The sequence below is a fragment of the Populus nigra genome, chromosome 10 (assembly GCF_951802175.1).
Source record: "Populus nigra chromosome 10, ddPopNigr1.1, whole genome shotgun sequence".
In the NCBI taxonomy this organism is placed as follows: Eukaryota; Viridiplantae; Streptophyta; class Magnoliopsida; order Malpighiales; family Salicaceae; genus Populus; species Populus nigra.
In genome coordinates, this window is record NC_084861.1 from 3,270,531 (window position 1) to 3,392,627 (window position 122,097).

General features: G+C 31.9%; 12 protein-coding genes and 2 long non-coding RNA genes across 23 annotated transcripts in view; 8 read left to right on the top strand and 6 right to left on the bottom strand.

Annotated features, from left to right (window-relative positions):
* The window catches only part of LOC133705019 (proline-rich receptor-like protein kinase PERK13), a 3,639-nt gene extending 2,846 nt beyond the window's left edge, over positions 1 to 793 (top strand). Inside the window, exons 7-8 of the mRNA XM_062130115.1 lie at positions 5 to 166; positions 301 to 793. Coding sequence (XP_061986099.1) covers positions 5 to 166; positions 301 to 588 — 450 coding nt within the window. The 3' untranslated portion in view covers positions 589 to 793. The remainder of the gene's footprint in view (positions 1 to 4; positions 167 to 300) is intronic.
* A 416-nt stretch (positions 794 to 1,209) lies between these two features.
* Positions 1,210 to 4,033, bottom strand: LOC133705020 (transcription factor bHLH90). 2 transcript variants are annotated; one of them, XM_062130117.1, is made up of 8 exons: positions 3,793 to 4,033; positions 3,529 to 3,714; positions 3,360 to 3,444; positions 3,034 to 3,102; positions 2,426 to 2,947; positions 2,081 to 2,305; positions 1,758 to 1,934; positions 1,210 to 1,496 (listed from the first exon to the last, which is right to left on the bottom strand). In XM_062130117.1, the coding sequence occupies exons 1-8, from the start codon at positions 3,891 to 3,893 to the stop codon at positions 1,407 to 1,409; spliced, it is 1,455 nt and encodes a 484-aa protein (XP_061986101.1). In that variant the 5' UTR covers positions 3,894 to 4,033; the 3' UTR covers positions 1,210 to 1,406. The 2 variants fall into 2 exon arrangements, with proteins under 2 accessions (XP_061986101.1, XP_061986100.1); XM_062130116.1 differs by having other exon boundaries at positions 3,360 to 3,450.
* A 2,314-nt stretch (positions 4,034 to 6,347) lies between these two features.
* On the bottom strand, positions 6,348 to 11,642 carry LOC133704427 (pantothenate kinase 1-like). Of its 2 annotated transcripts, XM_062129243.1 has the most exons (10): positions 11,307 to 11,641; positions 11,037 to 11,216; positions 10,354 to 10,400; positions 9,862 to 9,978; positions 8,868 to 8,987; positions 8,678 to 8,772; positions 8,491 to 8,584; positions 8,195 to 8,326; positions 7,311 to 7,423; positions 6,348 to 6,896 (listed from the first exon to the last, which is right to left on the bottom strand). In XM_062129243.1, the coding sequence occupies exons 1-10, from the start codon at positions 11,383 to 11,385 to the stop codon at positions 6,674 to 6,676; spliced, it is 1,200 nt and encodes a 399-aa protein (XP_061985227.1). In that variant the 5' UTR covers positions 11,386 to 11,641; the 3' UTR covers positions 6,348 to 6,673. The 2 variants fall into 2 exon arrangements, with proteins under 2 accessions (XP_061985227.1, XP_061985228.1); XM_062129244.1 differs by lacking the exon at positions 9,862 to 9,978 and having other exon boundaries at positions 11,307 to 11,642.
* A 3,934-nt stretch (positions 11,643 to 15,576) lies between these two features.
* LOC133705505 (galactinol synthase 1-like) lies at positions 15,577 to 18,065 on the bottom strand. The gene is made up of 4 exons (XM_062130757.1): positions 17,555 to 18,065; positions 16,333 to 16,653; positions 16,062 to 16,196; positions 15,577 to 15,942 (listed from the first exon to the last, which is right to left on the bottom strand). The coding sequence occupies exons 1-4, from the start codon at positions 17,891 to 17,893 to the stop codon at positions 15,724 to 15,726; spliced, it is 1,014 nt and encodes a 337-aa protein (XP_061986741.1). The 5' UTR covers positions 17,894 to 18,065; the 3' UTR covers positions 15,577 to 15,723.
* Positions 18,066 to 23,353: 5,288 nt separating this feature from the next.
* Positions 23,354 to 28,787, top strand: LOC133705348 (uncharacterized). Its single transcript, XR_009844250.1, has 2 exons — positions 23,354 to 23,877; positions 27,567 to 28,787. It is a non-coding gene; the product is annotated as an uncharacterized LOC133705348 (long non-coding RNA).
* LOC133705347 (polygalacturonase At1g48100-like) lies at positions 25,450 to 29,907 on the bottom strand. Of its 2 annotated transcripts, XM_062130489.1 has the most exons (8): positions 29,301 to 29,905; positions 29,168 to 29,237; positions 28,255 to 28,386; positions 27,940 to 28,167; positions 27,805 to 27,849; positions 27,518 to 27,725; positions 26,634 to 26,824; positions 25,450 to 26,133 (listed from the first exon to the last, which is right to left on the bottom strand). In XM_062130489.1, the coding sequence occupies exons 1-8, from the start codon at positions 29,588 to 29,590 to the stop codon at positions 25,741 to 25,743; spliced, it is 1,557 nt and encodes a 518-aa protein (XP_061986473.1). In that variant the 5' UTR covers positions 29,591 to 29,905; the 3' UTR covers positions 25,450 to 25,740. The 2 variants fall into 2 exon arrangements, with proteins under 2 accessions (XP_061986473.1, XP_061986472.1); XM_062130488.1 differs by having other exon boundaries at positions 29,168 to 29,907.
* A 21,326-nt stretch (positions 29,908 to 51,233) lies between these two features.
* LOC133704820 (uncharacterized) lies at positions 51,234 to 52,488 on the top strand. The gene is made up of 4 exons (XM_062129831.1): positions 51,234 to 51,425; positions 51,664 to 51,769; positions 51,856 to 51,933; positions 52,207 to 52,488. The coding sequence occupies exons 1-4, from the start codon at positions 51,357 to 51,359 to the stop codon at positions 52,218 to 52,220; spliced, it is 267 nt and encodes an 88-aa protein (XP_061985815.1). The 5' UTR covers positions 51,234 to 51,356; the 3' UTR covers positions 52,221 to 52,488.
* A 2,092-nt stretch (positions 52,489 to 54,580) lies between these two features.
* On the bottom strand, positions 54,581 to 56,019 carry LOC133705198 (axial regulator YABBY 4-like). Its single transcript, XM_062130331.1, has 7 exons — positions 55,828 to 56,019; positions 55,597 to 55,734; positions 55,300 to 55,417; positions 55,128 to 55,176; positions 54,959 to 55,034; positions 54,717 to 54,818; positions 54,581 to 54,610 (listed from the first exon to the last, which is right to left on the bottom strand). The coding sequence occupies exons 1-7, from the start codon at positions 55,906 to 55,908 to the stop codon at positions 54,581 to 54,583; spliced, it is 594 nt and encodes a 197-aa protein (XP_061986315.1). The 5' UTR covers positions 55,909 to 56,019.
* Positions 56,020 to 59,649: 3,630 nt separating this feature from the next.
* LOC133705954 (ATP-citrate synthase alpha chain protein 2) lies at positions 59,650 to 63,631 on the top strand. The gene is made up of 12 exons (XM_062131413.1): positions 59,650 to 59,847; positions 59,967 to 60,090; positions 60,316 to 60,654; positions 60,753 to 60,833; positions 61,025 to 61,076; positions 61,179 to 61,293; positions 61,572 to 61,653; positions 62,145 to 62,240; positions 62,345 to 62,446; positions 62,621 to 62,737; positions 63,106 to 63,222; positions 63,341 to 63,631. Exons 2-12 carry the CDS (start codon positions 59,992 to 59,994, stop codon positions 63,410 to 63,412), a joined length of 1,272 nt encoding a protein of 423 aa, XP_061987397.1. The 5' UTR covers positions 59,650 to 59,847; positions 59,967 to 59,991; the 3' UTR covers positions 63,413 to 63,631.
* Positions 63,632 to 73,170: 9,539 nt separating this feature from the next.
* On the top strand, positions 73,171 to 79,273 carry LOC133705375 (protein NSP-INTERACTING KINASE 3-like). 7 transcript variants are annotated; one of them, XM_062130523.1, is made up of 12 exons: positions 73,175 to 73,640; positions 73,832 to 74,047; positions 74,403 to 74,535; positions 74,663 to 74,734; positions 74,828 to 74,971; positions 75,093 to 75,164; positions 75,271 to 75,330; positions 75,431 to 75,528; positions 75,627 to 75,773; positions 76,583 to 76,924; positions 77,845 to 78,236; positions 78,667 to 79,273. In XM_062130523.1, the coding sequence occupies exons 2-12, from the start codon at positions 73,942 to 73,944 to the stop codon at positions 78,982 to 78,984; spliced, it is 1,884 nt and encodes a 627-aa protein (XP_061986507.1). In that variant the 5' UTR covers positions 73,175 to 73,640; positions 73,832 to 73,941; the 3' UTR covers positions 78,985 to 79,273. The 7 variants fall into 7 exon arrangements, with proteins under 7 accessions (XP_061986512.1, XP_061986511.1, XP_061986510.1 ...); XM_062130524.1 differs by having other exon boundaries at positions 73,175 to 73,590; XM_062130525.1 differs by having other exon boundaries at positions 73,175 to 73,494.
* A 12,810-nt stretch (positions 79,274 to 92,083) lies between these two features.
* On the top strand, positions 92,084 to 100,698 carry LOC133704078 (homeobox protein knotted-1-like 6). The gene is made up of 5 exons (XM_062128819.1): positions 92,084 to 92,544; positions 92,775 to 92,894; positions 93,002 to 93,137; positions 99,654 to 99,892; positions 100,379 to 100,698. Exons 1-5 carry the CDS (start codon positions 92,260 to 92,262, stop codon positions 100,535 to 100,537), a joined length of 939 nt encoding a protein of 312 aa, XP_061984803.1. The 5' UTR covers positions 92,084 to 92,259; the 3' UTR covers positions 100,538 to 100,698.
* Positions 100,699 to 108,597: 7,899 nt separating this feature from the next.
* Positions 108,598 to 110,849, top strand: LOC133704592 (2-phytyl-1,4-beta-naphthoquinone methyltransferase, chloroplastic-like). The gene is made up of 8 exons (XM_062129468.1): positions 108,598 to 108,852; positions 108,934 to 108,998; positions 109,085 to 109,175; positions 109,288 to 109,376; positions 109,479 to 109,612; positions 109,684 to 109,745; positions 110,050 to 110,149; positions 110,563 to 110,849. Exons 1-8 carry the CDS (start codon positions 108,706 to 108,708, stop codon positions 110,661 to 110,663), a joined length of 789 nt encoding a protein of 262 aa, XP_061985452.1. The 5' UTR covers positions 108,598 to 108,705; the 3' UTR covers positions 110,664 to 110,849.
* Positions 110,850 to 110,921: 72 nt separating this feature from the next.
* Positions 110,922 to 113,536, bottom strand: LOC133704594 (uncharacterized). The gene is made up of 2 exons (XR_009844091.1): positions 111,777 to 113,536; positions 110,922 to 111,652 (listed from the first exon to the last, which is right to left on the bottom strand). It is a non-coding gene; the product is annotated as an uncharacterized LOC133704594 (long non-coding RNA).
* A 2,769-nt stretch (positions 113,537 to 116,305) lies between these two features.
* Positions 116,306 to 119,988, top strand: LOC133705047 (polygalacturonase At1g48100-like). Its single transcript, XM_062130139.1, has 8 exons — positions 116,306 to 117,025; positions 117,192 to 117,320; positions 117,530 to 117,697; positions 117,810 to 117,848; positions 117,953 to 118,160; positions 118,922 to 119,003; positions 119,223 to 119,331; positions 119,471 to 119,988. The coding sequence occupies exons 1-8, from the start codon at positions 116,732 to 116,734 to the stop codon at positions 119,882 to 119,884; spliced, it is 1,443 nt and encodes a 480-aa protein (XP_061986123.1). The 5' UTR covers positions 116,306 to 116,731; the 3' UTR covers positions 119,885 to 119,988.
* Positions 119,989 to 122,097: the final 2,109 nt, after the last annotated feature.

Sequence of the window (122,097 nt, forward strand, 5' to 3'; positions counted from 1 at the left end):
GCAGGCTCGTCCACTCCTAATTCATGCCCTTGAAACCGGTGAACTTGGTGAGCTGGTTGATACACGACTTGAAAAGCATTACGTGGAGAGTGAATTGTTCAGAATGGTTGAGACAGCCGCTGCTTGCGTTCGCCATTTGGCTCCAAAGCGACCGCGCATGATGCAGGTGATGATGAATATGCCTCTTGTCAAATTGTTTTTTCTTATATCTAATCTTGTCAGGAATATTCTTTTTAGATGGAGAACAAAAATGAGCACAATTCCTGTTTGATTGTTAAATTTCCTGGAACACTCTTTTAGGTGGTGAGAGCATTAGATAGTGGAGGTGAATTGTCGGATCTCAGTAATGGTGTGAAATTTGGTCAGAGCACTGCATATGATTCAGGCCAGTACAATCAAGAGATTAGTAATTTCCGGAGGATGGCTCTTGTCAGTAATGGAAGCTCAGAATTTGACACTTTCAGTGGAGATTACTCTGCTAGAGACACATCCCGGGAACAACCAACTTCAGGTGATTACACAAGTAGCGAGTCAGAGACTCAAGCCATGAACCGAACTGGCAGTTATGCTGGCCGCCGGTTTAGATAAAGGTGACATGGCCAAACAGTAGATCTTCTTAAGATAATCTTTGTTTAGCACCACAGAAGGTTATATCTCAAAGAACTTGCAGTTCATTTCGACAGACCTAATTAGCGTTGAGTTTTTTTTCCTTCTCCTGTGAAATTTGACTGCAATGTTTAGCTACCTCAGAGGTGCAGTGAACTTTCAAGGAAAGGTTGTAAAGCTCATCTTACTCGAAGCTTATGTATTCACTAATGGGGTGTTACTCAAATTAGCACCCCTGTCTGACTGATACTAGAACAAGATGGAAAAAAGTTTTGTTGCATTGCATATATATTTGCAAGAAACTTTTGCTTATGATGTAAATTTGAACATATTTTAACCTAAGCTACCCTTCTCTCTTGTACACTTTTTGTTTGTCTGGTATTTCTTTTTATTGTGGGCTGGTGTTTAGATTTAGTCACACATAGTTTCACAACATAATGTGGGAATCATGCAGGGCATGGTTACAATTACATGAAAAAGCTGAAATTGAGGATATAAAAGGATCGATTTCTTGGTTTTAGGGGGTGAAAATCTGTAAAAAGTATTTCCAGAATGGCTTCCCTAATCTCGCTTCTGTACAAGGTCCTGGTTGATGAAAATATATGTACAAAAGAAGTTCCAATGAAGGTAAAGATAATAATGTGTCCGACAGATAGCTAATATTGATGTTAAACAAACATTTAAACCTCATTGTTTTTTTTAGTATATCAATATAACAGCCCTGGCTGAATGGAGAAGCCGCCAACTTTCCCACTTAAAACTCTTCAAAATCTGAAAGAAAAAGGAACTCCCTGATTCTCCTAAATTTGACTACCAAATGTCTGAATTAGGTTCCCTGTTAGCTCGATCAATGACTTCTTCAATGTCTTTGGATGAATGTCCTTATCCGCCTTGCAGGAGTAGATGCAAGTTAGTATAATTATTTACAATTATGCAAGTAAATAAAGCAGAGAAAGAGAAATGGTGCTTCTAGCAGAGAACAGCTGAAATTCATCTTGTCATAGAAGTTTTTGCACTTGAAAATATTTTTGCAAGTTCTTGTATTTTTGGTGAATTTATGTGGAAAACAAGCTTGTGTAGCTGAATTTATGTGGAACCAGGTCTGAATTTTGATTCCAGCTGAATATCAGGATTCAGTGTTGATATCTTACCTCGACCTTGAGAATGTTCAGAACATTGCCATTAAATGTTGTAATATTGGCATCAAGGATTTGAAGCCCCAAAGAATGGATAGTTTCCATCGACCTCCCGAAACCTCCTTGCCTCTGTTCACAAAGGAACTTTAGCAGGAACTGTCTTTTGCTAATCTGGTCCACTTCTAATTGCACCTGGGAAAAGGTCATTTAAGAAATTGATTGTCTCATGAAGCCTGTTAAACTTAAATGGCTCAGCTTGTTTTGTCCAAAAATCTCAGTAAATAATGATCTTAGGATTTGCAATAAAAACCGAACGAGGTTCAGAAAGCTCTGTATACCTCTGCCCCTTTCTTTTCTACAAAACCAGAAGAATCCTGGTTGATCTTAGAAGAAGACACGTGGTCTTCCTGAAAGATCTCCAGTTTTGAAGTCTTTAGCTCAATGTTGCTCGCTCTGCGTTCCTCTTCTTCAGCATTCTTGATCTCATCCTGGAGGTTTTTCACCTCCTTCAGCAACTCGCCGACATAATCAATTGCATCTCCAAGAATTGCAGCTTTATCCATCTGTAACATTTATAAAATGCAGAATTACTCGAAGAAAGCATACAGCAACAACAACAACAGCAACAAAAACAACAGAGAATAGCTCTCTTCAGTAGCAGAAATATATCCAACTATGTTAACCTTGGAAATCTTGGGGACCAAGGCACGCAGAGCAAATAAGCCAGTTTTAATCCTTGTCCTCCTGTTCCTTTCTGTGACAAGATTCTTAGATTTGTAGTCATCTCTTTCCGACCTCCTCATAACTTTTGGAACTTTCTTGTTGCAATCTGCAGAACCTGCTCGTTGCTTCAGAATATTCTCGTCGTGATTGGATTTTCCAACTGATAATTCCAAATGTCCATGTTGCGGCAGTTGACTCGCATTTGAAACAAATGATGGAGCTTCGTTTGAAGGATTGGAACCGCTAGATGATCCTTCAAAGCTAATGCTGTTACGGGGCTGCGTTAATGGGAGAAGAAACTGTGTCTGTGGAATCAAACTTAACAAGTGGCAGGAATGCGGCAAATTCTCTTCAAGCAATGAATCAAGACGGTGCTCGTTGAAGCTCGAATTGGAATACCCATGTTCAGTCACGGCTTCTTGTTTGACAGGGACATGGCAATGAGCTCTAATAGATTCTATCATCTTCTCATCTTTTTTCATCTGAAAATATTGAATGGCATTTTCACACATAAATCACATTAGCAGAATTTAATTATTTATAGCAAAAAACCAAGTAAAAGACTTACATGCTTTGCTGCAAAAAGCTCAACAAGTCCACCAATTACTGGGATCAAGACTTGAGTTCCAGCTACTTCCTGAAGCAATGTTTTTCAAGTTACTATACAAAATGCTGTTACTAAATAACAAAACTATCACCCTAGTCATTGTCAATTCCTTTCAGCTATGGGTTTAAAGCAATAAATGTATGGTTAAATTATCAATAAATTGTGGTTTTGCATATGATAGAAAGAAGCTAGTTTCTTACAAATGCCAGGAATTAATACTATATTATTGGAAATCAGAACAATTTTTCAAAAAAACCAGAAATCGAGAGACTGAAGAAAAAACTCACACGTAGGGTATTGGAGTCATGAGTAGTGACTGTGGCATGGCATAACCATCTGGGCTCAGCTGATATCACCACCTCTCCATGAATCCTGTTTCTAGCAATCAGATAGTATTATGTTTGGCTAAAGTAACATAAATAAAAATAAATGTAGGAGTAGAGAAGAGAAGAGTACCCAGAATACAGAGGCATGGAAGAAGGGAACCGAGAAAGAGCCTCACAAGCCTTTGTTCTGACTGGATGCTTAAAGTAGACATCCTTACAAAGAGGACCCCGCCCAAATTGGCCGTCTTCTCCTCTGTCCCTTTCCACACCGCCGCCGCCACCGCCACCGCAGCAGCAACCCACCCACTCAATAAACCTAAAAAAGGATTACAAAATCATCAATCAAACACTTTAATATATAAACATCAATGTGCTGTTAATTTGTAGTGAGTACCTTGAAGGGTCATCGCCTAACTTCCATACAACACAGTAATCCCAGGCGTTGGAGTCAACAAGGGGTCTAAGCCGTTCCATTGCTCTGTCCAGTCCTCTCATGTCTACCTCTAATTTTAGTATTCTGATCTTTGCCTCAATGTTTATCAACTCTTTTCATGCATTCCTATATAGGAATGGAAAATGCAGGCAGTGGCAATCCCTTTAATGTTTATGCCCAAAAAAAAAAAAGCACATGCTGTCGCTACTAGCAGTCTAGTACACACTGGGTGTAACCGACTGGTATATATATTTCTTTCGAATTTTGATGCATTGCAGTCGTGTACATTTCTTACTGGTTTATTCATGTGACTCAAATAATTTTAAACCAATGCAAAACTGCCACGTCTCTGTTGTTATATAGTACAGGTGTATTTACTTCTTCTGGATTTACATTTTTTTTTTATTATTAGAAGTAGCAAATCTGTGACAGAGGGGGAATCTGATGCCTGCAGAGTGCAGAGAGCAGAGAGTACGGGCGGAGCAGGCAGAGGCGACGGCAAGGACATGTCAGTTTTAACGGCCTAGCAGCAGAATCATCGTCGTCGTCATCATCCTTCATAATCAATTATAATTAAGGGGATTGCTATAGAAAATATTTATGATAAATAGAATGTTTCCTTTTTTTTTAAACAAGAATTATGAAAGTATGCTAGAAAGCAAAACCTTGAACTGATAAAGACGAAAAACATTAGACTTGTTCGGCTTAGATGCTCAATGTTTCAGCCATTTTAATTGTATTTTGAGTTCGGTTTGATATAAACTTGATGTAGTTGGATAAATTTATTTGAAAAATTCAATATAAATATGATTAAAATCAGATTTTTAATTGAATCAGATAATATATTAATTCGGTTAAATTCATTGAACTTGACAAAACTTATCGGATTTAATTAAATTTTTAATAATATAATTATTATATCAAAACTCAATTCAAATTTGATTCAATTAACATTAAGAAAAATAAATGATAACCACCAATTTAAATTATGTTTGTTTAAAATATATACCGCATCTCATAAAAATATATATTATATGCGTGCTTTTCATGAGATACAGTGCACTTCAAAAACAAACACTCTTTTAATTTAATATTCTAAACTTTTTTAATCATTTACTGGATGATTTACGATAATTATGATATATTAACAATGCATTTAAGTTGGTTCAAAATTCAAATAGCTAATTGGACAAGATTTGCTGTATCTTGAAACCAAGATGGAAGAGCATGCGTCTTGTACGTTTCTGCCATTGTTCATCGGTCTGGAGTCCCTGTCTATGTAACTGCGCATGGCTACAATATTGCTACCAGGAGAGAGCCATGTTAATTGTTAACCGTAGTGATATTTTATGTAAAATTTATATTTTGTCCCACAAAGATTCATCAATTTTGCAATTCTATCTCTATAGTTTTCAGTTTAATAATGTTGTCCTTGTGGTTTGTAAAAAAGGTTTTCCAATGTTTTTTTATCACGGTCGCTTTTTTATTCTTTATTTTTTAGCTCATGTGACATTGTAATAACAGTTATTTTTTAAAATATTTTTTACTCGAAAATACATTAAAATAATATTTTTTAAAAAAATATTTTTAATATCAGCATATTAAGGTGATCTAAAAACACCAAAAAAATTAATTTGAAGTAAAAAAATAAAATAAAATAATAAAAAATTTTCAAAAGCATTTTTAAAATGTAAATACAAATATATTATTATACCTTTTTCACACCATTTGTTTTCTTGGGATCCTTATAAATATGATAAAACTTGAAAATTAAATTTAAAACCAGCTATTTAATGCTTAGGGATAACAGAAAATTTTTTTATTAATATAAAGGGATTATTTAGAAATATTAGAAATCTATCTAATTTATATTAAATCCTAATCATTGGTAAACTTTAATGATTTGTCTTTTTTTCAAGAGTTGTGAGAGATTTTCATTTTGCGTGAATTGATAATATCAATGGCGGATCATTTGACTCAATTGGGATTTGAATATATATATATATATATATATATATATATATATATATATATATAAAAGAAAATAAATATGAAGATACTTACACTATTGACTCCATTAAGGTTAATTTATAACTCATGTAATTAGTGGGGTCATTTGATTACTCATTAATTAAAATATTTCATCATATCTCCTTTTCTTTTCTTTTTATATAGAAACCAATATTTTATTGAGTATTTTACTTATCTAAACCCTAATCATGAGGTAACAAAACTATTCGCCAAGTAAGCTATGTACCATCAATAGAATAAAATCTCATATGTCTGCTTCTCGGGGAGAAAATAATCACTTCGCCATTTTTTCTTTAATGATTCTGTAAGGTAGTCCTTTTGATCTTGAAAATTATAAATCAGTCCCTTGACCAAACAGGTGTCTCTGAGGTGGGGGTGATAACGAGCCAAAAATAACATATTTTCAATTTGGCTTCTCGTTTGCCATCAGCAGTGGAGATGCCCTCACAAAATGAAAAAATAGTTAGAGGTAGAAGAAGTTCACATGTTAAATTTGATCCGCGAATTGATTTTATTGAAGGATGAAGTTACAGATTTCAGTTTTGTAAATTACAACAGAGGCTAAAGAGAACATATTACATGAATAATCTGGGAAAGCAACAAGCATTACTTTGACCTGTCACTCTCTTTTAACGTTTCACTGATGCTTTTAGGCTACAGGTGCTAAATTATTTCTATAAAACTTATTGGTCCTAGGATGTTTTCACCATGTTACACTAGTGTCTGTGAACTTCCTCGGCCTGTAGTATTTCCGGTGGTACAAACAAACTTCCGTCACACCAAAGCACATGAAGGGAAGTTACAGCCACATCTAAGCTCGATAGACACTGCATTGTATGCTCTCGGTCCCATTTAAATCCCCCTTCAGTGGATCATAATTTGTATCCGTGCCCAGGGATGCATTCACTGGGAGCGGCATCATTTGATTAACCACCAAATCATCAAGGCTGTGCGTTTCATAGCTCATGAATGCTCCTAGAGCTCCAAGAAATCCTTCGTGCCGCAAAAACATTGCTTTTGCCTCACCTTTAGACCTGCCAAACTCAAAATAAAATAAAATGATTGGTGTATTTTCAATGCAGAGATCTGAAAGGAGAAAACATGAACTGGGAAGAGAAGGATAATATCACCAACAACGATGAACTTGTTTCGGTTTTATCAGAACAAGATGAATTTTGAATTAGTTGAGTGCATGGAATCTTTGGTAAGGTTTCATTGCATTTCACTTGTCATTTACCATGATTGATAATTTCTTTCACTTTCAATTACTAAGAATAGTATTTTTATTTTTTTTTTAATGCTGTAAGCATATTTCGATAACAAGTTTCCTCTCCTTGCTTTCTGCAAATCCCATACCGTACAGGCTGGAAGGTGTTCATTATCATGATATGAAGATCCACCTGAGAACTGCTCTACAGTCACAAAAATCATTCGTCCCAGATGATTACCAGAAGTGAACTGCAACGGCGATGGTGTCCATAGTATAAGAGTGACTCCGGATGAAAAATCCTCCAAAAATTATGCGCTTGAGCCCAAATCGAAGTGCGTTTAAGTAAGAGATCTGGGAGAAGAGGAGTAAAATGAGGCAATGAGATAGCAAGAGTGCAGTAATTGAAAATAACCCAGGATATCTCTGTTAATTTAAGTGATCACTACTCAAGATAGATGACAATAAAATTTAGTGTGGCGTTTTAGTAACACAAACAAATTAAAAAAAATGGCGAGTCTTAGAACAAAAGAGAGGATACAGAAGAAAAAAACACAAAGCAGAAAAATAATCAATTATGCCAAGCAAAGTTTTTGACATGTGCCATGTAAGGTCTTGAAAATTTTAATTTTGGATACAGCTTGCAGCTCTCAAGTATTCTATGCCCTTCTTAACAGCACTGTAAGGGACAGGAACCATCTTCGAGAATTAACTATCAAGGTAAGACAATTCCAGCTACAAAAACCTTGGCCAATGGTTCTTATTTTCTCCAAGCCATCTCAGTAAAAGGATAGAAAAGCTCTAAATCCGTAACAACCAATTGAGGTCTAGGGTTGTCAAAATGATTTTGTTCAAAGAGCAACACAATACAAACAAAAAAGCTAAACAGTAAAATCTTACTAATAGAAATAGCATTTAATGCAAGGATGCCATTCTATGAGATCACGCTTAGATGGCAAGTACTAGCACCATACATCATTTGCCACATTAGTTTGTGATAAAAATTTTGTATGTAAGAACATTTAATTTGTTAAATTTCAAAACCATGCAACTCTTATAGCACACCTCTTGACAACATACTACTCAATTTATAGCATACAACAGATCTGCTCTGCTGAAAGGTACCTGTCCAATATTATTGGAAATCATTCTTAGAAGAGACCGGGAAATATCCTCAGGTTTATAATCTTCGAGTTCTTTATTGTGAGAAGTTGCCTTCCCAAAGCTAGAAGCAATAGTTGTAGATGAGAGACCAATCTGTCATCATACCAAAAAACTGTGCAGTTAAATTGTAAAGATTAAAAATCAATGTGAAAGCATGAAGCTGTTGTGACCCTGAACAGGCACTTCAACATGATGTAAGAAAATAGCTGAACTGGCAAAAAATAAACTTATAAATTAAAGAAAGGACTTGGATATACCTTTAAATAATCCATCCCACCATAGATATCCCCAACAAGTGTGTCTATAGCTCTGTTATCTCCCCGATGACTCAATTCCAGCAACTCATCAAAACTGAGAAAGGAAACGCATCAGTGTCCGCTAAATATGAAACTATGTATAAGGGAATTCATAATTGGCCAAAGATGAGGGAACGAATCAAACTACCTCTGGGATTTTGTTAATAACTTTCCCAAACCCCAAAAAGTGCCACCACCAACACTTGTTCCACTAACTCGCTCAAATTTTCCATCTCCATCCACCTGTATTAGAAGAAAGCTGAATTATTAATTAATCTACGAAAAGGTTTTAGATACACAAAAGAAAACATAAACGAATCTGATGCTGATATGAGTACCTTGATCATGCTAACTCCAGATCCAATATTAACAAGTAGATATGGATACAAATCATTATGGTCAATCTGCACAAATTCCTTCGAGCCATTCAAGTATGTAAAAGCTTCCTGATTGACTGCCTACTCAAAATAACAATCAGCATGAAGCTAGGATATTAGTGAAGTAAACAAGAAAAGGAATTAGAAAAATTGTTATAAAGCATGGAAGGGAAAAAAAAAAAGACGGCATGGTAGGTAAGAAATTCCCTCCCTGAACATACACATGCACAAACAAGGGAAGTTTTCTTTTGGCTCAAGAGGGAAGAGAGGCACGGTTATAGAATGACAATTTCCAACTGCAAATGAACCCAAACAGGAGAGATTTTGAACCTCTTTCTTTTCTAAGATGTAGATGTGCATTTCAACAGTAACATAAGAATACCACCTGCAATACCCTCTTCCAAGAAACAGGACGCGCGAGATCTATTGCAATATTCTCAAACCTCAAACATACATTTTCTTAGGATGGGGTTCATATTATTGCAACTTTCTAATATATGATAGAGTCAGCAAAGGTTCAATGCGGCATGAAATCTATTCTTCTGATAATTCAATACTTTCCAGAACTACCAATATTGGTGACAACCAACACATCATGCAAAAAATCTCAAGTGATTGCATTGTTCAATTTTCTAAGATGTTGAAATCAGGAGCACATCCCAGGGTCTATAGCAACTAATACATAGCACTTACCGTGTTGCATCTATAACTTCTATCAAAAAGAAAAAGATCAACACAAACATTTATCTACAGTGTTTGACCAGTAGAAATGATCTTATGTACAAAACAAATGCTTGAGGGAATTGCAAGCAAGCTATTTGTTTTATGCGTATATACACTCAAGAATAATCAGAAACAGTGACTGTTATGCATAAGAAGCTTTTTTAATGTTTGAATGAAAGACAACAACTTGCTAACATTAAATGTATGCGACTATGTGGTGTTAGAATCCCACCTTAAGCAAAAAATTTGCTCCCTTCACAAGACAATCCATCTCATCTTCCTTCTCAAGACTAATGCCAAGCTTTTCTTTGAAAAGTTCAGAGAACTTGTATGCCCCACCACCTGTGGCCTTTCACATGGATTGTAACTAGTTAAATTTTAGCATATTTAGTCCCTATTCTAAACCCCAAACTACCTTACAACATAACATGAATTGATCCAAAGTACGAAACACTAAACAATTCATTAGATTAAAAAGGTGTTTGATTCTCATGAGGGAATCAAACACTTGAAGCTACCTCTAAAATACAATAGTTTAGCTTAATGTGAAGTTATGTAAGAAAGGCAATTTGTAATTTTTTTAAAATTGCATTTTCTCTCAATAATTTTATGTTTATAACAATTATGAATTTTATTTTAATTTATATAACAGATGACCTCTAGGATTGAGCTTATTTCAAAGTCACAATTTGGCAACAAAACAACAATTACTCTGACATCTCACCTTAATAAAGCTCCTGTCATTGGTACAATTTTCTTGAGGCTGGAAACCTGAGTTCACATTCATTTTGTAAGCAATTGCCGAAACCAGGCAAAAAGATCACATAATTAAGGAAATTACCAACATCAAGCAACTCCAAGAAAGAAGGCCTCTACTATGTAATGATCACAAATGAGTTACAATAGCCTGTTCAGAGCTCCCCTCAAGTTATTGCAAGTGGCGTTTCGATTAAAGACCGATAAAATCAGTCCAATCACAGCAAACAATTCTCAAGATAGCAATGTTACGATATATGTCTGTGTATGCAGAATTTGAGAAAATCCATCTGCATATGATGGCTTCCGCTCTTTATGCATTATCCCAAAAAGGTGTGTCAATGAAGTAATATTACAAAAATGTGGCAACGTTGACAGCCTAGCTTGGCCAAGCTAGCCCAAAAAATGCTGCAGGATATCTAATTACCGCATTAATGTACACGACCACCAAGAGTTTAGAGCATAAAGAAACATATGCAAGCCAGGCCGAGTGTGAAAATAGCAGTTCAGCCTAAATCAAACTCAAAATCAGCCCTAAAATTTGCTAGAAATACGATACCATACCACGCCGTACTATCTAGAGTTTCAAGAAATGAGAAGGACAGAAAGAAAGAAAGAAACCAACGAGGATGGTCAATAGAGTGCACATACCACCACCAAGGAGAAGTTTGTTGGCACTAATAAACTGTAAGCAATCATTGATCTTGGCTGTCTCAAACTTGGCAAAGTGAAGCCTTCCATTAACACCACTGGAAACTCCAACTAAATCCTTTGGTGGGTCCTCATCATCCCCAGAATTTCTCGAGAAAAACACCAACTTGATTAGAGATCCTGCAAAGCAAGATCAACACTTTTTTGCTTTTGATTGATTGCAAAAGAAAGAAAGATAGAACATGATGATGTGTGTGTGTGTAAAAGTACCTCCAATATCGAGGGCCAAGCGAGATATTTGAATTGGATTTGAATTCCCATCAATTTCAACCTCTCTATTATGTTCCATCAAAGCAGTTTGTCTCCTCTCCCTCTCTATATCAGTTATGAAGGAATTATTGAACAGCTCTTTTAACTCTTTTCTTGTTTCTGAGACTGATTCTTCGAAGCTAACGTATCACCAACTAACTTTTCTGGTACTGGTTACTCCTCTCCCTCTCTATATCAGTTATGAAGGAATTATTGAACAGCTCTTTTAACTCTTTTCTTGTTTCTGAGACTGATTCTTCGAAGCTAACGTATTTTCTGGTACTGGTTTGGTTACTGTTGTTTGATTGTGGTTATTTTTTTTAAAACATGATTTATACCGTATTTCCGAATAATTTTGCTAGCAATAAATAGGTAGTTTTCATACTGTGTTACGGTTGCCTTCAAAATAGCATTTCATTATTATTTTTGATATTAATATAAAATTATAAAAAAATTATATTAAAAAAATAAAAAATTTCAAAAGTATTTTATATATAAAAAAACAAGTAGTTAATGTTTTTGGTATTATAGTAGCTTTTGTGGTTATAGTTTTAAAAAAATTGTTTTATAAAAAAGCATTTTTGATTAAGGTTAGTTTGATATTTATATATGTTTGATTAAAACTGTGATTGGAATTGAGGTTGGATAAAAAGTAGTTTAATGTGTTTGGTTAAAAATACTTTTCAAATTGAGGTTATAAAATAACTAAAAATATATATATATTAATATTGATGATTTTTAATTTAAATATTATAGATTTAATTACTGCTATTACATCATGAAATAAATAATACTTTATATAAATTCATCCGACAATAAACTACAGTTTTCATGGTTTTTAGAGCGTGCAACAAAATCATGCAAAATATCATCAAGAACAAAATTAGAATTACGATCAAATTATGTAAATGCTACGTCATCATGCGATCTTCTTTTAATTTATGTAATGGTATTGAATAATGTTAAACACTAGGTTTTTTTAATAAAACATAATTAAAAATTAAAAAAATTATTTTTTTTACTAGATTGAATCTGGTCTAATATATTTAGCTTCGAATGAAACCTGATCTGATGATAAATAATGAATTAGCCGAACTGTGCATAGTAAATTAAATTTACTCATACAACAATGAGGAGTAAGTGGTGTGGAACGGAGACAATGTAAAGCAATAATTTTTCGCTTTAGCAAAACCGGTGGTATGACCTTAATTTTTAGTGAGATCTATCTCTAAATTAAAGTTTAAATTTTTAACCAAATAGTTATAAATTATAGTTGGAATAACAGACAGTTCCAACCACGACACGACATTATAAAAAAAGTAAGCAGCACTTGAGGGTCTAGTTGTTGTGGTCAATCGTGTGACTTGTTCCGTCCCCGTCCTGGGTTCGACCCTCTATGTGCACGCCTGTCATCCCCGCGGTGCCTAACCTGCCCCTGGGCTTGCAGGATGTCCAGTGGACCGTGGGGAATAATCGTGGTGCGCTCAAGCTGACCCGGACACCCCACGTGAATCAAAAAAAAAAAGTAAGCAGTGTAGTTATTGTGAACAGGTAGTGAGCTCGACGCAGAAGATAATATTATTAATAATAATTTTGATTTTTTATTTTGTTTTATTAGGTTGATAGGTTGATGGTTGATTCAACTTCATTCAATTAATTCAAAACTACACAGTTTTAAAATTTTTATTTTAAAAGTTAAAATTAAAAAAATCAATTAATTAGATTATAAGTTGATTTATTAGATCTGATTAAATCATCATACATTAACTCTTATCAAGTTTATAATTATAAATAATTGAAAAAAAAATTTAGAAGTTGGCTAAATTAGTGAATCAATCAGAGTTTTTCACATAATTTATTTTTTGAACTACACTTTATTTTTTGAACTACACCATTTTAGATCTTAGTTCAATCAAACTCCTAATTAACTTGGGGGATCTATATTATAGGGTTGTTCTAAGGTTTTTAATATGATATTTTTTTTGGGTCCATGTTCTAGGTTGTTCTAGGGTTTTTAATATGACATAAATTATATTTTTATAACAAGCATCCAAACAAGTAGAATAACTTTAATTAATTTGTTACGGCGTCCCTCTCCTTTCATAAATTTCTTAGGGGGGGGGGGTGTTCTATGCTCTAGGGTTTTTAATGTGACATAAGTTATAGCTTTATAAGAAGCATCCAAACAAGTATAATAACTTTAATTACTTTCTTAGGACGTACCTCTACTTTCATAAATTTCTTAATAGATTATTCATCAATCTTTTTTTTAATCAAATCCTCATACTTACAGTCAATCAGGTCCCCATTGTTTTGTCCAATTTAAGGTGTTGCTGATCTTGTAAGTAAACGTTTGGAAACGTGGTTGTACCTATATTTAAAAAAAAATATAATTTTTTTTACTAAAAATTAATTTTTTTATGTTTTAGATCTTTTTGATGCGCTAATTTTAAAAATGATTTTTTAAAAATAAAAAATATTATTTTAATATATTTTGATATGAAAAACACTTTGAAAAGCAATTAAGACTACATTTTCAAAATATGCATTGCAAACTAGGTTTGACTGGTGATATTATTCATACGCATACTCAAATGGCATCCTTTTACCAGCAAAGAGGAAATGGTCGGTTCGTGACTTATTTTATTGTATGTATGATCGTACTAGTAAAACATCAAGGTCAAGTGATATATTTTAAAAATAAATATTTAAATTATTCTTGAAAAACTCGGTCTGTTGCAGAATTTGATCCGATTTAAAATGTTAAATCCATGACTTATCTTAAATTTTAAATTGAATAAGAAAATATATTGACTCAATTAAAACCTAGTCCAAATATAACCACTAAACTTCATAAATTTTATTTAAAAAAAATAAAATGACACTAAAAATTAACTAGAATTAATGCAAAATTAATCCATAACTTAGTAATCTAAATTTGGTCTAATGTAACATGTTGATTCAAGAAATCCATGATTATAATTATATTTTAAATTGAATAGGGAAAGATATTAACTCGGTTCAAACCTAATCCAAATACAACTGAATCAATTCTAAATTTCTTTTTAGAAAGATAAAACAATGCTATTTTAATAACAAAAATAAAAATAACCCCATCTAATTTAAAAACTCGCTCGAGAATAATCCAAAACTTAGCGATCCAGACTTTTTTACACATCAATATCCAAACTGAATCCAATAACTATTATAGAAACAACTTTCATTTGAGTATGCACCTTCTTTTTCTTTGATTCTTCTTTACGGGCCAGAAACCCATGTTGCATGGGCTAGTATCCTGTTGGGCCAACCCAATTTTGTGCTATATTCTTATGATATTTTATACAATATGCTCAATTTTCCATAATTAAATCCATATAAAACAATACACAAAATATGTTTTACCATTAGCTTTTTCTCTGTTTAAATTAAACATTGGAGGGCCCAAAGATTAACCCGTGTAAAGCCCAGAATCTCTCAAAGTTTCAGCGACTTCATCACACGGGAATGAGTTGATCTTGGTCTTACTATAATGGATGATGTAGTATGTTTTACCATTAGATAGTGATGAAGGACACAATTTCTGTTTCTGTTTTTTTTTAAGTTGTTTTTTTTTAAAAAAATTATTTTAAAAAATATTAAATTAATATTTTTTAATTATTTTAATGTGTTAATATTAAAAATAAAAAAATATATTTTTTTAAATAAAAAAATATCTTGAAAAGCATCATTTAATTTCAAACACCCCTAAAATATCCACGCTGCTGCACACAGTTTCGGAAAAACATGGTTCGTCCGAGACAGCGCATGAATAAAGGGACAAGATGAATTTACTCGAGAAGGTTTTTCATGCTTTTCCATGAATATTTCTTGTTAGTCAAAGTAAGGTTTACCTCTGATTATTAATCACCGCGTCATGATACATTCACAGCCTTTTTGACCGAAATAGATGCCAAAATGATTATTATGTATGGTTTCTCTCTTCCTCAAATTTTCAGTAGTAATTATTTTTTTAAATAATATATATATATATATATATATATATTTAATATTATTGTGGTAACTGTTATAGCTTTTATATTAATATATATTATCTCGACTATTATTTAAAAAAAAAATGTACTTGAAAGAATGACCCTTAATTAAAGCCGACAACATTTCCTAAACGAAGTTCGTCGACCTTGGAAAATTGAAGAAAAAGAAGAAGAATAAGTACTAAAAGTAGAGTGGTGTATAGTATAAAAGTTCAAATACTGTAATACTTTATATATTACCATGGTATATATCTTGCACAGAACACGAAAATACTCAGGCGAAGTAGCCTGAAAAAGGTATATAATGAAAGACAAGATTGATTTTAAACTCTCTTAACTAAGAAGTTTTAAGCAGCAGTTGGTGCAGGGACGTAGGATATGGCAGGCTCAGGCATGGAAGACAAGATGGATGACCTCGAGAATGTTTCTTCTTCTGGAACTGAGTTTTCACCATTGAAATCGAGGGACTCATCATTAAATATATCCCACCATTTTTCCACTAACATCTTGATGTCCTCTCTATCCATATTAGCTTCCTCGCCGGTATATCTCCAAGGTTTTGAACCCTATTTTTATTTTTTCAAGAATGGAAGAGAAAATTGAACCCAAATTAAGTATATATGTGCATAATACATTAAAAATCTAAGATAGCATTTGATGTTATTCAAAGAAGAAGACTACTTACAGCAGCACAGTAGTGAACCACTTTAACCTTCTCGACCTCCACGTTCTCAGGATGTCGCCATAACATGGCTAAAACCAGGTTGTAAAGCAGAGGGATTGGCTTGTATGTTTTTTGGAAAAACATATTCAAGAAATCCTGCCATATGATCCCCAAGCAAATCGGAAAAACATTAGAAATTAACAATTGTTTCCTGCTTCTCCCGAGTGTCAATCGATTAATCCATTTTTACTTTATTTTCATACGTGTGTGGTTAAATGCAGGTATGACTTACTTGCTCGGCAAAGGGGGTTGGTGGGGTGATCTGCAGCCTCTCAAGAAGGCTCTCATAAGTCAAACGACTAGGCTCAAATACAAACATCCCAGCATTGAAGTACAGGGGAGGAGGAGAGCCCATCTCAGCAGGCCATGTTATCTTTTCCGGGCACTGCTGGCAGTAGCCGACGGAGTATTGAGGGGAGTGGCTCCATGTTTTCTCACAGAAGCAGTCCATCACGGCGTAGAAGTAGCCATCCTGGGTGTCAAATAGATGGTCTATATTCTCGAACACTTGGATATCAGCATCCAAATATACCATCTTGCTGTACTCCTCAAACTGTGCATACAAGAAAATCGAGCGAGCATATAATTTTATACGACGATTGGCTACATAAACAACCATGCATCTTTTGGCAACCGAACTTGTGTCGCAATAAAATAAAATAAAAAATGCATGCTTAGGTGACAAGATATTTGTCGCCTGAAATCATCTTAATGGATACAACCAATCAATATAATGCACTTCCTTAAAACTTTATTAGCAGGTAATTAAGTGACGAATTGGTTTTAAATCTAGCTAGTCCATGTATGATTAAGCATAGATACTTGTGGGGTACGTACGTGCATACAGCCTGTATTGCTTCTTTATATGTAGTCTTAATGAATATATTAATATAATCAACTTTCTTAAAACTTAATTTACTAAATCAAATATTTTAAATTCGGTCCATGTGCTGTCCAATACTTTATTTATACCATCATTTTTTATAAAAGAAGTTTAATTGACTATTAGCAAACCTATCTCTAATTAATTTATGTAGCATATACATGATGAATTTTGTCACTGTAGAAAGAATTTGTTACCAAAAGCTATGGGGACATGGGCGACAAAATTGGTCACTTTATTTTTCGTCACCAAAGCCTTTGGTGATGAAAAACACTGCTCATGATGACAAGAAAAAAAAATCCATTATCATAAACATATCTCATCTATTTATGTCAATTTAATTATATAAATTAGAATTTACCATACAAATAAATGGTGGGTTTTTGGGATTCTAAACATCATTAATTGATTACATATTTAGCTTGTTTTAAATAAAATTATACACAAAAGTCACATCAATTTGAACATATTCCACAATCATACTGTATAAATTCATATATAAATTATACTTATAAGAAGAGACATTGATTATAAAAGCTTATAGAATTATGTTGATGCATGTTTAACTTACATTCCAAATTCGGAGCTTGGAGTAGTTGATCACGTAGTAGGCCATGGCAAACTGAATCTGGTTCTCAGGTGGATAAATAGGCTCGATCTCACGTACAATGCAACCTTGAGACCTCAAAATGTCACGGTGTTCCTCAGGCACATCCGGCAAGATTGCTACGACAAGAGGGTATGCACTCTTCACCTTGCGCAAACCCTTAGCCAACCCAACTACCCCTTTAACATAATCCCCGTTGCCGGCTAAAAATGTCACGTAGGCCCTCTTAGAATAGCCAGTGTTAACTGTGGAAACCTTCCCGGTACCCAAAATATTCCCATCTATTGGCACTCCTGGGGCCATGTTAATGAAGATTTATTCAAGCTTGACGTAGACTATATATCTATACAGTACAAATTAGGTTATTTGGAATGTATAGAGAGTCTAAGAAGAATGGTTTTGAGGATTGTTAGGAAAGTAAACCAGCAACGCTAAGGATGCTACTCCACCATCCTTTTTAGTCCCGAGTTCTTCAAGAGTGCTCGGGCCTCCTTAAATAGATCTAAAATGTGGTCTAAATTCATGCCAAATGAACTCCAAATGCAACTCCATAAGTCATTTTCATGTTTACGAACTAGTATTGTTTTGTGCAATAGTATATGGTGGTATACAATTTTTCATGAATTGAAAAATGAATGAACACCGTTTTTTGTAAATTCCACGTTCATATCCTTATCATCACTAGCCTTATCATCAAAATGAACGGTTGAGTTCACAATATATACTTGGTTGGGGTCGGCATCATGATCAATTGGGTGATCGATGCCATTAAAGTATATCTTCCGATGTTGTAAAGACACCAATTTATACAAGTGGGAGTCATTTTCCACATGAAAAATTAATTCACGGAGATCAATGGAAATGGAGTAGGTTTACGTGGGCCTTTTAGAGGGGAAGTTCAGCATGCAATGCCAAATTTTGGATGGTTCTACCATCTGTCAAATGGCGATCGAATTCCTTTGTTGAGTCCCAGGTAAGATACCTGGAATTAATTGGGTCAAATTGACTCATTTTTTATTTCGATAATAGTTATTAAATTTAACTTGGAATATACTTGGGTTAACTAAAAAAATATAAAAAAAATATTTAAAATTTTAATGTCCTACATGGAAAAGTTAATAAATATTCCATGAGTACGTAGTCTATATATATATATATAGTTATTTTATAAAAAAAATTAATAAATAATTCATGTGAATAAAGGATATATATATATATATATATATTTTTCACATAGAAAAATTAAGAAACTTTTCATATGAATGGAGACTATATATCTAGTTGTTTCACATAAAAAAGTTAAGAAATATTTTATATGAATATAGATTATAAATATAATTATTCCATGTGAAAAAGTTAAGAAACATTTTATAAGGATATAGATTATAAAAAATATATATGAGATTAGATATTCACAAATTAAATTTATATATTTTTAGTTTTTTAAAACATATATATAAAAAAAGTTGAGTCTCACTCAAATATTATTAAGTCACCCAGGTTTTGAGTTGATCTAATAGGTCACTCGGGTTTTAATAATTTAAAATCAACCAGAAACTTTAAATCTCAAGTTAACTGGTTAAACAATGCTGAATTTTATATTTATATTTTCCATAGTTGCATGCAAATGACTTAAATTAATTATAGTAACGGGTAAATAAAAATAAAAATAAAAATAAAAATAGAACTCAACTTTCACCCGAGTCCCAAAGATAGAAAAAGGGATTTCCATTGGACTAATTCACACCTGTTTGCGCTATGCTATTAAGATTTAGGGCTCATGTATACCTTCACAATGAATGTAGTAAATTTTTCAGTAAGATCATGTAATTTTACTAAGGAATTAATTAGTGTGATTGGGCCATATCCTTTTTTTTGGTAGAATAAAAATAATTCCTTTTCCTTTTCTTTTTCTTTGATAAAGAGAAAGAGAAATATATTCCTTTCATCATGCTTATATGTTAGTAAAGAAGAGAAAAGACTAAAGTGATGGAAGTCTTGCTTGAACAAGACAGACCAGAAAAGTTCGAAGAACCGTCGGGAGCAAGTTTGCCGGAGACATTTTTCCGTTGGCTAATTTGGAGCATTAGCGGCGGCGACGACAATGTCGATGAGATTCTGAACATGTCTTTTTATCTCTCTAGAAAGAGATTCCCAACATCTTCGAAAGCTGATCATATGAGCAAAAGTGGTAGTTTTTCTAATATATGTCATTTCTTTTTCATATTTTCATAAAAATGTACTTGTCCGCTGGTATGTGCTTTATAGATATATTATCCAACTATTTTATATTATTTTCCTAATTTTTAACATATTTTATGAAATTGTTTATTAAATAAACAAATTTTAATGTTTATTAATTTAGTTTTTTAAGGGTTTTTGATCTAAATTTAAACTTAAAAAATCTTTTCATATCTAATAATATTTTGAGCTATACACATAAACAATTTAAATTTTAAAATATAAGGGATTGCCGTCTTATTTTTAAGATTTGAATTGTTAAAACATGAAGATTTTTTATGAATATGTAAGTTTAGATGTGAGGGTTGTTTGAGAATATAATAGTGATTACGGTTTAAAGCTTTTTTTGTTTTTACTAAAACAAACTTGATCGGAAATGATTTTTTTTTTTTTTACGAAGAAGAGATTTGAACTTTAGACCTTTTAAAAAGAGGGGTTATTAATGCTTAGATTTCAATGAATGATTATTTCTCTCTAATATCTATAACGCGGTATATTATAGCATAAAAAATTAATTAATTGGACTATTATATAGGCTCGGTCAAGAAGGCATAAGAGGGAAATGGATCTATGTTGAAATTGAACATTGATAACTTGCTCAAGCAAAGTACAGATTTGATTTAAAACGAATCTCTTATATTTTCTAACATGTTTAAGATTTATTTTTTAAAATATTTTTTATTTAAAAATATATTAAAATAATATTTTTATTTTTTAAAATTTATTTTTAATATTAACACATAAAAATAATTTGTAAATTTAAAAAATTAAAAAAACTTTTAAAAATATACTCAGATCACAATGCCAAGGAAGGCGGAAAAGGAAGCATCAATCACGTTGCTGTTCTTCTTTGATTTTCTTTTCTCTTTGTGCTTCTGACAACATTATCTTCCATTGTACTCCTTGGAATGGATTTTAATTGGGGGGCTCCACACTTATGAGTCTGTTTAAAGTGGGGCTGTAATTATTTATTTTTATTTTTTTAAATTAATTTATTTTTATGTTTTCATATTAATGTATTTATATTAAAAAATACATTTTAAAAAATAAAAAAATATTATTTTAATATATTTTTAAATAAAAAATATTTTTAAAAAAACCGTTATCATAATCTCTAAATGCATGAATTAGAATAGGACTATTTAGTGCCTGTTCGTTCTTGGATCAGCGTTTAGAATAATAATACGAAAAATAGTGGCCAAATTAAACGAGTACATATGGTTTGTAAGGAAAAAAAAATGACTAACACTTCCCACGGTCTATGCTGGAAGGAAACTTATTTATCACTTAATTTTTTAATTTTTACTAAATTAACTGGAGTAAAAAAAATTTGATACCACCACGCCAGTATAAAAGATTACCTAAATTTTTTAAACATGTACATACATAATTTATATGTTACAAATCAGTTGATTTTATTCAATTTCTTCTAACAATTTAGCATAATTCAATTGCGCAGAACATTTTTATTTTTTAAGTGATAATATTTTTAATTTTAAATTTTAAATAATTAAAATTAATCCTAAATATTTAATTGAAACTAAACAATAAAATTGAAAAAAAACACACAACCAAAATTATACAAAATAGTGCAAGAATTATTACAATAACAACTAAAATTCAACATAATTATTTCTAAGTGATGATATTTGTAATCCTAAATTTACAAAAAATTATTCTAAATGGAAAAAATACAAAATAATAATTAAAATTAAGCATACACATTTAATTGAAATTCAACAACAGATTTTAAAAAAAATAACTAAAGTTCAACAAAATAATGCAAATATTATTTCAAAAACTAAAATTCAACACAATTATTACTTCCTAAAATTACTAAGATCACAAAAATAAAAAAAATAATGCAGAAAAAAACATGAAAAAAGAAGAAAATAGAATGAAAAATTCTTACCTTAATGATGCACTTACTTTTGGTTCAGAATTTAAAAAGAAAAACAAAAAAAAAAAGAGATTGTTAATAAACCAAAAAATTATATAAGAAAAATAAAAAAAACAACATACCTAAGAATGAGAAGAGAATAAAAAGCTTTTGAAAACTTATTGTAAGTTTTTATTTATTAAAAACAAAAAATAAAAACAAACAAGTTTTCTTATCTTGTCTTATATCTAAAAAACCAAAAAAAAAAAAAAAACGAAACGATATTAAACGGTGCCTAGCATTTTCAGCTTTTCCTCCCAGATGGTCCCAAATCACACGGATTGAAGATTGGAAGGAAATCAAGAGAGTGACTCGCACATAGATGCTTGATGCTGAAGTTGCTGCCCTTCTATTCCAGGTAATTCGAATGCGGTTCCCAGTTGATTGGCTCTGTTCGAAGAAAACAAGAACTCAAGATGATTCCGAAACCAAAAAGAAAAGTCGACCCTCAGCCTCTCATCAAAAGTGGTGAAATATCATCCATGCAGTGCTGTTTAGCCCCTACACCATAAGATATCCGCCACCTTCGTGTTCCAGACATTTTCCAAAATTTATTATACAAATTATTGAAAAGGGCACTTTCCTGGTGTTTTTGAATGCCATTTCCAATTTTTTTTTAATAACATGTGTTTTTGAGTCAGCTTGCACGCACCACAATTAATTCCACATGCCATAAAATTAACGACCATGTAAACCTCCAATGATCTTGAGATTTTTAAGATTCGAACTAGTGATCTCCAGAGAACAAATCTAGAACTTGACGAGTTGAGCTATACCTCTCAGGATTAAATATTAATATAATTTTGATTTTTTTTAAAAATTCCATTCTCTTTTAAAATATAATTCATGAGAGTTTCATTACGGGTCATTTTCAACATCAATATACTTTTGAATCCAAATAATATATTGTAACCATAAATGGAGAAGGGTTTTCGTGAACAACTATACATATAAATAGATCATTTAATCAATAAAAGAGAAGCAGGGAATCTTAAATCAAAATCCTAGAAGTAAAAAAGGATTTTGACAGAGAGTTCAAGTGTTATAATTCATGAGATGAAGGGGGGGAGGAGCAAGAAAGGGAAATTATAATATGTTAGTAACTCATTCCTTCTATCAATTTCATGCTTGTTTTTAATTTATATTGCTTTTTTAAAATAAAAAGAAATAGAGAAGAGAAGTGGGTCATATAGAAAACTTTGGTTAGAAAAAGATGTATTTTGGGAATAAAAACTAATAAAATAAAGATTTTCAACGTTGATCAAGGAGTTTTATTTTTAAGTAAGGATTGTTGATTTTCCTTTTGATACTAGAATAATTATTTAAAATAAAATACAAGGACTAAGTAAATAACTAAGACTTGATTGGCAAATATTTGTTGCGACCGGTCCAATAAAGGGGAAATCGTGGGGGATTTTTTCTCCAAGAAAGAAGAAAACAAAAAGGCCCAACAACCAGAGGCCTGAATCATTGTAGGCCCAAACGCAAATCGCGTGCTTACCCAAAAATCAAGTACCCTAAAAGCCCTAAAACCAAAGGCCTGAATCCCTCCAGGCCCAAACAAATGGCCCGAAGCCCTTCTTCTTTTTCTCTCTTCTTTGTGGCATTCAGTACGCTGTGTCTACTCTCTCTCTTCTGAGTTCTGCCACAAGAAGAAAAGTCTTTTGCAAACCATGCTAGACGAGACCACCCCGGGATCCCGCGCCAAAATTATAACCCACGCCACTCCCTTCCAATCCTGCCTGACACAATAGCGTGTCAGCGTGCCCTCTTTTCTTGATCCAACGGACTGCATTGAGAAGAGAAATGAAGGGCAAGGATGTTGCCAGAAGTGTTGATAGGTAAAGTCTTTAGGGTTTCTGTCCACTGCCCACTTGTTATCAGCGTCGAAAGATAGAGAAGGAAGGGTTTTTGGGTAAAAGAAAATTGGGGGCTTCACGAGAGAGAGAGAGCAAGGATTATTCGCAAGGGTTTAAGAGAAATGGATGCTGGAGTGAGGTTTCAAAGGAGGAAAGCAGAAGTTATGGCAGAACAAAGACAAACCTTGGGTTTAGCAAGCAGATGCTGCCAGTTGCAAAGCAGGAGGATTTTAGCAGATCTTGTTTAGGTATAATTTCTAAAACCATGAGATTGATTCGGGTTCAAAGCTACATTACATTTTAGTTTCTGGCTTTGTTTTGGATTAATGGGAACTGTTAGTACGAATTATTTAAAAGCCGGACTCACTAGCTGCCTGTAGCTAGTTGTGCCTTGATTTCTTGTGCTTTGCATGTAACTTCTGTGTGCTTGTGTAATCATCTAAATTGCTTCATCACTTTGCCCTTATACGTGACTTCACTTGTTAAGTTTTTTACATGTTTCAACTTAAATGCAGAAACCTGTTGACGCCTCCTTTTTGAATTTTGTGACTTGTTCGTAATTTTAGTGTTAAGTTTTGACCGAAGTCAATTTAAATGAATTACAAACACTTTATGATTGATATACAATGGATATTCTGATGACTCTTGAGTGGTATCAGTATGCATCGAATGAATTCGCTTTCCTGTTGTTTTCTGTGTACTGATTTCTCGAGCTGAGCCTGTTAGTAATAAAATGCTTGTGTAGTTAGCCCTGAAGCATAGGAACCAAGAATGACAACCTTTCTTGGAAAGGATGTTTAAGGGTGACATTAGATCTTCTCTTCACATAATCAAAATCCATGGACCATAGAAATTCTTAGTTGACCACTAGATTAGGTTTTACCTACGCTACCTTAAATTAGGGCGACCAACTCTACTTTATTTTGTTGAGTGAGTCCCAGGTTGCCATATTGACATGCATCAACCTTCCCTTTCCTTGTGGATTTAGTTATCATCACAATTGCTACTTGGAAGGATTAAATCCCATCTGTCTTTCCTTCTTCCATGGTTTTTTGAAATTGTTAAGATTTATGTTCCAGGCCAGTAATTATTTACTCTTACAATACTCCATTCAGGCTTTCCATCATCGCACAGAAAGTTGATCTTAGGTGCCCCCACTTTATTATTTTCTTTGGTTAATATTAAGAATAGAAGGAATGCTTTTTATAGCAGCAGCAACCTTCTTATCAGATTGAAGTAAATCTTTTAAGAAATTAATAGTAGGAACTGTGCTGTAGGTGTTTCAAGTTTCTCTGCAAGAAAGAGTTTTTTTTTCCTGGACTGTGCAGAATTAATTTTGGGCTTGTTAAGTGAGGTTTGAGATTGGAATTCCAGAGAAGCTGTAATTCTTTAATAAGGAAATAACAGATTCAGGTTTGCCTGGGGTTTCAAAAATGGACAGGCCTGGACACTGATATTACAGTAAATGAGACTATTTGTACTTTTATTATTTGATGAGGTGTCTGGGAGATGGCTATATTGATTCCTTTATTGAGAGGGATTGTTTTAGTAATTTATATAGCAATTTTAGGACTTTAGTGCAAGCTGAACCCACAAAGTAAAACCTTTAGTTTGTGTTGTGGGGTTTTAACTTTCAAGAGAACTAGTAAGCCTGAAATTGAGTAAGTACTTACTGATTTAGGAAGTTAGGGTTTCTCCAATTGAGAAGGAGAGCGTTTAGGAAGGGAAGAAGAGCTACAAGCTTTGTTTGTGAAAGATCCTTGTCAAGCTATTCCAATGATCGAAGTCCTTTGTATACGGTCACCTTGAGAATTTGAATATCCATTGAATATTTTATTATTAAACATATATTAATCAAGCACTAAATTTTACAGTTTAAAACAATCCATTATATATAGTAGCAAACCAGACATCCTCACACTCTAATATCTTACTATAGTAAATGCTTGTATACACTCTCACATAAAATAATTCTGCTAATTGCTAAAGGAGGATTCCTTAAAAACTCAGTTGCCTAAATATAACTTTACCTGATAAGCTAATGGCGTGAGAGGGGTTGGGAAATCATACCAACCACACAATTCAATACACCAATGCTTGACTGGTTGAGATCAACATGCATCATAATCTCTCTGAGGGCGGTTGCCTGATGGCTTGCCAATCTGTAGGCAGCTAATTGGAGGCATGGTAGGAGTTTTCAACTCTCCAAAAGTCTGCCAGCAGAACGGATCGTAGAGGTGATACTGTTCTTGTAGTGGTTTTAACTCTATGGTAGTTAGACTTACATCCATGCATGGTAGGGCATCACTGCAGGCAAAGTGTACAGGTTTTACTGTGTATGTCCCTCTTATGTTTTCATAGGTGATTCCTGATAGAGCTACTGCTGACGTTTGGTTTTTGCATTTGCTTTTGTCGCAATAGAATTGATCAATCACAATTGGAAGTTGAACCTCAGAGACTTGAATGTTTGAGAACAGTACTCCCTGTACAGAGCCTGATCCACCCTGCAGATGTTATAGTTGAAATTGCATGTGAGTCACACCTTGAGCAACTTGGTTGAATTGGAAATACTGCAATCTAGTTTATGGAAACCTTGTAAGCTAAATACAAAATGGCTCCAGCAGTTGCTTGAACCAATGAACTTGGTAATATCATGTATACGAAAAGACAGAACATTATGTTTAGATGTTGAAGAAACTCTTTCCGAGTTTTAAGTTTCTGTTAGAATGTTCATTCTAGTTTCAAAAGAGAGAAGGTGTCTCAGAATGTTCTCATTCTGAAGCTTTTAATAGACAAGGGTGTGTGCAAGAATATTTAAAATATCGTGGACCTTTCGAAGCTGAAAGCTTCATTTTGATTGAAATCTTTGTTAATTATATAATGTACTATCAGTCTGTGTGGCTTAAAATGTGTTTTGGTTTGTAAAACCCCTACAAATCGAACTAGATTTCTGGTTGCAGGTAGCAAATTTTGAATAATATGGCATTGCAGATATTAAGAATACCTGCCATGTCTTAACTCTGACACCTGTCATTGTGCCATGCATAACAACATCTCGCACAGTGATATTTGAGACACAGGCTTTTGTATTATCTTTTCCCAGACCTCCGATGCTGATTCCATGTCCTGGTCCGCAATTAACATTGTGTATGTATACATTCGTGCATCCAGTTTGTATAGAAACACAGTCATCTCCTGCATGACATTTAAACATTTCATTTTGTAATAATGATGACATAGGGACCTCTTAGGTCGGCTATCTAGTTCAAATTAATTGTCTTTGAGTTCGAAACTCCATTGCCTACTTGGATTCCAAATCGTTTACGTGTTGTGATCTTGTACTAATGCTGTCATTTCTGGTACATTATGCTATATATTGTGAGGCTTTTCTAGAAAGCAGAGTAGTAGAAAAAGGATGGAAGCAGAAGTTCTGATCACTGATAAAGACAAGAAAAATTGGAGGCGTGCAACAAAAGGTGTGTTCTTGTGCCTTTGGGGGCAAACCTAATCCTATATTGGACTGATTATGATTTAGGGTATGATATGTGTCAAATGAATTGCAGCCAAAATACTCAAAAGTGTGGAGGCTGTTGGTTGCCATGTGTCAAATAAACTGTGGCCGTTGAATGTCTGTATGAGAAGTTAACGAAAAGGATAAGGTGGTACCAATTTTTATCCCAGTTATCTAAATTATGTGGCGTTCTTTTGTCTCCGATTTCAACAGTAGCATCAAGTGTTAAAAAATTCCTTTTGTAGTGGCTGAGCCTCTAACCTTCTATTTGACTCTTCAGCTCCTATGTTTGTTTGTCAAGTTCACCCTACAGCCCCACACTGTCTAGTTAAATATATGATATGACAATATTATTTATCTTTAATCAATGTAATTACCGCAAGCAAGATCTGTGCTATGAATTAACACGTCTTTGGAGTTCTGCAGGTGGATTCCATCTGTATTTGGACTGTCACCGGGAGATGAGACTCTCATATCATGCACAGCAACTCCTACGCAGTTGTCAAACTTGAGGTGGCATTGCGGGCTGTTTTGAATTGTTATGCCTGTGACTGTCACATTGAAACTTCCATAAAATCTCAGTGCCTGCAAAAAGAAAGCATGTCAATCATGTTATAAAGTGCGTGCTCATGAATTGCGATAGAAATCTTCATGAAGTCCATACTGTGGGCTTGATGCTTGGCATTTTCCCGTCGAGCTCGTTTCTTATCTGCAACACAATTCAGAAAAGAGGCATGATCAGATTGATAGATACTGCAGATAATAATTGCAGTGGAAGGTACAAATTGAAGCCAATTACCGGCATTGGTGGGTGTTGTTGTACTGTGTTGTTCAGTGGAATAATGAGTTCCGATTCACTGTCTATAGGATCTTCAAATGGGTAGTCTTGCCACCATACTGAGCCACTCCCATCTATGGTGCCTTTTCCCTGAATTGTGATTCCGACAAGCTTGGTGAATTCAAGCCACTGCAAGAGACCTCTACCCCAAGCATTGGCGTTTGATGGGGCAATAATTGTGCCATCCAACTGAGAAAAAAAATTCATCGTATCATCATTCATTAACATGAATTACTGTCGTTTTCTCTGCTAACAAATTCTGTATTTGACACTTACTTGAAATACAATGTTTGCTTGGCAGTACGGACCAGAGAAAGAAATAGGTCCCACGAGGAATGCATATTCTGCTGGAACAATCATCGTTGATGCTGCCACTTTACAAGCTGCTGCCCATGCAGCTTGGAATGCCTGCGTAGCACCGTAACTCTATGTCAACCAACTGTATAGTAACTGTATACAATTATTGTTCATTTTTAAGGAATGGACCCCACCTTGGGGTGGTTCTGCTGTCTTTTCCTTTGTATTATTTGTCGGTGTTTTGGAGCTGTTTCAATGTGTAATTCTGTAATTTTGGTGAAATCAATTTGGTGCACAGCATTGCTGCAAGAACTGTGGAGTGGAGCAAATAACTCACGAGTCATGGCTGGTGGGGACGGATGGGGATTTAAGGTAAGGAGAGAATTAGTCCAGTTATGTAATTTTGAAAATTTAATTGACCTTTGGAATTGTATGAACCAAAGAAAAAAAAATGTATTGAATGCAGCTGTAATGTACTCTTGGAATCATCGAGAATTTTGTTTTTGGTGTTTTTTTATTTATTTATTTTGATATGTATATTTTTGAAAAAAAAAATATTTTGACAATTAATCGTTATTATATTATCAAACACTTTTAAAATATGCTATAAATTATTGTTAATAGTCTCCCTGAAATGCATGAAAATTTTTACAATGCCAAATCATGTTTCGTGGACTATACATGTGGAATATTGTGGGCATATGAAGGTGATATTTCGTGGACTATACATGTGGAATGCGGGCATATGAAGGTGATATTAGAGATTCCATATTGTTGCCCTTAATTTTCTATGACCTTGTTAGCAAACGAAATCTCTTGTTATTATATATATAAGATGAAATTGAAACCTGTTTTGTACCAACTTAATATTATGTAACAAGCAACTCAATACCTTTGTATCGTCGCTCTTGCCATTACCCTTGGCCCCAAAATCAAGCACATTAAAGGTGGTGGAACCTTTCTGTGGTGGACTTGGTTTTGGTGACTTTTCTTTTGGTGCAGGAGGAGGTAATGCTGGAGCTTTATGTGGAGGAGCTTTTGGTTTTGGTGCCTTTTCTTTTGGTGCAGGAGGAGGTAATGCTGGAGCTTTATGTGGAGGAGCTTTTGGTTTTGGTACTCCAGTATGGTGTTGGTGATGGCCGTTGCCATGGCTTTTCCCTTTCTTCTTGGCTAGAGAAGCTGAGTTTGATCTTCTCTGCCTCCAATGCTTGCCTCTCCTGGCAATGCAGGTATCAAAACTTGCAGACCAAACTAGAAAAACAATGAAGAGCATGAACGCGAGGCTTCTAAAGCTAAACCCTCCCATGTTTACCATAGAAGTGGCTCCGTGTAGGAGGGAGAGAGAGAGAGAGAGAGTATTTGAGAACAACAGAGCTCTTGAGAATGCCAAATAATAAATGATGGTAGGGTTTATATAGGGGGAGCAGTCCAAAGCTCATGAAACTGTATGTTGCACTCATAAGCAAAGATTATTCCGAATCTTCTGAAAATTATAGGTTTCAAAATTATTCATCCTTTTTCTCTCCTTTTCCCCTTTAATTAATTATCTTCTTTTCCTCTCTGTGAATTTTGGTTGGGCAACAGAGTTTTCCTCTGCCAAGCGTCAAAGTTTGTTGCATGTGACTCGTCGGCCACTTGTGTTTGTGTGCTACCACATTCTTCATAGATTGTCTTTCCAAGTTATAAGAAAGAAATGACAGCAAATACAAATTAAAGCGAGCTCTTTTAAATCTTCTTGTCCTGATTTGATGATTTTTTTCCCCTCCCGATTTGACTACCACTTGATATTTCCAAGCCTTTATCAAATTATAAGAAAGAAATGACAGCAAAGATAAATTTTATATATATATATATATTTAATTAAACATGCTTTTATCTTTTTTATATCTATCATTTCTATCCTATCTTCAAAAAAATTAATAAGAAAATTAATGTTTTTTTTTTTTAAAATTCAAAAGCACTTCCAACAACACTCACTGATAAGACATTTTTTTTCATGTAAAAGCCAAAAAGAGACATGTCAGTGGGTCTACAAGGGCACTGATTATAACTACTCTTTTATGGCCACATGCACGTTCACGGGCTAGAGTTTTGCTCTGTCCTCAGCATCATCACTCAGCCATGGCTACAATCTTCAAGCTAGCTTCCATTTTATTCTCTTAAAATTCTGTTTCTTTTCCCTTTAAGCAAGGAGAGAGAGGGAGGTAGAAGCATTTTTTTTTTTTAACGTAAGGAAATAAAACTACCCTATGTCTTAAAAGACAACAGATGACCTCACTTGACTTCTGTTTCGGCCACATCTTTTTTTATCTTGAAAAGAAAAGGAAAGCAGGGATTACACAACCCATGTAGCTCCAATGCATCACGTACCTGGCAGGAACTGTAAGAAGGAAACATCCAATACGCCCATGGTTTTGCCGTCTCCCTTGGATGATTAGATAAGTTTGAATTGGGGCTGGGTGCATGGAATGACAGTGTCCACCTACCAATAATGCAGCAACCCAGAAGATGAAAAAAAATGTTTTTCTTGAGGTCATGTTTAATCTCACCTTGGAAAGTAAGCAGGATTTAATGAAATTAATTCAGATTTGTGATCGATATGCCATCCATAATTTTGAGTAAAACTGCAAGGAGAAAAATAACCTAAAGAATTATTAATTATCAATATGCTTTTGTAACATATATATGCTCTCTTAATCACACCATTGTATAAAAAATCCATCAATCACAACCTTAGCTAGGTTTACAATCATGGATTTTGTTGATTTCAGGTAACATATTAGTATTAGTCTAATTATGTATTGGTTAATTAATCCTTTCTGTGTTCGACCATTCCTTGATCGAGTTAGTTTTAAAAGGGGGGGTTAGAATCTTATATATGATCATATGTAGAATTCAACCTTTAATTAGCTGTAAAGAGAAATTAATCTCTTATGTAATTCAACCTATCATGTGTAGATTTCAACCTCTAATTATTTATTAGCATTTGAATATCACAAATAGGACGAAATGTCCCTTTTTTCATATACCTTGTGATCTGGCTTCTCCTATGCCGATGGATACATAAAAGCTACACATTCTAAGAGAGAAAATTACATTACCGAAACTAGAAAAATAGGCCGAAATTAAATTAATATGGGTATGGTAAAGTATAAACACCTGTAAATGGCACCTTTTCGGTCTTAATTATGACTTGGAAACCATTGAATTATTTATGATTTAGACTCGTCGAAAGAAAGGATTGCTGTGGGGGGAGTTATTGGCCGTCTTTTTGTGCATATGTATAGGCTCGTGAACTTTGAGTTATCATCTCGTGAACTTGGAGTTCCTTCACCATCTCCATTATCAATTTGGCCGGGAAATTGCTTCGGCCACTAACCGAGGCATGAAACTTCGTACGTTATTCTTAGCCGACATGCATGCATATGCTTTTATCCATATATTTCAACACTTCACTTTTGGAAGCTTAGCTAATTTGCCCATTCTTGGTCCAATCATTGTTCGTATTCAGATTTTATTCACATGCAATTGGAAGTTTAATTAGCTTTGTTTATAAATATTAATTAATGTGGTTAATTAAATCACGTATACATCTTGAACTATATTCGTACGTACGTGTTATATTACATGATTTTTATAAAATAACATTGATAAGTACTAGCTATGTGTACTATTCTATTTTAAAATTATAATTAATCTCTATAGTTTTTTTTAGATAAACTCAATTATGATGTATAGATAATGATATGTTTTGTATATATAGCAATTATCAATGTGTGTGTGCGTGTATAAACAAGTCCCAGATCCTAATCATGCCCTCCTCCTTGTCTAACTCACCAACTCACCATGATAATACATGAGTACCCTAGGCCTACTATATTAAAAAACTTTAAAAACTAAATAGAGTTTCATTGTTAATATAAAATCGAGGTACATAAGAAATTAGATTTATAGATTTTTTATGTTAATTTTATTATTTTTAAAAAAATTTGCACTCTGAATATGTATTTCTGTAAAAAACTTCATTGGACTTGACTCACGTCCAAGAACCGTAACCTACAAGATAAAAATATTTTCACTTAAATATATTTATAAAAAACAAATAAAAAATTGAATGTAGTTAAAAAAAATTATCATCTGTTTTGCATGTAAAACAAACGAAATAGAGCTATTGATATGTGTGGTAACGGAACCGTGAACACACTGGCTCCGGTTCCTTGCACTAGATTGTAACCGTGGGGTGAAATACTAAATAAGAATGAGAATGAAAAAATTATTTTCACAAGATTGAGTATCTACTTTGTCATATCAAACTATATTTATTTTATCATTAAAATTTAACAATTAGAAAACAATATTTGATTAATGTGTAAGCTTTGAAAAAGTTTAAAAATACTTAGTTTGTTATTGCATTAGTTTTTATTTTTTAAAATGTTTTTTAATTATTTTTTAATTGAAAATTATTGAATTAATATTTTTTAAAAATATTTTTCAATAATTTTTATATATTAAAAAATATATTATTTTAAAAACATTTTAAACTACAATATTAAACATTGAAAAGAAGAATATATAGCTATCGTATTCCACAATGACGCAAGAATGTTCTCACTCTTTCGTGTATAATGGATTTCGTTTGGAAAACAAAATGTTTCGTCCTATTAGAAGGTTCAGATCCGGGTTTCAAAAGTCAAGGCACCATATCTTGAAAATGTGCTCGTGTCTATCAATATTTTATTTTATTTTCTTTATATATATATATATATATATATATATATATATATATATATATATATATATATAAAAGGAATCATTCGTAGTGCTATAATTAAATCCCATTTTTATAAACAAACTTGAGATCTCAAGTACGATTGTTCAAGATTTATCAAGAAACAATGGTTGCATAAACTATGTTTTTTCTTAGTAACTGTTCTACATATAAAGATAGTTTATGATTTATCAGTCAGGATATTAAATATTGAAAAATAACATATTAAATATATTCAAAGGTACTAGAAAAATAGGAATTGCAATAATCCTTCATTTTAAGGAAATGGAAGGAATTACAATTTTCAAGTTGGGACAAAATGCATACTGATTCCAAACTTATTAAGCCCGAATTATCACATTACACAACTGGATTGGCTTAAATCAATAAAATAAAATATTAATTCTTTTAAAATAAAAAATCAAAATTATGTTGTCTTTAAAAAAATAAAATAAAAATCAAATCAAGTTTTAATAGGGCTGACTGGATCATGAGTTGACCCATTAGATCATTCAAATTAATTTGGATTGGACCATTATATTTAGATAATGTTTGGTATTTTGGTAGCAATTGCTTTTTAATTTTTTTTTTCAAGTTTAATAACTTTGTTGGATTCTAGATTGGACCATTATATTTAGATAGTATTTAATATTATGGTAGTGGTTCCTTTTTAAAAAACAAATTTGTTTGGAAACACATCTAAATAAAATTTTAAAATCAGCACATCTTCATCAAAATAAAAACTTTCCGAAAAAAATCTTCATTACTTAATAAATAAAAGAGTTTAGATATCTATCCTCTATTTATCATAATTATTTGGATATCTATTACATGAGTATGTACTATTTATTATTAAACATGAAATAAAAAAAGTATATATATAATTGAGTTATGTATACATATAAGTATTAAATGATAAAATTATAAATATTATGCATATATGCATATCATGTTAATTTTGAAATATATATATGATTCTAATGTGTATATCTTAATCTAGTTTTGAGTCGAGCTTCATAATATTTATATATTTTCTAATTCGAAAAAATAACTATAAAAAAATGCACTCATTTATATTAGTATTAATCGAATTGGAATTAAATTTTAATGCCTTGCTATTTGTTATTTGTTGAAGCAATTGAGTATTTAATTAATCTAACCTATCTAAGTCATATCATGCAAAGCTCCATTAATCTAACCTATCTAAAGGAACAAATCAATAACTTATTAGGATGGCAATTAAGATCCTATTCATGACAAAAAATCAAATTTGCCTGATATTGGAACTCTTTGGCTAGCAATCACCTATTTTTGTTGCGATTTTCCAACTTATCTTCAATAATGAATGCTTGATATTTTGTTTTCTTGTCCTATAGTCATGCTATCTATAAACTATAGAATTTATGAGAATTTTATTTTTAATGGTTTTATATATGTAAAATATTAAAATACTTATATTCCTTATTTTTCAACATTGAAAATCTAGTCTAAAAATCTCCCCAAATGAATCCAATTGAAAAAAACAAAAAACATACACACAATAACAATTAAAGAAACATTTTTTTTTGCCCTCCATTTGTTTTTTTAGCTCATTCTAAATGTTCAAAAATTGTAAAATAACTATTTAAGGCTCAGCAACCATTGGAAATCCATGAGACTCAAACTTGGTTAGTGGGAAAAAAATTTTACATAATTAATGAAGAATTTGAGTTTGTTCCGTGAAAGAAACTCACTCATCAACCACCACCAACATCATATTAATTTGCTTGACACCAAAGACATTATTATTGGGTATTTGTAGTGATGGTGAAGTTTGTATTATATTTATAATTCATCAATTATTTGTCAAGGAAAAAATCTAGATATCTATATTTTAATCATTGAGTTTCAGATATTTATTTAGTGTCTATTATGCAAGTATAATTTATTATTAAACATGAAATAAGAAAATAATATACTTAGTTTATCAATGTATTATATAACAAAATTATAAATGTTATATATGCATGAGCGGATGCCTGTGTGTATTATATTAATATTGAAGTATATATGTTACATTGAAACTCAAGTTTAATAACTTTTCTGGATTCTTGGGCCATTAATTATATATATATATATATATATATAGAGAGAGAGAATGGTGATAGTGGTTGTTTTTGCTTGAAAACATATCAAAATAAAAAATATTTATTTATTAAATTTTATTTTGACATCAACATATTAAAATAATAAAAAACATAAAAATATTTATTTATTAAAAATATATATATATATTTTAAATACAAGCAGAAACAAACATTCTCGTAATAACCTCACTGCGGCAGCTCTACCAGTCCCGGGATCAGCGGACATTATCTGGTGGTCATGAACTTTGGTCTAACAGGCTACCACACTATTAGTCCCTTTTCTAGACAAAATCATTTGATTGCTCCTTCAATTAATATTGAATTAATTAATAAAACATTATGTTAGGTGGGGTCGGGTCCCGGATTGTTATAGAATATGAAGACGACACAATATTTTATTGTTGCGGTTGCTATAGTTGTTTTATAAACATGACATAAAATATGAATAGTAAAGAAGATGGCATTTTTTTTCAAAAAATAATTATTTTTTAATTTTTCCTATATTGATTTGTTAGTTTATTTTTTAATTTTTTTTCATCCTTATATTTTGTTGATTTTGAATTAATTGTTATAACTTGTTTGGTTTGCTTTTTAATAGGTTATTAAAATACCAACTAAACATATTGATATTTAGTTGTTACCTAATTTTACAAACGTTTACTAATGTTATCATATCATTAAATAAAAAAAAAACCTTAAAAAAGAAAGTTTAACTTAGCGGAGTCCATGATCCAGGGTGTGAGTTTGATGAGTTAAGTCACGAAACCAAAATCGATTAAATATGTCTTCGTCTTAATATTAAAAAAATATCATGTTGATTTTTTTAAAGTCAAATCACGCTTCTACCATCTAGATTACCTTTGGACTCACTGTTAGTTTAATATACTCTGTAGTCAATTGATTGGTTACGTGTGGCAATTATTATATTCATGTAAATACATATTTATAATTAATAAAGACTTAATTTATCTTTAATATTCATATAATATTTGATTAATGTATCTATAGTAAAGATAAAGTCCATTGGACAAAAATACTTTTCATAGAAAATTATAAAATTGTTATAATTATGAGATTCATATTGCATCAAAACATCATTTCTAAAATATTCTTGGTCGATGCTCTTTTAAATACTGGACATTCATTAGTGTCATAAAGACTGATACATATTATGTTTTTATTTTATTTTTTATGAAAGGAAACATATGTTCTTATAAGCTGAGGTATAAGGGATATTTAGAACTAATATGTAGGTGTTTGTCATAAGACATGTATATTGAACTAACCCGCATGAGAATTTCATATGAAGAGATCACCTACGTCTATGAAAAGACTCATGTGACAATTGTGTAAATGATCTTTAGACTTGAGATTATTAAGTTATCTTATATAGAGAATGTTATGCTTTGATCATATTACATATTATCTTAATTAATGTAATGAAAGGGTACACATTGAGTATAATATACGAAATAAAATTTGATGTTATCCATATTAGGAATTAATTCTATATGTGAAATAATTTTTTTTCCTAAAAGACAATTTTTGCTCTCATGATTTTTGAAATCAAACAAAAAAAAAATTGTTTCAAGCCTTGATTATTGTTCCGGCCATGACTGGTTGGAGCTTGGAAAATCCAGCCAGAATCTGGAATTCTAGCTGGATTTTGGTCAATGTATATAAAAAAATATGGTTACGCCTCCATCAGAGGTAGCTCTTGCACCTCTAGCTTGTGTTGCTTGTATAAGCCAAATCACTTAAGGTTGGAGAGGCAGTAGCCAAGGGCTGCTTCCCTCTGTAATGCAACATCAATTTGACTAGCGCTACTTGAGATGTAGCATGAGGCAGTAGCCTCACGCTGCTACATGCAACGACAACCTTTGTTGTCGTTGCTCATAGCTGCTGTTGACTTGGGCAGCCCATGCCGGTAGCAACAGCTGTAAGAAGAAGAAGAAGAAGGGGCAAAATTTATGATTCTACCCTTGCAACCTTTTTAGGGTTTTTTTAGGGATAGAATTACAATTCTACCTCTGCAACTTATATCTAATCACTTTTAGTATATTTGGGGCTGAAATTATGGTTTTAGCCCTTCAAATATAAAATAATGATTTTATATTAAAATTAAAATCTTAAATTAAATTAATTATAGAATTAATTATTCTAATTAGATTATGATTGAATTAAAATATTTAATTCAATTTTTTTGACTTTTTTCATATCCTAACATGATTAGGATTTAATTAAAATGTTTAATTAAATATTGCTTAGAAAAATGGTTTTTCTAAAGTAAAGAGAGTTTTTAAATCAAAATTTTATTTAATTAATCCTAAAATAGCTTAGGATATTAATAAGAATTTTAATGTGATCAATTTTCTTATTAAATTTTAAAAAATGTTTTTCATGGAATTTATGTTAAATAAAATTTGTTTTGTTTGGGAAATTATCATGTTAGATTTGATTGAATATTTCTAAGTGTTAGAAATATTATTTTATAGTACCACATAAAGTCAATAATTAGAATTGAAGCATACAATGTAATTTATCATAATATTAAAATGTTTTTATGCATGATGGATGATTATGAACATTAAAGACCAATGTGATTGTGTTTTTATTTTATGGTTGTAATTTTTATAAAATAGGGCCTACGTTTCTTGTCTTATCTCTATTTTTCTTCTAGGTTGTAATTTTTTTCTCATATAATTTTCATCGAATATATAACTCGAGATTTCTTAATTAAGTATGTAAATGTTATGTAATTTAGAAATATAAAAATTTAGATGGGAAATTATTTTGTAATTCAAGACGAAGAAAGAAATGGCGAGGAAGGTTACTACCAAGGTGCTTGCGAAGGACTTATGAAAATTTACAGCAGCTAACTAGGATTTGACCATCTAATTCCCTTTAATGGCTCAAGGAGATTAACTTAGATATATATATCCTAGCATTGTTGATCCAGTTATCCTATACTATGATAACAATGGAGTACTTAAAAAATTCAATTTGACTTGATAAATCAATGAAATAAAGATATAAAGATATAACAAGTACCTACCAAAGAGAATCTAGAAGATCCTCTTCTAAGTCACCATCCATGCAGAAGCATTAATGTTACATGGAGCACTATGGTATTAGATACATAAGCCATTAACTTTAGTGCAAGTAGGAGATTGCTAGTTTAATATGCTCTTTGGCTAATTAGTTGGTTACACATGGTATTATTATATTCATGTAAATATATATTATAATTAATAAAGGTTTAATTTATCTTTAATATTTATATAATATTATATTAATGAATCTAATATTTGATTAATGAATACAGAGTAAAGATAAAGTTCATAGAACAAAAATGTTATGCAAAGGAAATTATAAAGTTATTATAATTATAGAATTTCTATTGCATCAAAGCATTGTTCCTAAAATATTTCTGGTCGAAGTGCTCTTGAATTTTGGATATTCATTAGTGTCATAAAGACTGATAGATATTATGTTCTTTTTTTTATGAAAAGAAGCAGATGTTCTCATAAGCTGCGGTGTAAGGGATAATTATAACTAATACATAGGTGCTTGTCATAAGACATGTACATTGAACTAATCCACATGAGAATTCCATACGGAAAGATTACCTATGTATATGGAAAGGCTATCATGACGGTTGTGTAAGTGATTCTTAGATTTAAAATCACTAAGTTATCTTATACAAAGTTTTATACTTTGATCCTGTTACATTTTATCTTAATCGAGGTAACGGAATTGCAGACATTGGGTATAACATGAACTATACGAAGGTACTCAAATGACCAAGAGATGATTCATTACTCTAGGTGAATCAGGGAAAATGTTACATCGGTTCTCAAATAGTATTGATTGAGAAATTCTTTACCAAGGTGGAATGAGATTTGAAAATTATTTCAAATATTATTCAAATAATCAATGATTATTATGTAGAGAATAAACATAATTTAACATGACAGACATACTTCATGCTTTAATGTTAAATCGGAATATTATTGATGAAAGAATATTAAAAACACCGAGAAACCGGTAACTGAAAAGTTAAGTCAAACCACTAATGATTTTTCTAATATTTTGGGGATCATGACACGTTACTAAACGATGCACCATATCTTCAAATATATATTAATCAATTGTTGAATTGATAACAAATTAAATTATTTAATTTATTTAATTCTACTTAATTAGAATTATAATTTATATTTGGGCCAACATATTAGGAACCTGATGGGTCATACACATTAAGAATCATTAGTCAAAAATTAAACCGGGATGATTTAATTAAGTATGACTTGATTAAAATATATTTTAGAAATTAAGGGCTAGAATATAATTAATATATGAATTATATTTCTAAACCTAAAAAAATCAAGTAAGGACTTGATTGAGTTAATTTCTAAAATTATCTTGAATAAATATATGGATATTATTCATGCAAAAAATTGATATTTTGCTAATTTATAGGGTTTTTTAGATTTCTCTATAAATAATAAGTTACACCTCTTATTTTTAACAAAGAATAATTGTTTGTTAGATAGAAAAACTATGTAAGTTACAAAATAGAGAGCTAACATTTTAGACATAGCAATCACTCTCTCTTAAATAGGAATTTAGGAGATTTCTCACTAGTGGTTTTTATGGATTACCGTTAGAGGCTGAAAAGTTGAACAACTTATGATTTGTGACAACCTAACATTTAAAGAATTATTCAAAGTCGAAGAAGATTAGATCTTCAGGTAATAAATTCTCAAATAACTTTAGATCTGTCTAATAAGATCCTAGGGACTCCCGAATAATTTTGTTTTAATTTATTGTTTCCATTGCGTGTATGATATTTGAGAACCCAACATTCACTAAGTTGACTAGGTCACGTAGGGACAACTTTCATATAAGTTAATTTTAAATCCGGGTTAGGTAAGGAGTCAGGCTAAGAGAAGGTTGACCTACTAGGTTAGACTTAATAACAATGTCAAATAGTTTTTTTAAAAGAAAAATTTCAGCTTTTTATTTTTTTCATTATATTAAATCTTTGTTTTTTCCTGATTCTATTAATCAACATTTGGTTGATTTTGAATTGGTTTTCATAATTTATTTTGGTTTGCTTTCTATAAGGTTATCACAGTCTCAAACAAATGTTTTAATATGTGGTTGGTACTCAATTTTGCGGGAATCTATTTTTTTTATCAAATCATTAAGTAAGATATAGTCTCAATAAAACAAAGTTGTTAAACCATATGTAGCTCATTATTTAGGTTGCAGGTTTGATGAGTTAATCTGTAAAGTCTTGGTTGATCTATAATATGTCTACATTTTAATATTAAAAAAATATGTCATTTTAATTTTTTTTTAAAGTTAAACCACTATTTAAAAATCATTTAGATTATCTTTATACTCACAAAGTTAACTAAGTTATTTTATAACAACTTTCACTCGAGTTAATTTTAAACTCAATATAAACAAAGAATCAAGAAATTTTTTTAATATTAACCTAGGTTTAATAACACTAAATAGTTTCTTGACATTGTTTTACTTTATTTTTTTTATCTGACCCTTGCAACATAGGACAGGTCTGAAAACTAGTGCACATCTAAAAGATTCTCATGGTAAATTAAAGTACTCTTAAAACCAGAACAATAATGATCATCATTAATCATAAATTCACTTATTTATTAATACTTAACCTATTCAAAATTCAAACACCATATATACTTTAACTCTGATAAACAATCAATTATATATTCACTGTCTAGTTAATTGATTACAATTATCTCTAGGAAACTCATAATCATGTTCTATTTGTTGGGTTATAATCTAAACTCAATTACCTTTACATTCACATATATTTTATCGAGTGGATCCCTCTGTAATAATCACAAACAATCTCCTAACTATCTTTGAGTGTTGCTATATATTAGGTAATTTGCAACCCTTTAATCTCTTATTAATCATAACTCCCTTTACAGTAGTAATTAAGGTGCTGCTTATGTTAAAACTAGACAAAATTTGTATAAAAATGATACATAATTAATGTATTATTACGGTCTAACAAAGAACTTCTTTCAAACACCTAAACCCAACAACTTGTTCTTTCATATTTATTTATTAATTCAATTATCTCAGCCCTTAAAACAACCATTAAACACTCTTAATCCGTTTTAATGATCTCTAATCCAATATACCTTTTAGATTTGAGTATCAGATACAATTTTTTTTTGGTTAAAATCCACGAATCTTGCATAACTTTTATGGTTAGAAAATCTTAATCAACGCATCACAGTCTTTGATCAAAAGAGAGACAAGCTACTCACCTAATGATAAAGAAATCAATTGTAAATCTTCTATTGCTTGTGATCGATCTTGTTTTGGATCCTTTTTCTGTCTATACAAATAGTAGAAACCTGTTAGCTAGGGTTTCTTAACCATCATGTATGTGCTTGCGTGCATGCACTTTTGTATAGTTAAAGAAACCCAGCTCATAATTCATGTTTACAGTGAGTTTAATGGATTGAGATATGACATAACCTCTTAATTATGATAAATATTATTTTGAATTGGATGGAAGTAATGTTATGATATTGCACTACTATAAATATAAAAAATTATAATTTCAGTTTTTTTTTATAAAAAAAAATAGTTATAATTTTAATACATAGTGAGAAGATATTTTTATTTTTAACAAATAAATAAATACTTAATCTCAATTGAAAAAGAAAACAAATAGAAATGAAGATTGAAAATGATGTTTCAGTATTTCTCATTTATTTTGTTACTCAAGTAACTTGTGTCTATAATCCTGAGAGGTATAATTTAACTGGTTATATCATGGGTTATTTTTTAAAGATTACCAGTTCAAGTCTTACAAATCTCAGTGTCACTGAAGATTTACATGGTCATTAGTTTCAAGATCCGTGAGACTAGTTGAGGTGCACACAAAATTATCTGGATATCTACATTAATAAAAATTAATTAAATAAATAACTTGTTCCTATATATAGCACAAGCTAGGCACGTATGTCACGGAATAACTGCACTGTTCATGCACATGTAGAAATAACTTTGCTAGTTGGAATGTTGCTGTTGTCAATGTCATATGAGGCCCCAGTCATCATATTTGCATACGCGCGATCCCATATTATTAAAATCAAGCTATATATTATACTTTACAAACTAAAAAACTTGTCGTAATACAAACCTACGGCCAAGTCAGCCGGATAGTTGGCGTAAATCTCGTAAACTTGTACTAGGCTGGGACAAAAATATTCTCTTTAAATTTTGTCTTTAAAGTTTTATTTTATTAATTATTTGAGTTATTTTTATATAAATTAAATCGAGTAGATCATATTAAAAATAAATTTCATATAAGTTATGCAATGAATCGAGTCAAAAGATTGTTTTATTTTTTTATTCAATTTCATTATTAAACTTTTTTTTAAAATCATTTATGTTATTTTTTAATCGACCAAGTTGATCTGGTCATATCGAAACAACTTATCTACAATTTGATTTTAAACTTAAGATAAATATACTAGGTTGGATTAAATAATAATGCTAAATAATTTTTTATGGTCTAAGCATTTTTTTTTTATATGTAAATTTTTTTATCTGATCTGCAGCATAAAATGAGCTTCTAAACTAGTATTTCAACTAAATTGATGATGAAAGTAAATATAAGACAGAATACTTAACTGAAAATTTGAGTGCATATTTCTTTCTTAATATTGTTTCTAAGCAAAATGAAACAAAAGTTGATGTTATAAACTTTTTTTTTAATTTAAGATATGTATTGAAATTTAAATTATTATTTCAAATGAAAACTTGGCTGATTTATTTAAGCTTTAAAATTTAAATTATTATTTTGAATGAAACTAAATCATTGAACATTAAAAACAAAGCTTCAGATGGTAAAAAAAAAAAAAAACCTTTTTATTTATAAACAATAAAATAACTCAAAGAGGAATATCTCGCAATGTAAGTACACACCAATTCCCTCCTCATGCCAAGCAGCTAGGGACAGGGCATAACCACAAGAAGTTGCAAATGAGAGTCTACAGAACCTCTTGCCTGCATGCCCTGCTTGGAGTTTTCATTGATGTCTCTCTCAATCCTTCCAATTATTAATATAATCAGAATTATATTCCAATTAATTACATTGGATCGATTCGGACAGGATCTAGATGACTAGATCCTTGCGATCAGAATAATTTATGAAGCACTCTGTCGTCTTTGAACATACCCTATACATGTCTTTGATTCCACTTCAAGGGACTCCATTTTTCATATAAATATAAAAATTAAAACTTCAAACGGCAAGCATGGGGATTCTAGGAATAGTTCGTACCTGTTTCTTTTGCCTATTCTAAGGTAGGTTTAGGAGGGGGGAAAAAGGTACAAACGCTTTTTGACATAATATCAAACAACATGAATCTTGTTTGATCCTCATGTGCAATTGTCCCTTCACAGGGCCAAGCTGAATAAACCCTATAATATTATAAGCAATAAGTTAGAGCTAGCTAGGAGAATAAGTTCCGATTCCAACAATATTACTTTGATTTTGGTTCTCAATAAAGTAATGGACGAGTACAAGTAAACGCTAGCGTATTTGATATGCTTACGGTTGGATTTATTCAGTACTTGAATAATTCGTTAGAGTTGAGTTTAAAAAGCAAACCACGTAGATGTGATATGATTGACTTGTCATGATTTTTTTATAAAAAAAAATTAAAATAAATTCGTCTAATCTTGGATTCGAGTTGGTTTTAATAACTATATTTTTATTTTTATTTTTATTAATAATTTATTGATTATTACCTAACACCAAGTATTAGATCCTGTTCCTTTATAATTAAAGCAAAGGAGATTTATTTGGGAATCCTCCATGTTCTGTAAGCATACAGACATGAAGAAAAGAAGAAGTGCTTGAGAAATACCAAAATATTAGGTGGGAGGTGGAGGTGGGCTTGAATCTTCACACGACACAAGCTGAACCACTGGATCAACTTCTGCTTATAAGACCTTCACTCACTGGTTCAATGATGATAAGACGTGCTGATTTACGGGTCAACTATTCAATTGTGTGGAAGGAAGCATAAGTTCGGCCAGTTTAAAAGGCCCATTTAGAAATTGCAAGCACCGTTAAGTTCGATGTAATGGAGTAAATATATCTAATCTTAAATTAATTGTTATTAAGTGAAAATCAACTTTGTATAACTTAGTTGATTTAACAAATCAATCTATAATTTAATCAATCTGGTGATAACTCAATTTGATTAAAAAAAAACAATATCGTTTTAATTTTAAAAAAATAAATCTTGAAATTAACACCGCCTCGGATTATTTAAAATTAACCCGCTTAAGCCTTATGTCAAATCAGGTTCGAGTTCAAAAACTTTTCTTCAAATAACTGGAAATAAATATATGCAATCGTCTGTTTATTATTGAAAGTTTGATTAATTGGATCCCTCTATGTTAGAAATTAATTTTTAAAAAAAATTTCTCCTTGATGGTCATACAAATTAATCGATGATTTGGAACAATAAAATGGTGAAAATGAGAGAACTCAATAGAGGATTAGAGGAATATGGCTTTGATATGTTATTCACAACAATCAAACTCTCATCGAGATATAATAAAGGGCTTCATGCAAATACAAAGACGCAAAATAGCTATTTTGAAATTGTTTCAAGTAAATTTACATTCTCCTATTATTTTGGAAAAAAAATAGACAAATTATTAATTTATTTGCTTTTAATACTTCTGGGCTGATGAAAATAATGTTTATAAATTGGATGTTTCATATATATATATATATATATTTTAAATAGAAAACCCCATATTCCCTCTCTCATGTATTTTAGATCTTTCCTTTACCAGACAAAATTTTCCATGCTAAATTTTCGACTTTCCTCCTAACCTTAAAAACTCTCTTTTTTTACTTTTCCTCCCTCTCTCATCATTAAAAACCCATTGGTGGTGAGAACTCATATAAAGAACCCATTGTGAAGATTCTTTAAGAAACGAGAAGAAAATCTTTATTGGGGTTTTGTCTACAATGCCTCCAAGAAAAATTATCATATTGTAGCCCTTCAACACAGACATAGCATATTGGTATATTGAATGCCTCCATAATGCCTCCTAATTCTCTTAGTAACCGCAAAGTATACATTTTTCAAGCAAGTTTGCATTTAATTAACGAATGCACTAATGAGAGAGTCCAAAACATTATTTATTCAAGAAACAAGAGTCAAATATGCTATAAAGTGGAATCAATGTTAAAAATTAAACTTGATTTTTGGTTTTTCTTAAGAGTAGAGGAACCGGTCCACCAACTGAATTAAATGAATTGGTTGTCTGGTTCAGAAATTATCGATCAATTCAATCAGTAAAATACAATTCCTGTATAGATTATGATTTCCTTGTATTAGCTTAATTCCTTAATTTTCTAGGATTTTATGTCTATAAAAGGCTTGTAATTCATCATTATTAAGAAGCACAAAAAGAGAGAGAATAGTTAAGAGAGCTTATAGATAAACACTTGATAAAAATATATTTTCCTCTCAATCTTCTTTTTGTTCTTAAGTTTTGACTTTGCATTATTGTTTCTAATCTTATACCAAACTTATTTTCTTTCAATATGTGGTATCAAAGCTTGTTTTGATTGTTTATAATGGTCAATCTAAACTTCCCACTTTAATGTCCTCGTTTGACAAAGGACAACTGCAAAACTTGGTGTGTTAGAGTAAAAGCATAGCTAGGTTTCCAAGATGTGTGGGAAACAATTAAAAAAAAGCTTTGAGAAGCCTATAGAAGAAGCAACGTTGACTTCAGCCTAAAGGAAGGCCATGCAAAAGGCACAAAGAAAGGATCAACAAGAATTCACAATCATCCACTAATGTTTGGATGATGCCACTTTTAAGATAATGGCAAACGCAATCAACGTCAAGCAATCATGAAAAGTTTTACAACAATCAAACCAAAGAGTTACATATACTTTCTTTGTGGAATATTGAGGAATATTTTAGAATACTTTGTAAGAAAAGTACGTCTATAAAAGCTACATAGTGACTTTAAAAAGTTACATATACTTGAATTGAAAAATATTTCAGAATACTTTGTAAGAGTATTGGTCATGTATAATAAAATAAAGAGATATGAAGAGAATATAGAAGAGACATGTGGTAGAAAAGATTCTACACTCGTTGTAAAAGAAGTTACATTATGTGGTTGTCATGATAGAGGAGTCACAAAATATGGATGTTCTTTCAATACAAGGTCTCATAGGAAAATCACAAGCCCATAAGGAAAGAGTCAATGAAATTCAAGAAAATATGAATGCACAAACACTTTTTTAAAAGTAAGATGATTCTATATATTCCTAAGGAGGTAAAGGATATGGACAAAGTAGAGGAAGAGGCAGATTTGAAAGAAGAGGTTGTGCTAGTCCTAACATGTCAACTGATTGACCGCATGAAGCAAATCGGTTGACCGGTTACACAGACAGTGGCAATCTAAAATCCAGGTTTGACTAAAAAATGTTAAATGTTACAATTGTTAAAAGGTAGTCTATTATGCTAGGGATTGCTGGAATCCAACCAAAAGGATTAAGGAGAATGTCAATCTTATTGTAGAAGATGAGAAAGATGTCACTTTATTACTAACCCATGATGAACGAATACAAGCCAAAAAGAATATATGGTATCTAGAGAATAGTGTCAGCAATTACATAAGTAAAAATAGAGACAAGTTTATGGAGCTAAATGAATCAATTAAAGGTAATGTCACCTTTGCAAATCATTCAAAGGTTTCTATCAAAGAAAAAGATACGATTCTCATAAAATTGAAAAATGAAAGTCATTAATTTATTGGTGATGTCTATTATATCCTTATTATAAAAAATAATATATCAAGTTTGGGATAATTATTGGATAAGAGTTATGAGATTAAGATGAAATATCATACCTTGCCATTACTTGATACTCATGGAGTTATGATTGCAAAGGTAACTATGACAAAGAACAAAATGTTTTTGCTAAACATAAAGACGAATGTGCCTAAATGCTTAAAAACATATGTGAAAGATGAGACTTGGGCATGAAAACTTTAATAGCTTGAAGATGATGGCACAAAATGAGATACTGAAGGGTCTACCATCCATTATACATTCAAATCATTTATGTGAAAGATATTTAGTGGGCAAGCAATTTTGCAAGAGCTTTTCAAATGAGTCTACATCTAGAGTAAATCAATCTCTACAAGAGATATATGTAGATGTTTGTGATCCTATCAAACCATGTTCGTTTGGTAAAAATATGTATTTTCCATTTTTATTGATGATTTTAGTATAAAAACTTAGATATACTTATTAAAAGAAAAGTATAATGTGTTTACTTATTTTAAGAAGTTTAAGGCGTTAGTTGAAAAAAAAAGTTGTTATTTTATAAAATCATTTGGAACAAATAGGGGGTGAATTTTGTTCCAATAATTTTAATGAGTTTTGTGAAGATCATGGTATAAAAAGACTTCTAATGATGCCTAGATCCCCACAATAAAATGATGTGGTGGAGAGAAATAATAAAAGCATCATGAACAAGGCAAAAAGCATGCTCAAAAGCAATAAGATGCCTAAAGAGTTTTGGGTTGAAATTGTAGAGGGTTGTCAAATAGGTGTCCTACTAAAAGCTTGAATGTCATAAGTCCACAAAAGGCATAGAATAGAAGAAAGCCAAGTATTGTTTGGAAGCATTGACTATGTGCATGTAGATGACCAAGTAAGGACCAAGCTAGATGATAAAAGAAAAGGAATAATCTTTGTAGGTTATGATCAAAAGTCCAAAAAATATAAGCTCTACAACATCAATGAAGAGAAGATGGTGATTAATAAAGATGTTGAGTTCGATAAAGAAGGAGCATGTTGAAATGTAGATGATGGCGAGAAATATAATTTTTTACCGGTTCTTGATAAAAAAAAGAGAGAGAGAACTTTGAAAATCATCAAGAACAAGCTACAACTCCACAATCACCAATGGTGTCATCTTTGTTTTTATTTTCTTTTTCTAGTGGAAGTTCAAGTAGTGGTAGCCAAATCAAGTCCACCAAGAAGGATGAGAATTGCCTTGATGACTTACATGAGATAACTACTCATATTGATGATGATATAACACTATATTGTCACCTTATTATATATGATCCTATAGTGTTTGAAAAAGCAATACAAGATGTAAAATAGAGAATTGCTATGGACGGGGAGATTACATCAATTGAGAACAATGACATATAGAAATTGGTTCCTAGACCAAGTGGAAAGAAGCCAATAGACTTCAAGTGGATCTACAAAGAAAATAATAATGCCAAAATAGAAGTAGAGAGATACAATGCAAAGTTAGTGGTAAAAGGCTATAGTCAAAAGCATAAGATTGATTATGATGAGGTTTTTACTCTCGTTGTTACGTTGTTAGATTGAAGACCATTCAATTAATCATTGTCACAATTACTCAATATAAATGGAGAATCTATCAAATGGATGTCAAATTAGTCTTTTTTATTGATTTTCTTAGGGAAAAGGTTTATATTAAGCAACCTATAGATTATAAAGTGAAGGGATAAAAAGACAAGATATTAAAATTGAATAAAGCCTTGTATGGATTGAATCAAGCTCTAAAGGCTTGGTATATCGCATTGATGGCTACTTTTTTTAAAAATAAATTTGTAAAATGCCCCCGTGAATATACTCTCTATATAAAGATAAAAGAGAGTGGTGATACTCTTATTATATATTATTATATGAATGACTTGATCTTTATAGGAAATAATTTAAAAATAATTAGAGACTTCAAGCAAACAATGATCAATAAATTTGAGATGACGGACATTGGTCTTATGATATACTACTTAGGGATTGAGACCAAATAAGAAGAGGATGGAATCTTTGTAAACTAAAAGAATTTTGCAAAGGAGATTCACAAGAAGTTCAAAATGAAGAATTGTGCAAAAGTGAATACTCTAGTTGAGTATGGAGTGAAGATGATAAAGGGGGGGAAAGCTAAACTCTTCAACATTCAAAAGCCTAGTTGGGAGTTTGAGATATTTTACATGCACTCGTTCAGATATTCTTTTTGGAGTGAGGCTTGTGAGCATGTTTATAGAGACGCCAACTATGATACATTTTAAAGCCTTGAAGTGAATTTTTCAATATATCAAAAGTATTTTTGATTTTGGCTTATTCTATAGATATTCTAATAGCTTTAACCTTATGAGTTATGATGATAGTGATTGAGCTGGAGATATGGATGATAGAAATAACATTATTGGTTTTGTTTTCTACATGGGAGACATAATATTCACAAGTAGTTCAAAAAAGCAATCTATTGTCATTTTATCAACATATAAAACTGAATATATAGCTACTAAGGCATGTATTTATCATTCCATATGGCTAAGATGATTATTAAAAAAATTATGAATGCCACAAGAGAAGTCTAAGAAGATTTATGTGGACAACTCATCAGTCATTGCTTTAACAAAAAAATCCAGTTTTTCATGACAGAAGTAAGCACTTTAGCACAAAATTTCATTACCTAAGAGATTTCATTACAAACAAAGAAGTTAAAGTCAAGTATATAAAGACACAATATCAAGTTGCGAATATTTTCACAAAGCCACTCAAATATGATGTAAGTTTTACCAAGATTAGAGATTTGTTGGGAGTTATGAAGAAATCAAGTTTAAGAGAGGGTGTTGAAAATTAAATTCGATTTCTAATTTTTCTGAAGAATAGAGGAATCGGTCCACTGGTTGATCGATTAAGTTAAATGAATCAGTCGACCAGATTCGAAATGATCATTCGATTCAGTCAGCAGGATACAATTCTTATTCAGATTAAGATTTTTTTAATTATCTAGGACTTTATATATATATATAAGCTAATAATTCAGCATCATTAAGAAGGACAAAAAAAAAAGAATATGTAAGAGAGCTTAGAGAGAAACAAAAGGTACATAGTTCTCTCAATCTTTTTCTTGTTCTTGAGTTTTGACTTTACATTACTATTTTTGATCTTATACCACACCTTTAAAAAAAAAAAAACAATCAATGTTTTTGTAATGTATTATATGAATTATATATAACATTTTTTAAAACTCTAAAAATATTACAATTTTCTGTCATAACTTCAACATAAGCCATCAACATACTTTTCACCTAAATCGAAACATGGTGATGGAATGGCAAAATGGGTGGACTGGTGTGGCCTTGGATCGGTGAAGGTAGTGGTAGCTCTGTGGTGGGTGGGTGGGTTTGTTTACCGGCTAGTTTGACTCGTTCCTTTGTTAATGGAAGTGGATTGCTTGGTTAAGCTTTTGTTGAACTGGGTTCTACTGAACTGATATATCAGAGCTTGGTCTAATGGAAAATGGTTAGCGTTTTGCTTAATATTTATAGTTTTGAAATGGCTATGGCCTGTTGGAACAGCAAACGATCAGGATAAGAACTCGGTTAATGGAGAGGTTGGATGCTGTAAATGGATTATTTTGACAAAGATGGACAGATTAACAGGGTGGCAATGATCCATTGATGTGAAATTCATTTCAAAACTACGTATCAAAATTAGTTTATTGGTTATTTTTTATCGAACGAAGCTTTAAACGACAAAAGCCCACTCCCAGCATGATAACAGGTGCAATAATTAATGCACCTGTTATTGTGTGTAATAAAGCCTTGCCCTTTTATTAGCCTGCCACGTTTGTCACTTGAAGAATGTAGGACCAAGAATAGGCAGCCAGGGAATGGTATTGGTGCAAAGAGGTGCTTGAATTCTCTAACATCAAGTGGCTACGAGCTAGGCCACGAAACTTGCATCATCAAAACACGTTTCAAGTCTTCAAAAACAATCAATTCTTTTGTCTTCTGAATATGAGGTTAGCAGAGGGACAGCTGAAGATGAGGTGAATCTATCGTTTGGATTTCTTGTGTTTTTTTGGCCCTTCATTTAGATATCTATGGATAACAGTCACTCTCTTTATTTGGTAAAAGTACTTCATGTGATATAGAAACCTCTAAATATCATCCTTTCTTTCCCTTGCACTTTTTGCATATTGTTTGTTGTCCTATATTTCTTTATCTTCCTAGTCTTTGTTTTCTTCTTTAGTTTCTTTTCTGTCAAGTCTAGCTAGGAGAACATGGATCATGAAGGCCACCGGCATCTGCTTCCCTGTTTGCGTTGCCACCCACATAGCTACATTAGGATGGTAAGTCGGCCATGCGATCGATCCCCTCACCCCGGCTAGCTCCCATGTATATATATGATATGCTGGCATGGTGAAAGCTTCCAAGTTCTAGTTTTTATATGTACATTCTCACACGCTTTTTTTCCCCTCAAGAATATTCTTACGAGCTATATTTTGTACTATTTAGAGTATCTCAATTCTTGATTACAAGGACTCAGATTTATTGTGCTTTTGCTTTCGACTGACATGTATATAACAGGTTCAACATCTTATAGAGAGATGTTTGCTCCTTCAAATGAGTAGAGATCAATGCATAAAGGCACTATATAAGCATGCTAACATTCGGCCAATTGTTACACTTACAGGTCACTTGATCTCACTGATTTTTACGAGTGAGGGACGATAGTGTGGACTTCTTTAGTGCCTAATATAGTGGACTTGTTGCTTGCAGTGTGGAGAGAACTACAGAAGGAGAACAGGGACTTCTTTCAAGCATATTTCCATTCAGTTTATCCGAGGCCTTTCACAAGTAAGAGCAAACCCCAAGATTTACAAGTCACTTTAAGAAATGCACTGACTCCACAAAATTATAAATATGGACGAGAATTAAGGACTCATGTATTCTAGCTAGCTAGATGTCATGGGTATATATAAATATACTGAGCTAGTATGAAATGCAGGAAACCATAAACCCCATTTTTTGATCAACAAGCTAGCTATAGAAACCATAAAACTTCCATCTGCAAGTGTATGGTGCTAATAAGATTGCTGATTATTATCAACTCGTATTTATGATTTTCAGGCAGGCATATATAATGGTGCTGAGAATGACAAGGTGGTAGTGGACTAGTGGTGGTGGGACGACTTGCAAAAATACTTCATGATCAGGAGGTACACGCCTACACGGGTAGAAAAGCAATATTTATGATGAATTATAACTAGGTTTTGGACAGTACATGCCCTCAGACATAAATGTGATCAAACAGGTACAAGAAAGTCTTGGATATATACTTACAAGGGCAGCTAGCTATTAATGTTTTTTCTCTTTTTCTTTTTCAAGAAGCCATTAATGTTTCTAATCCCACTGACTAGTATTTATTTTTTAAGTAATTTTTGTAGTTGTAGTTTGAAAAAAATAAAATTTTAAAAAATATAATTAAATGTGATTAGTTGGATTTAAATATATATTTGATAAAAATTATGATTAAGCAAAAAACATGTATAAAATATTTAATAATTATGTTGTTGTGGTTGCTTTTCAAAGTGCGTTTCACTTGAAAATATATTAAAATAATATATTTTTATTTTAAAAAAATTATTTTTGATATCAACGCATGAAAATAATCTAAAAATACCAAAAAAATATTAATTTGAAGCAAAGAAAAAAATTAAACATTATTAAATTTTTTCAAAAGCTTTTTGTTTTTAATTGTATTAGGTCATATTGGAAATTAACTTTATGAGTATAATTTAGAGAAAAAAAATTAAAATGTCATAGAAAATTAAGCTTACAAAAGGACTAAGTTTTAATTAAATTTAAAGTACATGGATTGGATTTTTTTTCTTTTTCAGTAAAAACGCAGTAATTAGATAATAGTTCAGTGCTTTCTTTGAGTTCGCATCACAATGTTTAACTTACAGTCAGATATAAATTTTCTGCCCAAAAGCCGAGCGATTGTTTAATTTATCCATAAATCTATCGAAAGTCTTTATTTTTTTTTATCATGAATATGGAGGAATTATATTAAGCTACCTATTTCTTAATAAATTCATACCAGTATATATATAAAAAAATCCAATACGCAGCATTATGAAATAAAAAGCAAAAAACATAAAATATATTCCTTCTTTCCAAAACAGTTTTAATTTTTTTCTCTATAATTAATAGATATATATTATATTCCTAAAAGATTTTATATATAAACAATATCTTTGAAAAAACTAAATATATTGTGCTTGGACTCATATCTAAACACATGGGGTATGATGATTTCATCTGATAAATCCGATACCTAATCTCATTTTACTTTATTCGATTTAATTTTTATTCAGTTTTACTTATTCATATATATATAGTGATATTTGATGAGTGCTCGATCCATTCGTCCCATAGCCCAATTGGATATTTTCACTTTTATTTTTGTTATTTATTAATTTATTCAATTATCAGAAAACCATATAAAACAACCTAATCGGGCTTTTTCTTTATAAATAAATCTTTTTACTTTGTATAGATATTCTTTTACTTAAATTTGCTTGAATATATATAATTGTTAGAAACCCTATAAAAATTAAAAACAATCTAAAAATCTTACTTTTTCTTTAAAACAAAATGTACTTATTTAATGTAATCTTCTTAAGTTCATGTTAATTATAATTAAGTCATTCCAAAATAAGAAGCTTTAAACGTCACATATACATGTTTCTTTATCTTAATACTTAAATGATTTCCAAATACAAAAGATGTCTTGATGATTCTCATGTATGTTATTTATTAATCGCTAATGGCTAAAAGGGATATAATTTTTATTGGATTCGATACCAAGGCGGTATTATAACTTTGGAAAAAGCTTTTCACCAGTCCCAACGTGACAAGAGGTAGGTGATGACTGATGAGCATATAGGAGTTCTATATAGAGAGCGAGCTACGTCAAAATTCAACAGAGTTTTTGTCTTTGCGACAGGACATGCATCCATCGTTAAGCACCTTGAAAACTTTAAGTTTCCTTGTAGTTAGTTGCAGTGAATCTCATTCCCGGGAGCATCTACCCTAAATGGACATAAGATTTGAACCCAACCCAAACCCTAAAACAGAAACAATTTTCTTCTTTTGCTAGTTTACACAAGTCTTGATCACTCAAAGGGAGTGTTTGCCCACATGGAATGCCTTGGAACCTTTCTTTCATGTAAGCCTTTGCTTTCTACGTTGACCTGAAACTTTTCAAAACAGAAAGTCACGCATCCACTTCAGTAGCACAAATTACTACAAACATCAAGTGTTACAGAAGCCTTTACAGTGCGTTCAAGATTACCCCATAAGGCTATTTCATAAATTTTAGATGTAGTAGTAAGTTGGAGAAATTAACTAGCTAGAAAGTGACTAGATTTGGAATATCAATTGAAGAATTAAAATGTTTTTCTCCTCCTGTATTATTTGCTTAACAATTATTCGCAGCCTAATAAAATTTCCCTGAGCCATCCGTATACTGCACATTTTCATTCTTAGAATTTAGAAAGAGAAAATATTCCAGGTAGAGTGCTACTCTATAAGCATAAATGATGTGTTCACTAGATAGCTCATGACTTACGTACCTGATCAGCTGCATCGCAGGACCATGAGCCGTTCTCCTCTTCCAAGCCACTGCTCTCTCCATCAATATCTTTGCAGTACTGAACAAGGGGTGAATGGGCCCACTGAAAAGAGTTAAACATGATCGATTTGAATTAAACTACAATATGTTACATTGGATTGGTTGAGTTGTTTCATTTCCCTCGATGCTTCTGCGCATGATTGAGTGTCAAAAATCTACCTGCACTCCAGAAGATTAACTTACGTTTTTTGCAGCTGTGCTGAAGGCTTCTTTGTGAGCTATTCTTGGATTTTCAGTTTTGATCCTTCTGATCTCTTCTCTGATAAATATATTTTTGTAAGAAAATAGTAATACCAAGGCTAAATCATGCATGTACTAATTAATATTATAAATCTTAACTAAGATTTCTTACCTGATGAAGCGGTTATAAGCCGATGGTCCTCTTTGTCTTTTCTCTGGGGCTACAGAGATAAATAGTTAGTTCAATTAGCTAATAAGTAGATTAGAGCTCCAAAAGGAGTTAATTTACATGATTTTCCCCTATCATTGACTATAATCTGGCTAGATAAATTTGATAAACTTACGTTTATTAATGACACGATTCACTTGATTAATTCTGTCATCTTCATCATTGTTAGAAGAGATCGCCATGAACGAATTTTGCATTTCTAAGCCTTTTTGGGCATTGACTTCTGGACGAAGCTGTTCTTTTTGCTGAAGGGAAGAGAAGAAAAATTAAGTCAATGATTTATCTCTACTGAACACCAAGAACCTCAATATATATGCTAGCTAATAAATTAAGCTAGTTAATAGTTATAATTTTTCTGGAAAAAGAAAAGAAAAAACAACTGCTATATGTTTGTGTGTGTGTTAATTGAAACCTCATCCTCATTGCTGAGAGAAGTTGAAAGATTGAAAGGGAGAAAAGAGAATTTCTTCATGTTGACAGAGAAGAGGCTGGTGCAGTGTCCACATATCACAGTCACCACCGTGGATAAGCTGCTGCATGGAACGCTTACCTACAACATTCGAGAGAAAAGAAAAAACACAAAATAATTAAAGTTGAACTGCACATTAATCTTGTGAAACTCTACGAAGCTGTAGTGTATTACGAGTAAAATGGTGGTGCAAAAACCACATTGTAAGTAGCAAATCTGATCCGGAAGATCAAAGAGATGGTTCAATGTTGACATTTTAATTTATAGGTAACTCGAGAGGTAGCTAGGTGCTTGTGTTGCGGATGATCTTGTGTGTCCGCTAGCTGCGTCTGTGTCTCTGTGAGAACTGCATGGAGTCTTCTGATAGATGGGAAGAATTTATAGGCTTTAATTAGACAGGTTTATATATAATGTACGTATGACAATGTAAGGAAGTACGTGTATACTCTCAGTATGCGTAAATAATGTACTCTCCCAAGGCAGGCATTTAACGCATACTAATAAAGCTCGAACCGGTCTGGTGGATTGACTCGAAATCCGTCCCCGACATGGTTATAACCCGAGTTAATTATATATATATATATAAAAAAAAACCCGTGATAACTATGTAACCGATATATATATATATACACACACACACTGACCACCCAATTAATTATTTAATTTAAAAAAATCCCATCTCATACTTTTATTGACTTCAAACAAGCCTTGAAAACTTCAACGTGATATCTGAATTTCGGACAGTGCCTATTTGTTTCATGTGTTGTTTTCTTTGTTATTTACTCCACCTGCCTGCCTGTCTGAATTAACAACTCTGTCATTCATGAGAGAGAGCGAAAGTGCATCACATCAAGTTTTACCATTAAGGAAGAAGGGTAAATCTCTGGAAGAGCATACGGAGATGGAAAGGAGGCATCTTAGTATTTGTCTTTGCTAAGAGAAGGTAAGGATAATTGACAATGAGAAGGGTTCGCTTCCACTTTCTGCTCTCCCTGTGTTCATGTTACTTCCCATGCATCCCCTTTATTTACCCTTCACCCCTCCCTTAATGCCTCACATCTACTTTGTCAGTTGCCTTTCCTTGTATCTCATTGTATAACTTAAATTCTCCCTTTGTTGTTGACTTCTTCTTTTGTTGACTTGTTCATGTTCTTGCACCTGAGTTCTAGCAGATGGAGTCCGAAGTTTTTGAAGCAAAGAAAAGTTTGATTTTTTTAATCGCAGGAACAAAGAAGCTCTTATTATTGTACAACTGTCATTGCCATTAAAAAAAAATAGCAAACACAGGTAATATAAAATTATAATGAATAGAGTTAGTATATAAAAACTTTAATTTAGATATATTTTATTGCTAAATTAATATTTGGTTTTCTTTTAAGCATACGCTTCTATATTTACAACTTTTTAAATAAATCTGAAGACTAATCTAAATAAATTAGAATACTCAAAAATAAAAAATAAAAAGCAATAAAATTCTTAACAAACTAAAAAATCAAAAAATAACAAAATTAGTCTAATTACTCTCGATGATTATCAAAAAAAAACAAAATTAGTCTAAAATTTTTTTAAACTTAATTTGAAAGTCTTAGATTATAGCTAGATCGATGTATAGAATATGATCTTGATAAAATTTAAGCACAGTACAAGTCCAACGTTAAAAAATTATGGGTTTAATTTTCATCATGCGCGACTATATATATATATATATATATATATATTTTATTAGGCTTGACCCTGTCTTACCTGCCCTTAAACATCCTTGCAAGGCCAGCTATGACAAATCCATGATTGTCTGGCATTCCTGGGCTATGCATTTCAAATGTCAATGTTGTCATTGGTAATTCACCCTTACGTTATTTTTATTCATGTTAAATTAGTTCATTTAAAATTATTGCGTGGTTACGCCCATAAGAAAATAGAAATATTATGTGTACAAGACATCATGAACGAACTTAATCAAATGTATAAATCCGATGATGATTGTGATAATTCTATGCCAAAACAGTGAGCTCAAGCCCAGAAATGATGTCTCAGTGGAAGCATACACTTGAGTAAAACAAGGCAATTTTGCTACATGAGATTGATCTGGGTCCTGATGCTCTTTCGAGAAAAGTAGAGGAGTTCAAGAGCATTTCGCATGCCACAGAACACTCCTACCCTGCTTTAGTTATGTCTGGTGAAGATAGTATACCAGTAACTCAATCTCAGCATTATAAGATGATTCTCTTGGTGGAAACTTTGTGAAGATGCGTGTACAGTGATGATGAATACATATTATGATAGCGAATCTATTGAAGAGGCAGAAACCTCAGCCCCTCCGGAGTCATCACCCGTTGACCTGATAGCAGAGAAGCTCAATGAGAAATGAAAATGCTTGAGGTATCTGTGTATTGTACTTAATTTACAGTGTTCGTCAACCTTTCTTGCTCGCAGTGCTATCCTATTGCATTGCAAGCGCGGTGCTCGTTACCAGCTGCTGCTGAATGACTCTCTCGTGTTTAAGTGTAGCGTTACGTAGAAGGATTGTTTAACGCTTTATTTTTTGTGGTTTTTGTTGGATGTTTAGGAGTAGTTTATGATTGTTTTTTAAAATATTTTTTTATTTTTAAAGATATTAAAATAATATTTTTTAATTTTTAAAAATTATTTTTTACATTAAAACAATCTGAATAAAAAAAATTGAAGTGAAAAAAATTAAAAAAATTAATTTTTTTTTAAAACAAATAATATCTTACCTCTTAATAAATGTTGGTTAATTTAGTCTATAAATTTCATAGAAATTAAATGTGGGATTTTTCAACTTAAGGGACTTATTCAGTAGTTTCTTAAGAATATAGGGATTAAGTTAGAGACTAGTGTTTTTTTTTTTTTTAGTGTATTTATCGCTTGCTCATGTGCTCTTGGAAAGAAAATAAATTGATAAGATATAGTCCTCTTAATTTTTTATTAAACGCTAGACTCAGTCCGTGTATTTCTTTGAAATGTAATTTTCTACGCATCTTGCAAACTTGTAGTCCAAATTTTACGAATTTTGAATAAATGGGTAATTAATTCATGGTTGTTCAAGGTCCTGCTTAATTATAATTGCTATATAAAAAGAAAAAAACATCAAGAGTTTGGTCTAGTGAAATTTGGTGAACTCCTTGCTTGTTCAACCGCTTGAGTTCAAATATTAAATTATATTTATATTGCGAATAGTAAAGAGTTTTTAAATTCTCTTATTTTAAAGTAAATATCCTATAATTAACAAATCAAACGTTTTGGTTTTAGAAGGTGTTTGTTTTTTTAGTGGCACATTATTTTTAAAAAAAAATTAATTTTTTAATTAATTTTTTTTTAGTGTTTTAGATTAATGTTGATGTCTAAAATATACTTCCATACAAAAAAAATATTTTGAAAAATAATTATTAACACAATATAACTACAATAATAACTGCAATATTGCTAGATTCTAAAACCTTAACTAAAGAAAATCATCAATAACATTATAAAAATTCTAGTAAGTTAGTAACCTTTTCTTTTTTAATGTGTTCTGAAAATATATTCCGCATCGAATTAATATTTTTTAAATATTTTAATATATTTGTATCAAAAATAAAAGAAAAATCTAAGATAAAATAATTTTTTTAATATATTTTTAAATAAAATCATTTTAAACAACATTTTACACCATCACATTAATCACACCAGCTTTGATATCATCACCCCAATTAACGAGAAATTAATAAATAATCGGCTGCACAACACATGCAGTGGACCAAATAACTTGCAAGAAAAAAATAAGGGTAGTTGAATCTTGAAGGGTTGAAACGTTGGTCCAAGATGGTAGGTGCCGCGTGTGGCCAGGCGTTCATTCATTCAAACATTTGATTCGAAAAGCTAAAGAAATAATATAGAAATTCATTTAAAAAATAAGTTAATTTTATATTTTCAGTTTTGTATTTGTCCTTTTCTCTTACGAGACCAACAAAATCTTCTGTTTTTGACAACTAAAACTACAAAATGAAAAACGGAAACCTCGTTTTACCTTGGAGTTACTGTTAGAATAGAAATAAAAGAAACTGAGATTTGCAACTATAAATAGCAGCTTGTGCTTCTTACCAAAGGCGCACTTGGCAGAGATTCAAAGCCTTGGCTACTGTTGTTTCTGTCTTCTCTCCAGTTCCTTCCTACCCCATTGAGTTGATTTGAAGGGTAGCTAATAATCTTGTTTATTGTTTCTTAACCCTCAGTACTTGCTATGTGTTTGTGATTGGGGTGGTAGTATTTTATGTTAGCAGATCTGTATTCAATTTTATTTATTTTATTTTCAGGTAAGGAAAAGAAAAGAGATTTTGAATGGCGCGCAAGAAGATCAGAGAGTACGACTCTAAGAGATTGTTGAAGGAGCATTTCAAGAGGCTTTCTGGACGCGATTTGCCCATCAAATCTGCTCAAGTAAGTCTCTCACACTCGGCCCCTTAATCTCTTCTTTAAATCAATCGATTAATTGCCTAGAAAGATGATACAAAAGATGATATTCGATGCATGGATGGATGGGTTTTTTGTGGCTTGATCAAAAATGCTTCTACAAATTATTAAATCCGTTTAAAAACACAAATTCCCATAATAGATATGCTGCAAATGTTACATTTTTTCCCTTTTTGTTTTGTTATATTTTAGGTGACGGAATCGACTGATTTCAATGAGTTAGCAGAGAAAGAACCGTGGCTGTCATCAGCAAAACTGGTTGTAAAACCTGACATGCTGTTTGGGAAACGTGGGAAGAGTGGCCTTGTTGCTTTAAATCTGGATCTGGATCAAGTTGCTGATTTTGTCCAACAACGTCTTGGCAAAGAGGTCGAAATGGGCGGATGCAAAGGACCTATAACGACATTCATCATTGAACCCTTTATCCCCCACGACCAAGAGTTCTATCTAAACATCGTCTCGGAGAGACTTGGGTGCAGCATCAGCTTTTCCGAATGCGGAGGGATTGAAATTGAAGAGAATTGGGATAAAGTACTGTTGATACATGGAAATTTTAGATCAACTGTCTTGTTCTAGTTTCTTACTTTACTGCTTCATAACTTACAATGTGATTTGTGGTTGTTGGACAGGTTAAAACTATATTTGTTCCAACAGGGGCAACGTTTACGTCTGAAGTTTGTGCTCCACTTGTTGCGACCATTCCTTTGGAGGTAAACATTTACGTCGAGAAAGTGGTCTTTCTCCCCTGATTTTTCCTACTGCAGTGTAGAAAGGATGCTATTGAAATAGACAATCATGTTTTCTTTCTGTTTATTTTTGTATTTGTCATTTGTGCATATTTGGTTTAGGCTTTTATTCTGGATATGGAATCATTGACTCAGATTTTTTTTCTTCCATCCAGATAAAAGGAGAGATTGAGGAGTTCATTCAATCGGCTTTTGCTCTTTTTCAAGGTATGTCAATGATCTTTGATGAATGCATGTCATATTTAATTCTAATATATCTTTCTTTGACTATTAGAGTTTTATTTTGACTTCTTAATCTTTTATTGTTAGATCTTGACTTCACTTTCCTAGAGATGAATCCTTTCACCTTGGTTGATGGAAAGCCCTATCCTTTGGATATGAGAGGCGAGCTGGACGACACTGCGGCATTTAAAAACTTCAAAAAGTACTTTCATTTGCTTAACTGAACCCTTAATTGTTTTTTTTTAATTAATAAGACTTAATAGTGTTTTATGGAAGTATTGAGAATTGGAGTGAATCGATTAATCCACTTCATTCAAAACCTGAAATTGTTGAAAATACAGGCACAAGACAAAGCATAGATAAAAGTGTATAAAACCAAGTGTTTTAGCACTAGTGATATGATGCTCTAATTTATTGAACACATGCCTTGCCATCTTCATCATCATCACCATCATCGTACCCAGCTTCATTCTTTTGCAGGTGGGGGAACATTGAATTTCCAATGCCATTTGGAAGAGTTATGAGCTCTACAGAAAGCTTTGTTCATGGCCTAGATGAAAAGGTAATGTTCTAGATTGATAGATGCCTTGACCTATACTGTGCTTGAAATCTGTTTTCATATTTACCTGTTTGTTTCTGCATTTTAAAAGCGTTTTTGAAAAAAATTGAATTTGTTTTATTTTTTTATTAACTTCAAATTAATATGTTTTTAATGTTTTCAAATTATTTTGATGTACTGATGTCAAAAATGATTTTTAAAAAAAAAAAAAAAAATCATTAGCATGCATTTTGGCACGAAAAGTTATTTGAAAAGCAACCGTAACCACACTGTCCAAACGAGTTAACTGCCTTAATTTCTTTTCTCTCTCTCATTGCTCCTGGATCCTCAGTTATGCATAGACTGAAATAGTTAGGATTCACAAACATATTTCATTGTCAAGATTTTGGTTATTCCTTGGCCTCAGAGATCCAGGAAGGCTTTTTGGTGGTGTTTAAGATTTCCATTTAGAATGTTATGATGTTTATGGTTCTTTTCCTTTAATATTCTTTCAGACAAGTGCATCTTTGAAATTCACGGTATTGAATCCAGAGGGGCGAATTTGGACTATGGTGGCTGGAGGAGGTGCAAGTGTCATCTATGCTGATACGGTATGGCTATAGATGTTTGGGTTGCAGGATTGCTAGAAATCCTGTCAATGTTGTTTTTTTTTTTATGCAATTGCTTCTTATATCAATTAATTGTTGCTGATCAGGTCGGAGATCTTGGCTATGCTTCTGAACTTGGGAACTATGCAGAATATAGTGGAGCCCCCAATGAAGATGAGGTGTTGCAGTATGCCAGAGTTGTAATTGATGTAAGGACTTTTTCTATCCACTCTTTTGCTGTCATCCTTTTAATTTTTTGAAAAGTTAATGCTAACCAATCTTAGAAAAAGATTAGGAGAATATTTTCTGAAGCTCATAAACCCTCAGATCTGTGTTCTGTATTTCATCTTGGCTTCACAAATAATTTCATTACATCTCAACAGTGTGCAACTTCTAATCCTGATGGCCACAAGAGAGCCCTTGTAATTGGAGGAGGAATTGCTAACTTTACTGATGTTGCTGCTACATTTAATGGCATAATTCGAGCCCTGAAGGAGAAGGTGAGTTAGTTTGGCTAGCATTTTCTTATGTTCATTCTTCTTTCATTCCCAATTTTAATGGCAACACAAATGCAATGCCAGATTTCCCTGCATCTACTTAAAAATCCAAAACTTCAGCTGCAATAGGAATTCTAACTCTTCTTCTACAAAGTCGAGACATTTTCCTCTAAAATCTGTCTGTAATTCAAATCTTTTATTGCAAAGAGAAAAGTTTTCACACCAATGAAGAACATAATGAATTTCTAGACTTGTGTTAAACATTAGGATCTTATGTTAAACAGGGTTTGGACTGAACTGCTATGAATCCCTTTAAAATCTCATTTTTTAATTGTACTGATGATAATTGGGAATTGTATTTTGTTTATCAGGAATCGAAGCTGAAAGCAGCAAGGATGAATATATATGTGAGGAGAGGAGGTCCTAATTACCAGAGGGGCCTTGCGAAAATGAGGGCACTTGGAGAGGAAATTGGAATCCCAATTGAGGTACTGAAGTGTGGAAAATTTCCTTAACCTTCTCCTTCATTGCACTTAAATAAGTAGAGCAGCATCGCAAGAAGTAGTATCAACTGACATTTATTCTTGTTTCTACGTTATCTCATAGGTCTATGGCCCGGAAGCAACAATGACTGGCATATGCAAACAGGCAATCGAGTGCATCACTGCAGCTGCATAAGTTAATCAACTCTGGGAATCAATTTGTTTTCTGCCGGCAGTTTCTTGCTCCAAGTTTCTAGTTTTCATTAGATCTTAACACTATTTTCTTTCTACTAAATCCCTCTATATAAAGGTAGCTATAGCAGACCAGATAAGGCTTTGCCAAAATGAAAATGTAATCTCTGACCTGATGGTGAATGCTGTTTCCATAATAAAGAGCTGCTTATTTCTCTGTTTACTACCGATCTACTGTTTTTCTAGCAGCGTTGGAATAAACTCTTGAACAATGGACTGCAACTTTTTACTATGTTTCTGTAAATGCCAACGTTGAAGTGGATAGCGTGTACTAGACTGTTCATGCATTAATTTGTAATTGTTAGGGTAATCAAGGGCATGCATGTCCTTTTATATTAATTTAATATCATTTAATTTTAAAAAGTTGTTGACTTTTACGGCACCTATTGCATAAAATTCTCTTTTTTGTTTTTTTAGTTTAACATGGATGTCGGGCCAGTTTACACGTATATTAATTAATTTTATAGATTTTAAAATTAACAACATATAAGTCTTCAGTGATTATTATATAAATAATCTCTTTTGTTATTTCGTTGAATGCATAGTCGTCTCCTCTTCCTTCCAATACAACACATGTTAACAATTTATTTAAAGATTTCTTGTTGATTGGTTTTTTTTTTTTCTACCTCAAAAATTATGGCTTGTCTTTATTGTTCTCAAAAAGATAAAAGATAAATAAAAATTTAATTCATTAACATATTTATAAATTCATAAATCTTCAATCAAAACTCTACTTCCATCTAACTTTAAAAAAGTTAATTTGAATTAACATGTAAGAATATAATTATAATTTAAAGTTATTTTAATTTAAAAAAGAATATATATATATATATATATATATATATATATATATAATGGAGTCTAAAAAGGTATTATCAAACCCATAATTAGTGGAATGTATTTGGTGCCCATCAAGTTATAATTGTTTTTCGTTGGTCCATGACATTGGACTAATGAAGTTGATAACGTGCTTAAACTAGTGGTAAGTGATGCATGAGGCTCTTATAATTGTGAGTAATGAGAATATTATAGTGATTATAATTTAAAATATTTTTTATTTAGAAATATTTTAAAATAGTATTTTTTAAAAAAATTATTTTTGACATTAAAATCAAAATAATATGAAAACATTAAAAAATTAATTTTAAATATTTTTTTAATTTTTAATAAATATGATTTGAATTGCGTTCTTAAATACTGCTTAATAAAATAACAAACATAAACAATTTTTTTAGTGTACAGAACACATGGAAGAACGCACAGGGTATGATTTTTAGATTGTTTTTTATGTATTAATATAAAAATATTAAAAAAATTATTTTAATATATTTTTAAATAAAAAATATTTTAAAAATAATTTTTACTAAATTTACAAAGTGAATTTTGAAGTGAATTTTATGGGAGAGCAGTTTGTTGTTAAATGTTAATTTAGGCATGTCATACGCAGAAATGAAAGAAACCATTTGTCATGGACTTGGGTGAAGTTATAATGATATTAATGTTGAAATAACTTTGAGGTGTCAAATTGATAAATATCAGTATATCCTATACTGATTATATGTAATGGCAATTTTGAGATGATTGATTCTTTCACTCAAAATGGTTTGAACATGAAGGTATTGTATGTGAGTTGTTGACCAAAATCTATGTTTTTATGTTTCTGTGAGTCCTTTAAATTCAGTTAATATAGGTAAAAATACGTTATTTTCAGATGATTTGCTGTAAAGGATAGATGATACTATGCTTGACAATCCATTTGTTAATCAATATAGATTTGACAATTTTGAGCCTACTGATAATGAGGATAATGCTACGTTAGAACCGAATATGATGATATTGATGATGATGAAATCATACCTCTTGTTCCTAAATTTCGAGATGTTTCTAGGTCTAGTTTTATTATTTCTAATGATCAAACACTTAGCTTTAGATGTATGCTAGAAGGGTCTGAGTTTAGGGTTTGACAAATATTTAGTAGTAAAAATAAATTGGTTAATGTAGTTGAACAATGACACATTGCATATTCATTTGAATATCGAGTCCAATAGTTGAACTCGACATTTGTTCAATTACTATTGTTACTTTAAATTTTTGTTGTCATCACAAAATAAACAAAAGTTTTTCATTGAATAACAGTTATGTTTGTGGGAACATCTTCATGTGAGAAAATCCCAGATAACCTGATTATCGTCTATGATTGTCCAGACAATAGGGGTTACATTTTATCTCTCACTCGATTGCAGGCATTGCAATGTTATTTAACAATTATATGTATTTATATTGTGTAATTATAACTTTAAAAAATTTAATTAAACTAACATATTTTTAATGTTAGGCGGTGTGCTGATAGAGTGTTTGAAAATAATCCAACACATGTATAGACATTTTATCGGAGCGAGCTAGACAAATAATATTCTATTCAAGTATTTTTTGAATTATTTGTATAATAAAAATCATTACACTTTACCGAATTATTATTGTTTAATATTTAAAATACTAATATTCTACGAGTCATGTGGACACCTTACTTGGAGGAAAGATTGGCAATTGCTCCACCTGTTTGCACTACCAGGATGGAAATATAGACATCAGTGGTCCTACTGATTTTTTTTAGATGGTTAAGCTTCATTGCTCAGACCGGATAATGTGATAGTTCAACTACACACAACACATTCCAATCGATATTGAAAAGAGTGATGCATTGCTTGTCATAACTTGTCAGGGTAAAAATGATGATTACGACTGATTAAGGCGACATAAAGCATGTGTTGCATAGTGGGATGCACAGAGGAATGGAATATTTGCATATTTGCATCATGTGATTACAAATAAGGAGTACATGATTTGGCACATGAGTATTACACTTTAGGTCATTACTCTGAATCTCATCCAAGTTTCACCATCTAAATACATGCAATATGAGCAACTTGCCCATCGAATTGGATGACTATGTTGCAGAGGACAAGGCCATTGAGGTAAGTGCAAGAGTTGGATCCAATCATGATATTAATGACCTCAAATCATCAAGTAGGAGTAAATAGATAGATAGATAATTTATGTGTATATATTTTAAAATTACTTGAATATTGTATCATTTCATTATTTTTTATTCATTTAAAATGTACATCTATTTTTCCCATTCCTGGAGCTACTTTGCGATTATGAAATTTTAAAATTTATTGAGTTTAGTTAGAATTTGTTGATTATGGTTATTATATTTTTTTGCAAGTTTTTTTAAAGCGGGACAAAATTTTAAGTATAGTTCCTAATATGGTAATCTTTTTCCAAATTTTATAAAAATTATAAATTTCTTAACTCTCTAATAATCTAATAATCATAAAGTAAATTAAATTTTAGAATAAAAAAATTATTATTTTATATTTTTTTCAGTCTTAAAACACCAAAAATTCCCAAAACTAGATAATAGCTAAAATGATCAATCCATTTTGGCTAGCGTCCGACCGTTTTCTGAAATGTCTAGTTATTTCTCAAAACGGTCGGCAAATTGATGTCGTGATTGAGAATCGTGATATTTGATTAAATATTGCGATTCAGAACCGTGACAAAATTATAATTGATGTCATTGTTTACAACCGTGACATTTAGTCAGATGTTGCTCGTTTAAACCGCAACATCCTCAAATTATGCTATTTTACCAAAAAAAATCATCTTGTGTTATTTCGCCATTTATTTTTATTTTTTATGCTAATTACTCAATTTATCCCATATTATAAGGAATATTTTATTGGAAGGATAGTTGACTAGAAATAAAACTAGTAGTTTAATTAGAGTCCGTTTAATATTGTAGTAGCGACTATTTTTCAAAATATTTTTTACTTTAAAATACATTAAAATAATATTTTATTTTGAATTTATTTTTAATATCAACACATCAAAACAATCTAAAAACATTAAAATAATTTGAAGCAAAAAAATATGAGTTTTCCAAAAGCACAACCACATCATGTTGCCAAACAAGTTATTAGTATGGTATATACCTTTTTTGTATACCTATTTAGAGTATGTAAAACTATAAGATTGTATTTATTTAGTTTTTTTATAGTAAGGAACAGATACAAGAGACAATAATATATTTAATTGAAAAAAAGGAAAACTTAAAATAAATATATCTATAAAACAATTTTTTAGATAATTTTTATAATTTCAAAACATGAAATATAGTGAAACATGTTTAAAATTTCTATTGTTTTTGTCTTTTCTATCCTGAAACAATAATCAAATTCTACTTAAATAAAATAAAAAAAACTTATTTTTAAAAAATAAATAACTAATAAGTTTTGTTTTATTTTTGTAAACCTAAACAAAATGGGTTATAGAACAAATATCACGACTCGATTTCTGGATCCATGACCGACACATATGTAAGGTTCCCCTTTAGGGTTCCATACCTATGCAAACCCGAACTTACATACAAACTTTTTCATTTTATAAACAAAATAGAGTTCCACAAAACATGATAACATAATTAGCTCCATAAAATAAATTATCTTAATATAAGAGTTAATTCAAATATCGTGATTGTGGAACACTAACTAGACGTAAAAAAAAGTATTAATTACAATCAAAAGAGTAGGTTTTAAAGATCCAACAAAAGTGACCTGCTAACAAGCTATAAGCTTAAAAAAGATAAATAATGAGATGACGAGTTCAACAACTCAGTAAGTAGATAACATTTAATATACATACACGAGGTAATACAATAATAAAGAACACACACACACAATATATGGCTTTAAGTTCTTACGAGAAAGTTTATTAAATAGACCATAATGAGAATATCATAAAGTAAGGCTCGTCAGAAAATCAAAATACAATAAGCATGATGCTCTGCATTATAGGATGATCAATCACCACAGGTTGGTGATTCCTCCGATCAAATAGGGTTAAGATATGATATACACAAAAACTAACACTAACTTGTTAGCATGAGTATTATGATTGACATATTATATGTTCATAACAGTCACATAGACAAATTTATATTTCAATACTCAACTCATGACATTAATCAAATGAGTAGTTAACAATTCAGAAGTACATAATAGTTTATATCAAAGATTCAATTACAATATATGATCATGTTTAATCATAAACAATGAATAAATAACAATATAAGAATTATCAAAAGGCACAATTAATTTCATATTAACAATTCAAGTATTTATACTAATCCTCTAGCATATGGAAATTATCCACTCACCTGACTCAAAAGGTACAAATAACACGGAAGCAGGTATTGAAAGCAATCCTATTGATATCCTGCATGTAGAATATCAGAATTATCCGAATACAAAAGAAGACATACTAAAAAATAACTCGAAAAGAATGTACAATCTATTTAATACACTTAACTCAATGTCTAACTCATAGCCCTATATATTTATGAACCAAACTGGTTTTTTTTTTCAAAAACCAAAAAATCAAACGGTTTCCTAAATCTAATTCAAAAGAAAACAAATCATAAAACTTGATAATTATTCACCAATAAATCTCAATTATTAGTCAAACTAATATGAAAAGCTAAAATTACTTCCAAATTTATAAGGGTTAAAATTATAATTTTTTTAAATTAGAAGATCAAACTGAAATTTTAGCATTTTTAACCTCAATACTATACTATCCAAATTTCCAGCGAGGGATTTTCACAATTTCTCAATATCCTTACACCCAACACATCAATTAAATCAATTAATCTCAAAATCATTATTCCTAACAAAATCATCTAAAATTAAACTAACCGTAACAATTAATTCAAAACATTTCAATCAACTCATCAATTAAACCCAAAACATAATTAAACCCAAAACATAATCTTCAACAAATTCAAAATCATATTCAAATTTTATAGTTGGATTTTTGATAGAAAATTAAACTTATGTTGACTTTTTTTCCGCACTCCAAGCCGATTCGCTACTCAAATTCATCAAATCCCACTCTAAAGACACTTAAAATTGCGTTTTAAGTTTTGGATTATATTTTATTTTTTTTCTTATTAATTTAGGATTTTACCTTTATTGTTTTTTTTATGATCGGTTGTTTTCTAGGTATTTAAGGATGAGAAATGTATTTAAACCTATATTTTCATATTTTTAAGAGACTTTGATTGGATAAAAATTGTTTCATATTTTTTCATATTTTTTGCACCAGGGCTTGTAGCCCAGCGGCAGAGGCAAGGTTTCCTGGGTTCGAGTCCTAGCGTGCACGCTTGTCACCCCTGCGGTGTCTTACATGCCTACTGGGCTTGCAGGGTGTTCAGTGGGTCCGGGGATTAGTTGTGGTGCGTGTAAGCTGGCCCGGACACCCCGAGTTACCAAAAAATAAAAAAAAACTGTAGATTTTTACAATGTTGGCTGTGTTTTTATTTGGTCCAAGGGTTTAGACTTGTGTTAAACTCAAATCCATAGCTTTATTTGCGTCATATTTTTTTAATTTTTGACTATTAATAAATTGTTGTGGGGTGGAAAGATTAATAAGAAATAATTATTGTTATTAAACTTGATACAGTCTAATTAGTCAACCTAATAATCCACTAATTTAGTGTTTAATTCTTATTAGATTTTATTTCTAAACAATTTAAAAATTAACTTATGAAAATCAGTTAATTTAGTTGACTTGTTTAAACTTTGACGAGATCTACCGAGTAAATATCAATGTTTTTTAAAAAATTATTTTATAAAACCACATCATTTTATTTTTGAAACCATGTTTCGGATGGATTTGAATTCACCCATATTGAACATCAGGTAAATCCGTGACCTCGGGACCGAATTTGTACCTGTTCCTTTAACTATGGCGCGAACAAGAGTAACCATCACTATCGACAACGTAATCCTGTCCTTGGATTGGTTAGGAGACTGGCACAGGAAAGAAAACAAATCACAAAGGTACAGTTTGTCGGCCAGGGAGGTTGGTCCACCATGGCTATTATGACCTGGAAAGGACCCACAAGCCCATCAAACAGCCCGTGTCATCAATCACTGGCCCATAGGAAATGATCTCACCGTCAAAAGATCCCACCGCCAAAAAGTTCTTTTCAACTATTCGTTTGCTCCTCCTGAAACAGTAAATATATGAAGCTCGTTTGAAAGTTTAATTGTGATGTTTTTTAAAATATTTTTTATTTTTTAAAAATTATTTTTAATACAACATATTAAAATAATCAAAAAAATTTAGAAAACATATTAATTTTAAATAAAAAAATAATTTCAAAATTTTAAAAAATGATCACTGGCCCATAGGAAATAATCTTATGTTTTTGATAATTTGATATAAGATATTTTTTAAAAATATTTTTTTATAATTTTTAAACTATCACATTTCAATTATTAAAAAATATTAATTTGATTTTTTTTCAATCAACTGTAATTTTAAAAAGCAAAAGGTAAAAATGAATCGTGCTTTTCAATATTGTTAATTACCTGATGCATTTTACTTTTTCTTTTTCCCCATTTGGAAGATTTAGTTATATGTAATTCATGACACAGTGTGCTATATCCTTCTTATCCTTTAGGCCTGAAAAGGCAAGCCCCAGATTATTCCAGGGACAAAAAAATATCATTTAGATAGGATGCATGCTGGACTAGCGAATCAATCCCCACTTGACAATTTGCATGTTTATTTTATTTTTTATATATATTTTAAAATTATTTTAATATAATAATATTAAAATAACTAGGGGAGCATAATTTTTTAATTTTATGGAATAAAATGGTTTTAAAAAATTCCATAACCACAGCAAGCAATAATGAACATATAACAAGGGCTACGGTTCCTTTTTCCAGGCCATCAAAATATACTCGAGTCTTGGGTTGATGTTAGTTTTTTAAAATATTTTTTTATATAAAAGTATTATTTTTTAAAAAAATTATTTTAAAATTTAGCATATTAATTTTTTTTAAAAAATAAAAAGCAATAAATTTAAAGAAAAAAATAAATATTTTTAAAAGACACGGATGCAATAACAAAACGTATCTGAAGAGCCTCGAGTATAGTTGTTGGAATTCCCTACCATTTATTTATTTGAGTGGAGATCAGTATCAGTGCATAAAATAATGATGGAATAGAGAATATTGAGTTTTTCCCAATGCGACAAAAATACTCTCGGGCTCGGGGTTCTCCTTTTAGCTATTGCTTCTCTTTTTTAAAAGATGCTCTCTCTCTCTCTCTTTGAAACGATGCGGTTTGATATTACATATTACAGTGGTAATTGTATTTTAAATATATTTTATTTAAAAATATATTAAAATAATATTATTGGTAATTATAATTATAATAAGAAAAAGAAATTAAAAGATTTGGTGTTTATATAGTGTTTTGTATTTTACACCAAGATACAAAATACTATGACATGTGTTTACTATTCATGAGGTATGGAAAAGTTTCATCGGTATGCATAAAGGTTTTTTTATTTATTTAATTTTTGGACCGGTTAGATAGTATATTGAGTTTAAAATGAGTTATTTAGACTATTATAATGTTTTGAAGGTGTTTTAAATAAAAATACGTTGAAAGTTGAGTTTTTTAAGTTGAAAAACATAAATAAGACAGATATATAAAAAAACATGTTTATTTTATATTTCTACTTTTATATTTTTAATTAAAAATATTGTTATATTTTATGTATTTATTATTCGCAGTCCAAAGGTGACTGAGCTTAAATTTCAAGCAAGCGAATCAATTTAAAAAAATAACATATTACATGAAATAGAAAATGTTAATTCTCGAAGAAAAGCTGTTAAAAAAGAAAAAAAAACATTCGATTAAAGGAGATGCCTTCTGTTAGAACATGAACATCAAGTTCGAGTGTGGGGTGTCTTTTTGAGAGGTGGGTCCACCTGCCGCATGAACTTTTAACATAAATATGATTATTAAAAATTATTTTTGAAAGGCAAAAAAAGCCAACAAAGGGCAGGGCAGGGCAGTCCAAGCACGTGACCGCCCGATTACTTTCCTGCTGAACACTTCGCTTTTTTGGGAACCAGACATCCTCTTGTTCTCTGATCAATCCCTTCAGTCTAATCACCGATTTTTTAACCAAGACTTCTCCCTCCTCGGAAAACCGGTCTAACATGCTTTTCAAATTTTTTTTATTTTTTTTTAGTATTTTTTTATTATGTTTATTTATTATTGATAAACATAAAAAAAATATTATTTTAATATATATTTTACTTAAATTTTTTTAAAAACTAACCTTACCATTACCACATTTTCAAATAGAATTTTAATATAGTTTGAAGCATGCTATTAATATTATTATAAAACAAATACAAAAATTTAATCTTATATTTATTGAATAAACTTTAAAATATCTTGATTGAAAAAAATATAGATAGTAGAAAATTAGGATGGGAAGGATATTTTTATTTTTTAAAGATAAAAAATTATTTTATATATATATTCTTAAAATAAATACATTTTTGTTTCCTTTTACAACTAGATACTAAAATTGTAAATAAATTATTTATTAAAAAACTTAAATATCTTAAATTATTTATTATAGTTTTTAAAATACGGCACATACTTGACAAATCTCAAAATAGCCACATTTAATATAAATATGAGTGTTTTCTCTCTCGTTGCTTTTTAGAATTTGGCTGTTAAAAAACTAAATTGGGGATAAAATTAATCTTGATGTGCATAATTAATTAAAAATAGTATTACGATGAAAGGAATAAAAATCCAGCAAGAAATATTTTAGTTGCTGCAGTACAAGCAATGTTTCCCTTTTTATAGGCAAATTAAGAGCAGTTTTTTTCTTACATCTGCATGTGTGTCCACTTTTTGGCAATTAGCTCTGGTCCTCGGTTTCTTGGCTGCATCTCTCTTTCACTGACAGTCGGTCACTGTAATTTATATGACTAATATTTCTTTTCATTATAAAAAATTATACCAGTACAGATTGATTGCTTGCTTGTGTAGTTGTTTTGTGTCAAAAAGAAGAAGAGGAAGAAGAGGATAATAATGGTAGTGGAATTACAGAGCAGTAGTGGAACAGAACAGGGCAAGGTAGAAGAAACCAAACATATGCCAACGTGGAATTTGTGGGGATCAACCAAAACTTAAAACCCACATTCTCAGATCTCTAGGATTTCAGAATTTCAGGTTTCACTATCATGTTTGCTTGTTTCTCGAGAAAATTCTTTTTTTCTGAGGTGGGCGTTGTTATGTAAGAAAGAAAGTGATTTTGGTTTCTTTTGGAGATTTGCTTAAAGTGAGAGTTGCAAAAGGGACCATTTTCTTGTTCTGGAAGTGTATTGGGTTTTGCTTCTTTTTTTTTTATGTGCTTCTTCTGATTCTTATAGGTAAGAAAAGGAGTTATCTTTTTATGTTATTTGCATTACAGAACAAGTTCATATAGCAGAACGTGGCTTTTGGGGTTGGTGGACAAGCTTTGATAAAAGAAGAGTAGTTGGAGTTTTGCAAAGTGAATGAAGTGAGGGTCAAAAAGTATCCATGGAAAGTAGGCGGAGTTTTGGGTTGTGCACAGTGGTATTTCTGGTTTTGGCATTGATGGAGATTTCTTCTGCCACTCTTTCTCCTACTGGTATAAACTTTGAAGGTCAGTCAACCTTTCTCACGGGATCTTCTCCATCTCACTTTCTCTTGCTCATTACAGCTTCTGTCCACAGAAAAAGTATGTTATTTTGCAATTTTTCTGTAGTAATAGTATTCATTTTTGGAGAAAGTTAATCTTATCCTCTACTAAATGCTTTTATGGCCTGCAAGGGATTTCTGAACTACCCTCATTATCCCATCCTCGTACTTTAAAATTTATTTTATTTGTTACCATTAATTTTCGTGATATAAAAGCACCGTAGCTTTAAAATATCTTCTTGGATAGTTGATGGTACTTCATTTATGGAGAAGCTCATAGTGTTGATTTTTGCTACTTGTTTCAATTGAAAATTGAGCAGTGGTAGCTTTGGTGGCCATAAAAACTGCTCTACTCGACCCATATAATGTTCTGGAGAATTGGGATATCAATTCTGTTGATCCTTGTAGCTGGAGGATGGTTACTTGCTCCCCAGATGGATATGTTTCTGCTTTGTAAGTTGCTTCTTTTGTTCTTACGTACATATATATTTTCATTTATATGTACTTCCTATATATCTTTTTTTTGCAGACCATGCCACTAAGTGAATGTTTTTATTTTTTTCCTTATAATTTTAAATAGGGGACTTCCCAGTCAGAGCTTATCTGGGACTTTATCTCCGTCTATCGGCAATCTCACTAACCTGCAAACAGTGTAAGTCATAACCTTTTGTTTTTGCTGAGCAGTGATGGCATGATTCTTGAGTAGTATCACTGAAATGCGATTCATACTTGCATAAATATGTAGGTTGCTGCAGAATAATGCCATTTCAGGTCCTATACCTGCTGCAATTGGCAAGCTGGAGAAGCTTCAGACACTTGATCTCTCGAACAATACATTTAGTGGAGATATGCCCACTTCTTTGGGGGACCTCAAGAACCTGAATTACCTGTGAGTTTCAATTTTTTTTTTATTTACTCCGGTTTCTTCAGAAGATGCTGCATGACTTGGAATATTTCTTATTTAGATTAACGCACATTCTTACCCTTATGTTGTCTTCTGAGAAATTCAGGCGATTAAATAACAATAGCCTTACTGGACCCTGCCCCGAGTCTCTGTCCAATCTCAAAGGTCTCACACTTGTGTATGTCCTCCTTGCACCTATGCAACCCACTGATTGCTTGTTTAATAGTTATTGTTAGTTTTGTGAACATACCTATTCACCATTGTAAGTGATGCTATGCTTTTAGGGATCTTTCATTTAACAATCTGAGCGGTTCCTTGCCAAAAATATCAGCAAGAACTTTCAAGTGAGATGCTGTTTCTGTGTCGTTGAAAAATGCTTGCTCCTCATACTAGTTACATTTTTTGTTACTTAATTGGAAATCTCAAACTCTCTTTTCATTTCAGAGTTACGGGTAATCCTTTAATATGTGGACCTAAGGCCAGTAACAGCTGTTCTGCTGTCTTTCCAGAGCCTCTTTCTCTCCCACCAGATGGTCTGAATGGTGCTTATCATATGTTTAATTTCTTTTTTCTGTTTGTTTGTTTTTATCTCCATAAGGATAGATCATATATGTTTCTTTGCTTCTCTGTGGATTCATAGGTCAATCCAGCTCTGGAACAAATGGTCACCGTGTGGCTATTGCTTTTGGTGCAAGCTTTGGTGCTGCCTTTTCCACCATAATAGTTATTGGGTTACTTGTTTGGTGGCGATATAGACACAACCAGCAAATTTTCTTTGATGTCAATGGTTAGTTTTATACTCCATTTTTCATTTCTTGATTTTTCCTATGGTTGTTCTATAAATGCAAGGAACCAAGGCACCAACTATAGTTCCTATTATGCTCACATCTGTCATCATGGAAAGTGAGTTGTCGCAAAAGCCATACAGTTGGTTGCTTTTGACTCATTATAATGGCTCCAGCTATGAATTTTAGTGTTAATTGTCTGAGAGAAAAGAACAATAAATATAATCCCTTAAAAAATTAGACTGTAACACACTGTTTGCAGCATTATTTCCACACCAAGTGAAACTATACGTGAACTCATAGGACAATGTGATGGTCATACATTGTATATAATGTTTCTTTCACCCCAAAATTATACCTGAACTCATAGGATAACCTGCCCTTTGTATTTGTTATGTCGTACTGCATTTTCGGAAAATGCAGCTTTAATATAGTCATGGCTACAGAAAAGGAGGGTGAGTGGAAGAGAATTTGAATACTCTAGTGGTTTCAAGTCCAGGAATTTTACCATCGCACCAGTAACAACTCTTTTATATCTGCTGTTTCAAATAATTGTAAAATGTGTTTTGTTTAGATATTCAATCTGCATATAGTATTCTCAAAGTTCGAATTTGTATCCTCATGATTGCACCTCAAAAACCTTACCATTGTGCCAAGCAAAGGACCTTTCTTAGCTACATTTTTTTAATTCTTCTAAATTTATTTCAATTTTGATTATTCTTGATTCACTTCATTCATTCTGTTTATGATTTTACTCTTTTTCCTGCATTTTCCATTAAACCTGGATTCTCAACTATGTGTTGCTTGTCAGAGCAATATGACCCAGAGGTATGCTTGGGCCATGTAAGAAGGTATACATTTAAGGAGCTGCGTACTGCAACTGATCATTTCAGTTCAAAGAATATTCTCGGGACAGGTGGATTTGGCATTGTGTACAAGGGATGGTTGAATGATGGAACTGTGGTGGCTGTCAAAAGGCTGAAGGACTTTAATGTTGCTGGTGGTGAAATCCAATTCCAGACAGAAGTAGAAACCATAAGTTTGGCTGTCCATCGAAATCTTCTGAGGCTCTCTGGGTTCTGCACAACTGAGAATGAAAGGCTTCTTGTTTACCCCTATATGCCGAATGGAAGTGTAGCATCTCAATTAAGAGGTCAGTAAATATGAACTCTCAAGTTTTTAGTAATCGTTGCCCAATTTTTATTGTCTAAAGATTTTAAACTTGCATGTGGCATGCTAATAACCCCAAATGTGGTCATAAACCATATAGCAAGTATACACATAAAGAATCTACTGACAGAAAAGATGCATCCTCACTATTGCCATGCCATTACCTTTGTGACAATCTTTCAAACACGGACATCATATGACTAATTCATCAGTGGGCACCACCAAAGTAACACCATTGATGCACAAGAGCTTCTGAGGTGACTCGAAGGACCAGTGAAACCTCCGCCACCATTTCAGTACCTATCTACTGCCACTGCCACTGCCACTGCCACAGCCACAACTAAGTGAATGCTCTTCCCCTGGTGCCAAGTGTCTGTTTGTTGTAATTTGGCAGCTTACCTTTTCTGACTGAATCTCAAGCATCCACCCCCTAATAGCCACAAGATTCTACATAAAAATACGAAACTTGGTATATCAGAATTAACTTCCAATTTTGTTGTTCATAATTAAATTTAAATCCAGTCTTGGCTAATATTGCTGTGTTTCATCGCCATTATTCCGAGTACGTCAAGAAAACATTTATTGGAAATGATATCTTTGCAAGTTTAGCTTTAAGTTTACATTCTTAAATGAACTCATCTAGAGCTCATTGTTTGCTTTACAGTTGAGTTTCTCATCCTATATGGTAATTTAGCGTATCATCCCACTTGACTGTTTTGGCCAATTGAAATTTTCATATGATGAGATATGGCACTTCTGTTTGTTGGAAAATTAACCACATCATTGTTTTGGCAAACTGGCACATCAGCTCACCTGTTTCAGCTACCATGGTTAAGCCCCCTTTCCTTTATTTCTAATTGTCTGCTCGAGTTTAATCTCATTGTTTGTGGGTTCCATCTTCAGATCATATTCATGATCGACCAGCTTTGGACTGGGCAAGAAGAAAGAGGATAGCTCTAGGCACAGCTAGGGGGCTCCTATATTTGCATGAGCAATGTGACCCCAAAATTATTCATCGTGATGTCAAAGCAGCCAACATTTTGTTGGATGAGGACTTTGAGGCAGTTGTTGGAGATTTTGGGTTGGCAAAGCTTTTGGATCACAGAGATTCCCATGTGACCACAGCTGTTCGTGGCACCGTCGGTCATATTTCTCCGGAGTATTTATCAACAGGTCAGTCATCGGAAAAGACTGATGTGTTTGGGTTTGGGATCTTGCTTCTTGAGCTAATCACAGGTCAGAAGGCATTAGATTTTGGAAGGGCAGCAAACCAGAAAGGCGTCATGCTTGATTGGGTACACACTCTCTCTGTCTTTCCACTCTCTCACTGTCTATCCTCCCCTGCTTCACCCCTCCATCACCTTTTAGCTTTTTATAACCATGAATATATAATTGAAAGATAACATGATGAACTCAGCACTTAAATTGTGGACTTTTGGCATTTAGGACATTTTGAGGTGGACTGTCTTGAGATTGTGCAACGACTTGTTAGCATTCTCAATATCTGCTCCTAACGGTGCATTAGATGTTTCCAACAACATTAATAGGAAAAGAAAAGAAAAAAGCATGATCAACTTCAATTGTTGACTTTTCAGTTAAGATAGAATTCTTCAATGACAGAAATTCCAAGAATTCCACTAAGTATTGTTGAGTCTGAACAAACTGATCCGGGATCATTCTGCATTCAGATAATCAACACCACCTCATCTTTGCTCTTTTTTTCAGGTGAAGAAGCTCCATCAGGACAGAAAGCTAAATCTCATGGTGGATAAGGATCTTAGAGGCAAGTTTGACAGAATTGAATTAGAAGAAATGGTTCAGGTTGCTCTTTTATGTACTCAATTTAACCCTTCTCACCGGCCGAAGATGTCTGAAGTACTAAAGATGTTAGAAGGTGATGGTTTAGCTGAGAAATGGGAAGCCTCACAAAAAGTGGAGACCCCAAGGTTCCGATCATGTGAAAACCCTCCTCAAAAATATTCTGATTTTATAGAAGAATCCTCCCTTGTGGTAGAAGCAATGGAGCTTTCTGGTCCTCGGTGACTATCATTTCTTCCTCAACACCTCCTTGCGTGATCAAACATGAAGTTGCAAAACTTTGAAAATGAAAAGTATGTAATATTGTTGATAGTTGTTGAGTGCATGTATTCATCTGTAAAAAGCGAAAGGAAAGCCATGTATAAAACAAACATCTCGGTTCTTTCTTGGAAGATGAGTTTGAGCTGATTGCTCCCAGCTGAGATCTCTGGAAAATTTTGGAAATGTGTTTGTGATTATAGAGACCTGAAATTTAATTTAGTCGATGCTGACATTTTGCCTGGGTAGCCAAAAATGTGTTGATGCAAGTGTTTGGAATCTGTATGATTGTATATGCTCATTTGACCGCTCGGGCTGCGACCTGCAATGACCATTGCTTCCACCCTAAAAACATAAAATAAACGACGGGAACTCGGTTGTGCTTCCCATACCATATATTATATCTCTGAGGTAGATTGTAGATTATCTAGACTTGGAGATGGATCCCATTGAAGGAGGGTGGCTGCAGTCATACTGATCGTTTCCTTTCTCTTTCATTTATTTTGGGTTTTGGCAAACAAGGCAATCGAGTTTCATTATTGCTCAAAAAGGAACCAAGGCCCAAGTACTAAGAGGCCAACCAAGACCAAACCAAAAACCCAGAAATAAAATCAATTCTAAGCAAGATGATCTGACAATATGTCGGATGATAAGTGTATTAACTTGTATTCTTTAGATCATTCCGTCTTGATAAACCTCTGCTGTAAGTTTTTCAATTAGGGTTAGAATAGCTTGTTGATGTGGAGCGGGAAATAGCCATCATCGTTATGTACGTTTGTCACATTACAAGCAATGAAGATGCAAGTTCTCTTTAGTTGCAAATGTGATGGGAAATTATCAAATCTTGTTCTGAGGGGATTTGATCGTTTGCGAGTAATTTATGACCGTGCTGAACGCATGAAGTTGGAAGGATGTCGATGAGTAACAATTAGCCCAGGATTTTATGGATTAGATTGATAAAAAAAAAATAGTTCAAGATATTGAAATAAACTGTTTAACTCAAAATAATTGTAATTTTTAATCCAATTATTGAATCAAACTCAAATTTTACAAATATATTCCTGATAGAAGATTAAACTTTACTCGGTCAGTAGTTCCTTCCCTGGACTCATTTGCTTTCAGATTCGCAAAATTCCACTATGAAGGCCATTGAAATTACCTTTGAAGTTTCAGACTATAATTTAGGCTTTTTGCTTGTTGATTTCATATTTTATTTTTATTATTTTTTTTGCTGTTGTTTTAAACCAGATTTTATAAGTTTTTTGCTGAATAAAACCACATATATTTGTAACTTTAATGGTGTTTTATCCAGAGTTCAGACTCCTGTTAAACTCGAATCTACAACTTTTTTTTCCTCGTTAGATGTACAATAGTCATGCATACTCTGTTATGTGGTTTTGCATTCATTTTCTAGGAATTGATTCATATTAATCGGAAAGTTCCAGTCAGGAATGCCGATGGCTTCAAAAAACCCAAACAAAACAGAAAAAGTAACCGGATTAATGCATTCAGAGACGGGGAGAGATGTTCACGTTAGCATATAATTCATTTCATGATGGAACTGACACACACACATTTGGTAATCAACAGCAAAAAAAAGAACACTCACCACAAGGTCTTGCTGAGGTACTTCTGCTTAGAACACAAACCTTTTTATTATCAACATAATACAGAAAGGAAAAACCAGAAAAGAGTCGTGACCGTGCCGTTTCTGTGACTTGCCGGTTTGCCAGATATGCATTGGCCAAAGACTTTGCTGGCTTTCAGAGCAAAAGCTTCATGTTGTAGCCAGCATAGACAATGACTAAGCACAAGCAAACTGTTAAATTCTGGAGGAGGGTGTGAGGAACCCCTCGGCCCTCGCTTTTAAAGGCCCTTGGATGAATGAATATTCTTGACAAGAGACTTCCATGCCCATCGGATTCAAGTAGCTGACAGGCAGGTTTTAACGATGATCCAATGAGCTCTTATAAAAGCTAGCGGTGAAGTTACTCCATTGCTGTAGGCTTTAAATAGGTTGATGTGCTCAGAGGCATGGGATTCATTTCTTGATAAAAATCATGGTCTGTTCTTTATTTTCTAAAACAATTCTTGCTTTTCCTAAAAATGGTCCACCATTACAAGTTATGGATGAAAAAGTTCCTAATAATTAATTACATGTCTTGATTATCTAGATGACTTTCATACCCTTCACCTTTTGATTCGTCTGTCCCTAATATTTATATATACTAATCTAAAATCCATAAATACATAGATACTTGGTATTGGTATGGTGGTGGAAAATATTTTTAAAAATGTTATTCATGTAAAAATATATTCATTTTTTTTTAATTTTTATATCAGTATATCAAAATTATCGAAAAACATTCCATCCAGGTGATAAGTACTAATTTATCATAAAATTAATAGAGTTGATAATTTTTAGATTAATTAATACTAGAGCTAACAATATCACTATCATCCATAAGGATCAATCTCTCAATCTTTTGAAAATTTAGCAATTGATCTAACATGTGTTTAAAATTCATCTTAATTTAATATATAATTTATATTATCCTCCAACATATTTTCTCAAGTGAAAACTCATTTGAGCTTGAAATTTACAAAAACTTATACTATATTATGTTTAATTTTTATCAAATAAATAAAAATAATAAAATTTAAATTTATAACCACCCGATCAATAAAGCAAGATAAAAACAAATGATTTATATTATTATATTACATAAGGATACTAATGTCAATGTAATAAAGATGGGCAGCCCGGCTACTTTTCTTGGTTGCATGCATTACTTTTCATTATTGGACTCTGTAACTTTCCATGTTGTCTGAGTGGATCCACTAACTCGTGCCTATCTACATCCTTTCCCATCTCCAAATCCTCCTAACATGTCCACTAATCCCATCCTTTGTGGCAGTCGTTAGCCATTGATAGCTTGTTCAATCACAGCAAAGAAAACCAACCAGCCAGTCAGCTGCCAGCAATGTCGGCTTTTCTTAGAATTAACTAAGGGCACTAGCTAGCTAGCAAACCTACATGCCAAGGCAAGTCGTGGCTAGCTAGCCAAGTCCAGAAAGGTCCAATGTTGCTCCCTTATCTCTCTCACCCTTCCCTGCATGATCTCCAGCGGATTTTCACCTTGTTCCCGTAATCTACTAGAAGTGAGGCGTGTCATTACCCTTATGACGGCCATATACATAGTTTATGATATGGAAAACTGCAGTATTACTTCATGGTTTGAAGTTACAAATATTATAATACAATGGTGATATTTAAAAACACCAGCCTAATCTAGTGAATATATACCAAAATGAGATAATTAAACGGTCATTCTACTCTACTTTTTCCAAATTATTATTTCTTTATACTTCTTCATCAACTTAATACCCTATAATGGGTCTCGTGCTGTGAAAAAAGCAGTAATATCCTTCCTTTTGTGATTAATATTGTAGTATAAAATGTTTTTAAAAAATAATTTTGCTTGAAAATAGATCAATATGATTTTGTTTTAGATTTTTTAAAATATTAGTACATTAAAATCACTTAAAAACAGAATTACCACACTCCATAACACTTAGTACTGCATTTGATAAAAGTTATTAAATCCATCTTAGTCCATGACTTATTCAAAACTTGGGTTATGGGATGAGCGAATAAATTCGGGTTAGTTCAAAACAACATCATAACAATGTATTTTGAAAGTCAAATAAAGTTTTGACTCATCGATTAACTTGTGAAGTTGTCCGAATTTAATTGAGTTAGCTATCATTATTTTTTTAATTTAATCTGGAATTAACCACTAACCACGAGATTAATTCAAGTTTAATAACATTATTTTTTATTTTTTATTTTTGTTTAATTAAAGGTTTTCACTTTGCCTATTTCATTGATTCTTTAACATCTTTTATATTATGTGATATCAATATGACAAGTTTCACGTCTCATGAATCATGACATGATAGTCTATCATATTTAGGTCTAATAATATTACACACTGATTTTGTTAAATTGGGTAACAACTAGCTAGGTGAGATGGTGTAAAATTCATATGAGGAAGTGAAACGGCTAGGAAGGCCAAAATAATTTATACATTTACCAATTATTTTTTATTATTTAGTGACAATGGTTTAAAGCCACAATGAATCATTGTAAAAATTAATCACCACTCTAAAATTTATGGCTAAGTTTTGTTTACGCTAACTCATACATCAATTTCTTTTATGACGCGTGGGTGAGAAGTGTGTTTGCATTTAATAAATGTATATTTTGTCTCTTTGATTAGTGATGAATGAACAAGTTTAACTAAGACTGATGTATTCAGGTCAAGTTTTGTACTTGACAACGACTATCCTCTAGGAGGTTATGACTCCTAGTCGGCCAAAGAGGAGCTCACCTTCATTAATTTCAAAGTTGATCCGGACTCATTTATAAGCCTATTAGTGCCTAGTTGCATCTTAGGTTGGTGGATACTTAAGGGTTTGGGCTCATTGCTACTCTATGGTTGTACCCACCTCGACCCAAGGGGGTGTGAAAAGCACTATAAACTTAGGTATATAGCCTTAAACCCGGGTCTATTGATAGCTTTCACTAATGTTTTTGTTTTTTATTCACAAGAGGTAGATAGATAAGAATTCTACATTGTAATTGGGAAGAGTAATCAGAGCATATGGTGGAAGAAGATGGATAAGAAAATCAGAGGAAAGAAAGTTGGCTACAACAATTGGATTTTTTTTTATCAATTTAGCACAATGACCAAAAGTATTTTTCAAACTAGTATAGTTGGGAAAATATTTTCCAATCTAGCATAAAAATAAAAATTATGTATGTAGTACTTACACAACCTATTAAGATGTGCATGTACTACATATATGTATATTAGTCGCACATGTACTATATGTGTAACCATTTAGTCATGAATGTAGTACATATGTGATTACCTGATTTCAAAATTCATAACTCTTTTTCCCTCGTTTTATTTTTTCTTCCCCTTTCTTTTACCTCTTTCCAGCACAACTCGAAGCTTAGCCCTTTGATTTCTTTCTCTATCGTGAAAAAACTCTCTTTTTTTTTCCAGTGCGACAGACCTCATATTTCTCCCTCTCTACTATTGGTTCTCTCTCTATCTCTCCCCTATGACAATCTCTCTTACTCGCCACTATAACCTCTCACAATAGCCCTTTTTAAACCAATTTAAGCTATAATCCACCTTCCTCTCTATTAATTTGATGTTTTTCTTGGTTAATTTATAGGTTTTTAGTGTTCAAGTTTTAGTATTTTTATTAATTTTGCCTAAATTAACTATAATTTATGTTGATTATATATAAATTAGTCAATTAAGAGTATAAATTACATTATTAGTGAGAAAAACCAATGACTTATATATGTTATGTTTATTATGTAAGGGTTTTAGGGTTTAGTTTAGGTTTTTTTGTTAATTTAGAGTTTTTTTTTAAATTTATCACTAGCATTACAACTCGATTAATTAGCTATATTGATAAATTTACATTGTATTTTGTTATGCTTTTATATATATATGGCTTCTATAGTGGGAATATTATGTTATTATGATGGTATCATTATTAATACTATTAATGGTATCACTTAACATGTTGAGTTTTGTGGTTTAAGATTAGACAATTTATTTACCAAACTTAAGAACTTAGTATGTCAAAGGATTGGGTGGAATTTGTTTCGAAACTAACGTTGATATTACCCGAATGATGCTAGGTGGGGGCCATCCAAATTGTTCCGGCGATGTGCACATTACTAGTGATATGAGTTTCAATACAATGATTGGGTTGGTCAATGTAAATGGTTTGCAAATGTTAGAGCTCTACTTGAATAGTACCTAAACAAGAAAATTTATCAAGTTTGGAGTTTCCTCGGGTCCTAAGTTATAGTAAAAAGACCACAGTACAAGCATAACAAGTAACAAGTCCGTTTAGGACATGTGGTGATGCAATGAACCTAATATCAACTTAAAAAATTATGTATATTAAAGCTTGGTTGGGTATTGTAACTACTCCTTCCTATTATGACGAGTTTAAACTGAGTGACAAGGAAAGTAACATTTATGCCGATGATGTAGTTGAGGAATATGAGCAAACTGAGCTAATAAACCAAATAATATGACTTTTCATTCCTGAATTTAAAGATGTTAGTGGATTTGCTTATATGAAAAGCTTTTATTGAGCTTTGAGTCTTAAGAACTCTGGCTTAACTACTAAATTGAAGGTTGGACAAATGTTTTGAACTAAAGCTATTTTGATTAATACACTTAAGTGGTGGCATATAAAGAGTTCACTACAATATAATGTACAATGTTCAACCACAACTTATGTTCAATTACAATATAAGCATGAACCAACATGTCAATGATATTTGCATGGAGGATATTACAAGAATTCCAATTCATTTGGGATTTTAAAATTGAAAGAGTCTTATACATGTCACAACCCAATGGTTATACAAGCCTATTGTTAGATATATTATGATTTTGTTGTTAATGTGATGTTGACCATTGTCAAAATTAAAATAAGTATTAAAACTGAAATCATTCAAGCTATTATTCACCACATTTAGGCAGAGAAAGAAGTGATGGCGAGCTTAGATGGTGGCTAGACAACTAAGGTGGAAGATGAGTTGATGTATTTGGGCTTGTTTTTGTTTTAGGTTCAGTTTAGGGCTGGCGTTTGGTTTAGAAATAATAGGTCAGAGAATGAATACGAGAAAGATGGTTTTTTGATTTTTTTTATTTTTATTTCTTGTTTCATCCTTTTTTGTTTAAGATTACCATCTAATTATAGGTGAAAATTTTTATCTTCTTTCTCAATTGCTTGGTTTCCAAGCAACTAAAAAAACATTTTTGTTCTTCATTTTTTTTCCTTTGCATTTTCATTTATTTATTCAAATATTTTTTATCTTTAATTTTTTTTATTTTTTGATAAAAAAACGACGACATAGGTTTTGTAAAATAGTACAAGCACGAGAAGTACACATACATGTCAGCATAGGTTTTGTATGTCCTGTATTCTAGTCTTCCTTCACCATGCTAGATTAACAAAAAAAAAATTAAAAAAAAATTTAGCTGCTAACCTATGCTAAGGTTAAAAAAACAACTACAACGTTAGTATATATATAGGGGTAGGAATGGCGGATTTGAGCTTGTCATGATTTGCCCTCTCCCTCTCGAAAGAACCAAAATGTTGGTAAGTCAATAAATCAATCAGTTGCTGAATTTGACAAGTATCAAACTTTGCGTCGGCTTGCTCGAAGAAAAGAAGAAAGAGACACGTTGAGGCCACGCCACCACTCTTATTTCACTATTCGGCCGAACCCCTACGATTTTTGGTTCCCATAAAGTTCCCTTACTTGCTCCTCTGTCCTTCGGGATGGCCGCATGCCAGGTCCACTATACAAATCTAGTAAAAAAGTAAAAAGAGAATATTTTGCAATTTTTTTAATATTAATAATATTAAATCGAGCTGGCCGGATACCGGATATCTATCGAATTCATTTTCATTCCTATTTATCCTCGGAAGAAATACGACACGTTAAACCCTACTGAACTTCTTTATATTTATTTGTACCTCTATTAAACATTCAAATATTGAATCCTACTGTAGAAAGAGTTGATTGGATCCTTATCTAGATTTGTTTGGAACACACACCATCAACAGCTAACATTGTAATCTCTCATGATTATATAATTTTGATAATGCTGAAACTAATTAATATTTAAAATTGCAAAAAAAAAGAATAGTGAAATCTATTTCTTTGTTTCTTGAATTGATAAATATAAAAATTTTATTAGATAAAATGGGTGAATGAAATAGCCATTCATTCAAGGAGAATAGTGCACTCTCGGTAACAAGAAGATTAAAAATATGATAATAATTGTTTTTAAAATATTTTTTATTTAAAAATATGTAAAAATATTATATTTTAAAAAGGAATTATTTTGATGAGAACATTAAAAAATTAATTGTAAATAATAATTTTAATAACACCGTGTAAAACACGAGATTTAAGGAATTTATCTTTTCCAACTTACGGTTCAACCCAATTACAATTCCTTGTAGTAAAAAGGAAATTTTGTGGAGGTAGAGGAATGGCTATGGCGAAGGACATCTAGGAGGATCGTCTGACAGGCCGAGTCATCAAAAATCATATATCGATCATTGCAAGAGAAACAGCAGCTTTGAGAGCCAGAGTTTCAAGTGTGGCAGAATCAGTTGTATGATGGAAATGGACGCCTTGAGCATGAATAACCGAACCCAAACTATTTCGAACGACAATGCCAGCTCCTCCAATATGGCTTTTAAAGAATTGACAGCAGCGTCAGAGTTATACTTCAAGAAACTCGGCGGCGGAGGAGATCGACCAACTAGGAGCATTAGCCTGCTTAATTCTCACAAAGAGGCCGAGTAGATGAGAAACTTCCCTCGTCAGATTCAAGCCTTTGGGAAAATGCTTTAATTTTGTAAAATTTGATCAGTAGACCAGGCTAAGCTAGGTTTGAAAGACTAGATCATTTCTGGGCTTCCAAAGACGCCAGCATACGCATGCAGCATGCAGGCTAATTGCAACTTAGCCAAACCATCGGTCTTATTCTGAGAAATCATTTGAAGAAATCATCATTGGGAGAAAATCAACATAGAGAGCTATGGGGGAGAGAAGCGACTACTGACAAGCCTCATGACATTTGCTAAAAATATGAAATTCAGATGCAGATACAAGACCACAACAATGTCAAGTGTGGGGAAAAAACATTCTTGGATGATTTATTTGTGCATGTGCGTAAAAATAATTATTTCATATTTTTTTAATTTTTTTTTAATCATAACGAGTTTTTATTTATCAAACAATGTCTCAAATTAAGAAAAATATGTTTTTGTTAAAATCAAAAAAGAAATACATGGCCAAGAAAGATATTTTTAAAATATATATTTTTCTTTTTGAATTCAAGTTATTAGAATTTTCATGAATATATTTTAATTGTCATTAATTCTTATTTAATAAATCATATTGCTAATAAAAAAAAGTATATTATCATTATTTTTTATCATGAATATCAATTTTAATTTTTATATAATTAAATAAAAATAAAATTTAAAAAATAATCTTAACAACACATAGTCATTGTGCTAATAATTAAAAAAAAAAGTTAAAGCATGTTGGAAAAACACTATAACTTTCTTGACAAAACACTATAGATTACTACAATATCTCCTTATGTTGATTTGTTTTCTTGAACACACGTTTTTTTTCCTTTCCTTTTGGTTTTGCTTTTGTTATGATTTTTTTAAAATTGTTTTTATTGATTTTATTTTTTAATATTGAGATGGTTGAGAATTTAGCTTTGTAATGTTTTTTTATTTTATCATTATATGATGGTAGTATGGTTTGTAAGTTTGTCAAGGTAACCTAGGATGCCCTAATTTATGGGTTTGATGGAGTTTTTTTTTCTTTTTTAATTGAACTTGACTTTTTTATAGTGTATTTTTTCCTCATATAGTTAAAAAAATAGTTTTAGAGAAAAAATCATTTATTAAACTTTATAAAGTAACAAAAATAAAAAGATGTGAGAAAACCCTTGTTCACCCAACATTCATTGCACTGTGGATTGCTACAGTATCTCTCCACATTGAGTATTTTTTTCTTGAACACATGTTTTTTTTCTTTTCTTTTGGTTTTTTTGTTATGATTTTTTACAAAATTATTTTTGTTGATTTTATTATTTAATATTGAGATAGTTAAGAATTTAGTTTTGTAAGAAAAAAATCTATCCTTTTATGGGTTAGCATGGTTTGTCAAGGTAACTCAAGATGCCCCTAGGTTTGCTGGATTTTGTTTTTAATTGAACTTGATTTTTTTATAGTCTATTTTTTTTCTCATAAAAGTTAAAAAAAATTAGTTTTAGAAAAAAATCATGTATGAAACTTTATAAAGTAACAAAAATTAAATGATATGTTGAAATCATTGTTCACGCAACACCCATTACACTATGGATTAGAATAGTAATCCATAATGTTTTGCTTTATTTGTTTTTTCTTTTCTTTTTTTTCTTTTTGAATTTTTATTATGATTTTTTTTCAAATATATTTTTGTCGATTTCATCTTTTAAAATTAAGATTGTTGAGAATTTAGCTTTATAATTTACTTCCTTTTATTTTGCCTTTATATGACGTTAACAAGGTCTACCAGTTTACCAAGGTAACCTAGATTATCCCAGTTTACGAGTTTGGTGGGTTATTTTTTTTTAATTGAACTTGATTTTTTATACTTTATTGTTTTTTTTTCTCATATAGTTAAAAATATAGTTTAAAAAAAAGTCATGTGAATGATAATTAAATGGTGTGAGGAAAACATTATTCACCCACACAAATTGCACTGTGAATGATAATAATAATCCATGGATTTTGCTTTCTTTCTTTCTTTCTTTTTCTTTTTGAATTTTTGTTATGATTGTTTTTTCAAATTTATTTTTTTTTATTTCATCTTTTAATATTGAGATGATTGAGAATTTGACTTCATAATTTATTTTCTTTTATTTTATATTTTTATAAGGTTAACATGGTTTGCAGGTTTGCCAGAGTAACTTGGTGTGCCCTGATTTACGAGTTTGATGGAGTGTTTTTTTTTTTATTTAAGATACTTTGATTTATTATGAATTTGAATAGTAAATTTACTATTTTTGCCATTCTCACAACAAAAAAACTTTGTTTATTTAAGGTGATTGAGTTTTTTCATATAGTCATTTTGGAATTAATTAGGGACAACTTGATCTTTTCATATTTTTTACACAATATAATTATTTAATTTCCCTTAAAAGCAAACAAAAAATATTTAACTCGAGTCTGGGGGCTTTTTTGATATTTCACCTTTAACATATTAAAAAAACTCACCCTTAAATTTTAAAATCTCCTACCTTGTTTCGAGGGGCTTATTCATAACTTTTATTTAGATTTTTTTTTTATTATCATGTGGTTTTAGAAACAACTTGGTATTACACACACACATAAACATAAAGTTGTTGGCGCATACGTTGAACACATTATCGAGTAAACCTCTTTACTCTATTTAAATGGTAGGTGTAGTTGTAAAAACACCTTTCTTAGTGTTTTTCGATTCGTCACGGCAGGATCTACCTCCCTAGATAACATATGCGGTGTAATTCCCTCTTATTTGGCATTTGTTTGCTCTTTCTTTTTTCCCCTTTCCCTCCTTAATTGATTTTCATGCATGACCTTTTAGTATTTCACAACAACATTTTAATTTATTTTTTCTTTAGATTTAGTTCCTGTTCTTTCAATTGATATTTTTTATTTGAATTATTTTATAGAATTAAAATTTGTTTGATTTCCCTCCTTTAGTTTTTTAATCTAACAGATTTGGCCATTACTTTTTTATTACTATTTATTTTATTTGAGATCATTTTTATTTTTTTTTCAATTTCATTCTTCATTATTTTTATTGCTAATTTTGTTTTTACATTGGTTGATTTTTAAATTGATACTATTTTTTTCTGATTTTATCCTAAATATTGGAATAAGCTTCTTGATTTAGCTCATATTTATGATTTAATGGGTTGCAAATTTGAGAAATTGACTTAGGTTTAGAAGATTTGCACGAGTTTATTTATTTTCCCTTTTCTCAAGCTCATGGTTTTTCAATTTTATCCTTTAGTATTTGATTTAATTGAAAATTAGGCTCCATTATTTTTTTATTGCTTTTTATAAAATTTTTCACTAATTTTAAAAATAACCTAGGTTATATATGTCGGGTCTTTTTATATGTTGTTCTTTGTTAAATTTAAATTTTTTAAAAAGAAATTTTAGTTTTTAATTAAATTAAACTAATTGCTTAAATATAAGCATGTTATGCTCTCTTAATAGTATTTTTGTTTACTTAAATATCTTTTTTAAATTGATTTTTTATTTTTATTTTTTGGCCTTTAATAAGTTGATTAGAATTGAGCTCCCTATTTTTTTTTGATTTGGTTTCCATGGGATTTTCACGATCTCATGTCCTGGATCGTGGATTTTTCTTTGATCGTGGATTTCTCGGGTTAATCATGGTTGACCCGAGTTAAGTCAATAGGTCTAGTCTCAATATTTTTTTTTTAAAAAAAGATTGTTCAATATATTATCATCTCAATATTTTTAAACTATTTCATTGAATATGTATAGATTTTTTACTTCTTAACATCTTTTTTTAAGGTTAGAAAAAAAAATGATTCGTAACGTAGTGTGAGTCAAGAATTACATGCTAAAAACATGTTTAGGAATGCGACTATTATTTTTTATTTAAAATTAGTTTTTTTTTATTTTAAAATGTTAATATCAAAAATAAATTTAAAAAAACAAAAATAAATTATTTAAATATATTTATATATAAAAAATATTTTAAAAAATAACAGCCACCAAACTAAGTAACAAATACCTCAAAGCAACGTACCAGGGAAGCAGCCTTTGGTTTTTTTTATGGACACAAAAGAGTGTTAGAAAATATTGAACCTAACACCGTATATATGAAACTAAAATGAACCAAAAAAGTTTGGTTTGATTCATCTTATTAGGAAAACCTAAAGCAGCATGTCTACCTCTAATTAGAAGACACGTACGATATTCTTTATTGGCTTATTTGTATATCCATTTTCTAAAATAATAATTAAAAAAAAACCAATCCTATACAAATTATGCAAAAAAATCCATTATAAGAAGGTAAAAATATATAATAGGTGCGTGAAAATATATATATATTTTTACTATTTTAGAATATAAAAAATAAAAATAATAGAGATAAAAATTTATTTGATTTAAAAAAATATTTATAAATAATTTTAAATTAATTTTTGTACTTTTAAACTTTAAAATATCAAAGTAAACTAATCACTATCATTTTCGTTTCTTAACCAAATTTAGCTTTACTTGTTTGTTTGCATTTTTTATATATATATATAAATGGCGTTCTCCGTTCTCAGCTGCATAAACATCTCTCCATTGCTTGTCTGTTGGCCATAAAATCACACTCTCCAAGACCACTTCCAGTTTCTCTTTGCTTCTCCAATTCCAGCAAATTTAAGCTTTCAATAATTAATAATGGAATTCCAATACCAAAAGCACAAAAAATCAACACTATAGAGAAATTAAGAACAAAACGCAAAGAAATCAAATTAAGAAAGACCAAGCTGCGTGCGGCTTCTTCTGCAAATAGTAATTACAGTACTAGCGTATAGTATGGAAGGAACTTACGGTCTACACTCAACGGTGGCGGATTACTCAGATAAGGCGTTGATGTCGCCGGAGAACCTCATTTTTCCAACGGAATACCAGAGCTTGCTGTCTTCAGAAACATTTCGGCAGCGGATTCCGATTCAAGGATCCCAAGAGCTACTTTCAGAAGCTGCTTCAATCACAACAGAAATTCAAAGAGAAGGAGATATGTCCAGTTTGCTCAAAGCTAAAATTGCCTCGCATCCTTCCTATCCTCGTTTACTTGAGGCTTATATTGATTGCCAGAAGGTAATCATCAAAAGCTAGCTTATCCTTGTTTTTCACAAAGGACTGAATGCAATAGCATTAGCAGCTGTTGAATTACAGTTTTATTATGTAGATATGGAAGCTATAAGACCTAGCTAGGGAAAGAAAAAGCTGTTCAGATGATGAGCTTTTGGGACTTCGAGCTTTATTTATATATATATATATATATATTGTAGTTGAGCTAAAGCCAAATATTTGTTTTGTTTTGGCAGGTTGGGGCGCCTCCGCAGATTGCACGCTTCTTAGATGAAATCCGGCGAGAAAACGACCTTTTCAAGCACTACGCTGTCTCCACGTACTGGGGAGCTGATCCCGAGCTAGACGAGTTCATGGTCCCCTACCCTACTGCCTTCCCCACCACCCACCCCCCACCCCCCTCCCCTTATGTATTCTTTTATGGGGTTTGGATTTTTCTGATCTGCCTTGTGTTTCTTTGTAGGAAACCTACTGTGATTTGTTGGTGAAGTATAAATCCGATCTTGAAAGGCCTTTTGACGAAGCAACCACCTTCTTGAACAAGATTGAAATGCAGTTTCGTAATATCTGCACCGCTGCCTCCATCAGAAGCGTCTCTGGTCAGTCTCTCTCTCTCTCTTTCCAGGGAAAGATCCTTTGTTTTTTGTGCTATAAGTTTGTTTTTCTTCTCTGTGATTGCATTAACGTGCAAATTATAAGCTTGTTATGTTATTGATGCGTTTCAATGGGAAAATTCATGTGTTTTTACTCACAGTGTCATCAATTCATGGTGTCTAGCTAGTTATGCTTTCCGAGTCCTAACTAGTCACTGGCCTTTTTCTTTTTCTTTTTCTTTATTAACTGCAACGACTGCTTTATCGATGTGAGAACTTCTATAATGCTTAAAGAATAAGCAAGAAATTCGGCTGTAGCAATAGCATCACAAACAAACAAAAGAAACAGCATAAAACCCTAGCTAACTAGACACTCGTGGCTTGTCTTGCGTTGGCAATCGTTGCTCATTCCAGTAAATACCTTTTGAATTTATAATCCGAAATTACTTTCTCTCTTTGATAATTTCGATTTGGTATGATCTTATGTCATATTTCTATGCCTTGTTTTGTAAAAGATGGATTAAGAAGGTTAATGGTTCTGCTGTGATGGACTTTGATACAGTTTCTGAACCTTTTCCCCTTTCTGTTCATTGTTGCATGGGCTTGAATTTACTTGGATTCTCCCACTCATCCTTCTATTGTGTTCCTTTCAATTTCCTTTCCCCTTTCCTGTTCTTCTTTTTCATCGTTTGTGTCAGAAAAATGAGGGTTCAAAGTAAGACCTTTTGTTTTAGAGATTCTGGATTTGACATTTCATAGCCAGCGTGTGTACAGTGACGTGTGTCTTCCCAACCAAAAGACCATTGATTATGGAGAACCAAGTTAATGCTTCTTGGCAGAAGCATAAGTCCTAACTAAAGGAAGCATAAGTTATTGCTTCTGTGTGAATATTTGTTTGTAAAAACGTTTGATTATCTTGATTCTCGTCGACAACAAATTGTTGCACTGCATATGAATCTAAATAATCACTCCGGCATAGAAGATCATATGTTAATGAACATATTTCACGTTGAACGAATGGATTTTATCACAGAATTGAAATATTTTGAATGAAACTTAAACTCAAACTTTGAGGTTGAATAATGTGCAAACTGCCATTTTGCTTCCATAATGACATCAAGTTGTTTTGATACATGAGCCCTCCAAACTCTCTTCACGGCCGTGTAACCTAATTAGTTTGAATCCTAATTTTTAATGGCAGAAAAGTAGTAAAGCTCTATTTGGCATGTATTTACAAGTAAAATCATTTTAAAAAAACAATCCATGTTACACTCACAGACAGCCTTAAACCCACAATATTTGCGCTTGCTGATTGCATTAGTACTTCCCTCGCTCGTTTTAAAAACCAAATCCCTTAATACAATACGGAATAACACTTTTTAAAGCATGTATGGCCACAGAAAAGCTGCTGTTGTTTGCATTTGAAAGGGTGGAGGTCGTGCATATGAGATGAGTATGGCAGCCTTAGATCCCAAAGAAGATTATCAATTTAAATGTGATAAAGGTTGTAAAATCACCCTATAGTTTTTATTCGAAAGTACACATTACCTTTTTCTAGATGTTCGTACCATTTCTCATCTCCTTCTCCTCTCCCCGTGTTTCCATGTTTTCTCTTCTGCTATGCTGGATTCTCAAATCTTTTAAATTTTCAGAAGACTAACGTTTGCTAAGATTCCGTAGACATGACATCGGATGTCCAATTGGACGTTATATATTGGCATACATTCACATGCGCTCCCATTGTGTCAAGGTACTTGTCTGCTTGGCTAGGCTGCTATATATTAATTTCTTTTGTGTGAGCTGTGAGCCTTTCTGGTCTGTGGTGCAATGTTTCTCTCTATCGTTGCATGTTTATTTATCGATTTAATACATTTTTATTATGTATTTATCATCTCACATTAATGAAGCCGGTGTCTAGCTATTAATTATGTTAATGCTTTCAATACAATACAAAGTTTATCTCAGATGGATGTCCCCCATGCATTTGGCATATACCATTTGTTTGATACAACTTGGTAGATAGCTTTAATTGCTAATAAAAAAAACCTAGAGTCTACTGTGTTTTTCTGAACTTTAGAAAATTGATACCCATGTTAAGCCTTCCAATATGACTTTTCCTCAGAAAATTTATTTGGCTTGCATCCTTGTCAAGTTATCATGGCCATGGACTTCTATCTGATCTGTTACTGCAATGAACTCTTAAGTTGGAATTCGCAGTAAATAAAGATTCAAGAAATAAACATTTTTCTACAGCTAAATGTTGATGTACTTACCCGCATCAATGCACATTATGAAGAGGATATGCTTTTCCGTCATTTTTTGTGTTGACATGGAAGCTTGAAAGGTTAAAGCCTCCTTGAATTATCATCTTCTTTGCCTTAACACTTGACTCGCTTGCTTAGCAGCCGTTTTGAAGTGATGCTAGTACAGTATTTCTGGATAATCAGACAGAATGTTTGTGCATCTCCTTTCTTTGTTTTAAAAAGGTTCCGCTTGAGCAACGTACATGCATTGAGTGCGTGTGTGTGTGTGTGTGTGTGTGTGTATATATGATAATTAAATTGTTTAAATTAAGTCTATGCATGCTTCTATCCATTTATGAGTCTTGAATTTTCTACCAAGCTAGCCAGTATATCTATTGTACCTGCTTAATAAATATACACAAGTACACGCTGTTGGTAGCAGGGTGAGTGAATACATAGGGTGGTGCAGGTGCTCCCTCAAAAAAAAACCTTCTGTTCCTTCCAAAGACCAATTTGTAACACGGATGTTTTCTCACAATGGCACGAACGAGGGGGTCTGAACTCTTGAATAACATCAGCAGAAATCACAATGGGAGTGACAGTGGGTTTGGGATAGCATAGCCTAACATAGCTATAGGCCATAGCCATAGCCATAGCCTTAGTCTGCATGTAATTCTCGAGAAAGAGATAAAAAAGGAGAGTGATTGTTCGCTGTTTTCTGGTATGCAATGCAATGTGGGGCAGTGACTCCTACTTACCAGTAGTAGGTGAATAAATGCGAGGTTAGGCCAATGGAGACTACTTTATGGGTCTTCTTGCCCGGGTTGAGCGGGTGGTCGGGGTTCACATGGGACTCCCGCAGATTTCGCTGTTATCCCCACCAGCCTTTTTTCTTGGGTGTAAGCCTCTAAGAGAGAGAGAGAGATAGAGAGAGAGTTCATCATTCAATGCCATCTCTGCTTGTCTTGCTTCTACTCTAGCACTGAGCAGCTCCTGCTCCTCCTGCCCATGCTGCAGCTATTGCTTGTGTATGGATAGTAATATAGTATAAGTGGTGGTCATCTCCGTAGACATTTGTTTCTTTGTGGCGTTGTGGGTCTCTGTGCTTCCTAATGCGCTTACTCGTGTTTCGGGTGTTGTTTGATATTCTTTCAACATGATTTTTATTTAAAAAAATATTTTTTTTATTTTTAAAAAATTAATTTTGATATTATTACATTAAAATATTTTAAAAACATAAAAAGTAATTTTAAATAAAAAAATTTCATTTCTTAAAAAAGAAAAAGAAAAAGAAAAAGGGTTGAAACAGGCCTTACTCTTTAAGCTTGGAACCTGGGTTTGCCCTCCCACAAATACTAATTTACTCTCAAGTTGGTCCTCTTAGAATTTGCTAGCTTAGCCACCAACACCATCATTATATCTTATGATTTCAGTAAGTATATGAACTGCAAAGATCTCGAGTTCTTGGGGAAAAGCTAGCAATTACTGCTGGTTTCGGGAAGTTTAGATACGATTTAGGTATTAATTAATTGCTTGATGATCATCAAGACTGTCCTTTATCTGGGTAGGCTCTTCTTTGGCTAAAATAGAAAACCTATCAGTAGGCTATTCGCCTTGGATTTTAGCTCTTCCTAGTGTTGTCTTGTTTTGTTAGGTTTTCGCCTTTCTGATCTCAATAATTTGAGACGAGAGACGAGAGTGAGTATTTAAATACTATTTATTAAATAAAGAGTTTAAATATTTATATCATACTTACTAAATCTTAGATATTCGTTCTTGTTATCTATTATTCATCGAGGACGTACGATTCATTATTAAACATAAAATATTCAAATAATATTTACTCTTCATTATTATTCACCATATAAAGTAAATATTAAAAAAAAAACCCACCGTTGAGATGGTTTCATCGGGTAATGTTAAACTGCGATGTGAAAGCAACCCTCTCTCTGTAGAGTCTAGTCTAGTCTAGTCTGCAAGCTTGATTTGATGGGCGTACAAACATGTCTGCTGTGACTCCTGACTCTCTCGCTCTCTGCCTCTCCCTGACAAACGATAAAACCAAACGAAGCCACACTAGCCTAGTGAATGGGCTACCTTCCAGCATTGGCCATTGCCACCGCTGCAACTTTTTTGATGGAAAATCGTCCCTCGCTGTCTCAGCCCGTTTCCCAAGTTCCTTCCTCCTCCTCCTCCTCCTCCTCCTATTTCTTCCTCTTCTTCCTGCATGTAAAATAAGTATCTACTGATTATTTCTAAAGTCAAGCAATTAACAAGAGTAAATATTGCCATAACGTTTTCATTACAAGTTTAAAAAAATCATAAATTTACCGTGTCTTGAAATAATAATCCTATCATCTCACACATCACGTATTTTAATTTTACTATTTCGGGAAATGATAATCAAATCACCTTACTAGGCTAAGTCGTCGAATAAATTAGAATTTTAATTAATAATCATGATGCTTGTGTGAAAGAATATGGACGTGATTATACTCACAAAAAATAATTGTAGTATTTAATTATCTTGACAAAGTAAAATTAGTGTTAAAAATATATTTAGCTAAAAAAATATATTTTTGATATAGATTTATCAAAACAATTTAATATTATTAAAAAATATATAAAAATACTTTCTAATCATAAAAATAAACAAATGGGGTATCATCTCCCTCGTATTTTTTCTCTCTTCTCGGTGGTCAAATCTCTCATGTCTGTTGTCAGAGTGATTGGCGAAAGAGAGAAAAAATGTAAATTATTTAGGTCTAGCCGTCTGTTTTTCTCTACACCAATGAATTGTTGGAACAGATTTTATTAATGGACTGAAGTTTTTCTAATCAAGGAGGTCATTCAGTACAGAAAGACATGTTCATAAGAAATTGTTCGTTTACAAATCTCTCCTTGCCATAAACCTCAAAGAAGTGTTGATCTACGTGACTGGCTACTCAATCTGTTCAGAGATTGATGAATTCTTTGTATTTGATTATTTTTTTCTTCCCTCCTCAGTTATAATTTGTTTAACGTTTCGATGTCTTGAGTGCCATTGCTGCTTCTTGTTGTATTTAAAACACCATTTGTCCCTTGATACCTAATCAATTTTGTAGTGTCAAAAAGATTTACTTTCTGTCTTGTCTTTCTAGCTTCAAATCTTGATAACTTCTAACCCTAGGATAGCTTCAGATTTTAAGATTATTATTTTAAGGAAATTATTTTCATGAATGCATATCATAATACAAGTGTTCTTTTAAAATCGTTTAAAGATTAAAGTATGAGTAGCTAGATTCAATAATATCTTTTATCATCAAATCGATAGAAAATAAATCTTATTGTGTGTTGATACGTCTTATTGGATTTCAATCGCTTAAATAGGTTTTCAATCAATTGATAATTATGAACGTCCATGCATACGTTTTACTTTGTTAACATTGTTAATTTTATGAGAATAATATATTATAATCAGTAATTTTATTTAATAATTTAAGTTTTTGAATTGAAATACTTATTTAATATGATACTAATTTTAATATTTATTTAATAGTTATAGATTCAAATCTTAATTACATATTTTATTAGATAAAATTAAAAACAAGATTCGAATTCCTATGTTCCTCTCGATCAGCAATGACTGCGTCTGTTAAATAAGTACGGTAGAAGCCTGCATTGTTTACTGTGATCGGATGGTATGATGGGATGATAAATCAATCACTTCAGTTTTTCTTCTCTAGAACTAGAAGGCTAGTTTTGACGACAGAAATGTAGAATCTCTGGTAGTTTTTCTCAGGTTCCAGAGGGGTGCGTCAGTTTTAGTGATGTTAAACTTGAATGTCGTGAACTTAATTCGATTAAGTCTCAGTTATATTCTAATCTAATTTGACAATTTAGATTTGCTTTCTCTAGTTATTCTTAAAATGGATTGAACTTGCAAGACGTCTTGGATTCCTGAATGTTATTGTCTTCTTCAAATAACACTGTAAACTGCATGTCTTGGGAATTTGTTGTTTTAACTATAATTTCAATAAATGCCGATAGTGGTTTAGGAATTAGAAGTTATGCTGTTGAGGTTTAAAATTTATGCAGTGGTTTCGTATCGAAGATTAGATGCATTGCCATTACCTTGTGAAAAAATTAACTCGGTCCACGGTGTAATATTGTTGCAGCAGAAAATAGTTTTACAGGTAGCTGCTGTGAAATTCGATTTTTGTTCGATTATATAGGTTGTTTGCATTATAATTCGACAAGAAGGACACGAATGTATATTTTTGCAATTTATTTTGCGCAGGTGACGGTGCGCCATCATCAGATGAGGAGTTAAGTGGAGGGGAGATGGATATGCATGAAGCCCAACCAAGTGGTGAAGACCGAGAGCTTAAAGATAAACTTCTCCGTAGGTTTGGAGGTCATATTGGTACTCTGAAGCGTGAGTTCTCAAAGAAAAAAAAGAAAGGAAAGCTACCGAAGGAAGCTAGGCAAACCCTACTTGGATGGTGGAATGTTCACTATAAATGGCCATATCCAACTGTGCGTGTCTCCCTTCCTTGCTGCTTATGTTTTAGTTTTGTTTTAAAATATGCCAGTGGTGTAATTCTTCTTGTTTCTGATGCATGCACATATATATATATTGAACTCACGAAATTATTTTCTAGGAGTGAAACTAAGAAGGGTAGCATTATATATGTTTTGTCCTAGAACTGCTAGTTGTTTGGTGACTAGACCATGGGTGATTGCTCTAAAGCCCTAAGGGATCATTCATTAGGACTGGGAAACACCATATCAGGGAAGTTCCGTAATCATCTAAGGAGAAAAAACTATACTGTTGAAGTTGAAAGATGAGTTTTGGTTCTTATAAACTAGATACAGATTGGCTGGATTGTGCACATGGATTTGCCTAGATGATTCATTCAATGTTGGTAGCTATTTAGGCTATGAATTTGTGTAGGCAGGATTTTAATTCGTATACGAAGTTAAACATTGGTATGATGATGATTTGCTTGCTTAATCGTCCAGGAAGCTGATAAGATAGCATTGGCCGAATCAACGGGACTAGATCAGAAGCAAATCAATAATTGGTTTATAAATCAACGTAAGCGCCACTGGAAACCATCCGAGAACCTGCAATTTGCTGTCATGAATAATCTTTCTGGGCAGTTCCTTGCGGAAGACTGAGTTCCATGTACATTCTAGAATATATTCTGTTATTGCTTTTGGCTTCATGTACATTATGCTGTGCAACATTGCTGGCATTGAAAATCTTATATTTAATTAGAAACAAAAAAAATGGGAAGATTGCTGTATCTTGGATCGTGTTTATTTGCGATTTGGCAACATAGATAATGACAATAAATGCTTAAATAGTTGGGATGAATAGTCTACTCATTATTCGTGGCTTCATATTTTTTTTCCATAGATGTGCAATCTTCGAGGTCTATATTGGTTGTTTTGACTAGTGAGATGCAGATGTGCTAATACAAATGGAAGCTTGATAGATACACAGTTTGCCTATTTCTTATGCTAGGTGAAAAACTTGCAGCAGCTTGTCATGAGGAGAGACTGTTCTTCCTCCCAACATCATATGACAAATTCTGTTTGAATTATATTAAACCCCTCTTTAGGGTTTACCAGCACCAAAGATTAGCGGGTTAACTCAAAAAAAAATTAATATCAAAACGATGTTATTTTAAAAAAAATATTAATGTGTTTTTCTACTGGGTTTTGAGTGAATCACAGGTTAAATTGAGATTTTTATTAGATCATATCAAGTTGATCAGGTATTTGGTTTACTTGCTGCCGGGTTAACCTACTGGACTGCTGACTCTCATAACCATGTATGAAGTCGAAACCTCTGAAGCATTTGGTATGAAATAAATGCAGTGGCAATCTTTTGAACAAAGCATGCCATTACTTGATTTTTTTTATGTGCCACTATTCTTATTATAAGGCAACTATCTCCTCGGTTTTCACCAGACAAATGATCCATGAGAATATATAGATACGAATCTTGTTTCTAATCCCAATCAAAGCAATGCTGTGTGGCTGATACATTCAAGTTTGTCTCATCCTGCGAACTCTTGGAACGTGGTGGCCGTGGCTTTAAGGTTAGGATTGCTTGCTGATAATTTTCTTTAATTTATGTGGATATTCAAAGCACACTAGTTAAGAATTTTATTTTACTCACAAATACATTACGAACAATACACTGATCAAACTTGATCATCCCTAAAACTCCAAGAACACGGCTTTTATTGGAGGAAAAAAAATCAGTTTCTGAAAAATAGAAAACTGTAAAAAGAGGCCTAAAGCTTCATCATCGCGAGGTGAAAGAGTGCATCTTTCTTGGGTATGTACATGGTAAGTTTGGTTAAAGGTTTTGGGATCCAAAGCACAGGAAAGGTGCGGAAGCTTTTCGTTCAAGAGCTCATCTTATCATATGCACACCTTTATGTCCTTTTTTTTGTGTGTCAAGGAACATGGATATCGGTTACCTTTGCTCTCTCAACCATTCGTCTTCAAAAGGATTTTTCATCAGAAAGCTAAAGCCATTAGTACAGGCTGGAAATATATGTGTTTTATTATAATATTAAGGTATGTATAAATCATATTATATTAAAAAAAATCTAAATATCCTACAAACATATTTATATAATATAAATATATATTTCAGGTTAGGTTCAAGTCAAGTTTGATAATATTTATACCCTAGTTATTATTCATTAAATTTAAAAAATACCTTTCTTTCTATTCAAGTAAGATTAAGGCTATGTTTGTTTTCTGTAAAGTAGTTTTCGGGAAACCATTTTTTAAATTTTCCTGTGTTTGTTTGTCATTAGAAAAGGTGGTCAACGGAAAACACTTTTCAGTCAAAGAAAAATTTAGCTTAGTTTCCAGGAAAGTGTTTTCTTAAAAAATTTGGACGAAAAACACTTTCCGGAAGTTGTGAAAAATTTAGAAATGTCATATTATTTGCTGATTATATCAAATTTGGTCCTCAAAATTTTGATTGGTATATATATTTTGTTTTGAATATTTATTTTTCAATTTCATCTCTTAAAATTTAATTTTTATATTAACTTTGGTCCTCATTTTTATAATTGTTATTTGCTTTTCCCTTATCATTTTTTTATTAAAATTTTTTATCTATCAAATTTGATCTTCATTCTTTTGATTATTACTTATTTTATTTGAAATAATTTATGAAAGATTAATTATTATTATTTTAATTTCTTCATCTTTCATTTTTTTTATTTTTTAAATTTGATCTCTATTATTTTGATTATTATTTATTTTATTTGAGATAATTTATGAAATTTTTTTTTTTTTCAATTTCATTCTCATTCAACTTTTTAATTTTTAAGATTTGTTCCTCATTATTTTAATAAACTTCAGGAAAAAAAACATTAATAAGTATTTTCCAACTCATTTTCCAAGACATAATCAAACATTGGAAAGTATTTTCCAACTTATTTTTCATTACACCACCAAACATCAGAAAATAATTCACTTTTTTAAAATTTATTTTTAAAAATAAACTACTTTTCAGCAAACAAACCGAGCTTAAAATTAAAATCAATTAAAATGTTATCCCTATCTGCCGTCTCCTTAGTAGCCCTGGCCCCTGCTACTGTTATTAGAGAATGAATGTTAAAAGTCAAGCTATGGCGCCTCTCAGATGAAATAATCCGTCCCGCTCGAGAATTGCAAGGTTCATAACAATGTATCATATCAAATGTATAATTGTAATATCACATTGTAACTGTGAGGTTTAGGGCTCGTTTAATTCTTTTACGAAGGAGAAATTATTGTGTTTTGAAAAACGAATATATCGAACAATAAAAATAGAATTTTAGTAACACTAGTTTACATACTAACTTCTCGAACAATTATATCTAATTAATTACGAATTTAAAATAACTTACATAATTACAAAAACCTGCACGTATCAATTAAAAGACTAGTTTAGGCCGAAGAATATATAGGAAAAAAAATTAGTTAGCCTAATAAAAAAATTGGGTTGATCAAATCAAATCCACTAATTGATATTTTAAAAATACTATTTTGAATTAAAACTATATTATTTTGATTTTTAAAAAAATAATTTTGAGAGTCAAATTATTTTAGAGCAGTATTACAACAACGAAAATTAGAGCCGAAATTGACTGACTTCATCTAATGTGACCTGGTATTTGGGATGATTTAATTAACATCAACTTTTTATCCTGAGGAGACATTAATACTAAATATCATAGTTTTAAAACCCGATTCGGTCATTGATCTGGTTTAATGATCGGGTTACAGGTTAGATGGATTAATTCGAGTTAACCCGAATAAAAAAAAAAACACCTATATAAAATGAAAGAACGAACAAAATTCACAATAAAATAGACTTTCTCATCACATTTTTTTCCATGTCTGAGCTAATTAGCTAGTAGGATTAAGAAGATGAGAATCAAGTTGATGGGGTCTACGCAAGAACCTGCAGATGGACATCAAAGCACCAAGGGAATCAGAGCTGCCAAGTGATCTCTTCATGACTAATGATGATTGTGGTGGCGGTAATAAAACAAAAAGAAAACAACTTTCTCTAAAGGAAACAGATCTATCTTTGTTTGATCAAGGGAGTCAGTCCTCTTCTTGTTCTTCTCAAGTCTTCGTAGTTTCAAGATCTCTCTCTCTCTCTTTTGGGTTTGGGGGGGGGGGGGGGGGCTGCTGCTGGGCTCAAGAGGAGAGGGTTAGTACAAAGATTTATTTGTGTTCACCTGTAAGAATTTTAATGTATATAGCTAGACCAACTTGTACAGTCTTGCTGTATACAACGGTACCCCTCCTGCCCTCTATTGTCTCTCCCATCTTTCTCCAATTTCAACACGATTACTTCCTCTTCTCCTTCTGTACCCATCCAAAGAAACAACCAGCAGAAGAAGAGAGAAAAAAAGAACGAAAATAAACCCGGGTCTCAGCCGAGTTTGCCCGGGCCGGCCGGGTCCCGGGTCGACCGGGTCTGGCCGGGCCAATTCTAGCCTTTTTTTCTTAGACCCGGGTCGACCCGCCGGGCCGGGCCGAGTTTTAAAACACTGCTGAATATCGTGTATGATGAAATTTCATCCATCAAAACGAATTACACACATTTATATGGTGAGATTGCAACCTGCATGCCCCAAGCGCCTGGTTGGAGGCACGCCTTCTAGGGCTACGAACATCTGGCACTTAAGCTGTTATGCTTGGCGTTGGGCAAGCCACGGGCACCTGCCTACGCCCCAGGCTGCAGCCACTTGGCTCTGGGGCTGGCCGAAGCCTTTGCATGCATACACCTGGCGCAGGGTATACACAGCCTTAGACGTTGGGGGCAGACCCACACACCTCGCTTCAGCCACAAGGCGAGCGGGTATGCAGCCTCATGAGCCTAGCGTCTGCAAATTTGGCCGCCGAGGTCTATTCTCACAGCCTTTGGGTTTAGAGACTCGTGCGGTTAGATTTGCAGACCTTGCAAAGAAGAAAAATAAAAAAAAAATTAATAACAATTATCTTTATTGTTATTGTTAATAAGTTTTTCAAAAAAAATTATTATTGTAGAAAATTTGACCAGACAAGTTTGATATTATTATTAATTTGATGAATATTATTATTTGTATTCTAAATATTATTATTGTTGTTGTTGTTGTTGTAATTAAAAGTATTAATATTAAGAATAAAAGAAAATTGAAAAAACAATATAATAACAATTATTACTATTGTTATTGTTAAAAAAGAATTTTTAAAATAAATATTACTGTATAAATTTTGGTCAAGGTGCTGGGGATGGCCACAGCTTCAGGAAGCAAACACTTGGCACGAGGTCTACCCAATTGTGGGCGCTGGGGGTAGACCTGCGTGCCTTGCTGCAGCCCCAGGGCAAGCAGGTCTACAGCCTCACGAGGCAGGTTCTGCCGCCCTGAGCATCTGGCCAGCAAACCTGCACTCTGGGTGCAGACCCAACCACCGAGGTCTGTTCTCGTAGCCCTTCGGTTTAGAGACCCGCGTGGCTAGATATTATTATTAACATGATAAATATTATTATTTGTATTCTGAATATTATTATTATTGTAATTAAAAGTATTAATATTAAGAATAGAAGAAAAAAAAATCATAACAATTATTATTGTTAATAAATTTTTCAAGAAAAAATTATCACTGTTGAAAATTTAGCTGGGAAAGTTTGATATTATTATTAATATGATAAATATTATTATTTGTATTCTAAATATTATTATCATTATTGTAATTAAAAGTATTAATATTAAGAATAGAATAAAATTGAAAAAAAAATTTAATAACAATTATCATTATTATTATTGGTAATAATTTTTTTAAAAAAATATTAATGTAGAAACTTTGACCAAACAAGTTTGATGTTATTATTAATATAATAAATATTATTTGTATTCTAAATATTATTATCATTATTGTAATTAAAAGTATTAATATTAAGAATAGAAAAAAAAATTTTAAAAATCAATAACAATTATCATTATTATTGTTAAAAAAATTTTGAAAAAAATATTATTGTATAAAGTTTGATAAGAAAAGTTTAATATTATTATTATTAATATGATAAAATATTATTATATGTATTATAAATATTTTTTTATAATTAAAAGTATTAATATTACAAATATTATTATTTATATTATAAATACTATTATTTTTATTATAATTAAAAGTATTAAATTAAAAATAATATTATTTTTGTTATAAATATTATTAAAAAACAATAATAGATTTGATTTAAAGGGTAGAATTACAAATTATTATTATTATCATTATCATTAGTAAATTGAAAAAACAATTATTATTATCATCGAAAAAAACCATATATTTTTTTAAAATATAAGAACTTAGATAGCCAAATTAAGTATTATTATTAATACTATAAATATCTATGTTGGGTCCAGCATTGTGTAGGATTCAAAATAGCTTTGGATCTAATATACCTTGGGTTTGGCTTGTTTTAGGACCTAAATAATTTTGGGTCATGCCAGAGGTAAAATTTAAAATTTTTTATTAAAATAAAAGGTAAGTTTGTAATGTAGCATACACTACCTAATTAGTAAACCCCAGCTATCCATAAAAAATAAAAAAAAAAACAAAACACAATCTAAAAAAATAGATAGAAGGTTACCATTCGAGTTTGATAATCTTCAAAAGTGTTAATGTGCTCAAAATTAGATTTCTTATATTATAACACTATCTAAATGGTGTAGAGGAATCACTATTCCCCTACATACAAAGCACTGTGGATTACAATAGTGTATTCCTCTTTTTATTTTTTGCTAACTTTTTCCTCTTTTCTTTTTTTTTCTTTTTGTTTCAAAATTACTTTTTTTTCAACTTTCCTATTTTTTCTTTTTTTTCTAAAATTATTTTTTTTATTTTATTTTTTAAATATTGATCTGATTAAAATTTTTGCTTTATAATTTTTTTCTTTAAAATACCGTGGATTACTATGATGTTTTTCCACGTAGTTTTTCTATTTTATTTATTTATTTTTCAAATTTATATTTGTCAATTTTTTTTTAATATGAAGTTTATTGAGAATTTAATTTTGTAATTTTTTTCTTGAAAACATTGTTGATTGCTACAGTGTTTCTCCACATGGTTTTTTTTATGATTTTCTCTGAAATTATCTTTTTTTATTTTATTTTTTAATATTAAGCTAGTTAAAAATTACAGTTACAATATGTGAGGAAAGCACCGTAACTTTTCTAAAAAATTAATGTTGATTGCTATAGTGTTTTTTCTCACATGGTTTTTTTTTCTGTTTTTGTTATGTTTTTCCCTAAAATTATCTTTGTCAATGTTATTTTTTAAATATTAAGCTGATTAAGAATTGCAATTACAAGTAAATACAAGTTTTTCCTCACAAAACACTATGGATTGATACAGTTTTTCCTCACATGGTTTTTTTCCAGTTTCTTTTGTGTTTTCTTTTTTTGTAATATTTTTTCCAAAATTATCTTTGTCGATTTTTTTTTAATATTGAATTGGTTAGAATTTAACTTTGTAATAAAGCTTAATCATATGGGGAAAACATTGTAACTTTGCTCATAAAACATTGTGGATTGCTACAGTATCTCTCTGCAGGGTTTTTTTTCTTATAATTTTTTTCAAATTATCTTTTTCAATTTTATTTTTTTAATATTGAGTTGTTTATGAATTACAATTACAAATCATTACAAAATAAGGCTAAATCATGTGGAGAAGCACTGTAGCTTTCATCACAAAACACTGTGAATTGCTACAGTGTTTCCAACATGATTTTTTTTTTGTGTGTTTGTTTTGCTATTTTTTTCCTAAAATTGTTTATGTCGATTTTTTTTAATATTGAGCTGATTAAGAATTTAGCTTTGTAATTTTTTTTCTTTAGAACACTGTGAATTGTTGCAGTGTTTTTCCATGTGATTTTTTTCAAAATTATCTTTGTCGATTTGTTTTGAATATTGAGTTGATTAAGAATTATAATTATAATAACGCTAAATCATACGAGGAAAGCGTTATAGTTTTTCTTACAAAACACTGTGGGTTGCTATAATATTTTTCTAAATGGTTTTTTATTTTATTTTATTGGGAAAAGCTCTATAGTTTTCCTCACAAAACATTGTCAATTGCTACAATATTTTTTCTCATAGGTTTTTTTCCTTCCAAAATTATCTTTGTTGGTTTTTTTTTAATATTAAGTTGGTAGAAAATTTAGTTTTGTAATTTTTTTTGCTTTTTATTAACTGAAAAGCTAAATCATGTGGCGAAAGCACTGTATCTTTCCTTACAAAATATTATAGATTGCTACAAATCATTTTTAAGTTTTTGATCACCAACACAATTTTTTTTCCGTCATGAAATATTTGCTCCATTATACCTTTAATTTTTATTACTTATCTAGCGCTGATTCATAATTATAATATTATCAAATATATTTATTTTATAAAACTATGACAGGATAGATTTATTTCGTGTCAAGATGTATAAAAGATAGAGAAAGTTGGTCTTGATTAAAAACTCAAATTCACTCTTGATATAGTTAACCCGTTAAGATATTTATATATAAAAAAAATTCAAAAGAATATCAACCTTTCTCTAAAAAAAATTTGGGTTGTTTTATCCCACCCATGATTTATCCCGGTTAATTTTTGAGTTGGGTTTAACAACCATGTATTAAATTACATTATCCTGTCTGTTCGTCAAGATTTCATCTATTGGTTACAAAGTTGCCATGTCAGTGGATGTAGCACTGTTCTCCTGAGACTTGTCTTAAAGTCATCATTTCAACGAGAAAGTTTTGAGAAGACCAATACGAAGCTGGTGCCATGGCATCGCTTCAGCTTCAGCTAAGTTTTGGTTACCAGTCTTCGTCCTGTCGACACCTTCCCATTTCCACCTTCTCATACCCATCCATTCGTTGCGTTAATGATCGCCAGCTGCTTTTTAACCGCATTGCTCCTGTCTATGATAACGTACGTTCGTGGGTGCGCCCCTCGCAATTTTTTCGATTGTTTCCTTTTGGTTTTCCTAATTTGTAATTTTGTTTTGGACAGTTGAATGATTTGTTGAGTTTGGGTCAGCATCGTATCTGGAAACGCATGGCCGTATCCTGGACTGGGTAATCAATGCTGTTTTTGCTCTTTGTTACTGTATTTTTTTGTTCATTTTTTCTTGTAAGAAAGAACTTGCATGATATTGGGACAGAGCGAAATTGGGAGACTGCGTGTTGGATCTGTGTTGTGGAAGTGGGGATTTAGCATTTCTCTTGTCTGAAAAAGTTGGCTCCAATGGCAAGGTTTCTTTCTTTTTTCAAAACCTGTCTTGTGCTAGCTTGACTTATCACATTGTGTATGTATGCATTTATTTATCCATAGAAATGTGGAAAAATTTATTGTCGAGATTTGCAGGTGAGTGGTCTTGATTTCTCAAAGGAGCAGCTATTGATGGCTTCATCACGGCAACATTTGCTTTCGAAGGCCTGCTACAAGAACATCGAGTGAGCATTGGTATATATACACCCATCACGAGTGTGAAAGGATTTTCACACCCTGGGATTTTAACATTTTGGGTAACCTGCTTTATATTCCATTGATCACAGGTGGATTGAGGGTGATGCTACAGATTTGCCCTTTCCGGATTGCTACTTTGATGCCATTACCATGGGTTATGGGCTACGAAATGTGGTGGATAAGCGGAAGGCCGTGCAGGAGATGTTTCGAGTACTGAAACCAGGTCCAATCTTTTTCTCTCTTGTCTGAAAAATAACGAAGTGTGGCATTTCTCATCCTTGAGTTGATACACAGGTTCTAAAGCATCAGTGCTTGATTTTAATAAAAGCACTCAACCATTTGTTGCTTCATTTCAGGTATTCATTTGCAAAATGGAATAAATGCTTTTCTTTTAGATATTTAATGTTTGTTGATGTTATGTGCCTGTTGGACTCTCAGGAATGAAATTCGATACTTTAACAACAAATGCTTTTGCATCATGTAATCGTCCTTTTATCTATGATGTTTGATATCTATATGCTTTGAAATAACAGTTTTCCCATTGCTTTTCAACCTTTTTTTCCAAGAATGTTTGTTTGAACTTATTATCAGGCAGGTGTAGTGTTTACTACTAATCAGTATGTGATGAAATCAATTCTTTTGTATGTTTCTTGTCACAAGGAGTGGATGATTGACAATGCTGTTGTCCCTGTGGCAACTGCATATGGTCTTGCGAAGGAGTATGAATATTTGAAGGGCTCAATCAGAGAATATTTAACAGGTTTTTCTTCCTCTGTTACTAGTAATCATTATCTTTTTTGTTGGATTAGAAGAACATTGATTGCAGAATAGACAAATCTTAAAATCTGATGAAAGCACAATCCTCCAAACATTGTATTTTAATTTTTTTGTCTGTATCAATGATAAGGTCCTCTGGTTGCTCCCTTTGTCTGGAAACTTCTCCAGACCACTTTTCATGGTTGATAAGAGTCTGTGGTCCATTAATCTACTTCTTAAAACTTCATGAAGTTCTATTGTCAAGCTGGGCTACAAGAAGTTCAATCATTACGGAGACCAAGACCATCAAGTTCAATCTTTTTTTTTTAATTATAATGTTTTGAAAGGCGCATGCCTCCCCTCTGTAGTTTGTTTTATTTTCCTAGTTGGGTGACATGGTGTGTATTTTTTATACAGGGAATGAGTTGGAAGAACTTGCTCAGGAAGCAGGATTTTCTACTGCTACACATTATGAGATTAGTGGAGGCCTAATGGGGAATCTTGTAGCCACACGTTAGATAAGGTTGGTTCTCAGTTTTAAACAGCATGTTTCATAGTTTTTGCGGGGAAAGGACATATTATACGGGGTTTGGTAATTTGTGTTTAGAATGTTGACTGCAACTTAGGCATGTCAAATGATGAACTCAAAGCCACCAAAAACTTGGCTGCATAAATAATAAATCCATTGCAATCATTTGAAAGGAGCTTCGTACCTAGATGCTCTGCTTTTGCTATCCTGTCTGTTTTATAATGTTAATCGTAGACAGAAGAGGAAATGCTTGTCAACCCGTCAATCAAGATGTTCGTATTCTTAAATTAATTTAAAAAACAAAACTATCTTAAAACTTATAATTCTAGTTTTCCTGGAGCTGGATTTGTTGATTTAAACCTAAAAAATTATCTAAATCTGTCCCTAAAACTTCACACTGCCATGCACTTTTGTCCAACTCCACGATGAACATAGGAATTTTGGCATTACTGCCCTAGACCTCATCTCTGCAGCTTTGTAATTTAACGACAACTTCTCATATGCCGATCATCATATTGTTTTGCAAATGCTTCCTGCATGGTGCTTGAGTAAGTCAACTGTAGCCTGAGATGTTTGGCCAGTTCCACTAAATATAATTAGTCTGAGCTCACTGTTCCTTTGTAAAACCTACCTCTCATCCATCCTGAGGTCATCTTGGGTAGAAGGGACTATTGTCAGTGGAAGCGATTGATGCTGAAATACCAAAATTGAGGTGACATGGTTCCTCACATGTGTCATTGAGTTCCATGGTCCTTTCGTCTATGAATGGGGGATTAGTGGGCTAAGGAATGTGTTCCCCAGTTGTTAGAGAGCTTTTGACATTGTTGGTCGAAGTGATGGGATTTCTTGTGTGCATAGAAGGCCCACATGCTCTACCCCCGTAACATCATTCTGAACATTGTTATCATGGTGATTGTGAAACATCAGATTTGGGTCATAAAGCTCCTCCAGAGTTCCTGCCTGGAATTTTTTCCATGTCTGTTTTCTCCCACAGAAGAAGAGGATTTATAGAAGACGAGTTCAATGACTGACCTTTCTTAAATACTTAATAAATTGAAGAGAATAAAGAAGTTTTATGGAAAGCGGTGGTTCTGAAACTTACGAATGTGATTGGGCCGTCTGTGTAATCTTGAGGTTCTGCTCCTGTTGTTATGCCTTACTGTAACAATCTCCAACAAAAGCACCCCAAAGCTGTGGACATCTGCCTTTTCTGTTAACTGACTAGAGCCATGTATCCTCTGCAAATTATTTGAATTCATTGCTTGTTCGAAGATTCAAGGACTTTACTATCTGTGATATGGTTTTCATTTAAAGAACTGCAAGATTACTGAGCTAGCTAATCATCCTTTGAGCGGTTTGGAAATGTTTGGAAAAGGATACTTACACTTCCTGGGATGGCTGCTGATGTGACTTATTATCTTCTTGGAAAGATCTGGCCAACCCAAAATCGGCAATTTTAGCACGAAGCCTTGAATCTAACAGATATTGCTGGCCTTTGTATCTCTGTGAATGATTCTGATTTTGGAGTTCATATGAAGGTAGACTAAACCTTCTGCAGTACCAATAATTATCTTGTATCTATTCTCCCAGTTCAGCGCCTTGCCTTTGTTCTGATCTGCCACATTTAGATATGCAAAACACCATCAAGTCCCATTTCACTCAGCATTCAGACTAACACAGACAAAAACTGTTGCCAATCAGCAATGAAGAAGGTAAGTATTCTTCGTTGTTACTGTATTGATAGCTGTTGGATTTGGACATGAATTGGGGCTCTCATGATGGGCAATCGGAAGTCTAAAATCAATATAACAGAAGAAAACTCCCTGTGAAAACTGTCTGAGAAAGTGTAGGTACTAGGTTATATGTGTAAATTAGCAAGATCCCGAAGCTTAGTTTAACTCTACAATTTGGAGTAGAGATACATCCTCTAATTGCTTCACTGATAGTGGAGCAGTTAGGTTTTATGCTCGTTTTACAATGGGGTTTTTGCAATATCAAAATTAAGGTGAAAATATAGATTTATAGGTGCCAGAAATGAAACGATCGAGACTCTTGTTAGGCAGGAATTCATATACGAGAAGGCTTTCAGATCCACGCCACTTATTATGTAAATTTCATCGTAGAAATCCGCTGCTTTATGTCTTTATTAAAAACTGATTATTAAATTAATAGGCTTTGATTACAAACAACAGACGCCCAACTTCACAACAGGAGAGTCCAACGTAACATTGCAGCAGCTAGATTCTCACATATTGATATTGGTTGCATCGTATCAAAATTAATATTTTAAAAATACCTGGAATTGGTTTCACTGGAAAAGTATAAAACAGAAGCAGAATTCTACGCAAAATTTTCACTTAAAAGTTTTGTGCATAGCCTGAACTGCAACTATAACGCAAAGTGCAGAACGACAAGAGCAACAGCGACACCAGTAGTGAGGAATTTTGTAAAGGAGAAATCTTGTTTGTGGGGGCTCAATCAACCCGTCCGAGCGCAGATGGCGTGGAAAGGCACCGGCCGGACCCACGTGTGGCCCACGGCGTGCCAGAAGAAGACAGTCATCCGAAATCGCTCGAACACTCCTTTGCTGTCCATATAGCATGGCCGCTACTGATTCTGCAGCTACTTAATTTCTTTTTATCCCCACTTCTCATATGAACGTGGAAGCCACCTCCCCCATGCCATGCCTTAAAAGACTAGCAAAGGAGGCCCTAACCTACTAACCATCAACGTCCACCACCCCTGCACCACCACCAGCACCACCACCAAATTAGTCTCTTTACTCTTTATTCTTCATGTCTTCAACAGTGACAGGCTAGGTCCTTGTTCCTTTTGTCTCGCAAGGATTAGGTGCAGGAAGAAAAAGTTTATTCAATTTGACTTCTATAAATAAAAATCTCAAGTTGAAAACAACCCAGCACTCTTTTATCCATCAAATACATATTTTGTATAGGAATATATGATATTCAAGTATAAATTATATTAATTATTCGTATAAATAGTGCTTTCATCGGTTCATAAAAAACCGTAGTTAATAAAATTGTTTTATTTTATTTAACTTATATTGTTAAATGATAAAAAATTATTATCAAATAATTTATACATCAATTAAAAATAATTCATAAATTTGTTATAAAAAAACAAATAATTCATATTTTTGAAGTTATTAAATTTTTCATGCATCACTATATCCATTATAGAGACTTTTTTTTTTTTAATAAACATAAGAGAGTTTATTAGATAAATTTATTCTTACACAACTGAGTTCTCTTGCTTTTTTGCCTTTTCTTTTTATAATGTGTTCCCTTGCAAATTTTAATATTATTCTTCACCATGTTTTGTACAAAAATATGTACATGATACCGTATTATTGGTCTCAAGGACCAAAAAAAAAATTCTTTCACTGTGGAACATGGAATCTAGGACCACCTGCCAACGGATTTTATTTTTTAAAATTAGTATAGTTAGAGTTTTTTTTTTAAAAAAAATAGCATATTTTGATAAAAAGTTGTTATAAAGAATAAAGATATTTTTAAAAAATATTAAAATGGGTTGCATAAATTCCAGAAAGGATTAAAAAAGAAAGAAAAGAAATGGAAAAAAAATGATATATAAGTACATCAAAACTCCATTAACAAATATTATTAGAAAGATTTTATAGAATAAATTCAGCAACACTAAAAAAAATTATTAATAGTGATTATAGTGAGTAATATATATAGCCCAAAAAAAAGTTATTTGTTGTTTTTGGAAAATGCATATAGTTTAGTTTGGTTATTATTAATAACATTTCTTAGTATTATTTAATTTATTTTGTTGAGATCTTTTTAATGAGATATTGTCATTGAAATTTCAGTGTGCTTTCAGAATTTTTTTTTCCCTCTCCTCTCTCCTCATGACAACCCATTTTATAATTTTTTTAAAATATTGTTATTCTCAATTATGTGTTTTTTAAAAAGTTGTTATTTTTTAAACGTGAATTTTACCAAAATATACTTTTTTTTTAAAAAAACATTTGATTAGTGCTGATTTGTCCTTTTTTTTTTAAAAAAAAAAAAACAATGTTAGAAAGGAAATTTACCCCTATTTGAGGTATGTTTCTAGATCGCTCTGCATGAAAGTGTGAGAAGCAACAAGAGTTTGTGAGGTGGACATGTAATTGCTTTTAATTAAAAGAAAAAAAAATACTTTAACCAAATTTATTTTAACCATCAAAGTAAAGTTATTTTTATCTTAAATGTATAATATTTCACAGCGACGTTCATCAAATAGAAAGAGAAGGGATATTAGCAAGTGTAAATTTGTCCCCATGGTCTAGGTAGCTGCATGTTATACTTAACGAGTGTGTAACCTTGTTTCAGCTACCTACCGTTCTACCAAATTAATTAGCAGATTTTGCATATAAATTAGAAATTGAATATCAAAGAGGATGATGTGATATATATATATAGATGCACGATTAATTGCCTGGATCTTGTTGGCGCAAGGACGATTATCCGTTTTGGAGCGTGGTGCAAACCATATTTCTAAAAAATTTAATTTAATTTTTTGTTAAAATTTAATATGATTTGTATGTTTTAGATCGTTTTGATAGGCTGATGTTAAAAATAATTTTAAAAAATAAAAAAAAATATCATTAACATGTATTTTAACATGAAAAATTATTTAAAAAACAACTACTATCACATTGTCAAACATACATGAGTCACTGCATATGAAATAGATGAGCACTCTCAATTAGCCAGAAATATGTTAGTTGTAAAAGATGGTTTAGGGAAACTGTAATTGATGTTTTTTAATTTTTTTTTATTTTTAAAAATATTAAATTAATGTTTTTAAATATTTTTTATGATTTTGATATATTAATATAAAAATAAAATAAAAATATTTTAATATATTTTTAATTAAAAAATATTTTAAAAAATAACCGTATTATTAAAACACAAGTACAAATAAAAGAGGGAGTTCCTGTAATAGGAAGTTGTTTGTTGTGGATGAAATCTTTTATCTGAGTTGTGGCACAAATTGTGGTGTTATTAAAGCCGGCCAGAATATATGAGCAACTTGAACAATGGCTCAAGGTCTTCACTTAACAAAAAAAAAAAAAAAACCCTAAAACCCTAAGAATAAATAATGTATATTTATTAATTATTCTTTATGAAATAAAAATTGAGTCCACTCGACAAAAAGCCTCAAATACAAAATGGAATTTGCTCAAAACCCTATTTGTCAAATATACATAAAAAAATATTTCATAAATATTTTAAAAAATTTTATTTATAATTTTATTCAATATTTTTATTCACATTAAGTCGACTTTGGGTGTCACCATCATATTTTCGTAGTTGTTCTTTGGCAAAACCTCTTATTCTACCCTTTGTCTATTGTAATTATTCATTTTCATTAATTTATTTGATTACTATCTTTGGTTATAAAAAATAAATAATAAGTATGTTGGAAGAAATTGTGGTTTTTGCTATTTTCTCTGACAATGAATTGTTGATTTAACTAAATAACGAAATAAATAACTAAATAAAATATATAGATATTTAAATTTTCTCGTTTACAAAAATATTCATAAAACAGTAGGTCCTATTCAAATATTCACCCTTCAAACCCTAAACTTTGAGATGTGTAATACTTTGGCGCTCCGTGCATCAAAAAAGCTGTTCTTGGACTTTATTTTTATACTGCCATAAGAAGTGCTTAAACCTCGGACTTCTTGATAAATTAGAATAAGGTTTGTCCTGCTGCGCTAGCTACTGATAAAGCTTTCAAACCGAAATGGAAATTGTTCCGATTAAGTCCCCTGACAGATCAGTTGCTTTTGTTTTTGGTCATTAAATGTTTTTTTTTATTGGAGGATTTAAAATTATAATTGTAAGAAAAGTGCAAAAGAGAGGCTATAATAAGGCTGTAAACATAAACTGCCTATAACGGTCTCATTGCCCTGTTCCAAGCAGAGTAATACCTGCAACTTATTAGTAGCTGAAGCTAGAGTTCTTTGTTCTCCCGGAGATTATTCCCAAGAAAAGTAAGAAAAAGGAAAGCTACGAGATGAAGAGCATCAGGAACTCATCTGTTCGATTTTTTCTTTTTGTTGTAGTAGCTGTCATTACATTTGCCATGATTTCTGTAGAGGCAAGAAAGCATCACAGCAACAGAAATAAACCTCACAAGCACCTTAAAGACAAGGGTAGCAGTGGCCACAATGCTCCAGACCCAGCTACAAATATTCCAGGCCCTGCCCCAGCCCCTCTTCCTTATTATGGTTCTTATCCTACACATTCCATCATTTTTGACGTTTTGTCATTTGGAGCCAAGGGTGATGGAGTCTCAGATGATTCAAAGGTACGTAATGGCCAAAAGGAACTGTGAAAGAACATGTTCTTATTTGCACAAATTTCTCCATGTGTTTCTGCATTTTCTTTGGACTTAGCAACAGATGGAGCAAGTTCTTACTAGCTAGATTTTTATTTTTTAATAATTACTAGAAACTGAATGGTGAGCTAAACAGGCACTTTTAGCAGCATGGAAAGCTGCGTGCAAGGTATCTGGGGCTGTAGTGGAAATCCCGGCGGAATTCAAGTTCCTCATCAAGCCCATAACTCTCCAAGGTCCATGCATGCCTCACCTTGTACTTGAGGTTCGCTTTCTCTTCTTTTCAACTGATCTGATGAGTGACTCTACTCTCGAGTAGTAGTTATGAATAAAGAAATCTAAAAGGCAGGAGGTATATTCCTAGCAATCAATTTTTATATGGATAATGTCTGTCTTGTTTTAATATTAGTACAGTTCCTTATTGTTTAGTGCTCTACACATAAAGCTGATGCAATGTAAGTGGAATTCCAACAGGTAGATGGCATTCTCTTAGCTCCACCTCAAGTAGGTGCCTGGCCTAAATCCGGCTTGTTTCAGTGGCTAAACTTCAAATGGGTTCATGACTTCACCATTCAAGGCACTGGAAAACTTGATGGTCAAGGATCTGCCTGGTGGAGTCCCTCTGGAGTCTACTATATTCAGGTTTGTCAATATAGGGTCTTAATTACCTTCTCCAGAACAAAAACGAAAAAAGGGCATGCAAAATTGACAGCTTTAACTTTCCTTTTTCCTTTCTTTGATGTAAATTATGCAGAAGAGGTCCAAACACAATCCAGATATGAAAGTACCAACCGTAAGATCATAACCCTTGATAATTACAATTAATTTTATTAAGTTGTTATAGGGGCCGGCCTCAGGATTAAAATTATTAAATTCTTGATCATGTTCTTAACACAGGCTTTGAGATTCTATGACAGCCATAATGTTACAGTTCGCGACATCCAAATCATGAACAGCCCTCAATGCCATCTCAAATTTGACAGCTCTAGTGGGATCAAAGTCCATAATATCACGATTAACTCACCAGAGAATAGTCCAAATACTGACGGCATTCACCTGCAGAATACAAAAGATGTAGAAATTCAGCACTCTAATATTGGATGCGGTAAGAACCGATAGATCAGTGCATTGATCTCTAAGCTCTCCATCATTTCATATAGAACTTTATTTCTTTCATATGAAACATACGTACTGGCAAGATTGGAAGACCATACACTGCACATCTCTTGTTAATCATAGTTAATTTTGTCGAGCAATGACCCAACAGTCGGTCATGTTCCATATTGTATTTTTAGTGTAGTTTTTAGTTGGCGATGAGTTGGTGCATGGCACGCTAGAATTCCAGGGGAAAGCGATGCCTTTTGTGTAGAAAAAAGAAAGAGAATACCAAAAAGCTATCCGTTTGTGCACAAATTGGTTCAAAAACTTTTTAAACGGCATAACTGTCACTAAATTAACTAACTTTCGACACAAGCATGCATGAATAAAAGGTGCAAACAGATGATCATACATAATTTTCATATTCAACCACCATGTGGGCCTGGTTTGTGAGTAGTGCCGATATAGTAAATAAAAAATTAGCGCGCACTTACTGGCATATAAAACTCTGCCAGTGACCCGTCAGGTGGAGCTGCCCGGGGCGGGTTTCTACCAAGCTAGGTTTTTTTAAAAAACAATTCTTAAATTTCAAGGGTTTTTTTTTATATTCAAAACCTGTATTAACTAATCACCACACGAGTTGACTCACTTAACCCAGGACCTGCAGGATCTAAGGCTGGGTTGGGTTGATCTTATAATTGTTATTAGTGAAATCAATACATGCATTTGGTTATTGGGTACTAATCTTGGGCTCTCACTTTCTAACAGGGGATGACTGTGTATCAATACAAACTGGTTGCTCTAATATCCATGTCCATCACATTAACTGTGGACCTGGACATGGTATAAGGTAAAGTCATAAATTATTGTAAGAAAATGATTACATTTCAGAGAAATCTATGGAATATATGCACTAACCAAGTTGATGTACTGGCATAGTTCATCAACTGATCAAAATTTCCCATTTTCCTGAAATTTATGAATATTTGCAGGATTTCATGGTTAGAAAACTGTTCTGAATAATTAATTTACTTCATATTATTTTTGGTTTTCTTAATTATAACTGCAGTCTAGGAGGACTTGGAAAGGATAAAAGTGTTGCCTGTGTCTCGGATATTGTTGTCGAGAAAATCTCACTACAAAATACTTTGTCTGGAGTTAGAATAAAGACATGGCAGGTACGTAGCTAATTGATTTTAAAGCACAGATATTAGTGTAAGAAAAGTTGCTGAAATTATTTGTTTTAAATTCTAAACCACACCTTTTTTTTTATTAAATCTCTATCCTGGGAAATTGTTTGCAATTATATCACTGCAGGGAGGTGTTGGATCGGTAAAGAACGTGACATTTTCCAGTATTGAAGTATCAGATGTGAAGTATCCTGTAATAATCGACCAGTTCTATTGTGACAAGAAAATCTGCAAGAATCAAACAGACGCTGTGGCAATATCTGGTGTTAAATATGACAGAATCATAGGGAGTTACTCCGTGCAACCCCTTCATCTTGCATGTAGCAATGACGTGCCTTGCACCGATGTTGATCTGATTGATATTCAGTTGAAGCCCAGCTCCAATGGCTTTCGAGGTTTTCGACAGGCTCTGTGTTGGAACTCCTATGGGAAATCACAAGCACCCCTTCTTCCTTCAAGCATAGACTATTGCTTGAGAACCGAGAGTAGGTCTGTTAAGAGAATAGCAAGGTCGCATACTGAACATATTTGTCAGCCATGAGCACTGATAATTATCACATTTGTTAGCCTCTTTTTTTTTGTTCTTGCTTTTTGTGTGGGAATAATTAAAAGTATGGTAATGAGTATTTTTTAAATATATCAAAATTATTTTTATTTTTTTAAAAAATTAATTTTTACATTAACATATCAAAATAATACAAAAATATTAAAAAAATTCAAAACTTACGGAAACGAGTTCCAAACATCATGTTGGTCTCAAAGCTTCCCTTCCCGCAGATTTTTATTTTGGGAAGGAGATGATTTTCCACTGTTTTCTCCTTTTCCTTTTCTTTTCAATCATGGAATTAATCAGAGTAAAACTTTGAAAGCACAATGTAGCTGGGTAGCTTGCATTTAACTTATGAGAGTTTAATTATATACATATATATATAAGGAAAAATACTAAGCTTCTTACTATATATATCATAAATATAATATTTAATTACTACTAATGCTTTCTTTTTATAAATGTCTTTAAACTCTATTGTATTGGAAAATATTTTTCTTTAAGATCATGATATATAGTTATATTGTTTTGGTAATAATAATATTTGATATTTTTAAAAATAATAAATAATCTCAAATTATACTAACATCAGTCTCATTATTGCTTTGGTCATTAATTAGTATAGACTCTAATATACAATTTTGATGAATTTAAATATTTAAATTTAAAGTCAAAATTCACAATTAATACACACACTTCAATTGGCTTTTATCCTCTAGTATATATGAATCCAAATTTAAATAAAAATATCTTCATTATCAACTATTATAAGTTGATTTTCTTGCATCCTATTCAATTTATCACGTAATCATTTGACCTTTTCTTTCATGTTCTTACCATCTCAAATTCTTTAAATAATAATTCAACAATCATTGGATAAAAAAACATTTTATTTTTTTTGGTTATTCAATACCATAGCTTCTAATTACTTTCATAATTTAACTTTTATATAAATATTTTATTAATGTTTAAAATCACAGCTCGTCCTAATAAGTCACTTTGGTTACGAGCCAGCCATTTGTTTTTGGAAATTCAAAATCTGGTAAGAAAGAAAAGTAAAAGTCACTAAAAACAGACAAGGAGTTCGTCATTGTTGCCTCTTCATGCGCTTGCATACATAAAATACCAATACTTCGAATGAAGAAGAAGAGAGAAAAACTGGTTTCCTAATTAAGTGCAGAGAGATCCTGAGGACGAAACAGATGAAATATGGGTACCATAAACAACTATATATATATATATATATATATATATATATATATATATATATATATATATATATATATATATATATGTTGCTCGAGTTTGAAGGTGGAAATTGTCTTCCATCCTTGTAGTGATAGTATTTGTTCTATGAATTAGGAATCTCATCTCGTTTTTTTCTCTCTTGATAATAGAAAACATGAACTGCATGTTTTGTATATCTCATTTTGATGGAGCATTTGTTTGTATAAATATTTTATATATTAATTGTTAAGTAATGATGTGAAATATAGAAGGTTGATGGAATGATATAAAAAAATATATAACAATTAAAATTTGAAAATCAAATTTGATATAATTAATAAATAATATGAAATTTCTAAATTTTTTATAATTTCTAGAAAATATTTTTCGTTCAAAATAAAAGGAAAACATTTTAGTGAAAACCAAATCAAATTTTTTTTGATTGAAAAATGTTTTTCGTTAACTAACTTTTCTAACAGCAAATACACACATAAAAGTTTGAAAAATAATTTTTAAAAAATTATTTCCACCAAACAAACGAAATCTTAATAATCTTTCAAGTAAATCATTCTAAATGCTAAAGTTTATTCACACACACACACACACACACACACACACACACACACATATATATATATATATATATATATATATATATATATATATATATATATATATAACATCTACTATTAATATTTTAAAAATAATTTAGAAAAATAAGTTTATCCAGTATATGAGATTGTTTGCATTGATTTACGGGAATGTGATTTTGTGATGTGCTATAAAAAATAAAATAAAATAAAATAAAATTTGACGATACCTGAATATTTGTGGAACAAAAAAGAATGGATACCACAGCAGCATATAACCAAGCTGAAAGAAGAAGTGAAGAATTGCTTGCGTGGATGGGCAACTCTCTTGCCCAATTATATTCAAGGCATTTATTCATGCTGTCCATCTTATCAACTTTCCTTTAGAAA

What these genes read in the sequence shown, in the direction of transcription:
- LOC133705020 (XM_062130116.1), bottom strand. Translation starts at nt 3,893, where the DNA reads ATGAGAGGACTGGACAGAGCAATGGAACGGCTTAGACCCCTTGTTGAC. An exon ending in TTAGGCGATGACCCTTCAAG is followed by an intron (nt 3,715 to 3,792) that starts GTACTCACTACA and finishes ATCCTTTTTTAG; the next exon opens with GTTTATTGAGTGGGTGGGTT. An exon ending in TGAACATTCTCAAGGTCGAG is followed by an intron (nt 1,497 to 1,757) that starts GTAAGATATCAA and finishes TACTCCTGCAAG; the next exon opens with GCGGATAAGGACATTCATCC.
- LOC133704427 (XM_062129243.1), bottom strand. Translation starts at nt 11,385, where the DNA reads ATGGAACATAATAGAGAGGTTGAAATTGATGGGAATTCAAATCCAATT. An exon ending in CTGGAGTTAGCATGATCAAG is followed by an intron (nt 8,773 to 8,867) that starts GTACTCATATCA and finishes CTTCTAATACAG; the next exon opens with GTGGATGGAGATGGAAAATT. An exon ending in GCCGTTGCAGTTCACTTCTG is followed by an intron (nt 6,897 to 7,310) that starts GTAATCATCTGG and finishes TGAGTTTGGCAG; the next exon opens with GTCTAAAGGTGAGGCAAAAG.
- LOC133705505 (XM_062130757.1), bottom strand. Translation starts at nt 17,893, where the DNA reads ATGGCCCCAGGAGTGCCAATAGATGGGAATATTTTGGGTACCGGGAAG. An exon ending in CCAAGCTCCGAATTTGGAAT is followed by an intron (nt 16,654 to 17,554) that starts GTAAGTTAAACA and finishes TTGTATGCACAG; the next exon opens with TTTGAGGAGTACAGCAAGAT. An exon ending in CAACCCCCTTTGCCGAGCAA is followed by an intron (nt 16,197 to 16,332) that starts GTAAGTCATACC and finishes ATCATATGGCAG; the next exon opens with GATTTCTTGAATATGTTTTT.
- LOC133705347 (XM_062130488.1), bottom strand. Translation starts at nt 29,590, where the DNA reads ATGGTAAACATGGGAGGGTTTAGCTTTAGAAGCCTCGCGTTCATGCTC. An exon ending in AAGCAAACATTGTATTTCAA is followed by an intron (nt 28,168 to 28,254) that starts GTAAGTGTCAAA and finishes TTTTTTTCTCAG; the next exon opens with TTGGATGGCACAATTATTGC. An exon ending in TGCCAAGCATCAAGCCCACA is followed by an intron (nt 27,726 to 27,804) that starts GTATGGACTTCA and finishes TTCTTTTTGCAG; the next exon opens with GCACTGAGATTTTATGGAAG.
- LOC133704820 (XM_062129831.1), top strand. Translation starts at nt 51,357, where the DNA reads ATGGATCATGAAGGCCACCGGCATCTGCTTCCCTGTTTGCGTTGCCAC. An exon ending in CACATAGCTACATTAGGATG is followed by an intron (nt 51,426 to 51,663) that starts GTAAGTCGGCCA and finishes TGTATATAACAG; the next exon opens with GTTCAACATCTTATAGAGAG. An exon ending in GCCAATTGTTACACTTACAG is followed by an intron (nt 51,770 to 51,855) that starts GTCACTTGATCT and finishes TGTTGCTTGCAG; the next exon opens with TGTGGAGAGAACTACAGAAG.
- LOC133705198 (XM_062130331.1), bottom strand. Translation starts at nt 55,908, where the DNA reads ATGTCAACATTGAACCATCTCTTTGATCTTCCGGATCAGATTTGCTAC. An exon ending in CTCTCAGCAATGAGGATGAG is followed by an intron (nt 55,418 to 55,596) that starts GTTTCAATTAAC and finishes CAAAAAGAACAG; the next exon opens with CTTCGTCCAGAAGTCAATGC. An exon ending in GAATCGTGTCATTAATAAAC is followed by an intron (nt 55,177 to 55,299) that starts GTAAGTTTATCA and finishes TTATCTCTGTAG; the next exon opens with CCCCAGAGAAAAGACAAAGA.
- LOC133705954 (XM_062131413.1), top strand. Translation starts at nt 59,992, where the DNA reads ATGGCGCGCAAGAAGATCAGAGAGTACGACTCTAAGAGATTGTTGAAG. An exon ending in TTGCGACCATTCCTTTGGAG is followed by an intron (nt 60,834 to 61,024) that starts GTAAACATTTAC and finishes TCTTCCATCCAG; the next exon opens with ATAAAAGGAGAGATTGAGGA. An exon ending in TTCGAGCCCTGAAGGAGAAG is followed by an intron (nt 62,738 to 63,105) that starts GTGAGTTAGTTT and finishes TTTGTTTATCAG; the next exon opens with GAATCGAAGCTGAAAGCAGC.
- LOC133705375 (XM_062130522.1), top strand. Translation starts at nt 73,942, where the DNA reads ATGGAAAGTAGGCGGAGTTTTGGGTTGTGCACAGTGGTATTTCTGGTT. An exon ending in GATGGATATGTTTCTGCTTT is followed by an intron (nt 74,536 to 74,662) that starts GTAAGTTGCTTC and finishes AATTTTAAATAG; the next exon opens with GGGACTTCCCAGTCAGAGCT. An exon ending in CTCAAGAACCTGAATTACCT is followed by an intron (nt 74,972 to 75,092) that starts GTGAGTTTCAAT and finishes TGAGAAATTCAG; the next exon opens with GCGATTAAATAACAATAGCC.
- LOC133704078 (XM_062128819.1), top strand. Translation starts at nt 92,260, where the DNA reads ATGGAAGGAACTTACGGTCTACACTCAACGGTGGCGGATTACTCAGAT. An exon ending in CTTATATTGATTGCCAGAAG is followed by an intron (nt 92,545 to 92,774) that starts GTAATCATCAAA and finishes TTGTTTTGGCAG; the next exon opens with GTTGGGGCGCCTCCGCAGAT. An exon ending in ATAAATGGCCATATCCAACT is followed by an intron (nt 99,893 to 100,378) that starts GTGCGTGTCTCC and finishes TTAATCGTCCAG; the next exon opens with GAAGCTGATAAGATAGCATT.
- LOC133704592 (XM_062129468.1), top strand. Translation starts at nt 108,706, where the DNA reads ATGGCATCGCTTCAGCTTCAGCTAAGTTTTGGTTACCAGTCTTCGTCC. An exon ending in ATGGCCGTATCCTGGACTGG is followed by an intron (nt 108,999 to 109,084) that starts GTAATCAATGCT and finishes ATATTGGGACAG; the next exon opens with AGCGAAATTGGGAGACTGCG. An exon ending in GTTTCGAGTACTGAAACCAG is followed by an intron (nt 109,613 to 109,683) that starts GTCCAATCTTTT and finishes GTTGATACACAG; the next exon opens with GTTCTAAAGCATCAGTGCTT.
- LOC133705047 (XM_062130139.1), top strand. Translation starts at nt 116,732, where the DNA reads ATGAAGAGCATCAGGAACTCATCTGTTCGATTTTTTCTTTTTGTTGTA. An exon ending in CTGGAGTCTACTATATTCAG is followed by an intron (nt 117,698 to 117,809) that starts GTTTGTCAATAT and finishes TAAATTATGCAG; the next exon opens with AAGAGGTCCAAACACAATCC. An exon ending in GGACCTGGACATGGTATAAG is followed by an intron (nt 119,004 to 119,222) that starts GTAAAGTCATAA and finishes TTATAACTGCAG; the next exon opens with TCTAGGAGGACTTGGAAAGG.